This window comes from Lutra lutra, chromosome 8, assembly GCF_902655055.1.
Source record: "Lutra lutra chromosome 8, mLutLut1.2, whole genome shotgun sequence".
Taxonomy (NCBI): Eukaryota; Metazoa; Chordata; class Mammalia; order Carnivora; family Mustelidae; genus Lutra; species Lutra lutra.
The window spans coordinates 135,393,241-135,533,348 of NC_062285.1; the positions used below are offsets into that span (position 1 = coordinate 135,393,241).

A 140,108-nucleotide genomic window follows, 5' to 3' on the forward strand; every position below is an offset into this window, starting at 1 on the left:
GGATGAACGGCCAGAGTGGACTCCGGGACCTGCTCAGGGCGGGAATGCAAATTCCCCCTCATTCCTCGTGGTCCTGAGGGGAACACCAGAACAAGAGAACCGCCCCATGGGAGGCCTGTATCCCCACATCATCCCTGCATCCTTCCACACCCGTGCAGACCTGGCCACGTCCCATTCCGTCTGGGAGCCTCTCTTTCCCCTGCAGGTAACGGGGTACAAATGCCCCACGGCCAGTTTGCCATCCTCCACTGGGTGCTGGGCTCCTGAGGACAGCTCAGTCAGGGTTTGTCGTCCTTCCTTGGCAGGTGCAGGGGTGAAGGCTCTGCTGAGGCTCTCAGACCAGATGCTCCCGCCCTCCCCGCCCCTGTTGTGTGCAAGTGCGTGCAGGGGTCTCCCCCAGCTGGTCCCGGGGAGGCTGGGCCAGGCCCTGCTCCTGCTGGCTGCTGAGGGGGACACAGGGTAGGGCTCCCCGGGAGCCTTCCCTCCGCGGCACCGTGCCCTGGGACAGGACCTTCCTCCAGGCCCGGACGCCTGTCATCTCACCTCCTCCCTTGCTGGGCCCTGCTACCCAGAGAGACCAGACTCTCCCTGGACCCCATCTGCCCTCGGTCACTCCTCGAGGCTTCCAGGTAGGCCCTTTGTCAGAGCAGAGAAACCAAAACCTAACTTGACCCTGAGGACTTAGGGATGTGACCGCTGGCAGAGAAGTTCCTCCTTCGTCAACACCCATGAGGGTGACATGAGTAGCCCGAGTCTAGGAAGGGGTGTGTCCCAGCAATACCAGCTCAGCGGGTTCCAGGAGCTCTGATGGCTTATAAGGTGCCTGGGTCCTTGACTAGCACCCCGAGAGCACGGCATAGGCGTGACGAGGGAGAGAAGCCGCAGACACAGAGTCAGAGGTGGTGAAGGGACCGAGACATGGATGCTGGCTCAGAGGCCTGGGACAGGTAACCCCATTCCTCTACATCCCCTCTGCTTCTGAGCCCCTCCTCGGGGCTGCCCGATGGGGACATGCCACTCCCTTGAGGTCTCCTCCTGGACCCTTGGGGGTCCCTGCTCTTCTTTGCCTGTTCCTGCTGGCCCTTCCCGGGCCCACCGAGCCCCGTCCGCCGATGCCCAGTCTGCTTGTCCAACCAGCCTCGCCCGGGCTCCTGGGGAATTGTCCCCAAAGGTCCCCATCCTTGGCTTCCTCCAGTGCCCTTGGGAATCTATGCTTCCTGCCGGGGAATCCCTCTGAGCAGAGAGGCAGGAGGTCCCATTCAGCTTTAAGATTTCGGGCCTGCAAAGGGCTTTGGTATTTTCATCATTAGGGAAAATCCCACGACTCTTTAAGAAGTTGAGGCTCCTGGGTCCTCTTTTTGGCAGTGGTCCTGCACGGGTGTGTGTGGGCCCGGTGCGCACTGCGGAGTGGGCCAACCTTGAACCAAAGGGGAAAGCCCCGGGATGTCCCTCCACGCAGCGGAGTAGCTCCTCAGGGACAAGGATGGATGGCGAGGCCAGGAGATGGGATGAGAGCCTACCATGGGCGGAGGGGGAGAACCCAGCAGAGGGTCTGAGCGCCCTGGGCGACTCCTGCGGGTCCCCTGACAGAGCACCGGGCAGGCCCCCCAGAAGCTCCCAGATGGGGTCCCAGAGGGAGGCTGGGTGGATCCAGCAAAGCCAGTGGAAGCCCGTCCTCTGTGGGTCTGGCCAGAATGTGGGGTGCAGGGAGAAAGGGTATGGGATACCAGCAAAAGGAAGGAGCCCGTAAGAAAGAATTGAGTTGTTTCAAGATCGAGAATCTTCAGTGTTTTTTTAAAAAAATCATTTTATTTATTTATTTGACAGACAGAGATCACAAGTGGGCAGAGAGGCAGGCAGAGAGAGACGGAGAAGCAGGCTCCCTGCTGAGCAGAGAGCCCGATGTGGGGCTTGATTCCATGACCCTGGGATCATGACCTGAGCTGAAGGCAGAGGCTTAACCCAATGAGCCACGCACCCACCCCCGAGTATCTTCATTTTAATGTAAAATCTCTCTTCTGTGCCAAACATCCCTCAGCAAGAGGACTCTCCATACTCCAGGGGGAGGCCACATCTTCAGCCCCTCCGCCACACTTTTGTCCACAGGCAGCTGCTGGATGAGGACACTTTCACCGAGAACTTCCACAATGATAGGAGGGTGTGCAAGACCTACCTGTGCTACGAGGTGGAGCATCCCGGTCAGGGATCCGGGATTCCTCCGGGCCAGGACAAGGGCGTCCTGCGCAATAAGGTGACCAGTCAAGCCGGATCGCAGCTCGCACGGCCTCCCCATCCTGGGTGGTTCGCGGTAGAACGTTCTGGCTGGACCTGAGCAGGTCTCACCAATGTTTCCCCTTCGGTCCCCCAACGGCCACCCCTCAGCTTAGTGTCAGGTGGGGACTGTTTCTGCTGTGGTTTCTGGGTTGGAGCCACACGTCAGAAAGCAGTCACACTGTCCCAGGGACTGGCACCATCAACCCTTTTCACCGAATGACACTCCTTCCACTCCTACCCCCCACTGCTGTGCCTCTGAGGAAGGGATAGGACAGGGGAAAAGGCGTCTGGACAAGGGGTCAGCTTTTTCCCTGGCCCCTGCCTGGGGCGGCTGCCTGCCACAGAGCCTGAGATCTGTTGGCCCTCGACGCTCCGCCAGCTCACCAGCAGATGCCCTGGCAGGACCCCTGCCCACTGCTGGAGATCCTGCCCAAGGCACTGCTCCCCACTCCAGCATCGCCCAGGGAGCCCCACTCGGTCCCCACGTCCCCATCCCACTATGCCCAGATCTTTGAGTTGGCACTGCTGACCTGACTTGCTCCCGGTCCCGGGCTGACAATCCGTCCCTGGATAGGTTGCACCCGTCTCCACAGCTCTGTGAGCCCCGACAATGACCTTCACCCCGTGCCCAGGCGCCTGTCTGCTGGGTGCCCCTTCCCCATTCCTCCCTGCACGGTGAGCCCTTCTGTGTCACCCGTGGGCTCAGCGCAGGGTGAGGGCCAGGGCAGAAGCTTGCAGGAGCGCTGGTGCCAAGGTGGGAGTGGGGTTCGGTGGCGGTGGGGGAGGACAGGGCTGGATCCCTTCCTGGAGGAAGCCTCCACTGCCAGGGCACCAGGCCAGGGAACTCGGAGCTCCCCGGCCCCCCTTTCCCTTTCCGGGGCTCTTCTGCTGCTGTCTGCAGGGCCCCGCTAGGTGAGGGTCCTGAAGCCCCTTCCCTGGGGCGCAAACATAGAAACTCAGTGGTCACGCTGAAATACTGTAACGCAATCTTTTCAAGGTCAAACTTCAGGCAAATCCCATGATAAATGAAATCTCAAGAATCCGAAGAAGGCCCAGCAGGTAGAGCGGGATGCAGAGCCCTAGAGAGCAGAGGCACATGCAGGTGCTCAGCTCGCTCACCGGGTCCCTGGGAACTTGCCCTCACTGGCCTGTCAGCCAGTGCTGGGGAGCCTGGAGCCTGGGAACACTGCAGGGAAATCCCATTCATCTCCTTCTGAGAAGGGCTCCCCCTGCATTTCCTGCCTGAGGCCAGGACCTCCCTGCCTCTCCCTGGTGCCCCCTCCCCCGTGTTCACCACCAATGACAGAAGCCTTTCCTGCCTCTTGTGTGCCCAGAGTGACCAGGACCCCAGGCTCTCCCGCCACGCGGAGTCCTTCCTGCTGGAGCAGATCCAGTCCTGGAACCTGAACCCGGAACACCAGTACAGGGTCACCTGCTTTCTCTCCTGGAGCCCCTGTGCTGACTGTGCCCAGCGTATGGCTGAGTTTCTGGGGAACAACAGTCACGTGAGCCTGAACCTCTATGCCTCCCGCATCTACAGCCTGGGAAGCTATGAGCAGGGGCTGTGCACCCTGAAGAGGGCTGGGGCCAGCATCGCCATCATGACCGCCAGGGGTCAGTGTGGGCCTCCTGCAGGGCACAGGGGTGGTGGGTGGAGGGTAGGGAGAGGCCTGGTGGGGGGTGCTATGGGGGAGGACAAGAGTAGTGTCCCTAGGGGTGGCCCCTGTGGGCTGCATGCGGAGGGTAGGCCAGGTGCCTGGACAGCAGAGGACAGCAGAGGACAGCAGGGTCGCTGAGAAGAGAGGTCAGCGCAGGACAGGTGTGTGCAGAAGGGCAGGGAGAATGGTGGGTGGGCATGCCAGGGAGACTGGGGTTTGCGGGAAGAAGGGAGGCCAGGCTGGCTGAGGTTCCAGCCTGAAGAAAGAGTTCCGGGGGAGGGGTGGTCCCGGGGTGCCCCAGAGGAGAGAGAGCAGGGCTGCAGCTAGGAGGTACACAGCCTGTCGTTGACAGTCAGACCCGAGGTGGCCCCCAGCCCTCCCCGGAGCCGGGCTCACGTCCCTCCCCCGCCTCTCTGCAGAGTTTGAGCACTGCTGGGACACCTTCGTGCTCCACCAGGGAAGAAGCTTCCAGCCCTGGAAGAGTCTGGACAAGGAGAGTCAGAAATTCTCTGAGACCCTGCAGGACATTCTCAAGGTGAGGTGCCTCCCTCCCTCCCTCCCTGCCACCTCCCCTGCCCTCCTCCCTCCTCTCCATTGCCTGGCCTTTCCCTGCCCCTCTCACAGCCTCCACTGGGTTACCTGCTCCCTCCTGGGGGCCATGCCACCCCTCCCGCCCCCTTGGACAGATTCCTCTGCTCCCTCACCTCCTGGGGTCCCCTCCGTTCCCCATCTCTGGGGCTGCCAGACCCCTTCTCTGTTGCCCCCGCCCACCTGTCCCACTGCCCGCCTGTGCCATGCAAGTCCCCGTTCTCCTCCCTGAGCAGGAAGCCTGAAGGATGGGCTTCAGTCTCGCCAAAGACCAGGCACGGGAGGCCTCTGTGAACAGCAGAATAAAACACTTCCTCCCAAGCCATGCAGACCCGCTCTCCACCGCCTTCTCCAGATTGATCCACGGAAACCAGCAAAGGGCCATGAGCCCAGAAGAAGTCGTCTTGAATTGAAAATTCTGAGTAGATTTACTTGTCCTGGAAAATCTACCTTAGGTTCAAATATACGTGATTAAGATCACACACATCGCTGTCAGGAGAGTTTTCCACATTTAGAGAAGTGACGAGTTGATTTCAAATGCAGAGAATGGACGGCAATGTCAAGGATCTTCTACCAAAGGTTTTCTCTGGAAATGTGTCCCGAGTCCGGAGATCCGCAGGCTGACACCTCTCGCTTCTCGGGGCCGGGGGGGCCTTCAGCGGGATCACACCAACTCCCTCCGCTGGGAGAACAATCAGTTAAGCCTGACTTGCTGGGGGAGCAGGGTTCTAGAGATCAGAAACCTCCCCCCACCAACCGATCCTATTGTCAGGGGCACTCAGTGGAAATGACAGCTGTGCTGCAAGAGAATAGAAAGAAAGAATCTAAATACTGGGGAGGAACCCGCACACCTGAGGTGTGGGGCAGTGGGAGGTTCTCCAGTCTTCACCCCTGGGCTGCCCAGGGAGGAAGCCAGAGGGAGGGGCTTCCCTGCTCAGCAGCTGAGCTCTGCCCCTTCCTGACACAGGACACCTGGGGCAGAGTCCCCTGCAGGGGCCCACACAGGACACACAGCAGGGCAGGACCCCCACAGGCCGGGGGTCTCCCTCCCGTTGCTCTCCGAGGCGTCCACACTCCCTGAGGGGAGGCCTAGCAGCTGGTGGGTGTGCACGAGGCCTTCCTGAGGCCCAGGGCAAGTCCACAGTCCATCCTCACAGACCCTGCGTCCCTGTCAGGGCCCAAAGGGTGTCCTGCCTGCCAGGGTGACCGGAAGGGGCTGGGGAGAGTCCTGACTCAGGTGGAGACAAGGGAGGGACAGAGAGGAAGGGAGAGAGGGCCGCGGTGCTCCGTGGGAGGAAAGGGCTCAGTCAGGGAGGGCTGCACCCCACACGGAAGGAGCTGGTGGAGCAAAGGGACCCAGAGAGAGGGTAGAATGGAGAGGAGAGGGACCCAGGGAGGACAGGACAGAAGGAGCCTAAGGACAGGGCGCTGGGGGAGAGGGGCTGCCCTCCAGGGAGAGCTGCCCCTAGCTGTGGACCTCGGGGCTCTCTCCCAGGAGACAGGAGTTGGGGAGCTCAGGCTGCTGTGAACACCTGCCCCTGGCCTTGCCCCCCAGATCCCCTCCAAGCGCCTGTCTTCTCCTGCTGGACTCCTGGGGCCCCAGTGGCAGCTGCCCCCAGACAGAAGCTCCTCTAGCCGGCGTGGCCTAGACCCGGGGCGGGAGAGAGAGGGAACAGACCGGACAACTTCAGAGCCTGTGCGTCCTTCAGTGGATAAGAGCCGCGGCCGATCCTGGAGGGTGGCAGACGGGAGACTCCAGAAACACGGTTCCCCCCGGGAGTTCCTCTGGAGACCCTTTTGTGCTGCAGAGGGAACAAGATGGGCCTCCAGGCCTGTCACCTAGAGCAGATGCAGACTGATGGGGACTGGGTGGGGCTGTGTGACTGGTCCAGGGCTCAGGGCAAGGTGTGAAACGGTTGTCCCCCGCACACAAGATGATGCTGGTGCAGAACAGAGGGCACGTCTCTGCTCCTGGGGACCCTCAGGCCACAAATCCTCCCCCGCCCGTCCTGCCCCTTCTGGCTCCCAGCTTGAGCAGCCTGGCACGGAGGAGGCCATGTGCGCGGGCAGCGGGGGCCTCCGCAGAGTGGAGAGTGGTGAGGACAGGATTTTATGCAGTTTGACCAGCCGTAGCCCAGTCTCAGATGCCCTGTTCGAAAGCATAAAGGGGCTCCTTCTGGAAGAGGAAGTTAGATAGGCTCCTGCAGGAAACAATTACTTTTCGGAAAGGAAGCCCACTGACCCTTTATTTTCACAGACAGAACTTTCCCAAGGACCTAAACCACTACCCCGTCAAACACTAAGCCCACCATTAACACGCTTTCTTATCGTTTACTTAAACCAAGCGTTAAATAGGACCCCAAGGGAGCACCCAGTGGCCATGTGCGGACATGAGAAAGAGACCCAAGACAGCCAACCTAGGACACCCCTGTTCCCCCTTTGTGCCCACGGTAAGGTTCTGGAAAACCAGTCACCCCTGACTTCCAGCTCAGACTCAGGAGGGGCCAACAGTCGGGGAGGAAGACGGGCACAGGCCTGGGAGCGGGGTCGGCCTCTGTCCCACGGGGGTCTGCTGCCCTGCACTGGAGCCCAGACTATGTCCACACCTGCCGGCCCCTTTCTGCCCCCGGCCTGTCGTACTCGCTGCCCCAAATCTGAAACCTGTCATAAAAGGAATGCTCACTCTTCAAATACTCAAGGGACAGCATCGATATTCAAAAGGACACACGATTTTCTATGCAGGGAGGAGCCCTGGTTCACTGGATCCCACCAGTCCCCCACGAGCACAAGTAGGTCGGTCCCAGTGTGCCGTGTTCTCAAGGAAGCCGCAGTGCTGAGTGTCAGCGGTGCTCGGGCATGGTGGGCAGATGGCCAGAGGAAATCCCCAGGAACTGGATGCCGAAGCTTCGGTCCACTTGCACAGACGTCCCTGTGACATGCTGCTTGGAGCCCCTCTCTCACTGGAGGCTGAGAGAGGCCCCTGGGGACAGCCCACCCCGCCTCTGTCCCTGATGCATCTGGGGCTCCTGGTAGAGGAGGAAAAGGACCCCCCACCGCCTGGGAGCAGGTCAGCCCCAAACCAGGTCCTGGCCTCTCTTCTGGAACAAAACCCCTGTGACACTGAGCTCACATCACCGTGGAGGAAGGGCCCACCTTCCACAGTGGGGCCAGCAGAGTCACCCCGTTAGACAGTCCTATGTTGGCCACCTAAGCTGCCCCCAACGGAGAAGGGGTTTGGGTTGGGACCCGCGGGGTCAGAGGCCATGGGCAGGGAGGAAGCCCAGTGGCCATGTGACAGAGGATCAGTGACCTGAGGCGGGGGTCCTGGGGACAGTCATCACACATCGGGGGCCTGAGGAAGGCAGGAGGCAGCCTCTGGGTCTCAGGGGTGACCGTGTCCCCAACTCCAACAGAGAAAAGCGTGAGATGTGCCCTCATGGACCAGCTGAATTCAGGGCTGGGCAGCCCAGGGGCCACCAGCAAAGGCCACCGAAGTTCCCAGCCTGGTCCCACTGGTTGGAGACACAGAGAGAGAGGAAAAAGCACCACCCTCGACCCCAGAACGCCCTCTGCACCTTCCTTTGGCCTGCCCACCCCCCACCTTCAGCAGCCACATGCCCCCAGAAGCCTTTATCTTTCTGGGGCAGTGCACAGGTGTCACAAGACTTACCTATGTTACCAGCCATGCAACTGGCCAGTGGTGGCCGTGTGGCTTCCCAAGGACGTCCTCCACAGCCAGGCACCAGGTGGGGACAGGTCAAGACACGCCCGATGGGCAGGGAGAAAAGTGCAGCTGGCGGGTCTCTTCCCAACCCCATACCTGTCCTCCCGGCATGTGTAACACAGACGTGCTGGCGGCGTGCGGTGGGCGTGGACAACGAGGAAGGGTGCCCTGTCCTGAGTCATCCCCTCGGCTGGGGGGCCAAGTCTAGACTACAGGATCCAGTCATGGATAGAGGGGGGTCTCTGGGATGGAGAAGTGGGGCCCCGGGTCCTCCCTGTCTGCTTCAGACTGGGATCTCCTTGAGGGCAGGACACTTCCTGGCCCGGCCTTGCATCCCTGGTACCCCCCAGGGTGGGTCCATGAGGCGGGGCTCCTGGGTGCTGTTCGGTGGCTGGGGGACACAGGGAAGGACTGACCCAGACTTGCCTTCCCTGTGGGTGGGAATCTCGCCATGTGGAAATGGGGCACACATGCGTGGAGAACATTCTGGTGTAGCTGGGAGCACACCGGGGCTGCCGGGTCCCTTGGGCCATTTCCTGGAGTCCTGGTTCCGAATGGGCCCTGAAGGCCTACGTCCCTAACTTGAGCACAGACACCCCTGCCTGAGGACTTTGCAGCCCGGACCCCACCACAGGTCATCCCTGCAGATGACAGGGCCTGGTACCCAGCGAGGGGAGTGGTGCGGTGAGGTGGGGCTTTCAGGGGTCAGCGGCCTGGCAGGGGTGCTGGGGAGTGCCCAGCCAGCCCCCAGGGGGAAGATTCTGGCCTGTGCTGAGTGTGGAGGCAGGGTCCTGGGGTAGGTGACACTGGAGAGAATTACAGAGTCCCTGTGGGAGCGAGGAGGCAGACAGGGGGTTTGTGTGGCAGGGCGGCTTCTGCTCCCTGCAGGGAAGGTACTTGTCTCCTCTCCCACCACAGAGCTCACAGGATGCCGGGAGGACTCAGGGACCCTAGGGAGACCCGCGAGCCCTGGCCTGGCCTGCCCCCAGGTGCAGGAAGGGTCCAGGGATGGGACGCCCTGGCCCATCCCCCTGCTCCCTTCCCATTTGTCCTCTCAGTTCCTCCCTTTGGGGGAGATGCTCCTTTCTGTAGGTTTTCCTTCTCCCCCAGGCTCCCGCTGCCTCTTTCTAGTCCCTGTGCTCACTTCAGCTGAGCTCTGCTGTCCCTGGTCAGTCACTTGTTCCTGTGTCCCTCCCTTCCTTCTTCTGTGTCTCCCTCCCTCTCTCCTTGCCTCCTTCCATCTTTTTTCTCATGGATCCCTTGCTTCTCTCCATTTGCCCGGAGTGTTTTATCTTGCTCTCTGCTCCCACTCCAGTTTCTCCTCTTGCTCGTCATGGTTGCCTCTCTCCTTCCCTTGAAGCCTCACCTCTGACTATCAGACATGACTTTTCTTTGTCTCTCTTAGATCCGGCATGAATTAAGGCCTTTAGTTTTTCCTTCGACCGTCTGGGACTTTCCTCTCCAAGATGTCCTGGCATGAGTCACCTTGCATGACCGTGGCCTGAAAAAGCCCTTCTTTGAGATGCCACCTTGGACCCTGAGCTACATCCCTGGCTCACCACAGACAGATGATGCCCTACTCTGTCCCTTTGTCCGGGTGTCTTTCTGGGCTCCTCAGTAGAAGTTGGAGTCTGTCTTTGCATCCTTGCTCTTTTAGAGGAGGAAACAGCATCCTTTGCTCCCTCACATTGATGTCCAGCTGCTACTGGAGTGACAGCCACAGCCCCCTTGCCCTCAGATGCCCAGCTCAGTCCATCTTGGGAAAAAGCATGCACCTATGGACACCATGGATGGAGGCTCTGTGCCATCCCACTGCACATTCTGTCCTCGGCTCAGCAACTCTGGTTGCCTTTCAGTTGGGGACCATAAAAGAGGACTCCTTAAAATAGTCATGGGGTGTGTTACTTACCACCACAACAAAACTTATTAGGAACCCACCCTTGTCTATATTTTGAAAAAAAAAATTTAATAGGGCTGGCATCTAGTAAAACACCCAAGCATCTTGTAATGAGTTGAGTAAGAAGAAATTCTCTTCTTCCATGCCTCCTGCCCATCCCGCCCAACCCTTTAGGGGCGACCTGTTTCTCGTGGCTGTAGATCATCAGTTCTCCCAGCTGCAGAATATTCCATTCAACCAGCACAAGACACTTCCTTTATCAGCTCTGTTGTCATGGGCCCTGGCTGCAGGCAGGAGACTGGGACAGAGCTCAGGAGGCCATAAGGTAAGGGGTGTAAGAGGAACTGAGGCCATCCAAGCTGAGCTTCACCAGAGCTATGCTCCTTCCCCAGAATACCCCTCATTGACTCATTCAGTTAGTCTCTTCGATGTTTTCCAGTCAGATATGGGCTCTGGTGTTGGTCCTCGTGTTTACTCCCTGACTACCAGGGAGGAGTTAAATGTGAGGTCTTTGCTTTAGATTCTTTTCAAGGGAAATCCTATCCACCTTTTTCCTTCTCTTTATTTTTCTAATATTTGGCTCTACCAGCCTTCTCGTGGCTTCCCTGCTCACTAATAATGTTCCACAGCCTCACTCGAAAAAAAAATCTGCAGATCTTCGTAAGTACAGAATAATGTAAGATAGAGATGAAGATGTCCCTCCCTGCCACCACAGCGATCGAGGGAGAGAGATCTTGCTGTGTTATAAAATTAACGCATAGAACTAGTTCAACAAATCTGAAGATTGAAGTCTTACATTCACAGAGCATCAGTCTTGATTCTCTGTGCTATTGTGTGAACACCAGCAGCTGTTACCCAGCAGTACAGAGCAGTGGCGGGAGGACAGATTCTGGAAGCCAGCTGCCTGAGTTCCGATCCTGCCCCTACCACTTACTGGATTATGACATGTGGCAAGTCCTTAGCCAAATTATAGGCATATAAATTGGAATAATAATAGAACTTTCACCTAGGTGTTTGTGAGGCTTAAATGAATTTCTTTATATTTATATCTACATATATTATGAAGAGTGTCTGACCTATCATAAACATGATAGGAGGGTTTGCTATTACTACTAGAAATCTGTCTCTGAAAACAACACTAAACATCATCTTGCAAAAGTGTCTTAGATCCATACACTGAAAACTACAAAACATTACTAAGAAAAAGCAAAGAAGATGTTTAAAAATAATAATAATAAAATAAAATAAAGGAAAGCTATACCATGTTCATGGCTCAGAAGGCTCTATATTGTTGAAGTGTCAATTCTGTAGGTTCCATGTAATCCCAAATGCATTCTCAGGGTTCTGCCCCTCCCTGAGGCAGCTCTGATGCATGGACTTGGCCAGGCTGAACTACATTTACCCTAATTCTCCTTACAGTAGTGTCAGATAAGGGTGGGCCACGAGAGAGGTTAGTCTGGCCAATTGAGTGGGATGCTGTGAAGAAGCAGTCTTTTCTAACAGGCTCCTATGTTGAGGTGCCGAATTGACTCACCTCTTTAGTGTGAAACCACAGCTGTAAGAAACTTCCCCGCATCCTTCCTGGGTTTCTCCCACCCTGGAGCGAGGCGTGTTTGCTAGCTCTGTGGCAAAGGAAGTGTTAAGAAAGAAAAAACAAGCACAAAATGGAGGCGGTTGCTCCCCATAACAACAAGCCCCGATTCCATCGCAGGCTCAATCCATCCTAAAAATGTGACCTTTTAACAGTCAATCTGAAATTTTGTAATCAACACTAGTGAAGTCATCCGCTTGATAAAAGCCCTTCCCCACAAAAAGAAGATGTCCCGGCCTGAAACAACCCTTTCTTTGTTTTGCTACCAACTTCCTTGTTCCGTACTCTACCTGTGAAAACCTTCAGTGGTACAATGCCTCAGAGCATCTCTACTTGCTAGGTGGGATGAAGCATTTAATGAAGCCAATTAGATCTTCAAATTTACTCAGTTGAGGTTTGTTTTTAACAGGACCCCACAGGACACCTAGACCACTAAAGTCAGGGCCAAGAGCAAGGACCTGGGTTTCTGCCCATCCTCTCGAGCTCTACAGCTCATCCTTTAGGTTCTAGTTTGTCTTGGCTCTCTCACGCTCTACATCCACCGTCCCATCACAAAGTGCTTGTCCCATGGGCTTCATGTCTGCTACACACCAGACGTGAAGAGAACACCTTACCGACACTGCCTAACCTGCCCCTACAATGGCATAAAGTCAGAGTCCCATAAGAAGTCCTTGTACGTTCCATATGATCTAGCCATCCCACCTCTGGGAATATAGAGCAAGATAGCTCTGTAGAGAGCAAGATAAAGTCACTTGGGTCAAGCTGTGACTCAGGTCAAGCAGTGATGTAGGCAGCCAAAGGCACTGCAGATAAGAACAAATATCCCCGAAACCAGCACAGGTTGACAGCACCCAGCACCGGCAACCAACAGACCAAAGGGCAAAGGCTGATTAAACTCCAAAGGAGTGTTAAAATGAACTGTCGTGAACTGTCCGTCTCTCCAGATGCGGATCCTTCTACATCTGGCTGCATCCAAAAGGCAACTGTGGCCAAAGGCTCCGCCCAGTCGATCTCTGAACATAACACAGATCCTCCACTGCTTGACCATAGTAAGCAGCAAGTGCCAAGAGCTGACCTGGACTGCATGGAGACCTCATCTCAACTGTGTTCCCACGGACCGGCTTCGAGTTTGCTTCACTAACTTCTTAACCCTTGTATCTTGCGTGTTGTGTAAACTTGTCTTGTGCTTTGCTTGCTGTGACATGTATGAAGTCAAGTTAAATGCATATGAAATGCCATTGAGTTTTGAATCCTGAACTTGCTTTATAAGTACGTTAACCTGGCTTTATGACTGAATAAAGCTGGCATTGTGGAAAGACAACTCGCGTACGCACCTTCGTACTGTGCTTGTCATTTTATATGTATATTACGTATAGTATATATAAATTTAAATAATAGCCATATTTATTTATAAACATAGATGCAAAAATCATAATTAAACTGCTAGCAAACAAATACTCAAACCGAGAAAGATTTAAAGACTATAGGACTTCAACTATACTAAAAAACAAATTATTAAAAAAAAGATAAAGAACATGGGGGTTAGCATTTTCTTTTCTTTTTGATGATTTTATTTATTTTTATTTGAGAGAGAGAGAGAGAGAAGAGTGGGGGGAGGGACAGAGAGAGAGGAAGACTCCCTAGAGCCTGATGCAGAACTCAATCAGAGGACCCAGGGATCGTGACCTGAGCTGAAGGCAGACACTTAACTGACTGAGCCACTCAGGTGCCCTGGGACTTAAAATTTTCTATTTCCCTCTTAGAAGAATTTCCCTTAAAATGGAAGAATAGAAGAGTCCCCCTTACGACTGCCACTGTTCAACACTGTGCTGTTGTCCAAGTCAATGTCCCAGGAGCCACAATAAAGCACAAGGGCTCTCAGGATTGCGAAAGAACAGAAACTACTAGAAATAGTAAGCCAGTTCTCTGTGAGGTGGGTAAATCCAACTTCAATATAGGAAAATGAATAGTGTTCCCAGGTACTAGCAACAACAAAAATAAAACGTATGAAGGTAGATGAAGGTTACAATAGCTCCCAAAAGGTTTACTAGAAGTGAACCTAACAAAACGTGTGACACCTTTATGAAAAAGAGCGACAATCACTGAAAACGTAAAAAGAAGACCTATATAAATTGAGGCATATACCATGTTAATGGATAGGACCTCAGTGCCACAAAGATGTCTATGCTTCCCAAAATTTCTCTCCCTCTTTTGCTCTCTCTCTCTCTAGCAGAGGCGGGACGGTACCCAAGGGGAAGTACCTCCATGACAGCATGGAAATGCCCCCTGTCAAGGCTGGGCCTTATAATAAAGGGTAAAGTAACAGCCAAGGGAACCTGCACAGCCAAAGATCCCAGGCTGGGGAGGCAGCAGGAGGGACCCAGTGCCTATCACTCCTCTGTCAGGATTACCCGCAGGCCAGAGGGTGAGGACTGCCCACAGTCTCCACCTGAGATACTAGCTCCAGGGACAGCTCCTCTAATTTGCACCCGCTATGCATCTACTTCCCAGCCAACAGGGCTTTGCTTCTTTTATTCCCACCAGGAAATCCCCATTCCCCTAGGGCCAGCACCGGCCCAGCTACCATCAGGAACATTCTGGGCCTCCCGTGACCTAGCAGGGAACATGACCTCCGATCTCCAGAAACGCAGCCACACAGCCTGGAGATTCAGCTCACTCACCCCTCCTGGGGCAGTGTGACAAGGTCAGCCATCCTGTCCCTGAGCCAATGAAAGGAATCCCATCAGTCACAACTGTTATGGGCTGAATCTGTGTGTCCCCTAAATTCCTATGTTGAAGCCCTAAACTGCAGTGTGGTGGTATTTGGAGCAGGCGTGTCTTTGGGGTGATGAGGTTTAGACCATATCATGAGGGTGGGACCCCATGAGGGGATTAGTGTCCTAAGAAGAGGCAGAGAAACTAAAGCTGTCCCTTCTTCTCCCTCTGCCTCCCTCTCCACCCGTCCCTCTCTGTCAGATGAAGGCTGAGGGACCTTGGGCTGAGGACCCACTGGAGAATTAGGATCTCAAAGCACACCTGAGCCCTCCCTGCTGGGGAGTCAGGAGAAAACGCCAGAGTCCTAAGGCCATATCCACACTCCTTTTCTCTTCCATGCATTCAGCAGACACGTGGAGAACAACACCTGGGCCCAGACTTGGGGGCGCAGGGGTGATGAGGTGAGGGCTCACTCCACTGCCCAGAGAGCCTGCCTCTCTGGGAGCTGGCAGGCAGGCCTCCTTCCTGCCTTCCCCAGCCAGGCTGTCCCAACCCCCTCTGGCATCCTACTTTCTCTTTCTGTTTCTCTTTGCAAGAACCCGGGTCCTGTTGCATGCTGGGGCTCCACCCAGGGGCAGCTCTGTCTCAGAGAAGGAGAGATGCTGGGTCTGAGCCCAAGGAAATGCAGCCACCCGAGGGCCCTCCCCCCCAACCCCACCCCCAGGCCAAAGCAGGAAGGAGGTGGGGCATCCCCGCAGTGGCCTGGGAGGTATCGGATCTGGGAGCTTTCCTAAAGCAAGGCTGGTGAGAGGAATGGATCCCTGGCACCATGACCCAAGGTACCGGCCACCAGTCTCCCCGTCTGCGGCCCTCCCACCCCCTTCCCCAGCAGCACCCCCTTCCTGGTAGCCCTGCCCCTGTCTGCCTCTGTCCCTGGCCTCCTCCTCCTCCTCCCGCAGTCCCACTTCCCTGCTCTCCCTCTCTGAGCTTCTTCTTGCACTCGTGCCGGGTCCTCACCCTTTTCTGGGGATGCTCCCACTACTGCTTCTGAACATGCCCCTCCTGCACCTCTACCCAGCCGCTTGGTCCCCGAGACCAGCCTCAGGGTCTGAAAGTCTGTCGGGACTGCCCCTCCCGGCCTGTGCAGGCTTTCTTCTGGAAGTCTCTGTGCTCTGCTGACACTCAGAATTTAACGAAAGAGTGGGCGGAGCAGTGGGTGGATTTAGTTTGAAGCACTTGGATCGATTTTTCCAGAATACGTACACCGTTATAAACACGATGGGAGCCTAGCTCCTGGAGGCAAGAGGAGACGTCACCTGTTGCAGGGCTCTCCCAATCACGGGCAGACACGTAAATGCAGCCAGTTCTCAACCTTACCCCCAGCCCAGCTTCACTTCAGGCAGCTGGGGGGAAGATGCCAAGTCAGGAGAAACGCGCATATTTAAAGTGAAGTGGAGGAAGTGCCAGGGCAGTCATGGGAGGTCCTTGCTGGAAAGAGCCTGCCTGGGGACCCACCACAGCCCCATCACTCACTAGCCCTGGGCGGGGCCAGGCTACTCTACCTCCTGCCCCTTCCTCCTTCCCTCTACAGTTGGGGTGACTCCCTCGAGATCTGTGGAGGACTCTGTGAGTCCAGACATTTAAAGCACTTAGAATAGTAACCTGGACGTCTGAAGGTATCCATTAACCTGATAACCTTTCAAAAAAAAAATGCATTGGTTAAAAAATCAGGAAGGAATTGCATTGCAGAATTAGAAAAGCTGTTCTCTGGGGATGTGGGGGCTCCTATTTCTCTTTGCAATTTTTCTAAAGGGTTGGGGAATGCATGAGCAGGAAAATCAGTGTGGTGGGAAGGAGCAAGACCGCACGGGCCCCTACAGGAGAGGTCCCCGTCCCTGCTGTCCCTGGCAGTAGCCCCCTCCCCACCCCCTTGCCCCATCCAGCCTGGAAAAGCAGAAGGCAATGCTCAGGACCCCAGAGTGGGGAGCTGGGCCGGAAGCCCCACCCACCTCACCCCCCACTCTCCCAATTCCACCCCCACCCTGCCCTGGGATAACTCCAGGGAGCGCTCTCTGCATTTTCTGTTTTCTTTTGCCCCCAGAGACCCCCTGGAGAAGATAAGTCCTGGAACCTTCTTCTTCCACTTCCCAAGCCTGTGCTATGCTTCAGGGCGGAAACTCTGCTACCTCTGTTTCCAAGTGGAAGGAGAGGGGGAGGAGGACTCCTGGTATGACTTGGGGGTCTTTCAAAACAAGGTAAGGCCCTTGACAAGCAGGAGCTGAGTCAGCTGGGAAGGTGGGAAAGAATGGAATGAGATGTCACACGGGGGCTCTCCGTGGGGCATGCTCCTTCCTCCTTCCCCCAACATCTTCCTAAGATTTTGGCCTAAGAGCTCCTTGCTTGACCCTCCTGGAACTGGAGACAGGATAGGTTTGACTTAGCCCATGAGCTTAGTTCAGAGTGTCCACCGGCATCCGTCTCCAAGTCTTCTCATGGAGCTCGGCCTCTAGCAATCTTGGACGAAAGAGCATCTTTAGAAAGTCAGGGCCATTGGACACCGGAGCCCTTTCTGCCCTAGTAATGGTTCTGCCGGTCAGGTCCTCCCCCGCCGCACCACCCGCCCGCCTGGACCCATCTGGAGCCGTCTGGACCTCTGGTCCCTCAGGGGAGTGCCCGCACCCCTTGTCTGTCTGCCTGCCCCAGGTCTGCTCCCAGACCTGCTCCCTGGAAGGCTGCCACTGCACCCATGACCAGCTTCAGCAGGTGCTGGAGCCAGGCCACCCCCACCCCCTGCCTGACCCCTAACCACTTGGCACTCCCAAGAGACCTGCCACCACACCACACCCCTGCCCTCTCCTCTCTCCTGACACTGCAGGCTTTTCAAAGCCTCTTTGCAGGAGAGAGCCTTTGTGGGCTGGGTCAGGGGTACCCCAGTACTAACCCATAGAAACATCAGGGTCACATATGTCATTTGAAGTCTACTAGTACCAGTGTTCAAAGACTTAAGAGAAATTGATAAGCTTAGTATTGGTAATGTATTGGCAAATAGATCTAAGAGATTATTTCAGATTATAATTAATACAAAAATTCTTCACGAGGTCCTTTACATTCATCATTTTTACTGTCATTGGAACGAGATGGGTATTTACACTTGCCCCACATGTCAATTCAGACAAGCCACGTGTCAAGTGTTCTGGAGACGCATGGGGCTCAAGGCTCCCCTGCGGGGCAGCATGGCTGTGTGGCCCTCTACAGCAAACAGCACCCATGGAACCAGCCTGGACCCCAATGGGCCTGGCCTGGGCCAGTAGAATGCCTGTAGGATGGATGGGTGGATGGATGGGTGGATGGATAGATGGATGGAAGGGTGGATGAATGGGTGGATGGATAGATGGGTGGGCAGATGGATGGATGGATGGATGGATGGATGGATGGATGGATGGGTGGATGGATGGATGGATGGGTGGATGGAAGGGTGGATGAAGGGGTGGATGGATGGATGGGTGGGTGGATGGATGGATGGATGGATGGAAGGATGGATGGAATGGATGGGTGGATGGATGGATGGATGAGTGGATGGATGGAGGGATGGATGGATGGGTGGGTGGATGGATGGACGCATGGATGGAGGGGTGGATGAAGGGGTGGATGGATGGATGGATGGATGGATGGATGGATGGATGGGAGGGTGGATGGATGGAGGGATGGATGGATGGGTGGGTGGATGGATGGATGGATGGATGGAGGGGTGGATGAAGGGGTGGATGGATGGATGGGTGGATGGATGGGTAGGTGGATGGATAGAGGGATGGATGGATGGATGGAAGGGTGGATGAATGGAAGGATGGATGGGTGGATGGATGGGTGGATGGATGGATGGATGGAAGGGTGGATGAATGGGTGGATGGATGGATGGGTGGGCGGATGGATGGATGGATGGATGGATGGATGGGTGGGTGGATGGGTGGGTGGAAGGATGGATGGGTGGATGGAAGGGTGGATGAAGGGGTGGATGGATGGATGGGTGGGCGGATGGATGGATGGATGGATGGATGGAAGGATGGATGGAATGGATGGGTGGATGGATGGATGGATGAGTGGATGGATGGAGGGATGGATGGATGGGTGGGTGGATGGATGGACGCATGGATGGAGGGGTGGATTAAGGGGTGGATGGATGGATGGATGGATGGGAGGGTGGATGGATGGAGGGATGGATGGATGGATGGATGGATGGAGGGGTGGATGAAGGGGTGGATGGATGGATGGGTGGATGGATGGATGGATGGATGGATGGATGGATGGGTAGGTGGATGGATGGAGGGATGGATGGATGGATGGGTGGGTGGATGAATGGAAGGATGGATGGGTGGATGGATGGAGGGGTGGATGGCTAGATGGATGAAGAGTGGATGTTGGAATTGATGGTTGACGTGGAAGGAATGGCCCAGTCAAAATGACAGCGCAGGGAGAGATGGAAAGGAGGGATAAATCAATGCACATCGTGCCCCTGGGACTCCTGCCCTCTCACCCTTCCTCCCATGGCAACCAGCCCGACCCTACAGCCTGCTTTGCCAGCCAAGAGGATCCCCTTCTCTTCTCCACCTCTCCCAGGTCTATCCCCAGGCTCCCTGCCACGCAGAAGCCTGCTTCCTCTCTTGGTTCCGTGACCAGAATCTGCCCCCTGAAGGGCATTACCGTGTCACCTGGTTCTTATCCTGGAGCCCCTGCCCCACCTGTGCAGAGGATGTGGTTGAGTTCCTGGAGGAATACAGGAACGTCACGCTGAGCATCTATACTGCCCGCCTCTACTACTTCTGGGACCCAGATTTCCAGGATGGGCTCCACAACCTGTGGAGTGCAGGGGTCGATCTGGATATCATGTCGTTTGAAGGTGAGAGCAGAAGGAGCTGGGGAGACAGGACTGTGGGAGGGGGTAGGACTCGGGCAATGGGTGCTGGAGGACCTAGAATGTCCCTAGGGAGAGTGTGTCGGAGGAGAGCCTGGGAAACTGAGGCAGGACTGGTTTTGCCTGGCAGGGAGGTCACGGGAGGGTCATGAGAAGGAGGCCCCCCAGATCCCATCTGACACCCCTCTTCCCTCTTTACCTCAGATTATGAATACTGTTGGGAAACCTTTGTGGACCACAAGGGGATGCACTTCCAGAGTTGGGATCTATTAAGAGATAATGATTTGCTGGCTGAAGAGCTCGAGAATATTCTTAGATGAGGGCGTCCTCAGCCTCCTGGTCTCTCCCTGCCGCTGCCGCTCCTTCTCCTGGGCTCCAGCCACCTTCACCTTCCTCCCCAGTCCCTCAGACTCCCTGATTCCCTCCAGCATATCCTCCCTCTTCCCTCAAGCCTTCCTTCAGTCCCATGAGGGTCCCCCAACCTGATTCCTCCCATCTCACCGCATTAACCAAATCGTTAATAAACTGAAAGTAAATGGGCATGAGTACTACGTCTAAGTGTGAAACTCAGAAGCTGTGAGAAGCTTCCTTCCTGAGGATGTGACTTCTCAGAGAACCAGGGCCCTTGCTGACAGTGATCTGCTGGGTGAGGGCGTCTGCAGTCTGTCCTCTGTGCTCACCGCAGGGGAGCCCCTGCTGTCCCTCAGCCTGTCCCTGTCTCTCCTTCTCCTAACAATATCAGGCAGATTGGATTCGGGCCCATCCTAACGGGCCTCGTTTTAAAAACCATCTTTTAAAAATCTGTATCTCAAAGGTCGTCGTGTTCTGAGGCACTAGGGTTGAGACTTTAGCTGATGGATTTGGGCGGCACATAGTTCAGCCCAGACAATGACCCAGGGCCTTTTTGAGCTGAAGGTGAGCAGCAAAAGCAGGATCCTTATTCTGCGTATCTGTCTCCTGGGTTATGCCCGAGCTGCCCCTGCCTCCCCTGCTTCCCTTGCAGTCCTCACTTCCCTGGACCCCTCCTCCCCAGCGCCACCACCTCTCTCCAGGTCAGCACCGCACCTGCCCTCACTCCCATGTCTCTTGTCCCCTTCCCACATTGCTGCCAGAGGGGAAGCTTCAAGCAAGTTGCCGCCTGGAGACATCCATGGAAAGTGAGCAAGAAATTAATTACTCAGTTTACATTTAAATAACTTTTTTTTAATGTAGGATGGGGCATAGGAGGACTGAGGTCATCAGAACTTTTCCAAAAAAGCAGAATCAAAAGTGACAGGTGGCCGAGAATCAAGTCTGGGAGACAGGGAAACACGAGCAGTAGAGGTGAAACAGGGACCATCTGGTTCTTTGCCCACAGAGCCGAAGACCCCATGAACACACTGGCAAGGACAAGCGGGGAGGAGTCTGTGGTAGGGCCCCATAGGTTGACCTGGACAAGGGCACGGTGAAAAGGACTGAGAGATCAACCTGAGATGGTGGGATCCCAGGCACGCGGAGGCAGGAAAAGCAAGAGGGCAGGTGTTCCGTTTGGAAGACATCCTAAAATCATTGTGCAGAACGTCTCGGGTCCCATTCAGACCAGCTGTTTCTCTCTCTGATCTTGGCTGGCTAGCTGTGAGTTGTTGGTGGCCACAGACCCCTGTCCCTCCCCGAGGCACCCTGTCTGTCCTGCTGCCTGGGGGCCGAGGGCACAACACAGAAGAGCTCAGGCTGTCCCCCGCAGTCTATCCTGCTGCCCATGCAGGAGGCGCGTGGGGAGACACCCCTCTTGACTGCCTATGATGTCAAAACAGGCCAAAGTGGCTAGCTCAGAATATCCCCTCCTTCTGGAGAAAAGAACCAAGCAGAAGGCCACTGTTAGAGATCTGTGGGGGCTTTCAGGACATTCCCTCCGAAACTGCTCTGGCTCACCCTGTTCTCTGCCCAGCTCCGATGGCCAGCGAGTATTCAGCCTTCCCCCCATGCTCCCTGCTTCCTGGGCCAGAGGCATCTTAGCTGTCAATTTGACCAACACCTGAATACACAGATTCGATCACTCTCTTGGAAAGTCCCAGACCCAGCTCATTCTGGAAGCTTCTTCCAGAAGTTGGAAGTGGGAGACATGAGAATAGATCGGAATAGAGGGAATGCCATTCCCTCAGACCCTCCATCTCTTGCCTGTGCTCTTATTACCCCCTCAGGGCAGTCCCAAAGCCTGTAGGGCAAAACCAGGTGTGTGTGGTGGGGGCCGCCAGGTGGGAGATCTCTAGGGACCCTATGTGTCTGTGGTCTGGACTGTGGGTAACAGGTGGCGGTTCTAGGACCTCTCTAGTATTCAACTTATCCCAGTTGCTCTTTGTTTTTCCATCCGGGGGTCTTGGTGGACATGTGAAAGGCAAGTGGATAGCTTGTAGGACGCACACTTCAAGTCCAGGTCCCTGATCCCTGACCTAGGAGGCCTTGTGGGGGCAGTAAGATCCCTCCTCTTGTGCCCCAGCCTCCAACTCCCACTCCTGGAACATGGAGGAAGTGGGAGGAGCCAGGCCAGTACCCCCGGAAGGCGTCTAGCTCTGCGTCTAGCTCTGCGGTTTGTTTGCTGTGTGGTCCCAGAGAGTAGCTTAGCCTCTCTGTACTGGAACCTCATTGAAGATGTCGGGGCAATGATAGGCCTCCCCCAAAGCTTCTGGGGGCTTGGTAGAGGACCTGCTCAACACGCCTGCCTTCTCCAGGGCTGGAGATGAAGATCTGACCCATAGACCTCACTTTCCAGATGCCCAGAGTCCTGACAAGATACTGAATGACTTCTATCGGCAACGCAGGGGTCGTGAGGAAAGGGCTCACCCCACTCCTCGAGAGCCTGCCCCCGCCGCAGGAGCCGGCCTCCTTCCTGACTTCCCCAGCCGGGCTGTCCCAACCCCCTCTGGCATCCTACTTTCTCTTTCTCTTTGCCATAACCCGGGTCCTGTTGCACATTGGGGCCTGTCTCCCCCGGAGGACAGCTCTGTCTCAGAGAAGGAGAGAAGCTGGGTCAGAGCCCAAGGAAGTGCAGCCACCCGAGGGCCCTCCCACCCCTGAAAGCAAAGCAGGAAGGAGGTGGGGCCCCAGGGGAGAGGGGAGGCTGCCAGGCAGCCAGCCAGCCCGGAAGGTCACTCCAGATGGGGGCTTTCCTAAAACAAGGCTGGTAAGAAGAATGGAGCCCTAGTGCCCCCAGACAAAGGGCAGGGCTGGAACAAGCCCACTCCGGAGAGGCAGCAGCAGAGGAACCCCAAGGTCAGGTAAGTCCGGAGGAAAGAAGGTGGGTGGGAGCCCAAAGAAACAGTCAAGCCAGGACCTCCCACCCCAGCTTCTGCCTGGCAGGAAAGGGGTGGGTCTACCACTCAGACTGTTGTGGGAGGACACTCTCAGAGAAGGGGCTTTCCCAAGGCCAAGAGCAGCCTTGTGAGAGGGAAATGGAGCTGGAGAGCGCAGGGCCTGGGCCAGAATGAGGCAAGCCTGCCAAGAAGCCTGGGGCAGGGCTGCAGGGACCAATAGGGACCTGCTCACTAGGCTCTCTGCCTCCTTCCTGCTCCCAGCCCAACTTCGATCCCTCTCTGACACCTAGTCCTTCATTCTATCTGTCCCAGTATTCGGGTCTGTTTCCTGCCTCTGGCCTGTGGGTACGACCTGGGCAGGTGCCCAGCCCCCCACCTCCACCCAGATCCCACTGCCTCCAGCATCCTGTCTGCCTGGGGGGGGGCCGGGCTCTCCCCTAGGTGTGACCTCTGGGTCTTCCTAAAACACTTCATTTAAGCTTAGTGACAGACTTCAGATTCAAGGGTGATTGAGACAATCGCTGGAGTCAACTATCAAAGCGTATTTATACATTCTATTTTAAAGACTAGCACAGTTTTGCAAAGAACGCTCTAATTTCTGTAACTGACGGGAACAAGAGTTCATCTGCCTGATGTTCAGGGAGCCAAGAAAGAAATGCCATGGGGTTTCTGTGCTGAAGAGACAGGCTAGTTGCTGGTGTGGGGCCACCCAGGAGAGCAAGGAGCTCATGCTGGGAGGTCCTGAACTCCCCAATGGTTTGCAGGTAAAGGCATTGAAGGGCAAAAATTCAGAGTTAGGGGTCCCAGCTCATGAGTTCTTCTGATTGATCAGGGATGAGATAAACTTCAAGGTTGATGAACTTGTCTTTCTGGTACCAACGGTGTGGTTTCACCCAGACTGTGGTCAGCGGCCCTACTCTTTCCGCTATCCAGGTCTGAAGATCAGCTCAGCAGTTCGTATCAGTGATGCTGGCTTTGTTAGCAGAAGCAGAAACCAAGCACCTGGTAGCTAGGATGACCACTGTAGACCATGTCCACTGGGGAATGTTCGTCATCTTAAGTAAAGCATCCTCTAAGTTGCCTTGGGTGTTTTCCCCAGCAATCTTTAACGGCAGGGTGACACGCCTTTCTGCAGACTTAATTCTGTGGCTGGTTTCATTTCTGCTCTGTGGAGGGAAAAATCATCTCCAAGATAAGAAGATAAATTGTTTCCCATGAAGATGCTACCAAGTGTGAAAAAATTAAATTAGTCTTCAAATGCTTCTTACGAGTTGTTTCTATCATCCCTCTATTTTAGCTGTTCAAGGTCAAGCTTCGACATTTGTGCTATTAAGACAAGGCACTTGTCTAAACTTGGAAATATGTCAGCCTTGAGTATCTGGTTTGCCAGGGACTGGGGAGCTTCCTGGGGCATGGGAAATTCATTGTCAAAACTGGGAAGCCAGGGAGCAGTTGGTTGTCCTAAGTGCGCTATGAGTGGAGGTTTCCGTTCTAACCTTCATGCTGAGGGCAGCCAGGTGCCCAGAGAGTACCGGTTTTGGGGGAGGTCACTGGCAGGTGACAAGGTCCCAAGGCCACAATCCAGAGATGGCTTTTTCAATGACAGTCACCAAGATGCACCTGAAGCTTTACTGATGAGCATAAGGGGGAGCAGAGATGGGTTTCCATTGATGACATTAGTGGCTTTATTAATTAGCATAACAGATGACAGAAATGGTCTTTTTTTTTTTAAGATTTTATTTATTTATTTGACACACAGAGAGAGAAATCACAAGTAGGCTGAGAGGCAGGCGGGGCGGGGGGGGGGGGGAGATGCAGGCTCCCTGCTGAGCAGAGAGCCCAATGCGGGACTCGATCCCAGGACCCTGAGATCACGACCCGAGTCGAAGGCAGAGGCTTAACCCACTGAGCCACCCAGGAGCGCCCAGAAATGGTCTTTTGTTGGTAGAATCCATGATGTTTCAGCAAGTTGGCTGGAGGTATGGGGGAGGCATTTCTGGCTTTGCAGGAGCAGGGTATCCCGTAGTCTGTGCCCCGAGGCATGGCACCCTTGGCTTGATTCCTGAGTCCGGTTCCAAGCGTCTGTGATCACCTGAGCCAGACTCCGCGGTCGGCCAGTTCACATTAGCTTGGAGTGGAGGGTCCCGCGGGCGAGTGGGCTGAGGCCCCGTCAAGCTTCCCTCGCTCCTTTGGACTGTTCCGCATCTGCTTGGTCGGTAACCTCCACATGCAGGACGGTCGGAGCTCTCATGCACCTCCCCGCGGCGGGCAGGAAGGCTGTAGTTCCGTCCACCTGTTCGTATCTTTGCTGCGTTGAGAGCATTTATGGAAAAGAATCCTGTGCACACATGCCCGCGTGAGCCAGGCCACTGTGCCACTGATAAACAAACTGGAATGTTCTCTAGAGTATAATCACAACTGGGGGTAAGACAAGCTCTATGAGTCCTTCAGCCAAAGTCACTGTCACAACACTCCCTTGGTGACAACAGTGTTTCCTGTCCACCAACCTCTCTGTGCTTTGTACAGATAGTCAAGATTGGGACACCCACACCTAAGCAAAGAGCACAGTTAGAAGAAGTACCAGGGCAGCCAGCCCCTCCCTCCCCAAAGAGAGGGCTGTGGCATTGGACATCGGGGTTGAGATGTCCGTGGGACCTGAACAGGGAGGTCTGGGGCACAGGACAAAGATGGGTGAACCACAGAAGGACCTATGATGTCAAGTTCTTGGTGGGGGTGAGGGGTGGCCAGCCAGCCGGAGGCATGTGGCTGCAGTGGCCTCCAGCATGGGCATGGCAGGCCCTGTGGGGCACCCAGGAGGTGGATTCGGGTGTGGCTGGGAGAGCTCACCCTCTTCCTCCTCCCTCCCCACCCCAGGGGCCCTCAGAGCACCCACAGAGTTGGGCTCAGGAAGTGGCAGAGCCTGGGCTGACACCCGAAGACACTCTGAGCATCTTTGGTTTTCTTCCTCTCTCACAGAAGCACAATGAATCCACTACGACGAGAAATATTCTACCATCAGTTCGGCAACCAGCCCCGGGCCCCGAAGCCCTACCGCCGGAGGAAGACCTACCTGTGCTACCAGCTGAAGCCACATGAGGGCCCCATAATGGCCCGAGTCTGCCTTCAAAACAAGGTGCGGGGCGGGGGAGGGGCTGTCTGGACAGGGGTGGGCGTTTAGGGGGTCTTAGGGGTGAATACTGAGGCTTACCCAGGTCTCTGCCTGCTTCCTGGGAACTCTCCATGATTTTCCCATCCCCGGGCCTCCGCAGAAGCTGTTTTCTCCAGCAGAACGCGCTTCCTCCCCTCATGGAGAATACAGTCTTTTCTTGTCCTCTGGATGTCAGTTCAGCTGCTGCTTCTGAGAAGCCAAGCGGTCTTCCCTGGACAGACCCCTGTCTGTTCCCTGGACAGACTCCAAGAACTCCCTCATACAAACCTGCCCTTTGCTTTTGCGCTCACCTTCCCACCTGCCCCGTCCCGCCTCCCTCCCATTCTGACCTGCTCCTTGGGAACCATGTTCCAACATCCCCTGATGTCCAAAAGGCAGGGTCTGCTGAGCATTTGGGAATTGTGCTGTGGGGTGTCTATCTGCCAACCCATCTCCTCCCAGTGTGGGGGATTGGGTCTGATTCAGATCAAGCTGCGGATGCTTTGGGGGGGGGGGGTACCGAATTAATGCAGGAGTGAGAGAAGGAAGGTAGGAAGGTTCTTTACCTGTCCTAGACAAGTTCACAGGGCAGAGCCCCTTATCCCCAGTGGTGCCCTCACTACGTGACCTCTGGCCTCTGCGTTGTAACCAAACCTCTCTTCTCTCTGTCTGGGACCCTTTCTAGAAAAAGCGCCATGCAGAAATCCGCTTTATTGACAATATCAGGGCACAGCAGCTGGACCAGTCCCAGAGATTGGAAATCACCTGCTACCTGACGTGGAGCCCCTGCCCCACCTGTGCGGAGGAACTGGCTGTGTTTGTCCAAGACCATCCCCACATCAGCCTGCGGCTCTTTGCCTCCCGCCTGTATTTCCACTGGCGCTGGAAGTATCAGAAGGGGCTGAGTCGTCTGCATAGCTCCAGGATCCCAGTGGCCGTCATGAGACTCCAGGGTAGGGAAAGGGCTGAGCTGTCAGGGGATGGAAGGGTTTGCAGCTCCAAGAGGGAAAAGTCACTGGGGGGTGGGGGTGGGGGGTGGGGCAGTGTGTGGCTGGCCTGAAGGGTGGCCCAGCTGAGGCCCAAGCTCTGACACCATCAGGAAGGGCAAAGGAACAAGGGGTCCCTGGAATTGCAGGGTGCATGCTCCCCTGCCCCTGAGGCCTAACTGCCTTCCTTCTTCATCTTAGAGTTTGAGGACTGTTGGAGGAATTTTGTAGACAACCAGGGCGATCCTTTCCAGCCCTGGAACAAGCTGGAACAGTACAGTAAAAGCATAACTCGTCGGCTTCAGAGGATCCTTGAGGTGAGAAGCTGTCCCCGCTGCAGGCAACCTGCCCCCCCCGCCACCCCTCTTCCCAACTTTAACGCCCCCTTGTCTCTGTCCCTCCTTTCCTTGCTCTCTGTCCCCACTGTCCCCCTACAGCTTTCTCTTCTCCCAACACCCTTCCCCTCGCACCAACAGCGGCTCCCAGTTCCTTCTTTGTCTCCATTTTCTTAAGATCTTGTCCATTCTCTGGTTCCCTCAAGGCCTCCCTGTCCCTCTTTGACCTCCTTGTCCCCTCGCCTTGGCTTGCTCCCCACACCACTGCCTGCCAATGACACTTCTGTTTTCTTTCTCTCTTAGCACCCCCAGAATAATTTAGAGAATAACTTCAGAAATTTGCACATTTGAGAACCATCAATCCCCTACCACATTCCTGGAGCAACTCAGTGCTTCACAAACTGCTGATTTTAGCAGCAACTTGTGAGTTCCACGGGCACACCTGAGCCTCCCCTGAGTCCGGAAAACCTTCCTTTCCTCCTTCGGTTCTTTTGTTTGTTTGTTTCTTTCTTTCTTTCTTTTTTTTTAATATGTATTTTTATAACTGAAAAAATAAACATAATTTTTAAGTCCATAAAAGTTGGGTTCCTTTCTAAAAGGGAAATCAGGACTTGTCCCCATAAAATAATGACTACAAAGGCCTTTTTATCCTACTACACCAAGAAAAAAAATGTGTTTGAGAATTCCCTCTGGAGTCTAGAATAGTTGGGTCATGTTGTCATCCCAGTATTCTCTGTTCCTTCTCAGTATCTACTGTGTGTCTAAATAAATAAGATGAAACTGTTGAGGCCATGCAGTTGCTCACTGAACTGAATAAAACCAGTTGGAACAGTGTTATTTGGTGTTCTTCATTGAAGTAATAAAGCCCCAACACCGGCTGATTAAAACAAGAAAAAAGGGGGCGCCTGGGTGGTTCAGTGGGTTAAGTGGCTGCCTTCGGCTCAGGTCATGATTTAACGTCCTGGGATTGAGTCTCAAATTGAGCTCTCTGCTCAGCAGGAAGCCTGCTTCCCCTCCTCTCTCTGCCTGCCTCTCTGCCTACTTGTGATCACTCTCTCTGTCAAATAAATAAATAAAATCTTAAAAGAAGGGGCACCTGGGTGTCTCAGTGGGTTAAGCCTCTGCCTTCAGCTCAAGTCTTGATCTCGGGGTCCTGGGATCGGGCCCTACATCGGGCTCTCTGCTCAGCGGGGAGCCTGCTTCCCCCTCTCTCTCTGCCTGCCTCTCTGCCTACTTGTGATTTCTCTCTGTCAAATAAATAAATGAAATCTTTAAAAAAAGTATTAACTCCAGTTCATACAAAAGTCAGTTGTACTACTATGCACTAATAATGAACAGTCTGAGAAGGAAATTAAGAAAGCAGTCCCTTCGCCTGGGTGGCTCAGTTGGTTAAGCAGCTGCCTTCGGCTCAGGTCATGATCCCAGCGTCCTGGGATCGAGTCCCACATCGGGCTCCTTGATCATCAGGGAGCCTGCTTCTCCCTCTGCCTCTGCCTGCCATTCTGTCTGCCTGTGCTTGCTCTCTCTCCCTCTCTCTCTCTGACAAATAAATAAATAAAATCTTTAAAAAAAAAAAAAAGAAAGAAAGCAGTCCCTTTTGGGGCACGTGGGTGGCACAGTCAGTGAAGCATCCAACTCTTGATTTCGGCTCAGGTCATGATTTCAGGGTCATGAGATTGAGACCTGTGTCAGGCTCCACGTTCAGCAAGGAGTCTACTTCAGATTCTCCCTCTGCCTCTGCTCCACTCTCCCCCTCGAATAAATAAATAACTACATAAGAAACAATCTCATTTAATCAAAAAGAAGAAAATACTTAGGACTAAGCTTAACCAAGCAGGCACAGGCCTGTAAATGGCCAATTACAAAACATTACTGGACGAAATCAAGGACACGAATACCAGGAAAGATGTCTCATGTTCATGGCTTGGAAAACTTAACATTGTTAAAATGTCCACAGTACCCAAGGTGATCTACAAATTCAGGGCAATCCCCATCGAACTCTCAATAGCATTTTTTGCAGAAATGGGAAAAATCATCCTAAAATTCCTGTGAAATATTAAGAGACCCCCAATTGCCATGCAAACTTAGAAAATGCAGAAGTTTGGAGAAAGATGTCAAGTTTCCAAAATTAAAAATCTGTATGACAAAGGAAAACTTAACAGTCCCCAATGCCACAAGTAAATATTGCAAAACAAAAACAGAAAGAGACCGAGCCTCATGATGGAAGGTTTCAGTTTAAATCTTCAAGTGTGCCTCTCAGTAAGGAAATCAGTCTAGATGACTCAGAACCTGCTCTCTTGATGGGCCTGAAATTTTCTGTGTCTGTTTGGCCTGTTATTTAAGATGTCTGGAGGGCTCAAAAAATCAGCCACACTAGACTTGTAATTGCCATCTAGGTTTTGCGGAACTGTAACGAATCACATTAATAATAATGTTTAAATGTTCAAGGAAATTGATTTCCAGAGTTCTATTGCTTTCATAAATTGTTCAATGCTACTAAGTACCAGTAAAATTGGTACTTAGTAGCAATAAAATTCTGTAAAAAATTCAGTAAAATTCTGCCCTCCAGGCACAGAAACCTGGATATTAAAGAACTATCAAAACTGTATTAGTTAAACTGAGACTCCCTGAAAGTAACAGGAAGCCCCCAAACCAGAGACTGAAACTAGCTAGGAACAGGGGCCTCTGAGCTTGGTCTGTTCATCACCAAGCTCCTAGGTCTCTGTTTACGTCCTCTGCAGTGGGAAGGTGCCCCCTGGGTCTGTGCAATGCGGAAGCCCCAGAGGGACGTTTATCCCAAACAGAAAAAGTCCAGATATGAGCTGCTGAATGAGGATGGCCCAGGCTGCTTCCAGCTTTCCATTCTCGTTCTCGGGATGTGTGCGGTCTTTGTCCTCGTGTCCCCAAAATGTAGTGCAGTCATAACATCTGTGTTCTGCCACCTTGGATGGGGAAGTGGAGAAGAAAGGGGCAAAGGACCCAGCTGGCTGTCTCCTCGGAAGGGTCCCAGAAGCTGTCATTTGGCCTTCATTGTCACATCTCATTGTCTAAGACTTAGTCATTCGGCCCCATCTCGCAGCAAAGGGATCTGGGAAATGTAGCCTTTCTTGGGGATGGTCATATAACTTGGGGAAAGTCAAGGGTTTTACACTGACAAAAAAGAGAATAGAGTGGGACAATTAGTCTCTGTCACGTAAGTGAGAAAGTATCTAAAAATAAATGTGAAAGGTGTGCGTGCTGAGCGGGATCGCATCCCCTCCGAAATGCGTGTCCTTTTCCAGAACCTCAGAATGTGACCTTATTTGGAACTAAGGCCATTGCAGATGTAATTATTTAAGATGAGGTCACACTGAAGTAGGGTGGGCTTTTAATTGAATACAACCCGTGTCCTTACAAGAGGAGGGGAGATCCAGACACAGGCTTGCAGGGAGAAGGGCCTGTGAAGACCGAAGGAGAGTTTGGATCCACAAGCCAGGGAACGTCAAGGATTGCCAGCAACACCAGAAGGGGAAAGGCACCACCTGTAGAAGACGCAAGAAAGATCCTCCCCTAGAACCTTCAGGGAAAGCATGGCCGGCGGACACCGTGATATCAGACTTCTAGCCTCCAGAACCAGAGAATACATTTTTGCTGCTTCGTACTTGGTCATGGCGCCCTGGAAATGAATACAGTGTATATAGAAATAGAGTTCTTGGGGCGCCTGGGTGGCTCAGTGGGTTAAGGCCTCTGCCTTTGGCTCAGGTCATGATCCCAGGGTCCTGGGATCGAGCCCCGAGTTGGGCTCTCTGCTCAGCGGGGAGCCTGCTTCCCTTCCTCTCTCTCTCTCTGCCTGCCTATCTGCCTACTTGTGATCTCTGTCAAATAAATAAATAAAATCTTAAAAAAAAAAAAAAGAAAGAGAGTTCTTGTGAACTAATGATCCCCAATTTACGAGTATTTATGTGGAGTTAGTGGACTGATGCTATGCTTGACAGTCATGAAAATTATGAAATGCTTAGGAAAAGCCCTAAGGAGAAAGATGTACACTTTATGAATATAATTTTATTTTTTTTAAAGATTTTATTTATTTGACAGAGAGATACACAGCGAGTGAGGGAACACAAGCAGGGGGAGTGGGAGAGGGAAGTAGAAGTTTCCCGCGGAGCAAGGAGCCCAATGAGAAGCTCCATCCCAGGACCCTGGGATCATGACCTGAGCCGAAGGCAGACACTTAACCCACTGAGCTACCCAGGCGCCCCTATGAACATAATTTTAAAATGTGAATAAAGGACATAAAAATCGAAGCTACATGAAGCGAGGAAAAAATTAATATCCTTACGGAAAGTATCCTTTTTTCTTTTTCTTCTATAAATTCACAGCAATCCTAACCAAAATTTCCTTTGAATCTGTTTCCGTAATTTGGCCTGTCAGTTTTAGTCTCAATGAAAAGAGAAAATCTGTAAGAACAGCCAAGAGAATTCCGGAAAAGAGTAACAATGTTGGGAGGGAAGAGGGTTTGCCCTATGAAGTATTTTAAAACTTTACGGATATTGACTATTAAACATACCCTAAAGCTAGAAGAGTTAAACTAGCTTACAGGGCCTCCCGCTAGCCAAATCTGAGAAATTCTGAGCATTCAAGTAAGTAATAATATAATGAAAGATAGCCCATTGAATGAAATAGAAGACCATGAATCCGTACTAATATATATACATAATTACATTGAAAATGTGAAGAATGGGATAGTTACATAGTTTCAAAAGATCTTCGGAAAATAGTTCCTCATTTCAACAGGAAAAGGAGTAACTAGTGGACACCCCATTAATCATACGATCCAGACGACATGATGAACAATGGGGCAAACAGGCATCGTGTGCTATGTCCCGAGGTGCCGTGAGAAGACAGCATCACCTTGGTGATGTCCCCGCTGAAGATGCATGACCTGAATCTCATCGAGAGGAAACATTGGATGAGCCCCCATTCAGGGGCGCGCTCCAAATTGCTCCCTCGCCTATCATTGGTCCTATAGCACCCCTAGCGGTGGGGAGCGGCATTTCGCTGGGTCAGTTGTTGCTTCCTCTCCTCCCAAATGAATGAAGAGTTCTGTACGCAGGAAGGCGAGTTGGGCATTGGTGGTTAAGTGTTATGGCTCAACCGTGTCCCCTGAAAAATTCCTTTTTTTTCCTTTTTTTTTGGGGGGTGAGGGGGTAGGCTCCACGCCCAATGTGGGGCTGGAACTCACGACCCTGAGAACAAGTTCAAGAGCCACAGGCTCTATCCACTGAGCGAGCCAGGCCTTGAAAAGTTCCTATACTAAAGTCACAATTGCCAGGACCTCAGAATGTGACTGCATTTGGAGACAGAGCCTTTAAAGAGGGGTTGAAGTTAATGGTGTCAGAGGGGTGAACCCTAATCCAATAGGATCTGTGTCCTTATAAGAAGAGGAGATTACCAGGGCGCCAGGATGGCTCAGTGGGTTAAGCGTCTGCCTTCGGCTCCGGTCATGATCCCTGGGTCCTGGGATCAAGCCCTGCCTTAGGCTCCCTGCTCAGTGGGGAGCCTGCTTCTCCCTTACCCTCTGCCTGCTTGTGCTCTCTCTTTTACTTTCTCTCTCAAATAAATAAAATCTTGAGAAAAAAAAAAGAAAAGAAAAGAAAAAGAAGAAGAAGAGGAGATTAGGACACAGACACACATGGAAGGAAGACCAGGTGAGGATACAAGGAGAGTGGCCATCCGCAACCCCAGGATCGAGGGCCCAGAAGAAACAACCCCTTGATCTCGGCCTTCTAGCCTCCAGGACTGGGAGAAAATTTACGTGTTGTTGAAGCCCAGCACTCCTTTCTGGCGGCCCTGGCGCATGACTACGGTAAGTGCCGGTGTCAGCTGCACCAAGATGCTGGCTGGGGGAAGGCAGGACTCGGGAGAGTCCATGCACCCAGGCCCTTCAACGAGAAGTAGGTACAAAGCCAAAGACGGGGTGAAGGGGGTTTTCTCAGCTGTTGGAGCCACTGTTTTCCCTCCTCCCTGCTGTGTTCCCTGACCCTAATGTCCTCATCAGAAGCACACTGGGGATGCCTCCCTCCGTAGGAGCCCCCCTGGCCAGTCATTTTTGGGGAGTTCCTGGCCTAGCTGACTTCTCTGTTTGTGCATCATAAGGCCCTACACAAACAGGTCACAACAGCCAGAGTATGGAATGTTCTCGAGGTCTATTTGAGAAACTCGACTCGGTCGCTGGAAAGCCAGCCACCTCCTCCTTCTCTGTCTTTCTGGATGTGCCCTTTACCTTCTGCTGGTGTGCTCTGATATTCCCTCTGCTCCTCTGCCCTCGGCCACCTTTACACCTTCTGGAAATTCTTCAGCCTTTGTCCTGTGTTGAATGGCCTTGCCTTTCCAGGTATCTAGTTCTGCTAGCCATAATTTGTTTTAGTTTTCATTTTGTTGATTGGTTGCTCAGTTGTCATCCTACTGGGATTTTAGGAGGAGGGAGAGGTAAAGGCTTGGCTCGGCTTTGCCATTTGAGCCAGAAACGCGGGTGGTGTTGGCTGGACGGCTGGACAGATGGAAGAAGATGGGGAAGGGCATGAAGAACCGAGTGGATGAAGAACTCTCACTTTCTCGTGGGCAAAGCACAGCCCTAGTAACTGAGGGAGGGCGGGTGGACGGCTCCAGGGTCAGCCTGATCGCTGGCTTAGTCGTTCAACCAGACTTTTGCCTGCCCTTCTTGGCCACCCCGAGACTCCCTGGGCCACATGGCTTCCTCGGCAAGACGCCTTCCTGTATGGGGGTGGGCCGGGTCCGCATCCCATTCACGCCCTCCCAAGGCCTGAATGCACCCAGTGTGGAGAGAGGCGGAAGAAACCACTGGAAGCCACTGGCTGAGGGCAGGAGAGATGAAACCCAGGAAGGAGCACCAGAGCGCAGGGCCGGTAGGATCACACCAGGCTCAGACGGCATCTGATTCCATCCAAGAAGGGGGGACCGGGAGCCAGCCGAAGGCCCTGTTGTGGGGTGCAGGACTGTGTGCTGTCCTGGGACCCGGCTGTCTCTTCTCCTTTGCACTCAGATTAGCAAGAACCGTTGGGAGACCTTCAAAAGACAGGACAGCCGCGGGCCGCCCCAGCGGAATCCCAGCAAGGGCGGCCTCCCTCTCTTTCCCCCACCGTCCGCAGACGTGGTCCTCCTCTCACTTCTCCACCGTAGCTGGTTCCCCACGCAGCCTCTCCAGTGCTGGTCCCTCGGCGTCCAGCTTCCGCCCCCTCCGATGCCCCAGCTCCTCTGACCCGGGTGGGACCTCTCTCGCCCTCTGCACAAACACAGCTCGGAAGTACAAGCGACTCAACGCCCCGAGCATCCTGGACACTGAGGGACAGAAAGTCCACGTGGAATCAAGCCCCCATTGCCCACAGCATCGACCTCAACAGCCCCCAGCCCTCACTCCTGCTTCCTAGAAGGACCACTTCCCAAATAAAGCATCCGCACCCAAGCCTCGCCTCCGACTCTACTCCCCCGGACGCGGTACCAGCTCACAGGGGCCGCCACAACGAGGAGGGGGAGGTTAGACGGCCCCAAACAACAGAAATCTATTTGCTCATGGTTCTGGAGGCTGGAAGCCCTCCATCAAGGTTGGTTCCTTGAGGCTGTGAGGGAAGGACCTGTTCCAGGCTGGCTTGGAGACAGTCGTCCCCTCCTCATGTCCTCATGTCCTTCTCTGGGCCCCAACTTCCCCTTTTATTAGGACATCAGTCACGTGGGATCGGGGCCCATCCTCTGACCTTGCTCTCACTTCATTATCTCTGTAAAGAACCTGCCTCCAAATAGAGTCGTATTCTGAGGTACCGGAGGTTAGGGCTCTTGTATATGAATCTGGGGAGGCGGGGGGAGGCGGGGACGCCACAGAACCCCGGGGACGGTGTGGGCTCAGTGGGAAAGCCCGGAGGAAGAAAATCGCAGCCAGTTCGGCCGCTATGGATTCAGGCCCTGCTGCGAACGCCAGAGAGCCTCTCGGAGGTTTTTTGTTTGGGAAAATAGAATTATTTCCGTATTTTTTTTCCACATGGGGCACATCTTGCAGACCACTGGGCCCAATATTTAGCCATGAGAGGAGCAGAGGACGCCGCATGTTGCCCGGACGGGCCTCTTACGCCAAGTTGGGGACTCTGACAAGAAAGGAACAGGAGCCTATGCCCTGGGATGAAAACATTTGGGATGAGGGGTTTGAGGAGTCTTCTGGCCCCTGGAGCTGGCAAGGGGCAGCTGGTCACCCTGACTGGGGAAGGCAGGCCTCTTGCCCGGTGACCGTGGGAAGGCCTTACCCGGGGCAGGAGCCTCTCCAGATTACACTTTTTCTTCTCAAGATTCACCTCCACCTCCTTTCCTGACCCCAGCATGGACCAAGCAGGGAAGCCCTCCTCGGCCCAGGAGGAAATCACTCACCCGCCCCCAGTGCTACGGAGCTGCTGACACCCCCGAGCAGGAATGAGGGGTACGTGCAGGGGGGGCTTTGACGCTTGCGGACTGAGTGGGGCGATAAACGGCCCAGGAGAGTACCGCCCCCCGACTTGGGGGTTACCCGCCTGACCAGGACCCCTGCCACGGGCCCCGGCACCCTGCCACGACGGCCCTGTGAGGCCAGGGCCTGGCGACAGCCCACTCCGGGATGGAGACGCTGTGACGAGGGGTCTGAAGCCCCTTTTTGTTGTTTAGCCACTGGTAGCTTTTAAGCCTCACTCCCCACTCCTCCCCTTGCACCATCCCGGTGATTCATCTGCCGTGGGTTCTGTTGTGTCCCCGCCTCCCCCCACCTCCCACGGACTTCCTGCTTCTGCAACCATGAGCAGATGTATTTCTGGTTTTGGGGCCACCAAATGGACAACTCTGGGAGACGTGGCTGTACTTGTCAGGTCATCTCAAGTGGAATGACACAGCTGCCCACAATGGTGACCTCAGGAATGCACCTTCCCGTGACTTTTCTTCCTTCCCCAACCCGTGCTACCCCCTCACTCCTGCTCCTGGGATCACTCCCCAGAGAAAACTCCTGTCTTGGGCTCTGCTTCTGGGGGTGACCGAGGTACCTCCAAACCTGCTTCTCCTTCAGCCTCCGTCCAGATGAAGAACCACCATCCACTCAGAGGTCCAAACTGGAAACCCGGGCATAATCGTGACACCTCCCTCACCGTCCCACCAAACCACTGCCCAAGTCTTGACAAGTCTCCCACCTAAGTCGACCTCCAGCCTCTCTGTTCTCCCTCCTTCACAGACATGTCCCTGGCTGTGGCCACCACCACTCCCTGCCTGGGTGGCCGCGGGGAGGGCTGGAACATGAGCTGATTCTTTACCTGCTGTCACCAACCCTTGTGCGCCCCTGTCCAGCCTCTGCCCTGAGCCCGGGGCGAACCTAAATGCAGAGAAGCTTAGAGGACTCTCCCAGCTGTCACTCATTTTGGCCCCTACCACCACCCTCTGGGCTCAGACAGCTGTGCTCTGCTTGGCTACCGGGACACTGACCACCCCCTGGGCTCTAGAAGAGAACATACTTGGCAGGAGGCAGAGAAAAGGTGAAGACATCAGAAGCACCACTGGGTCTCGGATGATACCCTGCGGGGACGTGCCAGCTTCCACTTCCCTACACCCCCCTGCCCCAATTCATCTCACTGTACAACTGGAGGCTCTGGAAATGGGCTGGCCTAAGATCATGGTCGGTAACTGGTGGACCTGGGACCTCCGTCCCAGGCTGCTACCCTGGGGGTTGGAGTTCCTCCCCAGGCCCAGCTGTGACCCTGCCAAAAGCAAAGGCTTGAATGCAAGAGCTTTTTTCAAAATCATCTTTAATGTATCTTTAATAATTTTTTTGCCTCATTTACCAGATAAATCATCTAAATAAATAGATGCTATACAGTCTCTTACCAAGATCAGTACAAAAATAAACCGCGCTCTGCACCCGCTCTAGCCCTCCCAGCACACACACACTCGGAAAAGGCATGTGCTTGGAATCAGCCTGCACCCCCAACCCTCCCAAATACATTCACGTTGTCTGAACAAAGCTCGCCGCTCATTCCGTGCAAAGGCGGCGTTCTTGTGCTGAGACGTGGAGGCCGGGGCCGGGGCTTCCGAAGAGAAGCTAAGCCACCCCCCACGGGCACAGCGCCTCCCCCTGCGGGTGGGGAGTCAGCAATGGGACCATCCCCTTGGAGGGATGACAGGGCTCGGCTGGGCATGGCAAGTGGCCGTGCCAGGGGTGGGGGAATCCTCTCCTGGCCCCATCCCACAGCAAGAGGAAAGTACCACCCATGCTCTCTACATTCAAAATGGGCGGGGGCTGGGGAGGGAAGGACAGGCTGTCCAACTCGTTCTAAGCGCCCCCACCCGGGCGAGTACTGGCCTTCTGGGGAGGGGTGGGGTGGGGTGGGAGCTCAGTGTCCCAGGCCCCGCTGGGATGCTCAGGGCTGGACAAAGGTCTGCAAGACCACATCCAGCCCCTCATAGAGGTCTCCGTCCTGGGGAGCCGTGGGGAGCCCCGGCTCACAGGGTTCTGTTCTCTCTGAGCTGCGGGATGCCCTGTGCGTCACAAAGGGCTGAGGAAGAGGCAAGATCTGTCCAGCGGCAGCAGAAAGTCAGCTGTCTCGCTCCACAAATGGCCCCCAGCCCCGCCTCCCCAAATTGCACAAACAGCTCTTTGAAAGAGCCCGTGAGGCAGGACGAGGTCCCACGTCCCCTGAGGGTGGGCTGTAGGCCTTCTACTGCATGCCGCAGGCCCAACCCCAAAGCCACAGCCAACAGCATTCGATCAGAGAGGACCCCCCCCCCCCGGCCCCTGCCACTGGGCCACCTCCACTCCACCACCCTCACGTCTGTTGGGAGCCCGTGTCCTGGGAGAGACCCCCAACTCCAAGTTGCCCTTCCGGGACCCAGGGTCTCACAGCCGGACGGGGCAGGGGCAGGGGTAACTCTGCTGCCCCTCCTTCCCTGGCCCGCCCCCATATACTCCTCTAGAGTCAACTTCCTGGGCTGGGAGGAACCACTAGAGGGGACCACCCCCCAATGGAAGCACTGAATTGACCCTGGACAAGGAAGGATTAAGGAGGAAGGGGAGATAGAGAGACTCAGGGATTTAGGAAGCTTGCCAGCAGGGCACCCCAAACAAAAATGGGGTCTAGGCTGTCTTTGGTTTGGGAACTTGGAAAGAAGGGGTCTGGGGTAAGAATCACCCTATCCTCATCTCAGCAGGGTTCTGCTGACTTCCTCAGGACAAAGCAGAGCGGGGACAGGGCCCCACCTCCTAGTGCCCCAACTCAGGATAGCGGAAGTGGAGGGAGCCGGCCTTCTACTTTTGCTTCCCTGGTGCCCAGCCCCACCTGGCTTTTTCTCCCTTACTGGGCTGGAGAAGGGGCAGGGGAATAGCCCCTCCTCCTGACCTGGGAAACTACTCGGCCACAGGGCACATCTGTGCAGACGAGAGCCCCTCGTCTGGCAGCCACAGCCCCTTGCTGGCTGGGCTTATACACAGCCTGACCCACCATCCAGGGCAGCCCCACTGCAGGAAGACATGGCAGAGGTCCCCTCCCCTGCAGGAACACTAGGTCACTCCAGGCTGTGGCATTTAGGTTGAATGGGGAGGGGACGTGGAAGGGAAGGAGGAAGGGTTTCAGGAGTTGGAGGCTGCCCTGAGAAGGTGGTGGGACGCTCCCTCCCTCTCTGGGAGGACAGCAAAAGAGAAGAGTGGGTAGGGTTGAAAAGTCACCTGAGTCAGAGAAAACGAGAGCCCCTCAGGGGAGGAAGGACGGGGCCCAAGTGCCTCAGAGCCTGTGCTGACCCTCGGCACCCCTGCAGCTGGCCGGGGGAAGTCCCAGCCCCGCACCACATGCCCGGAGCCTCGGAAGCCACCTGGCCCTGCGCGGACAGCTGTGAGCAGACTGCGTCGGGAGAGACCCTGTCCCGTGACGTGCTGAGCAAGGCTAGTAAGTGTGGGCTGCCCGTGACAAGTTCTGAGGTGGAGTCACCCCACAATTCACCAGGTCGGGGTTTCTAAACCGGAGGTTTGCAAAACCCACTGTGCGCGACTGCAGACACAATGCCTGCGGTCCCGGCGTCCCGGGGCTGTGTGTGCACGCCCATGTGGCTGGGTGTGCACATGAGTGTTTCTCACAGGCCAGGTGATGTGGGGGGGCTCCCAGGGAGAAGGGGCCCAGCTGGCAGCCACCCCCAGGGAAGGGCATGGGGTGCACCCCACAACCTCAAAGGCCTCCTCCTGCCCCTCGTCTTGACCGGGTCATAGTTGGTCAAAGCCAGCCTCCATGTCCCACCACAAAGCTGGAGTGGAAAGTTAAAAACAAGGACTCCCCCCACCCCCAAAAAGGAAAAGGGAAACCATCCAGAAAGGCAGGAGTGGGGGGCTCAAGGGAGAGGGTTTGGGCCCTCCCATTCTCCTTTGGTTCCTGGGACCAGCTGCTGCGTCTCTAGAGAACGGTGAGGGAAGCATCCGAGAACAGGTGGCCCGGTCTCCAGCCTGGCCCGGAGAGGACCCCCTGACTGGCAGGGCAATGCCAGGCCGCCTCAGCCAGCCCCCAGAACAGACCACTGAGCCTTTCTGTAAATGTCAGGCGCAGAGAAAGGGGGCGAGGTGGCGGGAAGTGGCGGGAAAGTGTCGGGATCTTGCCCCCTGCTCCTGTTCCATATTTTTTTAAATAAAATAATTACCCTGCCCCCAACCCCTCCCCATCTCTGGAAGTCCCCACCCCAAGCCCAAAAGCAAACAGTTTAGGAAGAATAAAAATGAGGACTCAGAACTTCCCGCCGCGGTCCCGGAAGAAACCCTCAGCCGCCTGGGCCTCGCGGAAGGTGACCGTGACGGAGTTGGCGGTGATATCGGTCACTGTCACTTCACTTGGGGGGAGCACAGGAGTCCAAGGAGGGGGGCCCTCGGCCAGGTCTCCATCTGCGGCAGGCACGGGAGAAAGATGGAGAGATGAGGACGGCCCTGACCACAGCACCGGGAAGGCGGGAGCAGGAAGTGGGGGCGGCATGCAGACCCCTGCCCGCCCAGCTCTGGGCCTGGCTCAAGGCTGGACACCCAGGAGGAGGTCACTGCATTTGTCCTCCCTGCCTGGACCACCCTGCCGCAGCAGGGTCACAGGAAGGGCTGGAGCGGTGCCAGTGCCCCACGGGCTAAGTGGCCTCGGGATCGCCCTGGGCCCTCTCTGGGCATGGCAGCAACTGGACCTGCCGACTCCAGGGACCTCCCCAGCTCTCAGGGACTCCAGGCTGGGGCCGAGGGGCCACCTTACCCTCCTCCTCGGGGGGCTGCTCAGCAGGCTCCCACTCGCTGGCCGCCTGCAGGACGTCCGGGGCTGCTGGCTCCTGCAGGAAGAGCTCCCGTGGATGGCTGTGACTCTCCAGGTCAGGCCCGCGGGGCGGGAACTTCTTGCGTGAGAGCCGCAGGTACTTGTGGGCCTTGCGCGGCTTGCGGAGCGGGAAGGGCAGGGCGGGCACCAAGGGGCCCTTGTCCACCAGCTCGGGCGCCCCTGCCTTGACCACCCCCTCAGGGCTCCCGCTGCCGAGTGGGCACGTCAGGGAGAAGCAGAGCTTCTCCTTGCCCTTGGCCTTGTGGGAGCTCCGCAGGTCCATGCTGTACAGCCGCTGCGGGGGCAAGCCAGGGCACGGCGGGTCAGCCCTGCCCTCCCCGCCGCTGCCGCGCCTTTGCTCATGCTGTTCCTCCCGCCTGGAGTGCCCTTCCCCGTGTTCCGTGGCCCGGAGCCAGCCATTACCCAGCCCCACCAACCCGGCCCAGAAAGCCACCCCTGACCAGCCCCAGCCTCAGGTCTGGCCTGGGGCCACCACATCTCCCTGAGGGGTAGCAGGGGGCTCAGGGACGGAAGCCGCACAGTAGGAGAGCATCCCAGAGGACAAATTTTAAACTGGCCAAGAAAAAGCAAATCTGGATTTATGAAGCAGATAAACTACGGAGTTATTCATCACGGGGAAGGTATGTTTGCCTACTAAAGGACCCCCAGGGCTGAAAGAGCCAGCTTGCCAAGGAGATGGTGTGACGTGGATGCCCTGAGATTCTTGGGCAAGTACTCAAGGGGGGCACATGGCACTGGGTGCCCCGTGTCACGCAGCCACGGGGACGGGGCTCTGCCCGCAGCCCACAGGCTACTCCTTAGCCCCAAGCTGTGGCCCAGCCCTCTGGCGATGCCACCTCGCACTCTTGTTAAGATGGGGCTGGAGGACACGTGTTCTACCACCGGAGGGCTGCAGTTCTGTACTCCAGGATTTGTCTCACTGACTCGGGCCAAGAGGTGCACAAATCCAAGGAAGATCTTTGGTGCTAAGGCCCGGGTCCCTCCAGGACAATACCTTCTACGGCCACCCGTCACCAGAGGCCAAGAGCCCCCAGGAAGAGAGTGAGGCCGTGAGATGGGGCCTATAGGTCAAACGCTCCCCAGCTGGGAGCAGAGATCATACCCACAGGCCCCAGTCTCTCGTCCTGCCCGCGTAGGCCTGGCACTCGGCCCGGGTGCGGGGTGTTACAGGCCAGGAGGAGGGCTGCAGGGCAGGGGCCAGGACAGTGCTGCAAGGCTGGGAGGGCTTGTCCCATCGCAGCGTTACCTAAACCTGCTTCTTCAGCCTGGCTCAGCGGCCATCTCGAGCCCAGTAAACTCCTCCAACCCTGTAAGACGGTGTTCTCTGCCCTTCTCCACCTCACCAAGAGAGGACTGCAGCTCTGAACAGGCATCCCGGAGCCCCCGGGGTCAGACCAGGCTGTGACACCCTGGGGAAACTCCTGGCCCCCCGGAGCCTCAGTTTCTGCATCAGTGCGACGATGAAGAAACTGGAGTGGCCGGCCCCCGACGGGGCCCCAGCAAGGCCCGCCTCAAGGAAGTCACACCCACATCCCCTCGGGCCCCGGGTGCTGTGCCATGGGGCTCGAGAGCCCTTGGAGAGGTCCACGTGGAAAGTACCAGGCCTCCTGTCAACCAGAGCTGACTTGTGGGCACGGGACTAGCCGCCTTGGTAGCAGAGCGCTCCACTCCGGCCAAACCTCCAGACGGTGAGCGCTGGTTGACATCACAACCGTAACCCGAACTGTTATCACTAAAGCAGCAGCTACAGGACTCCTGAACTCCAGACCGCCCACACTGTGTGACACGCTGAGTGTTTACTGCTCTAAGTTGCTAGGTTCGGGGAAGACGCCGGAAGGAGGGATGCTACCTTCTGTCCTGGGACCCAATTCACGCCAAACCCCATGGAAAATGCCCACTGCGTGAAGGGAAACCCATCTTTTCTGCCCAAAGCCTCAGGTGATCCACACTCCAGAGTGGGCAGGAGGCTGGCCGCGGCTCACACTGTGTGTAGACCAAGAAGCCTTATCATTTGGCTTCGAACCCCTGGGTGAACCTCATTCAACTAGGGAGAGCAGGTACACTCGTCACCCCAATTCTACAGATGAGAAAGTTCAAGCTGAGAGGGGCAGAGACTTGCCTCAAATCACATCACTTCAAACTCCATCCCCTTTCCAAGCAAAGCAGTGAAGTCAGCAAAGTGGCCCCAAGACCTGGGTAACTTGGGGTGCCCCGGAGTCTAGATGCCCGCCTGTGGCAAAGGACTGGAAAAGGGGACCCTGTAGGTTTCCCCTTCCTCAAAAATTCCCCATTTCTAGGGCATCCCATGACAACAGTTCCAGAATTCTGAGTCTCCCTTTCTCAGGTTCTAAAATCCCAGGCTCCCACGTTTCCTCAATTCTAAAGTTTATGTTTCTGAAGTCCCCAAATATTACAATTTTGTGTTTTGGGGATTTTGAGCCTCATAAAGGTTTATTTACAAGATTCTAAGCTTTCAAAATTTTAGGCTCCCATCAGCCATATATCCACCCTCCCCCGAACCCCACAGCACCTCCCATCCAGGCTGTCTTCCTTCCCTCCCTCCCCCCACAGAGACTTACCCACTGAGCGCCCCCACCCCACAGTGCCCTGAGCAGAGCAAGGAGGGCAAGTGGTCCAGCTCAACTAGCTGGTGCAAGTGCGTGGGGCAGGGGAGACCGGCGGGGGGGGAGGGCAGGGGGACCTGTGGGTGGGCACCAAGGCTGACGGGGTTACCTGCAGCAGAAGCCGCTTGGGTTTCGGACCTCTCTTCCTATACCCCGACGCTCGGTCTCGCTCCTCCCTGGGGTGCAAAGCAGACGGCAGAAGAAAAGCAAACACGGGTGACATTTAAGGGAAAGTGAAGCGTCCACTCCGCCTCGCGCTCTGCAGTCTACAGGGAAAGGGGGACCCGCCATATGTCACTCCCTAATCCTAGGGCAGGCACTCCTCCCCACTGCTCTCTTTACACCGTCACGGTGGGGTCCCATGTTCAAATCCCAGGGCCTCGGTCTCCCCATCTGTCAAAAGGGCGGGGGCACAGCCACTGGTCCCAATTGCAAAGGGGGTACTTGGGTGACGTCTCCGAAAGTACGTGGGTGTTTACTGGGCTCCAGAGTCACACCAGAGCTCGGCTCTCCATACCACTGGGTACAGCCCCCAAAACAACACAGATCGGTTCCCGCTCTCTGGAGAGGGGTACAGAAACCTGTCAATCAAATTTGCCTCCAGTATCCTAGGGGGAGCTGCTGGGACTTGGACTGGTCCTCGTGTAATGAAGCTCTGCCCAGGTCTTTCCCCCTTTGGGATGTGCGTGACCCAGGTGGAGAGGACAGGCTCTTGCCTGTATCATCTGGCTCAGGAAAAGGAGAGAAACTCGCCTGTACTGAGGCCCTAGTGGATGCCAGGCTCTCTGCCGGGGGCTCTGCTCACCTCCCAAACGTACAGGCACAACCCGAGGATGCATACAAAGCCACACACGACACATGAGACAACACAACAGAGACTCCAACGACAGCAGTGCCAGAGGTGGTGAAAGCTTCAGAGCCATTTTCATTCTGCCAATTTCACTTCATTCCACCCCATTTTCTGTGGCCCCCACTGCAGAGGCCGTGTGGGCAGCTGAGAGAATGTGGAGGCCGGGAGCGCATCCCTACTTCCCCCCTGGCTGTGTGACCCCAGGTGGTCTCTCCAACTGAGCTCGGGGAGTCCAGCCGATCCAGGGCAGCTGTTTCCACCCCTCACCCTCTCCCTCAGTCCTCCTCCCTCCTGCAGAGCTGCGCCTTGTGCACTGGGCCCTCCCGCCGTCCCCGTGGAGTCAGCCCGCTTTGGGGCCCAGGAGCCAGCCATCTGATCACACTGTGACACCAGCCACTCAGCTTGCCAGGACCGACCTGCCGGCCTTTGAGGGTGAGACTCTTCTCTGAGAAGCCGCTGCTGGGCGGCTCCAGGCCCAGCTGCACCCTGACCCACGGGAGACCTTGGCCAGTCACCTCCCCTCTGGACCTCAGTGTCCTCATCCGGAGCAAGAGGGTCCCTTCTCCCTTGGTCACCAGGGCTCTCGGGAGAAGCAAGGGAGGTCCCTGGGATCTATCAAAATGGGGGGCGGACAAGTGAAATAATAAAGTGAGGTAGGAGAGAGAGGGACGAGAAAGAGAGGAAGAGGAGGAAGATGGGGGAGAGGGAAGGGCTGGAGGGGAAAGGAATAGTGATGGTGGCGTGTCTACAACTTCTCCACGGGTGGTGTTTACGATCATCACACACGGGACACTCTGCACAAGGCATCGCTCTACCTCCCCCCCATGGCCGCCCTGTGAGGGAGCCGCAGTTACTCTCCTCACCTTAGAGTCAGGGAAACTGAGGCACAGAGAGGTTAAGTCACTTGCCCAATGCCAAAATTCTGACAGCGTTGGCCGCTGAGCTCCAGGCTCCAGGCCTAGTGAGGGTCAGGCCCAGGGTCCAGCCAGGGCCAGCAGGGCAGGCCCGGAGCCCAGGCCGCATGACCCTGGTTTCTAACCTGCAACGTGCGTGCGTGAGTGCATGAGTGCGTGCGCGCGCGCGTGATGGGGAAGGGGTCCGTTCTATCCAGACTCACCACCCGGGGCCTGGTTTCTGTCAGCCTTGGATCCTGCCCGTCAATGTCCAGGGCTGCAGGGCAGTGGCACCCTGTGAGGCGCAACCTCTCAGCCTTTCCCTGCGGGTGGGACCCCGCAGAGGAGCCCCCTGGCCAGACTCCTTCTGAGTCTCTTTAAAACCCTGCAAGGCGCAGACTGGGGCGCCTGGGAGGTTCAGTTGGTTAAGCATCTGCCTTCGGTTCAGGTCATGATCCCAGGGTCCTGGGATCAAGCCCGCAACCGGGCTCCCTGCTCAGCGGGGTGTCTGCTTCTCCCTCTCCCACTATCCCTTCTGGTGTTCCCTCTCTCACTGTCTCTCTCTAGCTGACAAATAAACAAAAATCTTTTTAAAAAAATTTAAAAATTAAAAAATAAAATAAAATAAATAAAACCCTGCAAGGCAAGGGTTAAAGGGATGTCATCCCTCTTTTACCCCTCTTCACCAAGACTGGGAGAGAAGTAAGCCAAAAGTCACACAGTGGGTCTGTAAGTCTCCAAGCTCTTCCTTTGTTCCTTAACTGTTACATTTTTTGACTCACTCAAAGTAAGATCCAAATCCTCCACCAGGACTTATGAGGCACTCCCTGAGCTGTGCTCCCCCTTCCTTCAGCTGCCATACTCCTGCCTCAGCTCCCACACCTCACTCAACTCACACCACTCCAGCCAGTCACACTCAGAGCCACACTTGCCTCTGTGCTGTTCCCTAAACACTAGCTCTCACCCCAGGGCCTTTGCACAGACTGTTCTCTTCACCTAGGATGTTTTTCTCTAAAATACTTGCTGGGCTCATTCCCTCAGGACTCTGGTCAAACACCCCCGCCTAACCATCCCACTGATCCCTGCACCCTTCCCCCATCCCCTCCCCCCAACCCTGTCTTTGCAGCAGTTATGACCGTCTGATATCGTATACACTTATTGTTTTGTTTTGTTTTTATTGTGTGTCTCTGCATTGGAATTCAAGCCCCATGAAAATAGGGATATTTGTTGGTTTTGATCCTTCGCTGTGTCCCCAGCACCAGGGACAGTGTCTGGCATACGGCAGAACCTCACTAAAGACTTGTTGAACGAGCCAAAGAATGATCCTTAGTTACCGTCAGGGAGATAATTCACACACCTGTGCCCATACTCACTGATCTACAGAGTGCTTTCATACACCTTGCTCCCCATGAGAGCCCTGCAAGGTCAGCACAACTGTCCCCACTTCACAGATCGGGAGTATGAGGCCCCGAGAGGGAGGAGACCTTGCCCACCACCACACAGCTGGCGAGCGGCAGAGCCAGGACTCTAATTCAGGACTTGGACACTGGCCTGACGCTCTCCTCCAGGCAGTCCACGACATTCCACAGGATTCTCCCAAGCACCACAGTCCTTTTGGATCAAGGCCCCACCAAGCGCCCAGGAGCCAGAGAACAGCTGTGGGACGGGGACACCCTGATTTTTAAAGTGAAGAACAGGGGTGACTTTTCCTTGGAATGGGCAGCGAGACACTTCCTGCAGAGAAGCAATGGGAAGGGGGGCAAGGAGGGGCAGGGGAAGGGCACCGGACTGGGATTCAGGAGGCCCGGGTGAAGCCCTGGGTAGGCAGCTTCCCAGCTGTGAGGCGCCCCCCAACAAGCTCCTTAGCTCCCAGAGCCTCAGTTTCCTCATCTGTCAGATGAGACTCTCATCCCCGTCTCAGGAGGTTCCTGTAAAGGGCCAAATGGAAACGATTTTGTGCAAACATCCCGCCCTGTAAGGGTGGGCAGTTGGGAAGAGGCACAAGGATTTGGGCTGCCCGCTGGCAGGGAGGTCAGTAAAACTGGGGCTCCTGCAGCAGATGGGGGTGGCTAGACTCAAAAGACTCCCCAATCAGGAGCAACAACACCTTGTCAAAGCTTCCCCCTGAGATGCATCGTCACTGCCCTTAAGTGGAGCCGCCAATCACTGACCTACCTTCGGAATCAGAGCAGAGCAGGAGCAGATAAGGGACACTGAGGCCCAGAGGAGCCTTGCCCAGGGCCACTAAGCTGGAAGGTGGCCAAGTGGGACAGACTAGAACTTAAACATCCTTGCTCCAAAGCCACAGTCCCTCCCCTTTCTCAAGCTTCCACTGGACTTTCCTTCTCTTGGTGAGAGAGTCTCTACGGAGAATCTCTCTCGGATCTGTCACCAAGGTCATGACTGCCCATTAAGGACATTTCTGCCCCTCACACAGGGCCAGCTCTGTAAAGCATTTTTATACCCATCACAGCAATTGAAAGTCCTACCTTCGGGGAATCAGAGCCGGTGTTATGAGGGATGGACCAATTTACAGCAGAGAGTGAGGCACGGGGAGGTTAGAGAAGTGGCCAACATCACTCAGCAACAGGAAAGGGAGCCAGGGCCCTCAGCTGCTCTGGGACCTGATGTCCACCCCCACTTCTCCCAGCAGCAGACTAGACCAAGCTGTCTCTGCCAAACCCCAGTCCCACCCTCGTTCAGAGCCAACCCAGCAGTAGGCTCCATGTGAAACCTCAAAGCCTGTCTCATGCCCAGCCCCAGTGGCAGGCTGAGGCCCCCTTACTTCTCCTCATAGGCCATGACCAGGCGGGGGTCCAGGATGTGCTCTTCCGGCTCCCACGTGCTGTATCTGGGGAGAGAAGCAGGAGGTCAGAAGCTGCCCTGCTCCCCACCAGCATTCCCTGCAGGCTCTCGCCCCCTGCGTGGGCCCCCCTAATTGCCACCTACTCCCAGAACCTGTACCTGGCTGCCCAGGCTAGGTCAGGGGGCTCTGACGACACCAGAACTCCCCTCATTCTGAGTACCAATCACACCACCCTACAAAGAACTGTGTCCAATTCCCAAGTAGACCTCATGCTCCGAAGTACAGGGCACTGCTCCTGAGGCTCCCTTTTGGTGAGAAGCCTGAGCATGTGGTCAAGGGCAGAGGCACTGGCACCAGACCACCTTCTTTCAGATCCCAGCTCTTGAAGGATTTACTCAACGTCCCTGTGCCTCCACTTTCCCATCTGTAAAGAACTCTCGTGCTGCTGAACGTGTTCATCTAACTGCCTAGCACAGTGCCTGGTGCACAGGAAGTGCTCCATGCTTCCGGATGCTGTCCCTGCCCACCCTTCCAGCCCTGGTCCCAGTGCAGCCTCCTTTGACTGGGCTGACCTGCTCCCTCCCTCCTTGGCTCACAGCTGTACCTTCCCAGCCCAGCCTGAAGTTTCCTTGCCAGGCCTGGCATGCAGCAGGAACCAGGTAGATGGCTAGTGACTGAATGGTGCCGCAATCCCACGGCAGGTCCCCTTGGTATTTCGAAGGGGGACCCTCCACCACCCCAGACCACAGAGCGCCCCCTGTTGGGCCAGACTTGGGAGTGACAGCTCAGCACTTCACAGCTCAAGCCATCCTCCTTCCACCTGCGCTATTTACTTAACATCTGCCTCTAAAGCAGCTCACTTGTTTTGTTTAATAATTTTATTTTAAAAACAAACTTTAGGGGCGCCTGGGTGGCTCAGTGGGTTAAAGCCTCTGCCTTCGGCTCAGGTCATGATCCTGGGTCCTGGGATGGAGCCCCACACCGGGCTCTCTGCTCAGCAGGAAGCCTGCTTCCTCCTCCCGCTCTCTGCCTGCCTCTCTGTCTACTTGTGATCTCTGTCAAATAAATAAATAAAATATTTAAAAAAAAATAAAAACAAACTTTTGGGGCACCTGCCTGGCTCAGTCAGAGGAGCATGTAACTCTTGGTCTTGAGCCGTGTGTTTGAGCCCCATGTTGGGTGTAGAGATTACTTAAAAAAAAAAAAATAAACTTACCAAAAAAAAAAACCTTATGATTTCCATAAATGGAAAAACTAGAGTCACTCACCATAAACAGATGCTGATAAATAGAAAATGAAAAGTTTTAAAACACGTACCTGAATGTGTCTGTATATATACATATTCGAATATACAACATACGTACAAACATATAAACACGGGTACGTTCATGTGCATACATGTATATGTACAAACAACACCAAAGCAATGGACTATGATTCTGGCCCAGGCTGCACCCAGCTCTGCTGGGCAACAGGGGAGGTGAACAGGTATCAGGGAGGTGTTAGGAGGCAGGAAGAGGCTGGGTAGAGACTCTGCTCCTGCTGTCTCCTAACCTGCTGGGCTAAAACCTTCATCTTAAAGTGACAGCTACCAGTAGTCCAATGCGGATTCGAAGAACAAGCTACCCGAGGACAGAATCCTTTCCTCCTTCCTTCCACCGGCACTTCCTCACACCGACTTTGTGTTGGCCCCATGTCAGGCTCTCTGTGCACTCAGCAACAAAGGTCTGAGCCCTGAGGACCTCACAGTCCCTACCCTAGCGCCCCACGCCCAGCCTGATCAGGCACAGTCACGCCTCCCTTGTACAGGCTGTGCTCTCCACCGGAGGGAAAGTCCCTCCATGATCTCCTCCTCATCCTTCAAGAGCTTCCTCTGACAGCCTCCTCAAGCTCCCTGCAGAATTCACCCTCCCCTCTGCTGCTCTCCACAGCCTGGTGCACTTGACACCTGCCAAAATTTCTGATGAATCCAGCTGGCATCCTGGAGGGCAGACTGCAAGCCCTCTCCAGGGTGCCCAGCCTCACACCCTGGGTGCTCTGGGAATGATACAGAAGCCACTGCAGAGTTCTGTTCACCCTAAAGAAAGGCTAAGAGTGAAACTGGGGTTTTTCTGATACTTTGCATAAAGCCCAAAGTATAAGCAACCAGAGACTGGCAGAGACTCCAGAACTTCCTCTTGCAAAACAAAGGTTAGATTTCTTCAGCAGTAACTAGTTACAAGGAAGGAGGAATTTTGTGTTCCTCCTATGTCCTCTGCCTCGCCCTCTCTCCTCTAGCTGTTGATGTCTCTACAGTGTTCCAGTCTTCTCTGTTCTGCCCACTTCCCCACTGCCCTGCCCATTTTTTGTTGATGTGGGTGCTGTGTGGTTCCCGGCAAGTCCCTAACCTTCGCTGGACCTCGATTTCCTCATCTTAAGAATCACCACCATCACCATCATGGTAAGAGCACCACTCACTACCGGGGACTCATCTATTCCTTATAAAACCCCCATAGGGTAGGTTACCCTATTTAAAGATGAAGAAACAGGCACAGAGGTAAGCATCTTGCCAAGGTCATTGAGACAGTAAGTGGCCCGTCTGTGGTTGGAACTGTTGAATCTTGGCCCCTCTCTACCTTTGGGTCTCTCACTTGTCACTGCATCTGGCTCCCCACCGGTCTGTGATGTCCTTGGGAGACGGAGAGTGCCTGACTACGTCCTGTGTCTGACCGGGACCTTGCACACAGTGGGTGCACAGAAAGGCTCAGCGGATTCAGGGCGAATCGTTACAGGGCCGGGAGGCGTGTTGACAGGCTCAGACTATGTAAGCAGCAGAAGGCCTGGTCCTGCTCCATGCTGTGGGAGAGGAATGGTTGGAAGTCTGCACTACGGTCTCAGTTCTCCGGACATCTCCGCCCCCTAACGTGGAGGCCATTAACACCGCTCCACGATGCGGGGAGCCAGGGGCCACAGCCACCGCAAACGCGCTCTGGGCGCAGGCAGGACCAGAGCGCGCAGCGGGCGGGCGGCAGGGCGGGTGGAGCAAGCTGAGGGACTGCGCGGGCAGGGCGGGAACCGAGCGCTCCGTCGGGGGCGGAGAGCCCTACTTTGCCCCGCCCCGCCCCGCCCCGCCCCCTGCAGGGCAGCCGTCGTGCGCGCGCACGCACGGAGGAGGGCGCGCCCCGGATTACCAGGCCGGCCAATGGGGAGCGGGGGCGGGGGCGGAGCGCGCCGGCCCCGAGGTAAACACGGCCACGTGACCGACCGCCCCGCCCCCGAGACCGGGTAAACAGGCTCCGGGCCGCCCCGCCTGAGCCGCGCTGCGCAGGCTCCCGCGGTGCAGGGGGCGGGGTCCCCCAAAGCCAGGCCCGCCTCAGTCCCCCAGGCCGATTTAAAGCTCCCCAAAATGAGAAGCAGCGCGAGGCGCTCAGGTCCGAGACTGAGGGGCGCGGCGGTGCGCAGGTTAGTCCGTTTACTCATCCGTGAAGTGGGACTACCAAAGGTCCCTGTATTGGGGGCTTCAGCGACCATTAGATGTCCTCAGCCAGGTGAAGCACTTAGCTCAGTGTGATACATAATAAAAGCAAATACTCGTTAATTAAATCAGTAACAATGGAGTGCGAAAACCTGCCAGGCCAGAGCCCTGGACTCTGCTGCTGCTGCCCAAACCCAGCGTTGGAAGAGGAAGGCGCGCCTCCTCCGTCCCTGGCACTGGGTTATGAAACTTTTGTCTCAGGCAGCCTTCCACAGGGTCCTGTGAGGCTATGGCCTTACTTTACAGGTGGAGAAATGGAGGTGCAGAGGTAGAGGGCTTTGTAAAGCTACAGAACTAGGGTTCAAAGGCAGCTTGGTCTGGCTCCAAAGCCTAAGCACTTCCTTCTGAATGGTCAAGAGGAACAGGCAAAAGATCCTCAGTTGCAGAGCTGATGGTGTATCACAGGCTCTAGACCCCAAGCCCTGGGATCAGGCAAACCATAGTGCAAATCATCCCAGTTGTATTTGACCCTGGGCACAGACTCCTCTGCTAGAGATTTCTGTGTGCCCATCTGTAAAATGGGTTGTCATGAGGCAATTAAAAACGGGCCAATGCCTGACTCATACAAGGTGCTTATGGATTAGCAGCCTGCTGTGCCCACTGACAATATCATTACCAAATCTCCACGGAGGCGGTCCTCCCTAAAAGATGGGGACGTATTCACAAGTGAGGAAAGAAGGAAGGAATGCATCTCCAAAGCGGACAGAAGTCCTGGGCAGGCAGGGTATCTGAGGGTCTGTATGGGTCAGAGAGCCTGGAACTAACGATTTGACATCCTCTGCCCTGTGCCCCCAGCCCCTCCCTGGGCAATTTGCTGTACCTTCCAGAACAAACAAGATAGCTCCTCTGCCCCATCTGCTGGGGAGGAAGGGCAGTCATTTGTCTGCAGCTGGGGACAGAAAATGGGCAAAGCATGTAATGGTCTAACATGGGCCTGGCACAGAGTGAGTATATACCTAAATTATGCTTTCTGTTATTAATATAAGCCTCCTTGATCAGGGCCAGGAAGGTGTTGCTCAGCAGAAGAATCTGACTCTCCTCCCCACCAAGGCTGGCACTACCCTAGCCAAGGCTCCCAGGCCTGCAGGGAACAGCCTGCCCAACTACCCACTCCCCCCACTCTTTCGCAGCCTCTTCTCCAAGCAAGGGCCCCTGAGGGGGGGAGGGAGACTAAAGCCCAAGTGGATTACAAAGGAGCCCGGGGTTCTTCTGCTTCTTCCCCTAACTGAACCTGTTTTCCTCCCCAGTGAAGTAGGGTGATCCAGTCAGTGGTTGGCAGAAGTAGGTACCATACTGCATGGGGTTGGAAGTTATAGTCTTATCATGGTTTCCCCTCTTTGGGCCTCAGTTTCCCCATCTGGGACTGACCTAAGCCATCTCTAAGCCTCCTCTGAGCTCCTATGAGGAATGGAATCTCCCAGATCCCTTTCCTGGCTGCAGGGAGACCTAGAGGCTGAGCTGTCTAACTTCGCATTAACAGCAAACATTTCCTAAGTGCCTGGCCATCTGACAATGCACTGGGTACCTATCTCCATCACCCAGTCCTCACAACAGCACCGTGATAGAGGCTTCATTATTCCGACTTGTAAATCAGGAAGCAGAGGCCCCACCATGTTGGGGACCTGGACAGCTGTGAGCCAGCCAGGAACCCAGGACCAAAGTGCAAGGGAGCCAGCAGTACCCCAGGTCATCTGGTTCTAGCTCCCAGAACTCCTCCAGGGAGTCACAAGAGGCTGTCACTAGGGCCCACCTGGTGGTCTCAGCATGTCACGAGACAAGCAGCATCAGGGCCAGGGGCTCAGGTCAGCAGAAACAAGAGGGAGTGCTCTCGGAGTGCTAGGCCCTTCTCTCCTGGCTAAGGCTCTGATAGGCAGACCTATCCATGTGGGATTGAAAAAGCGGAAGAAGGAACTTTTCCTTGATAATACCTCTGTTTAGAGAAAGAAATCTTTTAAAAGCTGGAGTCTTTTGAGGAGGAAAAATCACCAACAGTGCCTGAAAGGCCAACAGGCTGGTCATTACGCTCCAATGTATTGCCTTCCAGTGCAGAAGCTAAGGGAGAGAGCACACCCAGGGGGTCGGTGCTCCTGCCGCCCACCCCAGGCACCTTCCTTTCCTAGCCCTGCCTCAACTCCTACTTCTCCTTCACCCAGCCTAGAACGCCACTTCTCACGTGCCCCAAGGAGGAGGGGATCCTCCCCCAGGTCCAGGGTGTTGGCAGGGGGAGGCAGCAGGAGTAGACCAGTGCATTCTCAGGTTGGCCAGTCTCCAAGCCCGACCTCAGGATGCCTGCAGGTCGCCCTGAACACCTGCACCCAGGACTTGCACCCCACAAGGGGAAGGAGCGTGAGAGAGGAGAGCTGGGCCCGCCCTCTAGAGTCTATTTTGCAGATCGGGAAGCTGAGGGAACACAGGCTGTATTTCCCTCTGCTGTGTCTCCCTACCAGGCCCCCAAGATGCTCCCAGAACCCAGGACCTCAACACAGGCAGGGCAGAAAGCCCCTGGAACACACAGCAGACGCTCTGGGCAACGGGGGTTTCCAGGAGTCAGTCCCTAGCACCGAGGGCAGGGAGGCAGGGCACCCACAAACCAATGAAGAGGCCCCACGACTGGTTCATTCCCTCCCACTGCCACCCTCTTGTTGGGAGGTGATTGGTTAGTAAGAAGGTTCCTGATTGGACCTCAGCAGGAGAGGTGGAGCCACTGGGAGAGGTCCTAGACCCAGCAATCTACCCCCCAACTCTGAGATGGAGGAGGCATAGAGGAGATACCCGAAACTGGGGAGGCCCAGTTCAAGTCCACCTCTGCCTCCACTTGCTGTGTGACCTAAGGCAAGGTGCTTACCTTCTCTGAGCATGTGTTCTCATCTTTAGAGATCACCATCATACCTACTTTACAAGGCTGTATGGAAACCTGTTTGGTACACTGCAGAGTGCTGTCCAAAGGCAAAGTGGGCTCAGGCTCTGGCCCTAGCTCTGTGGTACTGTGGATTCATGCCCCACCGGCTAGACGTGTCTTATCCAGCCCCCCAAACCGCACTAAGCTCTGTATTTGCTCTACCTCCGCCTGGCCAGCAGCCATCTCTGAAGCCAAGATACTGGGCCTTCACCTCCTAGGTGCCAGAAAAAGCCAGAAGAGGGGAGGGGAGGCTCCAGCCAGAAGATGGAGCTCAACCCAGAGGGCAGCAGGAGAGAAGAGTGGGGCCCACTCTGACCCTCATGTCCCTCTAGCCCCTCAGCTGGCAGAGGGGTAACGGGCCCAGAGAAGAGAAGATTTAATCAAGCTTCGAAAGCCACTAAAGCAGCTGGAGCTAAAAGCTAGGTGGGAGAGAGGCAAAAGGCGAATGAAGGATGAACAGTTAGGCAGACACAGACACACAGAGGAGCCTTACTTTGGAGGCCATCCTTTCCACTTCACGAGATATTCGACTTTACCCTGGGAAGAGAGAGAAGCAGACACAGTGAGATACACAGCTGCCCCAACAACCACTCACAGGACAGTAAGACCCAATACTTTCTGCAGACTGATGTTCCCCCAAGACATACACAATCCAGGGACACTCCACCCCCCGCTCACTCTGCACCAGATCCCCACCAACCCAGAGACACCCAAACTTTGGCTGCTGCATGACTACCCCAGACTGTCCTTCCTGTGAAAGCACAGAAGGGCATCTGGCCCCAAACATTTCTGGGGCTTCTGTGGCAGCTCAGAGCCCATGTCACACATGGGGAAACTAAGGCCACATGGGGCATGTATCACCAAAGATCCAGTGCCCAGAGTCCCACGGCTAAGACCGTAACTCCTCTAACTTTTTCGAACAGAAGACTCTCCAAATTCTAGAAAATTCCTCACTGGCATGTTTCCAATGGCTCTAGCCCCACCAGCCGCTTCCCTGGGAGAGGCTGCCTCTGGCCCAGGGGTTGACAGGCAGATGACTTTAAGGCTTTTAACTCAAGGGGCACCTGGGTGGCTCAGTGGGTTAAAGCCTCTGCCTTCGGCTCAGGTCATGATCCTAGGGTCCTGGGATCGAGCCCCGCATCGGGCTCTCTGCTCAGTGGGGAGCCTGCTTCCTTCTCTCTCTCTCTGCCTGCCTCTCTGCCTACTTGTGGTCTGTCAAATAAATAAATAAAATTTAAAAAAAAAAAAAAAAGGTTTTTAACTCAAAAGACCCTGGCAGGACCCCAGAAAAGGCTGACAAAGTCTCCACCTTCAGGAGTGATGGTCACCCCTCCAGTAGTTAGAAAATAGAGTCTGACCCCTCCCTTCCTCACTGACAGGGGCCTGGCTTTCCAGTCCCACCCCATGGGCACCAGAACTCTAAGACCAAGATATGTCACCTCCTCAAAGAGGCCTGCCCTGACTAACCCTTCTAACGCCATCCCTCCCACCTTCCAGTTCTCTTTCTGCATAGCACACAGCCCCCCTGGAAGGCATCTATGTTTATTTCCTTGTTCATTGCTTGTCTCCTCTGCCAGAATGCTGGCTCCATGAGGGAAGGGATGTCTGCTTCCCTGGGGCTTAGAATGGTGCCTGGCACATAACAGAACCTCAATAAATATATTTTGAGGGAACAGCTGAAGGAATGATGTCCTTCACTTTCTGGCACTACCATGAAGAAGGAGGATAACCACTGTATCTGCTTAGGCTACTGTGCATGGAAAGCACTGGGCTTTGTGGAATAAATTAAAATCGAGGAAATCCTGGAGGAAGGGAGAAGGAGGAGGGGCAGCCCTAAGAGTTCAACCCCATCAGAGCAGAAGGAAGAAAAGCCCCTGGCACACCTCGACCTTCACCCTTGGCTCTCGATGCCAGGACTGAGTTTTCTCTCTCCAAAGATGAGCTAGCCATTAGCCAACTTGAGCTCCTGCTTTACCCCCATCTCTGCCTTGCTGTGTGACCTTGACCAGGTCACTTCCTCTGCCTGGGTCTCAGTCTCTGCCTCTGTCAAACAGGAGCCGGTGACCTCTAAGACCCCTCCCAGCCCTGCCACTGGAGCCTCCCAAGGGGCTGCAGAGGGGAGATAAGGGGAAAGGATGGTGGTGAGCGCCGGAAGGACTTTCCCCAAAGGCTTCCATCCCCCCATCTCTCGTCTGAGGAGACCACTCTGCAAACAGGTGCACAGGAAGTATGAACCCCCGCGGCGCGGGTACCCGAACCCAATGGAACAGATGCCTCTTTCAATTGCAGGGCATGTTTTGGAGGCGAATGGAAGGGGGAGGAGCTTAGAGGATGCCCCAGCGCTGTAGGCGGCCTCACTGAGCTTGGCCGGGCGGGGCTGAGACTTGGGGTGGGGAAGACAGAGAGGTGTGCGCTGCAAGACGGGGAGAAAGCCGGAGGTGGGGGTAGAAGGGATCCGAAAAGGTCGAAGTCCAGAGTTAGACCTCAGAGGCAGGAGGCTGAAGCTCCGCCTCCAACTTCAAAGGTCTCGGTACCGAGCCCGGAGTCCTGAGTTCGAGACCCAGCTCCGACGCTAACACACCAGCGAGCCTTTTCCTTAACTGGGGCCTCCATCTCCCCTTATTTAGAATAAGGAGAGGTTGAGGAAGGATGGCGTTCAGGATCCCTACAGTCTGACCCCAACCTCCAGCTCTGGCGGGCTCAGCTGCCTCCAGGATGCCGGGGCGACAACTTTTATTCTACTCGTCCTACAAGGTGGCAGGGGAAACTGAGGCACAGACTGGGGAGACGAGCCCAGCAGCGCGGAGCCGCCTGGGCCCCCGCCCCACTTTCCCCCTCGCCGCCAGCGTGGAAGGGACGGTGCTGGGGACAACAGGGGACCCCAGAGGGGTCCTGGGAGCCGCCCCCAGGCAGCCTCACCTTCCGCACGCGCTTCTTCCGGATGCTCTCCACCGCGAACACCTGCTCGCCGATGGCTGACAGCTCCATGCGGGGCGGCGGGCGAGCGGGCCCGGGGCCGGGCCGGGCCGGGCCGGGGGCGGAGCTGCGGTGCCGCGGCTGAGGCGCGCGATGCTCGGGCCGGCGGGGACCCCGTCACCCTCGCCCGGGCGCGCACGCGCACGCGCACGCGCGCACACCCCCTCGCGCTCCCTCACGCCGCCGACGTTCCATTTTTGAACCTGCGCAACGTTTTCCTCTGCGCGAGCGAGCGAGCAAGCGAGCGCGCGAGGAGGGGGCGGGGCGGGGGCTCGGCTCGCGCCCGGCAGGTCACGCCCCTCCCTCCTGGGCCTCCCCCTCCCCGAGGGCCCCGCCCCGCCCTCGATGGAGCCCCGCCCCGCCCCGCTCCGCCGCCGCGCCGGGGGCCGCGTGCTGCTGCCTCGCGGCGCCGGCCCGCGGGACTTATTTGGCGCGGGCGTCGTTTGGTGTCGGGGCGGAACGAAATCTCAAGACCGAGACGCGTTTCTTAAAACGCTCCCGGTGACTCTGGGAGGCCAAACGACACGCCCCGGTTCGGCCGACGAGAAACGGGCCGAGCGCGGAGGCCATGTGTCCCCCCTCCCACAGCGGAGCGGGCGGGGCCGGGGCGCGGACCCCGAGCGGCGGGAGGGCGGGGCCGGCCAAGATTCGCTTCTGCGGACCGAGGCCTGTGGGTCCGGGCTCCAGAGCGGCGTGGTTGGGCCAGTCCTGAGCAGGCGCCTGCATGTTAGTCTGTCCGTCCGTCCGTGGGCGGCTGTGCGGAGGCCCCCCGCTAGGCAGTAACTCGCGGCAGGTGTGGCGGGGGCGGGCTTTTCCGCCACGCACTTGGCGTTTGGCACATAATAGTTGTCCTACTGTTTGTGGAATGAATGGATCTTGAGGTCCCCAACGGACTCTGCCTCTCCCAGGCCATCCCCCTTCTGTTTTCGCTCCGGCGCCACCATTCCTGCCCGCCCGGCACCGCGCCCCTTGCGCTCCCACCGCCTACCTGCATGGATCCCAAGTCCTGCCTCCCTGCCCTGCTTCCCTGCACACCCCTCGTCCTTTCCGCGGGACTGCAGCGACTACCTCCTCACTGAGCTGCCGCCCCCTCGGAGCCGCGTCCACAGGGTGCCAGCGCTCTCTCCAATGCAGATCTGACTTGGTCACCCTCGTGCTTAAACACCTCCCGTAGCTCCTTATTCCCCTCAGAGTAAAGTCCAAACGCCTCTGTCTGGCGCACAGAAAAAAGAAATGATAGATTTACGCTCCACTTTTTATCAGAAGCAACGGAAGCGAGCCAGAAGGCACTGGAATGATTTATGTCCAGGGAGAAAATAACCATCATCTTAGAATTACGTACCCAGTGCAAATTTCTTTCAAAAAGTATGTGCCCAGTGAAAATATCTGTCCAGGAGGGGGAGAAATAATAACATATACAAATGCTAAGACTAAGCCTTTGCCACTATCAGACCCTCCCTAAAGGAAATTCCAGCGGAAGAACTTCAGACAGGAGGAAGATGATCACAGACAGAGGTCTGATGCAATAGGGAATAAAGAACAATGAACATTGACGATATAAAACAATAACAATGTCTCCTGGATAAAAACAGAATTAAAATGCACAAGAATAATAGCATATAACTTGGATGAGCGGAGTTAAAGGATTCTAAGATCCTTATGTTTGTCAGGAAGCAAGGGGAGATACCAAATATACTTAGACTTGGCCGAGTTAATGTAAGTTGTGGTTACCAGGATAAACTAAAAGAATGGAAATGCAGCATATAACATTTATCCGAATTATTAGAGGAGGAAAATAGAATGAGGAGATACACCCAATCAATCCTAAAATCAGCAAGAGCAGAGAGAAGAATAAATATCAGGTGGGACAAAGAGATGGCAGATACAGATTCAAATGTGCTAGGAGTCATACATGCAAGTGGGCTAAATGTTGTAATTAAAATGCAAAGACTATCAGACTGGATAAAAATGCAACTCCATGCAATTTAGAAGAGACATCCCCAAAACGTAAAGGGTACTGAAAGGATGAAAGTAAATGCACAGGAAACTACATTATGCCAAGGCTAACGAAAAGAAGGCTTTTCTAGCTCCTTTAATACTGGGGCGAGGGGGGATTATTATTTCAGAGTGGAATAAGAGCAGAATGCAATGAAAAGGATCAGCAAAAAGAAAAATTACTTCTATGAAAACCCTCGCTAGAGATAAAGGAAGTCGCTTCATAATGAAAAGGATCCAATTCACCAGAAAGATAGAACCATTTCAAATTTGTGTGCAAATTCCATAATCTTAAAATATAGGAAACATGAAGAGAGCTACACAGAAAATAGACAAATCCACGATTCTAGTGGGAGACCTAAAAACACACCCCTTTGTAACTGGTAGAAGAAACAGAAATATGTTCACTAAGAGTCTAAGAAATTTGACTAATGGACTTTCATAGAACACGGCAGTGACAACTCCAGAATTACACATAGAGTATTTACAAAGACAGCAAATCTCAAGAAATTTGTCAAGTTTGAAATCAGAAAGTACATCCTCTGACCTCAACACAAGCCAGAAGCTGATAACAAAAAGATAACTTCAGGGGCGCCTGGGTGGCTCAGTGGTTTAAAGCCTCTGCTTTCGGCTCAGGTCATGATCCCGGGGTTCTGGGATCGAGCCCCGCATCGGGCTCTCTGCTCAGCGGGGAGCCTGCTTCCTCCTCTCTCTCTCTCTGCCTGCTTCTCTGCCTACTTGTGATCTCTGTCTGTCAAATAAATAAATAAAATCTTAAAAAAAAAAAAAGATAACTTCAAAAGCCTCATGTGTTTGGAAATTCAGAAGTATTTTTCTAAATAACCGGTGGAAGAAGAAATCGTATGGAAATTATAAAATACTTTTATATTGTAACTGAATGAGGATGGAAACATCACATATTAAAAACTGCAGGGGTGTCTAGCTGGCTGGGATGGAAGAGCCTGCCACTCTTGATCTTGGAGTCATGAGTTTGAGCCCCACACTGGGTGTGAAGATGACTTAAAAATAAAATCTTGGGGCGCCTGGGTGGCTCAGTGGGTTAAAGCCTCTGCCTTCGGCTCAAGCCATGATCTCAGGATCCTGGGATCGAGCCCCACGTTGGGTTCTCTGCTCAGCAGGGAGCCTGCTTCCCCCACCCTCTGCCTCTCTGCCTACTTGTGATCTCTGTGTGTGTGTGTCAAATAAATAAATAAAATCTTTTTTAAAAAAATAAAATCGGGCGCCTGGGTGGCTCAGTGGGTTAAGCCGCTGCCTTCGGCTCAGGTCATGATCTCAGGGTACTGGGATCGAGTCCTGCATCGGGCTCTCTGCTCAGCAGGGAGGCTGCTTCCCTCTCTCTCTCTCTCTCTGCCTGCCTCTCCGTCTACTTGTGATCTCTCTCTGTCAAATAAATAAATAAAATCTTTAAAAAAAAAAAAATAAATAAATAAATAAAATCTTTTTTTTTTTTAATTGCAGGACACAGCTAAAGCATGACTTAAAGGGAATTTAATGCTTATATTAAAAAAGCGAAAATGCTGAAAGTAGTAAGTGCCGATCTCAAGAAGCTGGAAAAAGAAGAGTAAAGTAAAACAAAGAAAACAGAAGGAAAGACAGAGGGAAAGACAGAGCAGAAGGCAATGAAAAGGATCAGCAAAACCAAAAATCATTTCTGTGAAAACACTAATCATATTGACAACCTCTGGTGAAATTTATCAAGAAAAAAAGAGAGAAGGCACAATTAACCAGTGTCAGGAACGAAAAGCCGGAGAGTCTGCAAATATTGAGAGAAAGAAAGGATAAAAGGTAATTATGAGTAATTTTATGACAATAGCTTAAAAATCTTAATGAACTGGGAAAATTCCTAGAAAAAACATAACTTACCAAAACTGACTGGAGAGAAAACCTGAATGAGCATCCGTGGTTGTAGTAGCAATGAATCTAACAACAGAACACTGAGCATTCATAGCAGGAGTCGACCTTAGCACTGAGCAGAGTCAGAGAGACCTCTGGCCATGTCAGGCATTAATGCTTTAATCTGTATGTCATCAGAAGGTCTGGGAAATCTGACGCAACCACTTGGGGGATTGGGAGTGGTGGCTTTGTACAAGCTAGTATGAAACATCTTGATATTCTAGCAACTCGATGTCCCCCTGATGTCCCGTGGTGCCAACTGAGCATCAGACCTCCCCATAACCATTAGAAGAATTGAATCAATCACCAGTCATGTTCCCACGAAGAAAATTTCACCTATGAGTTCCTTTTTTTTTTTTTTAAGATTTTATTTATTTGCAGACAGAGATCACAAGTAGGCAGAGAGGCAGGCAGAGAGGGTCGGGGGAGCAGGTTCCCTGCTGAGCAGAGATCCCAATGCGGGGCTCCATCCCAGGACCCTGAGACCATGACCCGAGCCGAAGGCAGAGGCTTTAACCCACTGAGCCACCCAGGCGCCCCCACCTATGAGTTCTTTAAAGAAGAAATAATCCCAGTCTCACCCCAACTTTTCCGCATACCAGAAAAAGAGGGAATACTTCCCAATGTTTTGTAACAAGTACAGTGCAAAAAAATTATAGACCAATGTCTCTCGTGAATATAGACACAAAAATCTTTTTTTTTTTTTTTAAGATTTATTTGAGAGAGAGAGACATGGCAAAAGAGGGAACACAATCAGGAAGCGCGGGAGAAGGAGAAGCAGGCTCCCGGCTGAGCAGAGAGCCCAATGTGGGGCTCCGTTTTAGGACCCCAGGATCATGACCTGAACCAAAGGCAGATGCTTAATGACTGAGCCACCCAGGCGCCCTAGATGGAAAAATCTTAAACAAAACATTGGCAAACCAAATCTGGCAGTATCGCAAAATGATACTGCCTTGTGAGAAAATTGGGTCTTGTTCAGAAATGCAAGCTTGGCTTAACGTTTGAAAATCAGTTGATGTAATTTACCACATTAAAAGTCAAAGGAGAAAGACATGGTCATCTCCATTGATGCAGGAAGGGTTCAACGTCTGTTTGTTTTAAAATGTGTCACAAACTAGGAATACAAGGGAATGTCTTTATCCTGGTAAAGGCATCTGAAAAAAACTACGGCAAATATCCTAGTTAATGGGGGAATATTGAAAGCATTCCCCTTGAAACTGATAACAAAGCAAGGATGGTCACAATCCCCATTTCCATTAAACACTGTACCAGATATCCTAGACCTGTGTTTTCCAAAGTAGTAGCCACTAGTCACCTGTGACAAATGAGATCTTGAAATGTGACTAGTCGCAATTGAGATGTGAGAGCAAAATTCAGTACATACTAGATTTAAAGACTTAGTACAACCCCTGGGGCAAATAATACATTATATGTTAATAAAAATAAGTTTAAAAAAATAAAGACTTAATACAAAAAAACCCTTAACATCATAAAATATTTCATTAATAGTTTTATGTTGATGACATATTTTATACATTAAGTTTATATGAAATATATTATAAAAATTAATTTCACCTGCTTCTTTTGATTTTTTTAACGTGGCTACTAGAAGATTTCACATTATGCGTGTGACCGGCATATATGACTCACATTAGGTTTGTCCTGGACAATGCCATCCTAGACAGCAAGACAACAAAAAGAAAACAAAAGTAATAGTATTAGAAATAAACAAAACTGTCCTTATTTTCGGATTCTTTGTAGAAAATCAAAGAAATTCTTCAGATTATTTTTCCAAATTAATAAAAGAATTTAGCAAAATTGTTGGATTTAAAAAAACAGTATATAGGGGTGCCTGGGTGGCTCAGTTGATTGTCTGCCTTTGGCTCAGGTCATGATCCCGGGATCTTGGGATGGAGCCCCGTGTCGGGCTCTCTGCTTCTCCCTGTCCCTCTGCCTGCTGCTTCACCTGCCTGTGCTCTCTCTATCGATCCGTATCAAATAAATAAGTAAATTTTTTTTTAAAAGATGAAGTACAGTAAGATACCATTTATAGCATAATAAAAATATGTTGGGGTGCCTGGGTGGCTCAGTTGGCTAAGCATCTGACTCTTAATCTCAGCTCAGGTCATGATCTAAGGGTCGTGAGATCGAGCCCCATGTCTGGTTTCATGCTCAGTGCAGTGTCTGCGTGAGACTCTCTTTCTTGGGACACCTGGGTGGCTCAGTCGGTTAAGCATCTGCCTTTGGCCTAGGTCATGATCCTTGGGTCCTGGGATTGAGTCCCACATCAGGCTCCTCCCTTAGCAGGGAGCCTGCTTCTCCCTCTGCCTGTCCTTCCCCCTGCTTGCTCAGTCTCTCTCTCTCTCTCTCTCTGACAAATATGACAAATAAATAAATGAAATCTTAAATATAAATAAATAAACTTCTAAAAAAAAAAAAAGATTCTCTCTCTCTGCTCCTCTTCCCACCCACTCACTCTCTCTCTCTCAAATAAGTAAAGTCATTTAAAAAATATTTAAGTACCTGGGAATAAACCGAATGAAAATACCCAAGGTCCTTATGGAATAAAACTTTATATGGAAAGACGTTAAAGACTAGATAAAAATGGAAGGTTAACGTAGAAAACAAACAGGTAGGGGCCACTGGCTGGCTCAGTCGGTGGAGCACGGGACTCTTGAACTCAGGGTTGTGAGTTTGAGCTCTATGCTAGGTGTAGAGATTATAAAATCTTTAACAAACAAACAAATAGGTGGTTACCTGAGAGGAGGTGGGGGGCTGGGGAAAGAGGTGAAGGGGATGAAAAGTACACTTATCACGAGGAGCACTAAGTAAGGTATAGAATTGTGGAATCACCATAAGGTACACCCAACAATAACCTAACATTGTATGATAACTACACTAGAATTAAAACTTTTTTTAAATGGAGAGTTAAGCCATGTTCGTAGATTTAAAGACTCAGTAATGGAGCCATGTCAATTCTCTCTAAATTGATCTATAGAGTCACGGTAATCCTAATCAAAGTTATCCAATTCCTTGGAACTGGATAGGCTGTAGGTAACATTTATATGGAAGTGCAGAGCGCTGAGACTAGCCAGGGTACCCCTGAAGGAGAAGAAGGGAAGAGAAGGGAGAAGACAGGAGAAGAAATTGTCCCCAGCAGATAGCAAGACATAACTCAACAAATAGATATGGAGGGAAGAAGGGAGAGAGACTGAGACGGCTAGTCAGTGGGTATGAGCTTTTCAGTAAATGGCGCTGAGATGATTAGTTACTCGTATGAGAAAAAAATGCAGTTAGGTCTTCTACGTCACAGAAATGTATCCTATATGACTCTCACGCTTAATGAGAAAAGCAGAACTCTGAAACTTTCAGAGATGACATTTTACAATATCTTTTTTTTTTAAGATTTTATTTATTTGACAGACAGAGATCACAAGTAGGCAGAGAGGCAGGCAGAGAGAGAGGGGGAAGAAGGCTCTCCGCCGAACAGAGAGCCCGACGCGGGGCTCGATCCCAGGACTCCGGGATCATGACCTGAGCCAAAGGCAGAAGCTTTAACCCACTGAACCACCCAGGTGCCCCATTTTACAATATCTTTATTCATGTGAGGTAGGGAATAATTTCTTCCACGAGAAACAAAGAACACAAGTCACACCAGGAACAACTGATACTCTGACCAGGTTAATGTTATAAACCCTATCAAAGACTATCTAGACAGTTAAAAGAGGAAGAAAATGTTTAAAATATTCATTAATTGACAAAGAAAAGTATGTGAGGACTTCCTATGAATCGAGAAGGAGGATAGACCAATTGGAACAGAAATACGGGAGTGGAGAAGGAAGGCAAGAGACTTGAACCCTAACTTCACCAAGAGGAACCACGAATGACCGATACCATGACAAGTCGCCCAACCTCATAGGCATTGCAAACACATAGGCATAGGCAGTGCAAACACAAGCCCCCAGTGAGACGGACCTCTTCACCCCCACCCAGTAAGCAGAAATTGAAAAGTCCTATAATGGCCAGTCCTGAGGGGAGCGTAGAAACCATGTGGGCTCACACACCATTGGTGAGAATTACAGTGGAAATCAGGTTGGCACTCCTGGCTACATTTAAACCTGCCCAGAGTCTGTGAGCCAAGCAGTTTGTCTCCTAGGGACACGCCTCAGAGGCATGCCTGTACACGTGCACCCCAAAATCTGTTTTTAGATGTTCATAGCAACAGTGTTTGTGGAAACCCGAAACTGGAACCTGCCCGCCCCCAAATCCGGGAGGCTGAGCCAGTGAAGCCTGGAATATTCACACGCTGGGTTCTTATTCAGCATCGGGGCTGAAGGAAGGCAGCAATATGCATCGGCTTGGATGGGTCTTCCAAAATAATGTTTAATCGAAGAAATAAGAACGCAAACCATATGGTACCATTTATAATACAGCTCGAAACCAAGCAAAACTAACACTATTTTTGTGTAGGGCTGCATGCATTGATGGTAAAACCAATGGGAAATAAGGAAATTCTTTTTTTTTTAAGATTTTATTTATTTATTTGACAGATAGAGGTCACAAGTAGGCAGAGAGGCAGGCAGAGAGAGAGGAGGAAGCAGGCTTCCTGCTGAGCAGAGAGCCTGATGCAGGGCTCTATCCCAGAACCCTGGGATCATGACCTGAGCCGAAGGCAGAGGCTTTAACCCACTGAGCCACCCAGGTGCCCAGGAAATGAGGAGATTCTTATTGCAGAGATCAAAATAATGATTCCCCCTTGGGGAGCCAGGAAAGTATGAACCCAGAGGAACACATCGTCCTGATGATAGACCCTTTCTTGATTTGGAAGTTGTTTATGTGGGTGTCTGTTTTATTACTATTCTTTGAACGTCCATATGTTTTATAGACCCTTACATCTATTATGTGTCACAATCCAAAAATTCTATTAAATTTAAAAAGAAATGTTTCCGGAACTGTAGTTAGGGGGCCATGCTCTACAGGACATGGTAGGCTATGTTAAGGAGTTTTGTCTTTATCCTAAAAGTACCAGATAGTTTAAGGGGAAATTATAGCTGAAAGAGAAGTACTAAGAGTAATAGAGAAGGTCCTGGGTGGCTCAGTCGGTTAAGCATCTGCCTTTGACTCAGGTCATGATCTCCAGGTCCTGAGATGGAGCCCCCAGGCCCCACGGGGGCTCCCTGCTCAGCAGAGAATCTGCTTCTCCCTCTACCCCTCACCCCTGCTTTTGCTCTCTCTCTCTCTCTCTCAAATAAAATAAGATAAAATACTCACTCAAAAGAAAATAAGAGTAACCCAGGATGTTTGGGTTGAAAGCTCCTCAGAGAGATTTTAGGAGACACCCCATGAGCAAAACAAGAAAAAAAAATACTTTAAGAAAGGAGCCATCAGTGAAAAACGATCTGAGAATTTTGAAGGGGTGGGGGGTGGGAGGTTGGGGGCACCAGGTGGTGGGTATTGTAGAGGGCACGGATTGCATGGAGCACTGGGTGTGGTGCAAAAATAATGAATACAGTTATGCTGAAAAAAAAAATAAAAAAATTAAGAAAAAAAAAAAAAAGAAAGGAGCCATCAGAATATAAGAACAAATTCTTGGATGTTTATTTTATTTTAGATTTTATTTATTTAATTGACAGACAGAGGTCACAAGTAGGCAGAGAGGCAAGCAGAGAGAGAGGAAGGGAAGCAGGCTCCCTGCCGAGCAGAGAGCCCGATGCGGGGCTCGATCCCAGGACCCTGGAATCATGACCTGAGCCGAAGGCAGAGGCTTTAACCCACTGAGCCACCCAGGAGCCCCAAATTCTTGGATGTTTAAAAACATTGTTGAAATTTTCAAAACTAACAAAGAACTAGTGGATCCTAGAACATAGCACAAAGATGTAAAACATGAAAACAAAAAACAAGAGGTATGAAGGGTCTATCCAGGTCCGACATCTGCTATCGGGTGTTTCAGAAAGAGAAAGTAGGAGGCTAATGGGGAGGAAATGGCCAAATAGAAAAGAATTTTCCAGCGCCAAACAGAGATAGCATCACCGAATTGAAAAGCTTGTCAACAGATGAGAAGGATGAGAAGGATGGATTTTTTTTTTTTTAAAGTAGGTTTCATGACCAGCATGGAGCCCAAGGTGGGGCTTGAACTCACGACCCTGATGAGATCAAGACCTGAGCTGAGATCAGGAGTCAGACTCTTAATTGACTGAGTCACGCTGATGCCCCCACAATTTTTAAAAGGCACCTATACACACTAAGAAATGTCTGAACATTAGGATTTTAAAAATTAAAAACTTTCTGTTTGAAACAAAATCATGGGGGTACCTGGGTGGTTTGGTTGAGCATCCAACTCTTGATTTCGGCTCAGGTCATGGTCTCAGGGTTGTGAGATGGAGCCCCATGTCAGGCTCTGAGCCGGGTGTGGAGCCTATTTGGGACTCTCTCCCACTCCATTTTTCCCTTCCCCCCCCCCCGCCCGCCGCTCTGTCTGTCTCTCTAAAAAGTAAAATAAAATAAAACAAAATCACAAAGAAAGGAGTATCAATCAGTCTGACATCACTTGTAACAAAGGCCAGAAGACAGCAGAGAAAGAAATTCAAATTCTAAGGGAAAATGGGGCACCTGGGTGGTTCAGCGGGTTAGGCCACTGCCTTCGGCTCAGGTCATGATCTCAGGGTCCTGGGATCAAGTCCCACATTGGGCTCTCTGCTCAGCAGGGAGCCTGCTTCCCTCTCTCTCTCTCTCTGCCTGCCTCTCTGTCTACTTGTGATCTCTCTGTCAAATGAATAAATAAAATCTTTAAAATAAAAAAATTCTAAGGGAAAATTACTTTGAACCAAAAATTATATACCTTCTGGGTCAGTTAAAAATGGTCTATGTAACAGAAAATATGACTGATGCACCTGAAACGAACAGGAGGTCATTTTCTCATCTAAGAATACATGTAGGAAGTAGTGCCTGCTTATTCCATAGATCAGAGACATCAGGGCAAGCATCTCTGTGATTCCACGGACCTCTACCTTGTGTTTATTGCTACATGGTCACAAGATAGCCGCTCCAGCTCCGGGCATCACATCTTCCTCTCAAGAAGGAGGAGAAAGGTTGGTGCCACAAGCTTATGGTCCCTTTTACCCTGATTTTATCAGGGAAACAAAGCTTATCCAGGAAACCCAAAAAAACTTCTGCTTATAGTTCAGTTGCCATAAGTGTGTCGCATAGCTCATCCTGGCTGCCAAAGAGCCCAAGGAAGAGGGTAGTTAGCCAAATTTCATTGCTGCCCCATACTGGGAAAGGGGTTCTGTGAACAAGAAATAAGTCAGGAAATAGATATCAGGTAGGCAACTAGCAGATTAGCCTCAATAGCCAAACTCAACTATGAGGGCTCAATAAAGACATTTTTCCGACTTGCAAGAGCTCTGAAAACCTGCCTCCTGAACATCCCTCATTAGGAAGGTCTTTCAGAATCTACCTCAGGGAGAATGGCAGTGGATCAGGATAAATAATGCTAGCTATCGGGGCGCCTGGGTGGCTCAGTCAGTTAAGCATCTGCCTTCGGCTTGGGTCAGGATCCCAGGGTCCTGGGATTGAGCCCTCTGTTGGGCTCCCTGCTCAGTGGGGAGTCTGCTTCTTCCTCTCCCTCTGCCTCCTCCCCCGTGCTTGTTCTCTCTCTCTGTCAAATAAGCAAATAAAATCTTAAAAAAAAATAATGCTAGCTCTTAGACCAAATACACACACACACACACACACAGTCTCAGTAGTTAAATGCTCGAAGAGTTCTCATCTCTTGACCATCTTAGAATCCAATGTAGGTTCGTGGGGCTGGGGTTGGGGGGAGGGGAGGCTGCTCCACACAGTCATTCAGGACTCAGACTTCTGTCTGGCTGTTCCACCATCCCCTGGAGCCTCAGAGTCCTCCATGGGAACATGTAGTTGTTGCACAAAGGGAAAGCATGTCACTTCCATGGAAATAACACACCTTCCAGGTGCATTTCATTGACAAGAACTAGTCATGGTGCAAAGAATGGGTGCAAGGGATTGAGTCATCTGTCATGGCACCAAGGGACCAGAGGAGCTTATGGACTTTGGTGAGCACCTGTTAGTACAAGAGGTCGAAATCAAATCAGAGAGAAGTGTAGGAAAGAAGAAACAAAGGGATTTATCCAGGAGTCCAGTGGAAGGGTACCGGCAGCGGCATGCCTAGGAAGCAATTTTCAGGTCTCTGGGGCATCTGCCTGGAGCGGAATCACTGGGTAGTAAATGGCAACTTTCAGAGAAACTGTCAATCTGTTTTCTACACGGGCTGGACTATTTTATATTCCATTAACACTGTGGGAGAGTTCCCGGTTGCTCCACACCCTTGCCAACACTTGATATGGTAAGTTCTTTCCATTTTAACTATTTATTGTATTGTGCTGATAGAGTGTAGAAAACTTGCCTTTCTCTAACAACTAATGATATTGGGCATCTTTTTGCTTCTTTATTTGTCATTCTATATCCTCTTCGGTAAAGTGTGTTTTTAAATCTTTTGCCCATTTAAAAAGGCAGGTTGTCTTATTTCTGAGTTTCAAGAATTTGTTCATTTATTTATACATTTCAAGTCCTTTATCAAATAAATGTCTTGCAAATATTTTCTCCCAGATTGGGGCTTGTTTTTAATTTCTGTGTCTTTCCAAGAATGAAAGCTCTTACTTTTAGGTATATGATCCATTATGAGTTAATTTTTGTATATGATGTGAGGTGAGGATCCAGGCTCATTTTGTTTTTCCATATGGTTATCCAACTTGTCAATTCCCCTCCCCAAAAAAGACTGGTTGAATTTTTATTGAGATTATGTTGAGTCCATAGCTCAATTTTGAAATGACTGACAGCTTAACAATATTGAATTTTCCAGCTCATGAAAATATTATAACTCTTTGTTTAACAACAGTTAATACTTAGTTCTTGTTTAATTTCTTTCAACAATGTTGACATTCTGAGCAATGTTCTGTAGTTCTGGGTGTATTATTGCTACACGGTCATGTCAGAGTTATCCCTAAGTGTTTCTTTGCTGCATTATGTGGCATTTTTAAATGTCACTTTCCAATTGTTCATGACCAGTATATAGAACTAAATTTAACCTTGTATCCTACAAAAATTGCCATACTCACTTATTAGTTTTATTATCTTTTTTATAAATTTCACTCAGTTTCCTACATCGATGATCATGTCTGAGACTAAAGGCAGTTTTCCTTCATTTCCAGTCTGAATGCCTTTGTTTTTCTTCCCTTATTGCACTGGCTAAGACCTCTAGTGTGATGTCGACTGGAGGTATGAAGGGCAGACATCTTTGTCTTTTTCCTGATCTTAAGGAGAAAGCACTCAGAGTTTTACCAGTATTAATGATATCTGCTATAGGGTTTTTTGTGGGGTTTTTTGGTAGGCACACTTTATTAGATCAAGAGAGTTTCCTTCTATTCCTAGTTTGCTGAGAGTTTTCATTATAACTACGTTGAATTTTGTCATTTGCCTTTTCTGCATCTGTTGAGATAATCATATGGTTTTTCTTATCAAGTTAACTACTATGGTGAATTATCATATGATTTTTAAGATCATTAATAAAGTTAGACATACTGTCTACAGTTTGCATTTTAATTATAAAAATGCAGATTCTCAGCCCCCGAAAGAGTGTCTCAGACCCTCCATCTGGCTCAGCTCTCACCCACCTTTCAATTCCTTCCTCTTCTCCCAACCGCTATGGTCACTACCATACCACCACCTTCTTTCCCAGATCAAGCCACCAGCACCCCTCACCTTGGTCCCTGCTGCCTCTTCCATCCGGCACTTACAGCCGGTGCATCATTTCCTACGAACCACTTATGAGACTGTGATTCCAAATAAGCAATACGGATTTGGTCTTCTTCCCACCTCTGGCACAGCACTTCTAAAACCCTTGGTTTATTTTTTTTTTTTTTAATTTTTTTTTTTAAAGATTTTTATTTATCTATTTGACAGAGAGAGATCACAAGTAGATGGAGAGGCAGGCAGAGAGAGAGAGAGAGGGAAGCAGGCTCCCTGCTGAGCAGAGAGCCCGACGCGGGCCTCGATCCCAGGACCCCGAGATCATGACCTGAGCCGAAGGCAGCGGCCCAACCCACTGAGCCACCCAGGCGCCCAAACCCTTGGTTTAGAGCAATAAAGTTGTCTTGATATTTCTAAGGAGCCCCTTTCAACTGCATCTGAGTTTATGTTCATGAAGTGACTTTGGGGAAGCAACTAAGGATGGGGGCTGGTTGCCAGAGGAACTTGCCAGGTGGTTACAGGGTTCAAGCTTTCAGCCCCAACCCCTTGACTTCCGGGGTGGGGCGGGGGAGTGGGGCTGGACGTTGAATTGTTGAATCCGTAGCCAATGGTCAGTGACTTAATCAGTTGTGCATATGTAACAAAGCCTCCATAAAAACCCAAAAGGATGGGGTTCAAAGAGCTTCCGGATTGGTTTACACCAGGAGGTCTCAGGAAAGTGGTGTGCTTGGAGAGGATAAAATCTCCACACCCAGGCTTAAGCATCTGCCTTTAGCTCAGGTCATGGTCCAAGGGTCCCGGGATGGAGTCCTGCATCGGGCTTCCTGTTCGGTGGAAGCCTGCTTCTCCCTCTCCCACTCCCCCTGCTTGTGTTCCCTCTTTCACTATGTCTCTCTCTGTCAAACAAATAAATAAAATCTTTAAAAAAATTTTTTTAAACTTTAAAAAACTCCACACCCTTTCTCAAACCTTGCTCTGTGCGTCTCTTCCATCTGGCTGTTGCTGAGCTGTAGCCTTTTACAACAAACCAGGCATCTAGTGAGGAAACTCCTTTCCGTAGTTCTGAGAGCCGCTCTAGCAAATTAATCGAACCCGAGGAAGATGTCATGAGAACCTCCCACTTATAGCAGGTCAGTTGGTCGGAAGCACAGGTGAGAAACTTAGACTCGTGATTGGCATCTGAAGTGGGGTATGGTGTGGGGGAGACTTGTAGGACTGACGGACCCTCAACCTGTGGGATCCAACACTATCTCCAGGTAGACAGAAACAGAATTGAGTTAATTGCTTGGTGGTGTTGGGAAACACAATGGACCATGCTTCAGTGGCTCTCTGCTCAGAACCTCCATACTTTGCCAATGCAGGTTCCTTCCTTGGCATTCCCCACACCCCCTCCTGTGATTACCATGGACCTCTGCCTCTACCAGCTGCGGTTGTGTCCATCCTTGAAAATGAAGCTCAAACATCCCCTCCTCCATCCCAGACTACCCTTCTCCCTGACCCCCAGCAACACCCCCGGGCTTCCCCCAATCGCAACCCTGATCCTACTGTTTGTCTGTGCGTGTCTTCCCATCAGGCTGCTCCAGGACAGGGAACACATCGGATTCATCTCACCATCCTCCCCTCTGCCTAGAGCAAGGCACAAGATAGCGGGTTAGTGTTTGTTGAGTGAGCGTATGAATGCTCAGTGAGAAGCTGGCTTAAGCAATGCATGGGGAAGAGGGCAGAAGATGAGGGGTTACACAAGAGGGGCTGGGAGGGCTATTAAAGGGCCAGCTTCAGCTGAAAAACGGATTGCGAGAGATGGCTAGAGAATGTCCAAGGTGCCTTATCAGAGCTCTCATCCTGAGCTCAGGGGGACAGTAGGATGCACTGTGACCACCAGGTGGCGCCAGGCTCCCAGGCGTCCAGCTACCCAGGCTTTGCTCCCCAACTTCCCTCAAGGGATGGAACCCCAAAGAGGGCAGAGTCAGAACCTGCAGGACCACAGCAGCAACGGAAGAGGGTCCCCTACGCAGGTCCTGGGTGTCATTTCAGATCCTCAGGGCATCTTACCCCATTTCCTTTTCTGCCCCAGAGATTCCACCACTGGAGATGGGAGGTCTGCTCTTGGCTGCAAAACCCATCAGGGAGGATGGGGGGTGATGAGTGTGTCACAAGGAAAATGGAAGAGAACGGGACTTGGGTCCAGAAGACCAGAGCTCCAGTCCCCATCCTGACACTTACTGGCTGTGTGACGTGGGTACTCAGAGGCTCCGTCTCACCATGTACGGGAACATTCTGACTGCTTCACACTTAATACCCAGTTAATCCCTCCACCACCCTAAGATGTAGAAACCACCATTAGCCCCATTTTACAGGTGAGGAAACTGAGGCATGGAGAAGGTAAGTAGCTAACTAAAGGTGACACAGCTAGGCTGTGGGTCCTGCCCCCTCCACCGCCAGCCCCTGCTAGGGAGGGATTAGACATGGATCATCGGGCTGGGAGAGGAGAAGAGGGTGGGACTGAGACCCCAAGAATGACCCAGAGGGTCCAGGGTGGCAGGGGAAGCCAAGCAGACCGAGGAGAAGTCAGTAGAGAGAGGCTCTTGCAGCCAAGCAGGAGGGAGATACAAGCGGCGCTGAAGGCCCTTGGGAGATGTGGCCGTTTCCAGAGTGCTGGCTACAGCAGGGGGGTGAGGGGGCAGACAGAGAGGCAGTATGGACAAGAAGCGGGGGGGGGAGAAGGATGGCGGAGCTCGGTCAAGGGGCTTGTTGGTTTGTTTTAGGGCAGACACTGAGGATGGACTGCGGGGGGAGAACCAACAGAGAGGTGGGGACTGGTGGAAGGGCAGCTGATGATTCTGGAAGGAGAAGGCAGGAGAGAGAAAAACCAGGAACTTCCACAGTGTACTGTCCTTGGGTCCCCTCAGGCGTCCCCTCTTGTTCTGCAGAGGCGCACACTGAAGTCTGGAGAGGGTAGGGGACTCGCTGAGAACCCAGGCCATTCCCTCCATCCTGGGACCTTGGCTCCCCTCGGAGCTGCTGCTGGGTGCCGAGCTCTGACCAGTCCAGGGAGGGAGACAACACAGGAGGACCCAATATCTGAGCCCTAAGACCAAGATCACTACCAGGAGACAGAAGCCAAGGGAGGTGGTTCCAGCCTCTGGGGCTGTGAGTTCCCTACTTTCTCTCCCTCCTCCTCTGGCCATTCCCACCTCTGTCCTGAGGGCCGGGGTGCTCCTAGGGGCCAGAAGCGGAGCTGTCCTGGGGACCGCCAGTTAGAAAGCATCTTAGGATGACTCTCTGGACACTGTTCTGCCCTGTGGGTATGTGAACTTTCGGGGTCCTCCGGCACCCCAGAAGATGGGTGCTTTCATAGTCTTCTTCGTAGAAGCAGGGAAACAGGGGCATGGACCGAGCATCTTGCCCAAGGCACTCAGCTAGCGACTCTTGCGGCCAGAACCTAGCCCCCTGGGAGCATATTATGTCCTGTGTTATGAAAACCCCTCGCCGTCAGGCTGTCAGAAGGGGCCTGAGGCGTGACGGTCCAGACTCAAGCACGAGGCCAGCTTGCTGCCTCCTCTGACGGAGCCCTTCATGCCACAGACGAGGACACTGAGTCTCAGAGGGAGATAACTCAACAGAGTCCCCCCACCCCTGGTGTGGAGCAGAACCAAAACTGGACTCTGGCCTGGTAGCTCCAAGCCCACCGCCCCTTCCTCAGCCACTTCTGATCCCCCTTTGTCCCTTTCTGTTCTAGAAGGCCAGCCCGGGTCCCATCTGGCCTCCTGGGGCCCCTTCCGGCGTGGCCCACCTGCTCCAGAAACGCCACACCGCCCACGGGACTCTGTCCCTTTCCTGCATCCCATTTCAACAGCCCCCATGAGGATTTCCAGCAGGATTGGAAGACATCCTGGTCCTGCCCTACCCCCGTGGCAGGTGGGTGAGGGACACTGATGAGGAAGCAGAAGGACAAGGTGTGGGCAGGCATGTCCTTTCCAGGGCGCACCTGAGGCCCTCAGCTATAGCCAGAAGAACCCCAACTGCTGTGTTCGAAGCTCAGCTTCCGGCTGAGAAGGCCTAGGGCCCAAGCGAGGGCCGGGCCCGGGACCGATATGCATTTCCTCCTGGCCTCCGAGCACACCTGCAGCTCGCCAAGCCCATGTCTCTGCTTCTTTTCCTAAGGGACACCCCATGGTTACCTCATCTCTTCTCAGGTACCCCTCTTTCCCTGGTCTGTCTCAGCCTTCCATTCCCCCAACCGGCCTGGGACAGCCTCCCTGCTCTCCACGGTGCCCGCCTCGCTCCCCAGTGCCACAGCTCCTCACTGAGGCTGGTTGTGCGGGAGCTTGGAGGGACTCAGGGCCTCCTCCACCACCGCTCAATCTATGACTGGGCAGACTGAGGCCGCTAGCCCACGGGTTCCTTGGGGGCATGGCTGGAGGTTGATACTCTGTGTGTCCCCAAGACCTGGCATGGAGCCAGCACAGGACAAATTCTGCAGCATGGCCTGCCTGGGATTGCAGATGGAATCAGCTGGGCTGGAATCCAGCTCTGCTGTTACATGCTGTGCAGCCTAGGGCTAGTTCCTCAACCTCTCTGAGCTTTCTGTTTCTCCTGTGTAAAAACTGGGGAAAACGAGGCCTGTTTCATAGGGTTGTAGTGAGAACTGCTAAGACAATGTATGCAAACTTAAATATCTCAGTAGAAGGTGGTTATCTCTCATTTATTCAATAAATACTGGTTGAACACTTACGATGTGTCATTGATAATGACGAAAAGGAAGAAACCAAGTCAGCAGACCCCAGGCTCCCCGAACTCCCATTCTGGGCTCTTGCCGGGTATGTCCCCGCCCCACGTTCCTACTCTGCCTAGAAGTGGCCCCCAGATTATCCAACTCTCCCGTCACCGTCCTGCTCAGAGGCAACCAGGGGGCAAGGGTGCCTTAAGTACCAGGCGCTGGCTCCTGGGGGTGGCCATCTGTGCCTGCCTCCTGTGATCTGGCTCCCACATCTGTTTCCCACCAGGTCTCCTCTTCTTTTGTGACACCAAATTCCACTGCAGTCACATGGGTCCAGTTCCCATGCCGGGAACACGGTGGGCTTTCCCATCAGCGAACCCTTGTGCGAGCTGCGCCCTGACCAGAACGGCCACCCACTTCATCACCTCCAGATAAACTCCTATCAGCTTTTTCCTCTTCCTCCATGTGGCCTCCTTGATGGCCAGGGTCAGCCCTGAGCCTCCAACAGTCTCCACTAAGGGTCCTCCAAGAGCTCTCTTCGTGTAGAATCCCAGGGTCGGAGGGCCCGTGCTCTGTCTTGCACTGAGTTAGGTGCTTCCCCTCACAGGACCTGGGGAGTAACAACAGCGTGGGGAGACATGGGGATGACACACTAGCCCATCGGGTCCCCCTAAGCCTTCAGTGGAGGTTACAGAGCTGGGTTTGGTCAAGGTTATTGAGGGGAAGCAGGGGGAGCCAGGCTAACCTTGAGGGGGGCTCAGAAGTAGGGCGACTCAGCAGAGGCGCCATTGGGAAGGACTCTTCCTCCCCAGGAGCCTTCTGGTGAGAAGGAAGTATTATTTAACCGACATTGTGTTGGGAGGGGAAACACGGGGTCCCTGGAACTCAGCCAGCCTCCTGCCTTCAGGCTGTTTGGCTTTGTTTGTTTTTTTGGCCTTTTTTTTTTTTCCTTTTTCTACGGGCTAATTGTTCTCATTAAATCTTTTTGTCCTGTTTTGTTTTTTACGAGGCTGACAATGCTGCACGGTGCTCGGGCGCTGCTTCCTGTGTTTCTGCCCCAGCACAGGCCTCCGTGGGGCCTTGCTTCCTGTTGTGAGCAGTCACCATGACGACTCAAGGCCCTGGTGGGCTCCATGGGTTTGTGGGGGGGAGCTTGGGGGGGCGGCTAACATGGTTGACATCACCGGGTAAGGAGGCAAGGGTCCTGTCCGGAGGGGGTTGAATGGGGGCCGGGCAGGCAGTGGCGGGAGCCTGGTGCATTGCTGAGGGGTGACTCACAGCCTGGGAAGGGGAAGAATGCCCTCACATTCTTTTGGGAGGTAAACAAGGTCAGGGAGTGCGGCTGGGATCCTGTTTACCTGACCCTGGCCCCCCGGGGGACCAGGAACCAGTGCAGGACAGCACACTGGAACAGAACCAGCCAGACCTCGGGGCTAAGGGAACAGGAGGCAAGGCCAGGAGAAGGTGAGGGGCCAGTGGTTCTAGCCCAGACACCCTTCAAGAGGGTTGGTGGGAACCAAGGCAAGACTGGGATTCAAATTACAGCTCTGCTAAGTGATAGTTCTGTGCCTTTGAGCAGGTCACCTGGACCACCTCCCCAGCCTCGGTTTACCCTCTTTCTCATGGGCTAATCCCCCTGTGTCGATGGCTATGTTCTCCAGTCCCATGGGGGCTGGCACGGGGTGGCCCAGGGGCTGGGCACAGCCTAATGTTCTGCAGGCCTCTCTGTCCCCCACCTGCCAACAGACCTCCGTCCAGGGCTAGGCACTCCAGACTCTTGGGCCAGCAGAGGAGGGCTGCACTGCACCCTCGGGGTGATGCCCCCACGGTGCAGCCCCGCTGAAGGGCCAGGGACAAGCTGGGCTCAGGAAGGAGGAGGTGGGTGCACGGCGGCAGAGGTCGAGGCTCCTGCAAAGTCACAGGGCTGGAGTCAGGGCAGCTCAGGCTCTCCCCGCAATCACTGCATCTCCCTCCAGTCTTCCAAAGAGCCCCACTTCCTATTCCTGAACCCCCCGAGTGACAGCTTCCCCCGCTCACCACAACAGGTCTGGAGGAGCCCCTCCTGAGCCATGGAGATGTACCCCTGTCAAACTCTGGGATTCACTGGTGCTGGGATCCTTGGAGAACAGCCAGGGAGAGGCCTAGAGCAGACCTTCCAGCCCTCGTGTCTCAGAGACAAGCCTCCATTGCAAAACAGACCAGCTGTCAAGAGGAAGGGGCTGCCTTTCGGCAACACGCCCCCCAACCCCTGCAGTTGCCAGGGGGGCGGCACCAGGAGATGGTTCCTAGCAGCCACAGTGGCATTGAGGCCACCTAGCCTCATGGCTGAGAGTAAGGACGTCAGCGTCAGGCTGGCCTGGATCAAATCCGGCTTTGCCACTTGCCAGCTGGGGCGCTCAGGCAAGTTCCTCAGCCCCTCTGAGCCTCAACTTCCTGATCTGGAAAACAGCCTCTCCCAGGGTTTGCTGTGAGATTTAGTGAGCGAATACACATGAGAGACTTAGCACATAGTAGGTCCTCAGCATCATCCTGAACCCACACAGACCCACTGCGTCCTGCCCTGCAGTGCCAGAGCCCTGGGTTCCCTCGGCCCCGGTGCCTACCCCAGGGCAGGAGCCATGCTCAGCACATGCCCTGAGGTTTTCCCATAAGGGGGTTGGACTTGGGCTTCCCTTGACGGGGAATATCCTGTTCTGGGAGTGGGGGGAGGAAGAGGAGCGGGAAGGACGCAGCCGCTCCACATTCCTGGCATTCTTGGCGACAGCCCCATCCAGCTGCCTTGAGCTGCCACTGCCGGGCACTGGCCCAGGTCCAGGCTGTCTTGGCATGACAAGACTGCCTCCCACTTAGGGTACCCCTTGGGCTAGGGGTACTAGGGGACCCCTCTGGTCCCAGTCCCACTCACCCCATGCCGTCCCAGAAGCAGACAAACCCCCACTCTGTAAAGAGAGGTTTGGAGGGTCTGGGGACAGTCGTGTCAACAGGAGAGGGGTTCAGCTTTTGGTTCTACCTTCTGGGGTCCCCCCCAGCCTGCTCCCCTCCCCCCAGGGAAGCTCTGGAGAGTAGCCAGAGGACAGAGGTGGATGGGTGAAGAGGGGAGAGGGAGAGGGTGCCTGGCTTCCAGCCTCTTGTGGCTGGGACAGTCATTTTCCTTCTCTGAGACTCAGTTTCTCCATCTACAAAAGGGGAGGGCTGGCTCCCTCCTTTAAGCAACCTCAGCCCTGCTACACTGTGGTGTCGTGAGTGAGTGATCACTGCGGAGAGCCTCTTCCCCTGACCAAGGACAGAAACCCAGTTGGTCCCTGCCTGGAGCCTGGCCTAATGCAGGTTAAGTGGGTTTCACTGTTGACCGGGGACCACCTGCTGCTCCATCCGCAAAGGTCCCCAGGCTTCTGAGACCCAGAGAACCGGAAACAACACAGTCCCAGGGTGGTCTCGCTCCAGACCCTCCTCCCTGGATAAGTCTTGGGGGTCCTAGGAGGGAAATAACTCGTCCAATATCCCAGGCCCACTTAGCCGGGCTGAGCTGACTCGGGACCTCCCGCATTTGCAGCTCCTCCCAAAGCCACCCAGAGCTGAGTTCATTCATTTCCATGTTTCCCTGCAAACAGCCTCTGCTTTCAGACCGTGAGAGCGGGAGTAGTCTGGGAAGGAGCCCAAGAGGGCAGATCCCCAGGGGTCCACGTCAGAAATCTCCTCTCCTGGGGAGACTAATCCTGTGAGCAGGTGACCCCAGACACAGGCACCCCCTCTGCTCCCTGACTGCTCTCTGCAGCTGGGGGGGCTCGGCAGAGTCACACGAGCCCAGCAGGGAAGGCACAGCGGCTGCTCTGGGGTGGCATCTCTGGGGTCCTGCCTGGGTGCCCGTCTCCCTCCCCTTCTCCTCTCCTGCGGCTCAAGAGCCACCCCAAGCCCCTCGGCCCCATCCTAGAGCCTCTCCACTGCCCTTGATGCCCACTGCAGAGATCAAGAGCTCACTCTGACTCTTGGGACAGAGACTGGGGAACCTGGTCCAGGCCACTTGGGGAGGCAGAAAAAGCTCTTTGCCCAAGTTAGGAGTCAGAAGACATCCCTACGCTTGGACCTCAGCCCTTGCATGACTGCTGGAGAGTTGGATAAGGTGGCCCCTCCGGGCCAGTCCCACTGAGACCCGAAGCGGTCCCGGGATTCTGAGATTCAAATTCCCATGCCCCACCCCTCCCTGCTTATCCTTGACTGCATTAAACAGAGGAAGCCCCATTCTGTCACCTGCCCTTGCCCGGGACCTGCCCCTCACAGTGCAGCCAGGGTCCTGCTCCCAACAACCCCACCTTCCCCATCCCTCGATCCCCCTGACAGCCCAGACACCCCCGAAGCCATTGCCGCCACGTGGCCGGGGCCCCTGTCTGTTTCCTGCCTGCTCGTCCTGTGTGTGTGTCTGTCCTGACATCTGTCTGTCTGAGGGACCACAAAAGGAAAAGGCTGGAACACACCCTGCTGGGTCCACGTGACCAGTGCACTCCTCACCCCCGCTGGGAAATCACCGCCATTGTGGTGACTGGGAGCCACGCGAGTGTGCGCCGGCGTGTCTGCGGGCGTGGTGCGTGCGTGTGGCGGGGGAGGATGACACGAGGTGTGTGTCAGGATTTTGTGTGTGTGGAATAATTGGTGAAATGAATTATGATAAACTGAGCGGAATGGGTGGAGTACTAGGCAACCATTAAATATGATGCCTTTGAAGAATCGTGATGACATAAAAAATTGTCACAATTTAAGAGTTCGTTAAAAAAAAAAAGTGCACCCAAAAGAAGAAGTAGAAGCGAATACAGCAACCGCTAATAATTGTTATCTCTAGATTGCTAGATTATGAGCAATCTTGTCTTTCCTTTATACTCTTGGCTATTTTCAACATTTTCTGCAAGGCGCACTTGTTTTTAACTAGAAAAAGGAAAAAGAGGTAATAAAAAAATAAATTAAAGAGGAAGCAGAGGGGCGCCTGGGTGGCTCAGTGGGTTGAGCCGCTGCCTTCGGCTCAGGTCATGATCTCAGGGTCCTGGGATCGAGTCCCGCATCGGGCTCTCTGCTCAGCAGGGAGCCTGCTTCCCTCTCTCTCTCTCTCTGCCTGCCTCTCTGTCTACTTGTGATCTCTGTCAAATAAATAAATAAAATCTTTAAAAAAAAAAAAGAGGAAGCAGAAAACAAACATGATTTAAGATAGAAAGAAATGAAGGCCTAGTGGAAAATGTTAAGTATAAAATAAAACCAAATATTCAACTCAAGACAGCGAACGCTGAGGGAGAACCTACTTGGTACCAAGGCTCTGCTGAGTGTGGAGTTATGGAAATGCTCAAGATGTAGCCCTCCCTGGTGACAGCACGGTCTATCAGGAGGGTGGGACAATCACCAGTCACCGATAACATAGACACAGATACACTGCAGTTCCCCCCCCCCCAGCCCCAGAAGGCACCAGAGAAAGAGAGAAAGTGACAGGTTAATCAGGAGGGTTTCAGGGAGGAGGTGACTTTTTAAAAAATATTTATTTATTTGAGTCGGGAAGGAGTAAAGGGAGAGAGAGAGTCCTCAAGCAGATTCCCACTAAGCACGGAGCCAAACTCGGGGCTTGATCCCAGGACCCTGAGATCATGACCTGAGCAGAAATCAAGAGTCAGCCACTTGACCGACTGAGACTCCAGGGCTTCAGGGAGGGCACGCAGCAATGGAGGGAAGCACAGTGGTGGCCAGAAGACCACCCTTTGTCTGGAGCAGGCGTGACACACAGGCAGCAGTTCACCCCAAGTCTGCGGTGCTGGGTTGAGCTCTGGGTTCAGAGCTTCCGAAGCTAAGTGGGCACTCACAGGGAAAAAAGGCAAGGATTGATTAGCAATTCATTCAAGAACTAGTTGAAGACCTACTATGTGCCACACACCATCTGGGGAATCCTGCAGTGCAGCTTCCAGCCCAATGGAGGGAAACAGGCAATTGAACAATTAAGGAATAAAAGATCCGACATGCTGGATGGTAAGAGGCACTACGAGGAAGGACGAGGCCAGGGCAGGCGGGGGTTGATTCTATGTGATAGTGGGGCATCTGATGGGAGGAAAAAGGAAGTGAGGTGTGGAATCTTGAGGAGGAGAGCTTCAGAAAAGGGGAGGGGGACAGCGCATGCAGGGCCCCAGGGGAACACAGGGAACACGAGGTCAGAGGGGGACCCGTAGTTCCGTGTGGGGCTGTGGTGGGGACCTGGGCTTTTCCTCCAAGCAACAGCAGGAGCCTTAGTGGGGGAGGGCTGAACAGAGAAGTGCACAAACTGACTTGAGCTATAGTAAACCTGCTCTGTGGCAGCCTGGGTGGGGGCCAGGGAGGGGCAGAGAGAGGTGAGGGCGCCAGGCTGGGCTGGCAGTGTGGGGGTGGGGACAAGGAATGGGAATCTCAGTGTATTCTGAAGCCGGGAGTAATGGTGCTTGCAGATTCCAAGACGTGTGTCCCAGCTTTTGGGAGGACGAGGCAGCGACAAGTGAGGGAACAGAGGCAGCAGGCACTGAGGCTCTATGGACAATGGCTGGGAACCCCAGGGACGAACCTGAGACATCCACCCGGTGTAGCAGAGCAAGCAGCCAGACCTGGGAGTCTGAAGTCCAGGTCCCAGCTGGGGACACACATTTGGGGGTCATTGCATTGTGAATGGCAATTAACCCACTAAATAGGAGATCCCCCCGGGGAAGGGATGGACGCAAAGAGGAGGTCCAAGGATTGAGCCCCGGGCTCTCCCAACCACTTATTCTTTGGGGAGAAGGGAGGGGACCAGCAGAGGAGCCAGGGAAGGGGTGCTCAAGAGAGGAGTGGGACAAACACGGTTCCTGCAGAGAGGTGGGTGCGAGCCTGGTGGGAGAGGCTTCGGCTAGCAACAGTGGAGAGAAACTCAGAAAGGCGAGTCAGGACAACTCTTCTCAGGAGCCTAGCCATACAGGCGAGCCTCAATGGTGTCCCAAAACCCAAGCAAGAGGCTCAGAGGCCCCACAGGTCATCCTCCCACGACCCACCCCAGCAGTGGCCGAGGGGCCACTGTTTACTGGAGGGGGGGGGACGGTGGCCAGAGCTCTCGGTCTGGGCTGGTGTCCACATACAGGTGCTCAGGGCCGGTCAATGTGCGGGTGGAGCCAAGGGTCAGAAAAGAGAGGGACCTGGGCGGAGACCAGTGCCAGGGCCAGGTGCCAGGTCATGGCCAAGGCTGGCCCCCCAAGTGCCGCCGTGTTCCAGGAGTGGGAGAATTCTGAATCCAAACTCTTCATTGAGAAGATTGACTTCTCGGGGCGCCTGGGTGGCTCAGTGGGTTGGGGCCTCTGCCTTCAGCTCAGGTCATGATCCCAGGGACCTGGGATCGAGCCCCGCATCGGGCTCTCTGCTCAGCAGGGAGCCTGCTTCCTCCTCTCTCTGCCTGCCTCTCTGCCTACTTGTGGTCTCTGTCTGTCAAATAGGTAGGTAAAATCTTTAAAAAAAAAAAAAAAAAAAAAAGATCGACTTCTCCCTCTCTGTCTTCTCTGCACTGGGGAGCGGCTCTTCTGGCACAGGCCCGCATCCACTGAAAATGGATGCCTGGGCCAAGCCGGCCGCCACCGCCTTCTTGGTCAGGAGAGCAGCTCTCAGCTGGTGAGCCCATCACTGTCTGCGGCGGTGCTAAAACCACCAGAGACACCGGCTGATGAGAGCCTAGCAGCTTGGCCCTCCCAAAGGCCATGGCGCTCCTGTGCCTGCTGGTGGACTTTCTCCTCCTCTTTGCCACAGGAAGGAGCCATGTCCACCTCCCATAGGTCTCGTCTGCCCTGTATATTCTTCTCCTATGCCTCCCCAGGCAGACCAGGAAAAGTGCTTGACTCAGGGTTTGACAGAGGGAAGACAATACTGTATGAACAAGGAAAAAAAATAAGATCTGCTTCTCATGGAGAAAGAGCCTCTATTTGACTTCACACGTGTTTCACGTGGTTATGCCACTTGGATATTGACTTTCAGTACGCAGACTTCCATCTGGCCCCTGGCCCCAGAGCCTGCCAGTGTTAGGGTTCTCCTGGAGCGGACAGCATGAGTGGTGGGGTGAAGACAGGGTTGTCTTTTGGTTTGGTTCAGGTTTTGTTTGGTTTCTAAGATGGGACAAAAACTAGCATTCCCTCCCAAAGAGTGAACCCAGGGAGGGGAAGCCCATGGAGCAGTTTGAGTGCAGACTGAGGGAGGGCTGGGGGTCCAGTGCACGCGCACGTGTGTAGGATCGCCTCGATGTGGAGACTCACAGGTACCCCACCCATGACACTAGCTGGGAAGGCAGCCTGAGCAGGTGCAGGGCCCAGCAGGAGGGTGGGTGGAGCACGTGGATGTTCTCCCATGATTCCTTCTGCTATTTCAGTGCATAAGGAGCGTCACCGTAGGCTACAAATAAGGGCAGAGGGCCCTGGAGGTTTGCAGAGGGAGGAGGTTTGAAAGAGCCCTTGTGTATGGAAGGGGAGCTAGGGGACCTGAGAAATATAACTGCTCTGCCCAACAGCATGCTGGCAGATGCATTCTACCAAGAGGGCCACAGCAACATCTTGAATCCCACAAGCCCTTCTAGAACCTTCCACTCTCCCACTAATGAGCAGAATATAATTCCCCATCCCCTTGAACCTGGGCAGGTTGGTGACTCAGTTCTTGGCAATGAATGCAGTGCAAGTGAGCTGCCACACTTCTGAAGCGACACGGGAAACACTCACATCGTGTAGGACACTCCCACTGGAGCCCTGGGCCGCCATGTTGTGAGGAAGCCCAAACCAGCTCATCAAGAGAGACCACAAGGGAAAGCTCTGAGGTCACAGAGAGGGAGAGATGTCCTGCCAGTCCCAGATGCTTCAGCCCCAGCCACCACGTGACTGCCACTCTCTGAAACCCTGAACAACCCAGCTGAGCCCCACGCAACTCCATGACCCCCAGAATCCACAAGAGATGATAAAATCATAGTTGTCTTAAGCCTTTACTTTATGACCCAGAACAAACACTAAGGGCCAACTTGAGACTTATGGTCGTGAAATTCAGGTCACCCTCCCTCCCTTGGCCTGATGGCACTCAACACATTTCTGCAGGGACAGAAACACAGTGGCCCCCAGCTTCCATCCATGCCTCCAGGGAGGAGCAGAGGATGAAGAGGAAATGTCAAGGGCATTGGGTCCTGGATGTCAGGCTAAGGTGTTTGAACCTGACCTTGGTTCAGGGTCTGGAGGCTACTGAGAGCACACCCAATTAGAGGTATTTACCTTCCGTGCACCTGCCGGGCCCTCTCTGGTTTTATCAATACAGAACACAGCCTCTATCCTCAGATGAAGCAGGATGGGGGAAGACAGGAGCCTTCCCAGAGGCCTGGGGACACGGCAGGCTGGGTCTTCAGCCTTTCCCATCTGAGGTACACAGACAGTGGAGTAGGGAAGGGCTGAAGGGAACCTCGTTTTCCCCATCTGGAAAATCCACTCGAGGCCTCTAAGTGGTGTTCTGCTTCTGAGATTGAAGGTGCCACAGGGACATGTTTCCATGGGAACCTTGTCTGCACTGCCCTGGGCTCCATCCATTGAGCCGGACAGGTAGGAAGAGGAGGCCTGGCCATCATTACGCTGTAGGCCTTGTTTGGGATTTTTAGGGTCCAAGTCACAGAAAACCCCACTCAAGGTGACTTTGAAAACTAAAATCTGTGGGCTGTGTAGTATAGTGAAAAGCACACGAGTATTTGAGGTTTCAAGCAAAGCTGGACCCAGCCTGCAAACAGGGTGACAGGACCTGGTTTCTCTGCCTCCATCTCTTGGCTCTATGTTCTGGCTCCTGTCCCATGCTGGCTCTCCCTTGGGGCTCTCAGTCTGGCTCCCAGTTGGGTCTGGGTCTACCTTGTCTTCACAGCCTGCAGAGAGAGAGAGCTTAAGTAGAGGAGAGCTTAAGTAGAGGAGCTTAAGTAGAGGTCTCTGCTCTGATTGGATGGTTTGGGTCACGTGTCCATCCCTGAGCCAATCACAGTAGCCATGAGATGCCCTATCGTAATTGTTTAAATCAATCAGGGCCCACCTGGGGCAGAGACCGCGTCTACCCCTGGAAACATGGGGTCCTATCCCGAGGCAGTGGAGGGAATGGGTGCCAGAGAAGGAACCACTCAGCGTCTGTTACAGTAGGACAGATTCACGAGACTCACGATCAAAAGACGAGGACCCGAGGCATGTCCCTCTGCCCGCCTAGCAGGACCTCCTGGAGAGGGCGCACTCTGTCAGAGAGGAAGTGGTTGAGCGCAGGAAAGGGGGGAATCTCCTATCAAGGCTATTTCCAGTACCATCTGCCCATCTGGCCAGCCTGGAGCCCCGGGATGGGGACGGCCACCGTTGGCCAGAACCCAGGGCCTGCCTGGGACACTTGGGCAGCTGGGGACTGAGTAAGCTGGGAAAAGTGCAGGCTGGAGAGGGCTGGGGCGGGGGAGCCATCAGACTCTTCCCTAACGCCAAAAAAGGGAACAGGAAAGGTCAGCTTAGGCTCCAGAAGGGATCCAAACAAGTAGCGTGACAAAAGCAGACAGCCCTGTCTGGGCTCAGCTCGGCTGGGTCTTTCCATACCTTGCTCACCCAAGAACCCAGGGAGCAAGGCTGGGCAGGGATTACCCCATTGCTCAGATGGGGAGGCCGAGGCTCTGAGAAATGTAGCTCACCCAAGGTCACTCAGAGAGGTGGGGAAAAGGCAGAATATGAACCTGAGCTCTCTCAGGCCAGCCTCCTCCCCCTACCCTCCTTCCCGTAGCTCAGCTCTGAATCAGGCCCATCCCACACACAGTAATGTGAGGGTGAGGCCATGGGTTGTGGGAGGGACGTTCAATCCCCCCATAGCCCCTACTGTCTGCCAGGCAGGAAGATAGAGAAAAGGAGGCTGCAGGGTCCAACTGGCCCAAGTTCAAGTCCACCCTCTAGCCACGCTTGCTGTGTGAATGTGGGCAAGTCAGTATATTCAGTACGAAATGAAGAAATGAACACTTCCCTTAGAAATCGTGGGGAGGAATGACTGACATCACGTATGTATAGCAGCTAGCACAGTGCAGCCAGTGGTGAGTGTTATATTCCTCCTCCCATCATGGAAGGAGTTTGTAAGGTTTAATTACAATATCATAGCAGAAATGCTGTGATCTGCTGAGCCCAGTGCTGCAAGATGGAGCCCGCGGAACTCTTCCAAGTAAACACTGAGAAACAGAATGGGGGTGGGACTTTGGTGAGAAATTAACCTGCAGTACAGACTCAGGGTTCCTCGCTTTCTGGGAGAGTCAGGCCCAATTCCAGCGTTGTCCCTCGCTGCTGGGCAGAAGTCCAGACACAACAGAATCTGTTTCCATCCTTTCCCTGGGGACTGAGGACCCGAGCAGGACTTTCATCCCCTGAGCCTGGACTCAGCAGGGGTGAGGAGGCTGCAGACACAGGGGGCATTGTCTGCCCTGGCGGGGTTAGATCCCACCGCTGCCAACCCCTCCAGGGCACAGGGTCTCCATGGACCAGCCCAGCCATGCGGGGTTGGGGGGAGGTGGTGTTTGTCCCCCAGTTGCCACTGGAGACCCAGATTCTACCACTGGACACTCTGTCCAGTGTCCCGACGGTGACCCCAGAGCATCCCGGACGAGCAGGCTTGGGTGGGGCCTCGGAGGACAAAGCCGCCTTTCGCCGCGGGCAGCTGGGTGGGCAGAGTGTGGCAGCTCGTCAGCCAGCCAGCGAGACCTGGAAGTGAGCCTCGCAGCCCCTCCCCCACACTCCATCACCATTCACGTCTTGTTTATGTCATGACACGATATGACAGATGTTGCTTGTCAATTGTGCTGCTGAAGTCTCTCTAGACCCTGGCCCCTGCCATCCAACTGCACAGCCGCTGCCCTGGTCAGCTCCTCCACGGCACCCCCTCCTTCCTGGGGTCTCACAGTCTGTCCTTCCCTCTCAGCCAAGGGGAGCTTTTAGCAATGCAGTTCAACCACATCAGTCCCTGGTGTCACGTCCAGTGAGTATCTGCAAAACATACAACTCATTTCCAACATATGTAAAGAACTCCTACAAATCAATAAGAAAAAGAGAGGCAGGAAGTGAAAAGGAGCAGGAGACTTTGAGCAGAGCCTTCACAGCAAAGGTTCTGCAAGTAACCTATGAGTTCACAAAAACATCATTAATCATCAGGGCAATGCAAAATGAAACTACAACGAGGTATCACTGCACACCCACCCAAACTGCTAAAAGGAAAAGTATAGAAACTATCAAGTGTTGGCAAGGATGTGGAACAACTGGGACTTCCCAGAACACTGGTGCAAAAGGGAGGGTATCTGATACAAGCTCTTGGGAAAGTGGTTTGGCATTGTTTCCCCTCTACCCAGCAATCCCACCCTTGGGTTTATGTTTAACAGAAATGCATGTAGACGGCCATTGAAAGACATGGACAAGATCATTCGTTGCAGTTTTATTCACAGTGGCCAAAGGCCAGAAATAACCCGGATATCCATCAACAGTGGAAGGGAGGAAAAATCAATGAGGGACAAGTACGGCAGCCACATGGACACATCACAAAAAGTGTTGAGAGGCAGAAATTGGACACGACGGTGGCGTCCGCACCGTGGGATTCCATTTATGTGAACTTCAGAAACAGACAGAATTGAACAAGTCAAGATGGTGGTTACCTTTGTGGGGAAAGGAGGCACAGTGCCTGGGGTGGAGGGAGCAAAGGGGGATTTCTTGGATGCTGATGATGTCCTGTTTTTTGATCTAGGCACTGGTTATGCTGGTGTGTTTAGGAAAACTTATCCAGCTGGACACTGAGTGATGCAGGCATTTTTCTTTACATAGTTTGCTCTTCAATAAAAAGTTAAAAAAAAAATTCCTCCACCTACACGGTCCAAAGTCCCCCATGGTGGTTCCTAGCAACTTACTCTCCGTCCCCAGGACACGCCATGCAGTTCTCTGTGCCTGGAACTCCCTGATCCAGTTGGCAAACATTCTGCTCTGGGATTGCCACCACCACCAGGAAGCCCTCCCTCCCGGCCCCAGACAGAGGCGGTTTCTCTGTCCTCAGAGAGCCATGGGCACCTTCATTTCGGCCCTTATTCTTCTGATGGTCAAGCCACAGCATTTACCAAACTCTTGTTATGTGTCAGGCACATAACACTTTGGATAAACAGTCATAAATAATAGGTTACACTAATAAAAATTAAATGATTGCAGAAATAGACACTGACAAATCACATGTATGCTGGAGAGGGAAGTCCAGGAAGTCAGTGGAGAATAATGCGGGGTGGGGGGTGCTGCGGTGGGGGGCGGTTTGGGGGGGTTACAGTGGGGAGTCTCTAGGCTGAGGGCACCCTGCAGACTGAGGGCTCTAACCCGTGGCTGTCTGAGGGGGGTATATCTACATCCGTGACTTCTCATCTCAGTCCCCAGGAGCGTGGCACAGGGTGGGAACCATTAGGTGTCTGGGAGGATTTTAGGGATGAATGAGGGACTGACTGTATGTTGAGAGGCAAGGGTTTGGGGGCCTCCAGGACACCCGGATTCCCCTTTACAAATGCGCACCTCCAGCTGGAGAGTCAATATCGGAAATAAAACTTGGGGTTCCCGGAAGCACAGACCCCACCAACGCCAGCAGTAAGCGTGCAGAGGCCTGGGCCGATCATTCCTTCCTTGGTTGGTTCTCACAATTGGTAAATATTAACTGAGTATGAATTGCGTGCCAGGCTCTACAGGAGGGGCTGTTCCCTTCACTGCTCATTCATTTCCATTTCCCAGGGACTATTTCAACTTCTGGGATTTCTGGGGGTTTAAGTCTCTCCCTGCTTCTGGATGCTTCCTCATCCCGTACCCCAGTCCCTATGCACTGGACCAGGCAGGACTCTCCCGCAATCACCAGCGGAAATCCCAGGGAACCTTGGGTTATACTGCCTGCCTGGCTGTTCACAAGCCCAAACATGATTTAGAGGGCGGTGGTTCACCTCACCAAAATACTGTCTGCTTTACCAGAGAATTCCCAGTGCTATAATCGTCTTCCCCATGGGATGTCCCAGACACTGGTGGCAGGAGCACGAGCAGGTACTGTCCTCGCAGAAGCAAGTTAGGACAGCGTGTGCCCCCCGAGAGACAGCCAGCCCTCCCCTTGGGGTAATGCTGGGAGTGCGTTACAACCCAGCCCTCCAGGGACCACGCCCGAGAAGTTTCCCGAGACCCTGCTTGCAGCAATTGTGAAGTGAAGGCAACCGGGCATCCCTCACCAGGGAAATGGGTGAGGAATGTGGGGGATGCAGGTGGAGGGGAGAAGACTTAGCCCATCTGTAAAACAACATGGGTCAAACCCAAAGACCTGGTTTTGAGGGGAAAAAAAAGGAAATAAAATGGGGCGTCAGACATGATCTCACTGGTGTGAACTTAAAATGGATATACACACTTCCCCAAAGCTGCCTGCTTGACGAGGGTATGTATTTATTTAAGAATATACCGTGGGGCACATGGGTGGCGCCCTGGGTGGGTTAAAGCCTCTGCCTTCGGCTCAGGTCACGATCCAGGATCCTGGGATCGAGCCCCACATCTGGCTCTCTGCTCAGCGGGGAGCCTGCTTCCTCCTCTCTCTCTGCTTGACTCTCTGCCTACTTGTGATCTCCATCTGTCAAATAAATACATAAAATCTTAAAAAATAAAAACAAAAAACAAAACAAAAAGAACATATCATGACTACATTTGAAGAGGAGTCTTTGGAGGGAGGGGAATAGGATTTGGTTCAGGGATGAGGGGAGATCCACATACACACACACACACACACACACACACACACACACTTTGTATAAAATTTTTAAAGGCCCTACATGGACAGTGAAAGCATATGAAGAACAAAAGATTTTAGTTAACGGAACAATCTCCACTTGACATAAAAAGTAAAATTATATTTAAACTGGACTGCTTCTGAAAAGAAGTAGAAGATGTACTTTTTCTTATTCCTCCCACTAAGTGCAACTAAAACCCTAATCACAGTATATAAAACAAGCCCGAGGAGGCTCTGAAGGGAGGCGAGAAGAAGGCAGATTAGCTAGGTATCACAGGACCCGAGAAACAACACAGCGATGAGTTTCTGTTGTTGGAATTTTTTTTTTTTAATTTGTCTCATATAGCTCAGACTTGAAGCTCAAGAAGCCAGCAATCTGGAAATGCCAAGGGGATTGGATATTCACACACACACCCCAAAAAAAACCAACAAAGCCTACTCTATCTAGCCAAAGAACCAGAAAAGAGGCAGCTAGCAAGACAGAAAAATTTTACACAATAATTGGTATACTCCGGCCAAACCCTTCAGAAAAATCTGTGGCCCCATCCGTGCCAGCAAGACCACGTGGGAAACCTAGACTTCTCCCTTCAGCAGTGTATAAGGTGCTCCAATCTCCCTGCCGGGATGCTATCGGAGAAAGGCCAAGAAGGGGGCTGGGACTTCTAACCCTATTTGGCACAAATGAGGTAGTTCCCCCACTTCCCTACTCCAGAGGCATCCCGGACAACTAGCTAAAGCAGAAGGCTGCACAAGATACAGAGTCTCATCACATAATGCCCAAAATATCCAGGTCTCGCTAGAAAACCACTCGTCAAGCCAAAAGCCAGGAAGATCTCAAGCCGAATGAGCAAAGATGCCCACACCAAGATAAGCGAAGTGTTACGAACACATCTGAAACCAATGAAAACAAAAGTCTCAGCCAAGAGACAAAAGATATAAACATTTAAAATACCATTTACAATTGCTCAAATAAAATAAAATGCTGAGGTGTAAATCTAAAAAAACACGTCCACGGGGCTTGGCATGCTGAAAACTCACGGAAAACGGATGAAAGAAATCAACAAAGGCAAAGACATGGAAAGACATACTATGTTCGTGAAGATGACTCAGCAGAGTAAAATGTCAATTTTCCCCAAATTGGCATATGGACTTAATACAATTCCTGTTAAAACTCCAGCAAAATGTTTTGAGGATAGAGATAGACAAGATTATTCTAAAACTGGTATGGAGGGGAGGTATTTTCCATTCAGGTGAGAACTGGGGGGAGGGGAAAAGGTGAAGAGGGGAAGGGGGTGCAGAAGCATCTGGCAGAGTTGAGGTCCCGGAGCCCCCGGCTTAGTCCAGAGGAAGCGAGACTGTGCTTGTCTGGTCAGTCGAAAAGGACAGACGGGACCTTCTTCCTGGCCTCAGGTGCCCCCAGGTGAGGCCCTCCCATGTGCCCAAACTGATCTTATAATCAACAGATAAAGTGGGGAAAATGCAGAATCACTTTAAACACAGGTGTCAGAATCTCTTTGGTCACGAGGGAGGGGGCAGATGTGGACACGAAGTCCAACAGATGTTTATCTGTACTCAGCTTCCTAACAACAAACCAGCCCCTTAGGGGAAAACCTTACCTTGCAACTGAGATTAAGCCCTTCCAAGAATTCTTTAAGGAGAACCCAAAACTGTGCCACCGAAATTGCTAAATTGTTGAAGTAAGCACTGAAAAGGGTAATGATTTGTGTCACCCCAGGAAAGAGACTTGCAAGAAGAGATCCGTACTCTGGACATGCTCCATGGGGTGGGAAGAGAAAACATTCCTGTTCTACAAAGACATAGAGTTCATTAGATGCTGATAAAAAGTTGGGTAGAACTCTACGGACTTCAAAGGAGAGAGCGGCAGTATGGTGTAAGCTCTGTCCTCGATGTGGACAGGTGTCCGCAGAGCCGTGGGAAGGCACTCTCTGAGACAGAGTTTGCAGGACCCTGTGAGCTTGTGTTTCCTCATGAGAACTTACAGCCAGCAGTCCAAACCCTCTTCTCTAATAAAAAAAAAATTTTTTTAAATACATGTTTCTGAATTAAGGCTTGAGAAATGCCCATTTCCTGCTGTCTCAGATGTAGCTCCCCAATGGCATTTGATTAAACAGCACAGAGCCCCTCATGAGCCCACACTCAACTTTTTTGATCTATTCAATCCATCATTGCTTTGTACAGGAGATGAAGAAGATAGGCTTCAAGAGGGAAGATCTTTAGTATCGAAGAGGGGGTTGACCCTCCTCCCAAGGCACAAAGACACACATTTGAAGGCACCGCACAGGTTAACCCGTTATGTAAATTGGGACCAAAGTCATCTCCTGGAATGACTGAAGTAAATGGGGACATTACTGCGATTCTAGAAGATAACCATGACTCAGAAGAGGACAGTCACTCTGTGCCTGCAGTCACGTAGGCAGAAGCCACGTCAGGTGTCTGGAGACAGCCATGTCCACGTTAGCAGACAGGGGGTTGGAAAGTCCATCCGCAAATTGATTACAGGCACTGCCACGTGCCGACTCGCTTTGGATTCGAGGGAACCCCTGTTCCTGGGGAGAGATGGACCGTTACGAAGCAGAAGCCTTCCATGAAGGGAAACTGAAGGCAGCTTCTTACACCTTCCACGCAAGAGGACGACCTCTTGCGACCACAGAACCTCCGTGAGCTTCTGTGAACTGAACACTGGAGTCCCAAGTGCAGTCTGGGTGCCGGTCACCCGTGTATATTTCAGGCCTCCACCGTAACAGGACTCTGGGGACGTTATGCAGATCCCAGTTCTTGCATGTTTTTTGAACCATTGCTTACTCCATCCCTAAATAGGACTTTCCCTTTCAGCCTGCCATATATCTGCTGGGCAGTGGTCTGTGGGTGCCCTGCGTGTGATGGAACTGATGGCTCCCTTTACCATTCATGCCGCAGGATTTTTTGAAAGAGTGTCATTATGCCCAAACAGTTAAGAGTTCACTGGTTAGAACGAGAACCAGTCAAGGCAAAGAATGCCCCCTAAGGGCATTAACTTGATCTGCTTTTGTGTGCATCAGACCGTGTGCTATTACATAGCAAGGACGCGTAACCCAAAAACATAGGGTTTTTCCAGTACAGTGTATAGGCTTAGTGTTAGTATCTGTCAGGTGCGATCTGCTGTTACTTACTCAGATATATGTGGGGCCCATTGAGACAACAGAAGACAGAGTGTTCAGTAAGGCTGCAAAAACATTTTTTTGTCGATTGAGCAGTTTGGTTTTTAATGACGGTTGTAATTGAGTGAAACAACTCTGGGGCATTTGCTGTGAATAATTCTATTTCTTTTTTTTTTTTAAAGATTTTATTTATTTCTTAAGAGAGAGCATAAGCAGGGGGGAGGGGCAGAGGGAGTGGGAGAAGCAGACTCCCCACTGGGCAGGGAGCCCAGGACTCCGAGATTATGACCTGAGCCAAGGGCAGGCACTTCACCAACGGACCCACCCACATGCCCCAAAGAATTCTATTTCTTACTAAAGAACAAATTATTACTATTGGATGAGTATTTCAACCGTATAGCTAATCTTTGAAATTGTTATTTTTTTTGAAGAATTTTTCTACAGCCTTCCAACAGTAGCGCTGTTTGTAGTTACTATAAATCAAGCTTTGGAAGTCCAAAAGATAAAGACTGAGAAAAAAAGAAAAATGCAATTTCCTGGCCACAAGGGCACAGTGAAGTTCACTGAAGTGTTGAATTTGGAGTCAGTCTCGTGTGTCTTCTGCAAAAGGTACTGTTCAGTAAACCAGGTTTCCTAGATAGTTGCTCCTAAAAATTCAGGCTTATAAAGCTGGTAGTAGAATTTTATCCCAAGGCCTTAGGTATTAATTTTTTTGAATGAGTGCTTTAACTTAAAACACACTGGGAAGAGCTGCAATGTGGTCCTGTGTGTGATTTTTTTAGGTTAGTACGTGCAGTCTACTCATTGATGAAAGCTGGATCTTTTCCTGTGCCCGTGATGCGTTTGTGAACCATGAAGAAAGTGAGACTAGAAGATGCCCAGACAAGTCCGATGGTAAGAGCAGTGGTTGCCGACGTTGAGATGATTGTTAAACCGCGATGAACAGTTTGGATGGCAGGATATAGCTCTTAGCTGTAAACTCTCATAGCTGAATTGCTTAAGTACAGTTTGTACAATTTCAGGGCAGTTAATTTCTAATGGAAAATCTGAAACTCACATTGCAGGCTTAAAAGATACTGTGCAACCATTGAATCTATAAATAACTTCACTTAGCCCCTTTTGGTCACTTAGAATAGTATGAAATACTACTTCAGTGAGCTATTTTGGAAGTGACGCCAAGTGCTAGTGTTTGCTTCTGAGTATCGAACTGAATTTACAGTTCTGTCCCAGACATTTTGCACTCGTCGAATCCATTCTTGTGTCTTTTTGTTAATGTGCTCTGGACCACCGGTCAGTACTCCTTGGTTTCCTTACCCTGCTGTGACAGAAAGTTCTTTTACAAGCTGTTGGCTACTGCCAAGGCTACAAAAAGGAAAAGCTGTATTTGTAGGCAACATTAACTGTTTGACTGCTAATGTATGTTTCTTCTTGCTGTGGCTTGTTATGGCTTCTTTTTTTTTTTTTTAAAGATTTTTTATTTATTTATTTGACAGACAGAGATCACAAGTAGTCAGAGAGGCAGGCAGAGAGAGAGAGAGGAGGAAGCAGGCTCCCCGCTCGATCCCAGGACCCTGAGATCATGACCTGAGCTGAAAGCAGAGGCTTTAACCTACTGAGCCACCCAGGCACCCCATGGCTGCTTTTTTGTGCTAATAAAGTATGTTTGACATAAAAAATAAAATAAAATAAATAAAACTGATATGGAAAAGCAAAGGAACCAGAATCATTGGAACAATTTTGAAAAGGAAGGAGAGGATCCAGTCCATGGGCTGTATCAAAAACCTGATATCTAAAGCAGGTAAGACGTCTTACATACTTACAGTAAGAAGGACTGTGTGATATTGGCAGAGCAAGTGACACAGAGATCAGTGGGAGGAATTGGAGCACCCGGAAACAGACCACACAAATATTTGCATTACAATATGCAAAAGCAATTTGAGGGAGGAAAGGCAGACCTTTAAGCAAATGGTGTGGGAGCAGTTAAACATCCATAGGTAAAAACAAAACAAAACAAAACAAACAAAAAACCACAAAGACCCTCAACCTAAGTCATACCTTACACAAAAATCAATCCAAATAGACCAGAGGCTTAAATGTGGAAGGTAAAACTAGAAAACTTTTAGAAAAAACTTGGGGAAAAAAATTAATTAAAAAAAAAAAGAAAGAAAAAAACTTGGGGATCTAGTGCTAAGCAACCAGAGCTCATAGTGAGACCAAAAGCATGAGCCATAAAGGGAAAGATTGATGAATCGGACTTCATCAAAATTTAAAACTCTTCCTTCATGAAAAAGATTTATTTCTTCATTGGGGGGAAGCAGAGAGGGAGAGAGAATCTCAAATGGACCAAGCAGACCCCCTTCCCCCAAGCGCAGAGCCCAACCCCGGGCTCAGCCTCACCACCCTGAGATCATAATCTGGAGTTGAAATCAAGAGTGGGATGCTTACCTGCCTGAGTCACCCAGGCTCTCCCATGGAGGAGTCTCTTAAAAAGCTGAAGAGCCAAGGGGCACCTGGGTGGCTCAGCTGGTAGGGTGACTGCCTTCGGCTCAGGTGATGATCCTGGAGCCCTAGGATGGAGTCCCAGGATCAAGTCCTGCATCGGGCTCCCTGCTCAGCAAGGAGTCTGCTTCTCCCTCTGACCTTCTCCCTTCTCATGCTTTCTCTTTCTCTCTCTCTCTCAAGTAAATAAATAAATTCTTAAAAAAAAAAAAAAAAAAAGGCTGAAGAGCCGAAAGCTCTTGATTTTGGCTTGGGTCATGATCTCGGGGCCATGAGATTGAGTCCTGCGATGGCCCACACTCAGAGGGCAGGCTGCTCAGGATTCTCTTCCTCTGTCCCTCCCCCTGCGCTTGCTCACTCTCTGAGTGAGGTCTCTGTCTCTAAAACACATAAATAAATCATGAAGAAAAAAATAAAAAGCTGAAGAGAGACTACAGACTGGGAGGAAATATTTGCATACCACTTCTCTGACCAAGGACCAGTGTCTAGAACCCATGAGAACGCTCAAAATTCAACAGCGAAAAGAAAAAAGAAAAAAATCCAGTTAGAAAATAGGCAAAACACATGAAGAGACATTTCACTGAAGAGGATATGCAGATGGCAGATAAGCTCATGCAAATATGTTCAACATCATTAACCAGGAGTGAAATGCAAATTAGACCCCAATGAGCTATCACTCCACAGCGATCAGAATGGCTTAAATTAAAAAATGGTGACAAGACCAAATGTTGGCGAGCATGCAGAGAAACCCATCACTCACAAACTGCTGGTGGGAACATGAAAAGGTACAGCAACTCCGGAAAATAGTTCGGCAGTTTCTTTAAAAATTAAACATGCAACTCCCGTTCAACCCAGCAATTGCGCTCCTGGGCATTCGTCCCAGAGAAATGAAGGCTTATGCTCACACCAAAACCTATACAGGGATGCTTATAGCAACTGTATTCATAATAGCCAAAATCTGGAAACAAACCAGATGTCCTTCGGCAAATGAATAGCTAAATAAATTGCGTATATCCATTTCATGGGAGACGAACGACTCAGTGACAAAAATGAACAAGTGACCCACACAGCAACCTGGATGGCTCTCCAGAGGTTATGCTGAGTCAGAAATACCAACCCCAAAAAGTTACATACTGTATGATTCCATTTATATAACATTCTTGGAATGACAAATTGCAAAAATGGGGAAGAGATCAGTTTTGGGGGGAGGGGTGTTAGGGAGGGGGCGGGGATTGAAGGGAAGTGGGCGTGGCCATTTAAAAGGCAACAGGAGGATCCCTGTGGCCATGGAAGCGTTTAGTATCTTGGCTGCATCGCGTGAACATCCTGGTTGTGATATTGTACTATATAGTCTTGCAAGATGTTCCCAGTGGGGGAAAACAGAGAAAGGGTACAGGGGAACTCTCTGCATTATTTCTTTAAATTGCATGTGAATCAACAGTTATCTCAAAATAAAAGAAAACTTTCAGGGGTGCCTGGGTGGCTCAGTAGGGGAAGCATCTGTGGGATCGAGCCCCGCGCCCATGGTCGGGCCCCCTGCTCAGCGGGGAGCCTGCTTCTCCCCACCCTGCCCCCCACTCCCCTTGTGCTTGTGCTCTGTCAAATAAATAAATAAAATCTTTTTTTTAAATTTTGTTTTAAAGTTAAATTTGCAAAAGACATTAGCCAGAATCACCACCCTCTTCACCTCCTGAGCCCACACTGCATGAGACCTGGGGCTGACGTCCCGTTTCCGGGGACTGAGCTGCTATGGAATGTCCAGCTGTGGCCAGGGAACCAGGGCACCAGCCCCACAGCCATCACCACCGAGGTAACCTAGAGAGGGGAGCGGGGACCAGATGCTCGCAGCAGGCAACAGTCGTTTCCCATGTTGACAAGAAGGGAAATGTGGATACCAGAAAAGATGAACTGGTCAGCTAGACATAAACCGTGGCAGACCTCCAGGATGGACAAAGACGGGGATGGTGTGCAAGGACGAAGGAGGAATAACTAAAGTGCCCGAGACAGCGCGGGTTCTCCGAGGGAGAGTCATGGGGGCTGGCCAGAGGCTTGGGTTTGTCCAGGCCAACTGGCTGGGGACTCCGAGGAAAAGCCAAGGACCCTACATGTGGAAAGAGGACACAGCCACGGTGCCTCTCAGACAGCCTCAGTCTTCCCTAAGACAGGGAAGTGGGGCGGGGCTGGGGGGCGTGGCCACTGGTGGAGTAAGTGGGCGGATTTGCGGATGGTTGTGAAGCGCAGCGCATACCGGTCCACGTGGGACCACTCGCGTGCTTCTGTTACTGATCATCACTAGAAAACGCCTGGGTCTGCGAGTTGCTTTGGGTTTCTTAGCAGTGTCTCTCTGTCCTTTCTGTCGCTGTGCCCCTGCCCGCCCGCGGCTCCACCCCCATCCCAACCACTTCCAGAATTCTCCTTTCCCAAACCTTTCCTAGAGCTAGACAGGACCTCAAAGGATTGTCTGGTGCTGCCTTGAGATCCCGAAGGACACATGGCCTGCCCCTGTTCTACAGTCCAGGGAGCTGTCACTTCGAGACAGGACCTGGTTACCCTATTACACAGGAGGCCAGGATCAGAACTCAGGCATCCGACTCTCTGCCCAACTTCACTTGGTCAGGATTGGGGAAAAAGAAAGCTCCCACTGCACCCGGAGAAAGGATGGTTAGAGTCCCCGGCCCCAGCACCTCTCTCCATCCCCCACAGCCGCACCCTGGCTCAGTCACGTTCAGCCAACAATGCACAGTGAGAGCCTGCTGTATGCCAGGCACGGCTACAGACTCAGAAAATAGCAGTGAGCAAAGCAGACACAGACACCCTTGCCCTCTTGGGCTCAGATTCCCACCTGCACCTCTGGCCTCTCCACCCATCCTCTACCCTTCATCCGTGGCCATTCGAGACTCCTGGAGACACACGGGGCATTGTCGCCTGCAGGCCTGTGGGCTTGGGTTCCTCTTTGTGAAACACCTATATTGAATTTTGAGGTTATTTCCAAATAGATCCATATACAGTCACTGAATGGTATGTTGCGTTATGTTAATTTGATCAATGTAAGATATCTAAAATAGCACAAATTTGCTAACCCTATTTAGGTATTTCTTCATGCTTTCAATATAACCAAAAGCCTCAACAAAATGGAAGTTTCCAGGCCTCTCTGGACCTGCATGAGGTTCAGGGACACCAGCCTGATCGGTCCCACATCCTCCCCTGCCATAGGCCCCTGTTCCTCCCAGTATGCTCCTTTCTAGAATGGGGAGGAAAAAAATACTGTTCCGTGAGCAAGAGGGCTAGGGTTCGAGTCCTGACCCCACTGATTACCTATAAGACTTTGAGTCTGTTTCCTCTCCCTTGGTGGCTTCAGTTTCCCCATCTGTGAAATGGAAACAGGATGATGACCTTCACAGTCCCTTTCAATACCAAACGTATGATCTCCCCAACTGACCTTCAGCTCCCCAATGTCTGTATCCCTCCCCAACTCATGGTCCTCGCGTGCACACAGTAGGTCATCAGGAAACAGAGGCAGGACGCACTTTCCAGGTCGCCGACCCTGTGGCCATCAGGACCTGGTCCTAGAGCAAGCGGGTTTTCTCTGGGAGCTCTGGCCACCTTCATGGCTCCTGGGCCAGGACCCCTGAACCACAGGCAGGAGCTGTGTGACCCCATCACACCGTTCTGGTTCAGGGCGCACCCAGAAGATTCACAACCGGCTCGGGACCAGGAACTCTGCTGAGCTGACCCCGAGGTTTCCCTTCTAAACCCTCCTCCGTTCTTGCCTTTCCCAGTGTGGCTCTTGGACCCACAGAGCTGGCATCACCTGGGGTTTGTTAGAACACAGAGAACCCAAGTTGGTGCTTGGAGTTGAAGTACTCCTCCTGAGTCCTCACATACCGTCTGTGTCCTTGTCCGCCCTGGAGGTCTGCCAGGGATTCTGTCCAGCTGTCCAGTTTATATTTTCTGGTATCTACATTTCCCTTCTTGTCAACATGTGAAACATTTGTCTGCTGACAGCGTCTGGCTCCAATCCCCTCAGAGGTGACGGCTGTGGTTCTGATGCTCCGGCCGAGGCAGAGGCTGCTTTCTGACAAAGCCCCTAGGGGATTCTCCCACACATTTAAGGTTCGAGAAGTGTCGGTTCATAGCCAGGAAACCCAAATCCGTCTACCCAGCCTCACATATTTGTTCAGTCACTTAATTAATCCAACAGTGATAGGTTTGCTACGTGAATTCCAGCACTTTTCACTGCCAGGCTGTCCTATTGGGGAGAAATCTAGTACCTCCCAGATGAGCATCCAAGTAGCTTCCAGGATCCCCTGTTTGCAGGGTCAGCCCCCACGGGGTCAGCACAGACCCAGGACCCAGGCCCTACCCATCTGCTCCAGGGGACTGACCCAACCTGGCTGTGACCAAGTGGTCCCATCAGTTGGGGTCCAGCTGCAATGAGCTCAGATTTTTAGAGAGCGAGAGGGAAGGAGAGCACGAGCAGGGGCAGAGGGAGAAGGAGAAGCAGGCTCCCCACCGAGCAGGGAGCCTGAAGCGGGACCCCGAGCCAAAGGCAGACACTTAACCGACTGAGCCACCCAGGTGCCCCAAGCTCTTTTAAAGGCCACAAAGCCAAGACATGTCTCCCCACCTCAGCTGAGCCTCCTCCCCTCCCAATGCGCACACACACACACACACACACACACGCACGCACGCACGCACGCTCTCACACACCAGGCCCTGGCTAAGCCTCCTGTGAGTCAGAGGGTGACTCACAGGCACGCCCCTCCTCCCCTGATCCTCAACGGGGAGACTGGGGAAGTGGGAGGGGGAAAGAGGTGTCTCAGAGCCAAACCTGAGAAAAGAGACTTTGGACCCAGCTGGGCTGTGACCCTGCCAGGGCCAGGGTTGGGGGTCTGGGCGTTCTGCCTGTGCTAGCCTGGGAAACAAGGCAAGTCACCGAATCAGCAAGTCCTGGCTCATGAGCCCCACAGGACTGTGCTGGGAAAGTCACTGCAGTGCAAGGTGGTGGGGGGAGAGGGGTGTTGGGTGGAGGGGGTATGACATGGGGGGTGTTGGGTGGAGAGGGGATGACATTGGGACAGGCATCAACCCCAGCTTCACAGGGAGTTCTTGGTGTGGGAGCCGTTCTGACTGGCAGCCCACTACCTCCAGTGAAACTCTGGACACTCCCATCCCAGCCCTGAGGGACAGAGTCCTCCCATAAGGGCCTGTATCCACCCAGGGGGGTGTTTGTTGATGGGGCAGAGAGTCACTGTCTCTCTGAAGATAAATGGCTACAACCTAGGCCTGCCAGAGGCCAGACCACACTGGTTTGCGTGTCCTATTATCCGCCATTCCCCCCTGCCCTGCCCCTCCCAGGACGTGGGTTTCCTAGAACAGGGGAGGGGTGGGCTGGGGGAATGTGGGACCCCAGGGGTGGGACCCTTGGAGTTGGGACACCCACGCCACTCACCCCCGTGAGACCAGGGACCCCCCCCACCTCCGGTTTCCTATCTGGGTAATTTCCTGCCTTTGCTGACTCTTCTGGGCCTCTTAAACCCAAGCTCAGGGAAGAAAAGGGGGGGTGCCTTGAGGCTGCCCTTGGCAGGGCTGGTTGGAGACAGGGATCAGGAGGAGGAACCTTGGGAAAATGGATGTTTCCTCTTCCTGCCTGCTCCCCAGCTGCTGGGACAGATGCCTGAACTCCCACTCCCCCACTCAAACCCCCCTCCACACACAGGGTCACGCTCTGGGCTGAACCCTGGACCCCATTCTCCCACTCAGCCAGGCATATCTGGGGAGCAGGTGAGCCATGCCTGACTGGAGACTCCTGGGCAGGCAGAGGTGGGCAGTGGGGTCGCCTGGGTCTGGGAGCTTCTCCCTAGCATTGTCCAACGGCTTCCCAGGCCCCAACAGGTGGCCGTGGAGCAGGGCTGGGGGGGGCCTCAGGCGGCCCCCACGCCCCTGCTTTCCGCTTGATTAGCAGAAACATTCCTACATCTGTCTCGGGAAGACAGCCTGCTCCCATCGTCAATCACCCAGGAAACGCAAACACATTCCGGCTGCGCCCTGACCTTCTTCCCACAAAGTCATGGGCACCCTCAGGGCTCCCTACCCCAACCCCAGAGCCAAGGGGACAGGTGTGAGGGAGAAGCCCGCCCCAACTCCCGCCCCACCAGACCTCAGCTTCTGCCAGAGCAGAGGAAGGTCTGAATCAGAGCCTTCACTACCTCGCCTCCCTCCTTACACACACACACACACACACACACACACACACTCTCTCTCTCTCTCTCTCTCTCTCTCAGGAAAACACAGGGCTGCCAGCAAAGCACAGATCCACTCAGCCACGCCCACAGACAGCTGTATGCACACGGACACAGACCACCAAGCACGAACAGAGGAGGGGGCCAATGCACACACAGTTTTGGCCCCTGCCGGGCTGAGAGACTAGAGGGCAACAATGCCAGCTCTCCCGTATCTGGCACACAGTAGGTCTGCAGTGACTGGCACATGGCACTGGTCACCTTTGGACCTTCCCTGGGTTGGACCTATTTTTTCCATTGTCTTCTCTGCCTCCTCGGATATACGTTCTGCCTGGATAGGATCTTTCTCCCATTCACAGATGCACCCCAGCACCCAGCGCGGGGCCTTGGCACATAGTAGGGACTCGGTGAACATTTGTGAATGACTGGGCAGCCCGGCCTGGACATAGCCCCACCCACTGTCCTGCAGTCACCACCATCAGACCCTACAACCCTCTAGCCTCATCTCCTGTCAACTCCTGACCCATGTCCTAGAACGTGATCCTGCCCACCCCACCTCTGGCCCCTGGCTGATCCACCTGCCACAGGCCAGCCTCCCTCAGGATCAGGTTCACTCCTCCCTCCCTTCAAGGTGTCCTCCAGAATCACCCTGGGCCATGCCAGTCTCTCCCGACCTGTGCACGGAACAGGATACCCTCAGTCCCTGTTGGTTAAGCTTGTACATATACTTATTTATTTGATATCCCACTATCATTATCCCCCCTTTTTCAGAAGACAAATCCAAGGCACAGAGAGGCTACCACATGCCTGAGGGAGAGGCAGAGGCAGCTGGGTCCCAGAGTTTGAGTGCTTGACTGCTTGACCGACCTATGGCGTGGCTCCCCAGGAATCCCCCTCCTTCCCCGAGATCAGGCACTGGGACTGGGGCTCTGCTCCCCAGTATGTCTCCTTGCTTTCTTCTCTCTGGCTGCAGCCAACTTGTTCCTCACCCAGGGAGCCCTGGTCTCCAGGAGAGAGGCCCACAACAACCCTCCTTCCCAGCCGAAGCCCTCATGGTCCACAGAGCAATTTCACAGGCCGTGTCTCATTTAATCCTCCCAAGACCCTGGGGAGACAGCTGTCTCTCCATCTTATACATGATGGGACATCCAGAGAGTCCCATGTCTTGCCCGCGGGTGGAAGAGAATAGGAGGTCAGATCCAAGTGAATATTTATTGGGCTATGAGACCGTGTATGCTATAGGAAGGCATCATTTGCAAGTACAAGAAATGAAACACCAACTGATACAGGCTGAGGGAAGAAAGAAAGGGGTTTCATCTTCTTCCATTCCAAGAAATTCAGATGGGGACCTTGGCATTGTCAGGTGGCTTGGCGACGTCAGGCCTGGGGTTTCTTTAACATCCTTATCACCTCCTTACTGCAAAATGGCCGCTGATCCCCCAAGCATCGTGTCTGCGTCCAAAGCAGGAAGAAGGGAGAATAGGGAAGGGCCATGTCCCTGTAAGTATCTGCCTTTTTATTGAGGAGGGGCCCTCACTGTCACCTTCCTTCCATACCCAACGGATCTCCTCTTGCTCCCCCTCAGTCAGAGTAGGGTCACGTGGCCACACTTAGATCAACCAGGGGACCAAGGGAATCAGATGTTCATGAATGGGATAGGCCCCTCACGGTCCATCTTCCGATGCTGAGATCACAGCATTTCTTTTCTTTTTTTTTTTTAAAGATTTTATTTATTTATTTGACACAGAGAGAGAGATAGCGAGAAAGGGAACACAAGCAGGGGGAGTGGGTGAGGGAGAAGCAGGTCCCCTGCTAAGCAGGGAGCTTTATGCGGGGCTCCATCCCAGGACACTGGGATCATGACCTAAGCCGAAGGCAGACACCTAACGACTAAGCCACCCAGGCGCCCCAATCATTTCTGCTGGTCCCATAAGTAGATCAGGGTTCTGTTTATCCCACCAGTCACGTGGGACAGGCAAGGTGTGCTCCCCCAGATACCATGCTAAGCAGTTCACATGTATCATCTCACTGGGGCCTCACACAACCTTATAAATCTAGGACTCTTTATGCCAGTTTTACAAATGAGGACACAAAGCTAGTGAGCACAGAGCTGGTCTGTGTTTTTAACCCTTCTACCAGACCGCCAGGTCGTGAAGGACTCAGACCCCCGAAAGCAGGAAATTGATTGAAGGGACCGCTGTCAGGCCCCGCTCACCACCCACCTCACCACGCGCCTGCCGTCCCCTGGCTATGAGTGTGGAGGGTCAGGGCGCCCGAGTGCGCACGTATAGACAGCCGACTGCGCCACTGTCTGGGGACGGTGGGTGTGTGCTCGCATGGTGCTCCTTGCGGCCACTGTGCTGGAGGGAGCTTTGGCCAGGGGTGAGGGCTGCATCCCGACTTCTTTTCCTTCATCCACGCAATGTCTGCTGGTGCCAGGCACCCAGTCAGGCGTCAGTGGGGGTGATGAGGGGGGTACAGATCGGTGGCTCAGGCACAGAACCTGCCCTCAAAGAGACATCTTGCCACCCGGTGTCTCCTAATTCAGGGAAATCTGGGATGGAATGTTTGAAGAGGTTCAGAGGAGAGAAAGCTCATTTCTGATCGGGAAAGCTCCAAGGGCAGTGGTTTTTTGCTCCTCCTCTTTAACTGGTGAAATACACATAACCTGAAATTTACCATCGTAACCATTTTTAAGCAGCAGGTCAGCAGCAGTCTTTTGCACATTGATATCCTTGTGCAACCATCAGCACCATCCATCTCCAGCGCTCTTTTCATCTTGCAAAACTGAAACTCTGTGCCCATTAAACACGAACTCCCCATTTTTCCATTCCCCGTCCTCCCGGCAGCCCACATCCTGCTTTCCGTCTCTATGAATGTGACCGTTCCAGGGACCTCACCGCAGGGCATCAGGCAGCATGTATCGTTTTGTGTCTGGTTTATTTCACTTAACATCACGTTTCTAAGCTTCAGCCATGCTGGAGCAGCTGTCGGAGCTGCCTTCCTTTTTAAGGCTGGATAATATTCCCTTATAAGAATATCCTACATTTTGCTTATTCATTCATCTATCAACGGACAACTGGGCTGCTTCCTCCTTTTGACTACTGTGAATAATGCTGCTATGAACATGGGTGCACCAACACATTTTGGAGACTGATGATTTCACTTATTTCGTATATATACTCAGAAGTGGAGGGGCTGGGTCATACGGTAACTCTGTCTCATCTTTTGAGGAATTGCTGACTTTGAAGAGGGGCAGAGATCTGGGCTGGTCGACACACCCTGTACTAAGCTAGAAGAGATGAAAGAAGCCTGCTACGGAAGGAGACAGGCATTTGGTTTTGTTTTGTTTTTTTGTTTTTTGTTTTTTCATCGTTTTGCTGCCCCCCCCCCGCTTCTGAACCCCACTTCATGGGTCTTGGACCCATGCATCACCCTCCTGCCTAGAAACCGGAAGGATCAGCCACCCATGTTCTCTGTCTCCCTTGCAGATGGGGCTTCAGAGCTTACCAGCCCAAGAACTGGAAACAAAACTCACACTGGGAAAGAGCAGAGCACCTTCCCACTGAACCCCTAGGACAGCAGTGCCCAGTGCAGGGCTTCGGGTGTGGGCTGTGCTGCTTGCAAGGGTGTCCAGAGTCTCGACCTCGTGGGTTGTCTGAGAGGATCGGTCCTGGTTTGCAGACCACAAGCCCAGGTCTTCTGCTCACTTAGAATTTATGAGTCACCCAACATCCTTTGAATATCCTTTTTGAATATCTGTTCTTTGAACATCTTTTCTGCGTAAGTTAACGAGAGCTGGTTTCTGCCACCCATAAGGAAGAACGGTGCCTTATATAGAAATTGGTGCCCAGAGTGGTTGCAGGCAATGGATGTTGAAAGAGATTCAGAGAAGCTGGAATTGGGGATCTGGACTGCTTGGGAGCCAAGACACTAAAAATTCAGCACAGTAAGGGATCAGCTCTGGAATCCTCTGGCATGCAGAGGGAAACAGGAATTCAGAGTCCCCACCAAGAGTCCCATGGAATGAAGAGCCTGCCGAAAGCAAGACAAAGGCGGGGTCCATCACCTTGCAAGAGGTGAGGATGAGACTGTGCGTAGGGGCAGCTGGTTCTCATGGGGCTGGACCACTGAGGAAGCAGAAGATAAGCCCCCAAATCCTGGACTCTTGGCTCAAGATCTGGATCACACACCAGAGAGGACCCTGAATGTTTGCAGCCCCCGAGCTGAGACGGCAAAAAACGAAACCCAATGTTTGAGCCTGCAGAATGGTGAGCTACCTTGGTGGTTGCGGCCACGGGCCTCACCGGCTCGGCTCCTGGGAAGTCAGGCCTTTGACCAGGAAAGAGTGAACTTGGTGTTTGCATGGAGCCACGTGGGAGAGTTTGGGGTTATCAGGAACTCCTGATCCCCGCCAAGCCCTCTTGCAGGCTGAAGCAGCCTGTCTTCACTGTCTGATAATGCTGATCTTGCCTTAACAGGGCCCCTTTAATCCTCCCATGTTTTCAGACCACAGTCCAGTCCTCAGACTGGGCGGGTCTGAGTATCAACACCAAACCAAAATCCGGGCAAAACGTTGCTGTTTCATAGGATCAAAAATCTGGAGACAGTGTGTGAATGGATCCATTGAGCTCAGCTTATACCCAGCGGCCATTCTGGATTCCGGGTGTGGGTCTCAGCTGGGGGTGCCTCTCATTGTTTCCAGGGCTGGTTTTGGGTTGGCAGGTATGCTGCTGAAGGCTGACTCAGCGGCGGCCCGTGCTTGCTGGCATGGAGGGGACGGAAGTGCCCAGGCATAACGGAGAGACAGAGCTGTGGATTAACCACAGGTGACCCACCGCACCGAACCACAGCCCTTTCACCAAGACACCACAAATGAACCGCCTTGTGGCTGCAGCCCAACAGCTTTCAGAAGCCCAACAGCTTTCAGAAGGTCCCGGCTCCTCATTTCTCGGGTGGAAACCAAGTCCCTGGGAGGTACAGACTCCGCGGCAGCAATGACTGCCAGGGGCGGCGTGGGGGTGGGGGGCACATCCTTCTAACAGTAGCGGGACCAAGCGGCCATCCCAATGGTCTGCCCGGCGGGGACTCATGGGGCTAATGGATCACAAGTTCCCCAGGACAAGAATGGATCAGTGACCCCCCAGGACGTGTGGCTTTTATAACCAGAGAGACCTGGATCTGGTAAGTAGAAGCCTGACGTGAGCCCCTCCCCCCAGCACCCCTCCCACCACAGACAGATACATGCGATCCCCTCCTCCACCCCCAGACTGAGTCTGTCCGATCATCTCCCTCACACTACCCCACAGGGACTATGGCCACTTACAGGAGAACCTGGCTCTGGGAAGCAGGGGGAGTGGGCTGGAGTGGGCTCCAGCCTTGTGGGCTCCTTGTTTCCTCATCTGTAACACGAGGACAATAAAATCTGCCTGAAGGGATTGTCAGGTTAATTGAGCGGAATAACGGGACAGTGGCTGGAATATAAACTCACATTGCCTGCAGCTGAATTTTAATCCCTCTGTGATTTTGTGTTCATTCTTTCGTTTGTTTCCATCTTCACGCCACTGCTCTATCATCAGCCCTGTGCCGGGCACTGTTCAAAACTTACAACCCCTACCAGAGACTGAGGGGAAAGCATGTGGCTGGGGCAGGGCTTGGACTCTGGGTCTCTAACCTAGGCAATAGCTCAGCAAGTTCGCACGGCAGGAGGTAGCAATGCTGGGATGGGGACCTAGTTGTGTTCTCTCCACTGTAGCACCAGGATCCTCAGAAGTTAATAAAATGAGGTGGTAAATACAGAGCTTGGGACAAGGTGAAAGTGATCAAGAAAGAAGGAGGGGGTATAGCTCAAAGAGTGGGTGGATGGATGGACGGATGGTAGATAGATGAATGGATGGATGGACAGTGGGTGAATGGATAGATGGATGGATAGATGAATGGATGGACAGGTGGCTGAGTGGATGGATGGGCAGACAGATGAATGAATGGATGGATGGATGGACAGATGAATGGATGGATGGATGGGTGGACAGATGAATGAATGGATGGGTGGATGGACAGATGAATGGCTGTTGAGTGAGTGGATGGGGGGAATGTATGGAAGGCGGGTAGGTAGGTGAATGGATGGTGGGTGAGTGGGTGGATGCATGATAGAGAAACATAGACCCAGAGAGAGATAATGACTAGATAGACTTAGAAGATGGATTTGACACGACCTCTAGCCCTCGAGGATCTTCCAGTCAAGAAAGAGGCAGTGCTAAGCATGGACCTAACTGGGAGATGGAAATATGCGCAGTTAGTGACGCTGTCAGAGTCTGCCATTTTCCAGCCACAACAGAGTGTGTGCTGCAGGTCAGCCAGGCAAGCTGTGACTTGGGGCGGACACACTCGATCACCCCAGTAACAGACCTTTTTGTTCATTTGTTCAACAGGCATTCACTGAGCCCCTAGTCCCAGCCAGTATCCTCGGCTCTGGGCATAGAGCAGTGCTCAAAATAGCTCCATGTGGAGATTCCAGCATGTGTGGGGCGGACAACGATGACGTACGCGAAGAGTGAGCCTGATGAGGGTAAACACCATGAAGATAAACAAAACAGGGCAAGAAAGGGGGGCTCTGGAGGCCAGGGGCAATTCCATTGGAAAAGCTGACACTTAGGAGGCCTGAGGGAAGGGAGGGAGGCCCAGATCTGGAAGGAGCAGTGACTGTCCCAGGATCACAGCAACTTACACGGCTGAGTCAGACTAGAAGCAAATCAATGCACAGGTGTTGGGTTTCTGGGGTTCCTGATCTGATACTACAGAATTCGGGAAACACACCAGACCTGGTGTCAAGCAGAGGAGAACGCTCTTGGAATCCAGCCATGATCTCAATCCCCTGAACCCCTTTGCTATCATGTTACTGTTCGTTTTTCCCTCTGGTCCTTAAAACAGGCCTGTATTTTCACAGATATTTTACTTTATATGCTGTCAATGTTCACTCGTCCATTGCTTTCTGGAGGCAATAAATGCTAAGCCTCTAAAGAGGATTCCGGTTCTGCTCTAGCTGAGGGAGGAGAGCTGCTGGCTGGGACACAGAAGGCTCCTCGGGAAAAATGAGATCCGGGCAGGCCTCAAATAGAGGAAAAGCCTTCATAACGTGAGGCCAAATGCCCAGACCAGCCTGGTGGCCACATCCTCTCTTTCCCAGAAAGAAGGGGGCTATTTAACAGGATTAGGTTCAGTTACAAAGGACAGAAAACCCAAGATATGAGTAGCTCAGACAGAAATTTCTTCCTTTCTTATGTAAAAACTCCTGGGGCGCCTGGCTGGCTCAGTTGGTAGAGCATGAGACTTGATCTCAAGGTCATGAGTTCAAGGCCCATGTTGAGCATAGAGCTTACTTGGAAAAAAAAGGGGGGGGGGGAATAAAAACTCCTAAGCTAGGCCGTCAGGTGGCAGGGACCCAGTCCCTTCTATCTTGTTCCTCCAATCTCAGTATTTGGCTTTAACCTCATGGCTCAATATGGCTGCTTGAGTACAGATATCGTGTCTGTATCACAGCCAACAGGACAGAGGAAGGAATAAAAAAGGGAATGTCTTCTCCCCAGCAGAGGGGTTTCCAGAAGAATGCCATTCTAGGTTAGCAGTTCTAAGACCCAGAGTGGGCCCACTATGCCCCTGGAAAGCCCACAGTGTTGGCACTGCTGCTGTCTGAGATGGCATAAGGGAGGGGAGAGAAGCAGACAGTTCTGCCTGTCTCCAGGGATGTTCCTGCAGTCATTCTTGGAACAATATAGCAGTTGGCCGCTTCCAAGAAACCACACGCGTTGGGCCCTCCAGTGGCCCCCCAACTTCCACCACCTACTGGAGTTGTCCCCCATCCTCCCAGCCAGAGTTTTCTCTGGTGCCCTGGGAACCCAGAACTTTGAGGACTTGGGGGAAAGGGAGGATCCTACATAGTTGGGCAGGCAGGCTAAATTTCCAGCTAACCCCCTCTGACCTGTGCCTCCCACCACCATCACCACCACCAACAGATGGACTCCAGTTCCTCAAGTGTGGGACTAGGAGTTCCAGAAGAATTTAAACTAGATTGCCATAAAAGCCCTTGCTAGGGACAGACACAAGGTAGGGGCTCAAGAAGGTGAGCGAATGAGTGAAGGAAAAAATGAATGAGTCAATCAATTAACCAATCACCCAATCATGGTGTCATTCAGTGTAAGCTCAGCCAAGTTATCACCCAGCTTCCATTTACATACTTCCAGTGATGGGGAGATCACTACTTCCAGGGGCAAATGGTTTTAGTTTTAGACTGTCCTTATGACCAGTCAGATTCAGGACCCAAAATACACTTAGAGGACCCAAATCTATGCAGGCAAGGGAAAGTACAGAATCTCACAGCTGGACCTTAAAGGCCACAAGCCTCTTGGTCATCTTCTAGTGTTTCAGAGGAAGCTCTGATCAGAGAGGGGCTGGGACTCACCCAAGGCCACACAGCAGGGTAAGGGCTGAGCCAAGATCGGACCCCAGATCCACCTTTCAGTTGTGTCCCTTCTGAATTTCACAGCCCCTCCAGGACCTCCTCCAGCTTTCCCCACATGGGGTACCCCCTTCCCCACAGCCAGCCCCACCCTATGAGGCCAAGGATCTGGTGCCCTTACAGAGATCCTCGTGTTGGTGGAAACCGTCTCTTGTCACTGCCAGCGACAAGCACAGTGCTGAGACCTGTGGTCGGGGATCAGGAGCTGCTGCAGGACCAAAATCTACAGGCCAGGCTGTATGGCTCTTCCCCACCCCCGGGATAGCGGGCCCACCTGTGTACATGCCCATGTGTGAGCGTGCACACGAGCGTGGGCTTGCGCTTCCCAGAGCCAGAGGAACACGTGACAGGCTGTCAGTAAATCCTGCCAGTTTGGGAAGTCAACAGACAGAACTCCTGTGGATTCACTTGGTTTTCTTTTGTGGTTATTTTTTTTTTTTTTACAACTTTAAATACGGAATATAAATAAATTTACATTTAAAAAATAAAAGGAAAGCCCCCAAAAAATATAATCACCAACTTTACAAACTGAAGGAAGCAGAGTTTGGGGCGGGGGGGAGTAGGGAGGAAAGTGCAGTGAAGGTGGGGAGGGAGGTGGTTCAGACCCCACTCCAGGGAGCCCTGGGGATCTTTTCCCTTTTCTCCCCAACTCCCAGCCCATGAGCTGGTTTCCTGGAAGGAGCCACCAGTAGTGGAACTCAAAAGAATCTAATATGGGGGGAGTGTGCAGGGAGAGAGAAGGGCTACCCCTTCCCTTGGAAACTTTCTCTTGGGTTTTTCACACCTGCCTGGAAGGGGAACTGCTTGAACTGAGGACTCAGGAAAACGGAGACCAGATGGACAACAGTGTTGCCTCCCCACCCAATGTGGGCTCGCTCTTGTCCAGCCACTCTGAGCCATTGGCCAGGTCAGGGCACAGCCAGTTCACATGGAGCCTTTGTCAGTTAGGAAAAGGATCCCTTTCTCCAGACGTTTTTATCTCTTTCTGCCAGAAGACAGTCCTAATAAATACAAAAACTGTCCACGTTCTACAGTGTGAACAATGATCCCTGCAGGCAGTGCCCTTGTGCAGTGCACACCCTGCACGAACCTACATGGCAGTCTTGGCTGGGCTGGGATATGACAGGCAGGCCCCCTGCTGCCCTGACCCCTGGCCTTCTGCCTGATGGAGCAGAAGCATGGGGTCCAAGAGACCTTTGGTGGAGCAGATTGATGGCCAGGACAAGAGGAAGATACAGGGTGGAGGTAGAGATAAAACAGAGAAAGTGAAGGTGGGGGGAGTGGAAGGAGGCAGTGAATGCCCAGGTCACCATCCATGTCAGCTCCAGAGCAAACTTCGTCTCTAACCCATCTGAGGGGGCACCTGGCTGCCTGGTGCTCAGGTCACGCCCACCCAGAGGAGTCCACACCGTCAAAGATCTCAGGTGTAGAAAACAAAAGGAAGCCATGGTAAGCAGAGGCGACCAGGGAGAAGTGACTGGGCCTGGGTGCTGTGGGAGGGCTTTTCTCCAGTTCGTGCTCCCCTCTGTGGTCTCAGCCAAAAGAATACCAGGTACCCTGGCCTGCCTGGGGGGTTCCCTTCAGAGCTGGCCAGGGGTCCTGGGACCAGGTAGGCCACCCACATCTAGAGGGTCTTAGGGCCTTGTGCAGGGCTTCGGGCCAGTCCACAGCACACAGGTGTGACCCAGGCAGGGAGCCGGGGAACAGCGGGCCCACTGGTCTCTCTTCTGCTTCTCTCCCAGGTCGTCAGGGTTGGCAGAGGAAGACAGCCATGGAGCTCAGGTCCTCCGTTTCCTTCTCGAGCTGCTGGGCAAGGCGCTGGAGGCCAATGAGTGGACCCACTGGTGGATGGACGGACGCGCAGAAGGGGGGGAAGCACCATTGGCCGTCCGAATCAGGCATCGAGACAGACGGACGAGGGGAACAATATTATCACTCCAAGGACCCCATGGGGGCGATACAGCAAATACCATATTAAATAACCCTGTGGGCCAAGCAGAGGGACATGGGGGGTCAGAGACAGCCTAAGGACTCCATCCCACGCTCACAGGCCTCTCTTGCCGGAGATGGGGAGCTGATTCCAGCAACACTCAGGGCTGGGGGAGTTGAGGCTTAGACTTCCCATTCTCATAGGGCAGCTGGGACACATCTGGGCTGGGGTCCCCAAAGCCCCTCACCTACCTTCCTATGGGAAAATTCAGTTGAAACTGGGCAGAGGGGATCCAGGCTGAGAGCTGGGATTTTGTGTGGGGAAATACCTCTCCCTGTCCCCTTCCACAGCCCAAGCCTCAGGCCAAGGAGAAGAAAGGCCAGGGTTCCGGGCCTCAGTTTCCCCACCAGGCCTCACCTGCCCACACTCTCCTGCAGATGCCCCTAGGCTCCGAGGGTCTCCTTCAGTGCCTTCTTGTCATGCGTGTGCTTGAACTTCCGGTGCTTCCCCTTGGGGGGCCGGCGGACTCGCACTGTCCGAATGGTCACCCGAGTTTGGGGTGTCTTGGCTGCTTGAGAGAAAGAAAGGTCTTGTCAGCAGGCAAACAGCTTCTGGAGAGGGTCTATCGCTCTCAACTGACACCTGCCACAGACCTCTCTAGATCTTCTGGGCTGAAAGAAGGGGCAGCAGCCTGAGGCCAGCCCTCCTTGGGTTCAAATCCCAACTCCACCGCTTACCAATTATTGAACCACTCTGTGCCTCAGTTTCCCCACCTGTGATATGGGGATAGTAAGACCACCCCCTCACAGGACTGGTAAAATGAATAAATTGCAGTTTTTTGGCAAACACAGAGGGGAGTAGATTGCTATGGCTTCAAGTTCTTTGTCCTTATCCCACTGACTTCCTAATTTCTATTCCCCTTGAGCCTGGCGTGGACTTGGATCTGTTAACCAGTAGAAGCAAGCAGAGTGGTGCTGTGCTGGTTCTGGGCAAAAACCTTAAGAAGGCTCATTGGCAGCTCCCAGAGCGCCTCGATGGTTGAGTTGAGGCTCAGTTGGTTGACGCTCAGATTTCAGCTCAGGTCACGATCTTGGGGTCCTGAGATTGAGCCCTGCGTCAGGCTCTGTGCTCAGTGAGGAGTCTGCTTGACAGTCTCTCTATCTCTCCCTCTGCCCCTCTCCCTGATGACATGCTCCCTCTCTCTCTCTAAAGTAAATAAATACATCTTTTTTTTTTTTTTTTTAAAGAAGACTTGGCAGCTCCACCCTTTTTGCCTTGAGTAACCCTGCGCCACTGCCTAAGAAGTCTGGCTACTCTGCTGGGGAAGGCATGTGGGAAGGAGACACCGTGGACTACAGAGAGAGGGACACGGGCCCAGATGCCCCGCTAGGACTGCAGGAGACACTAGCAGAACCGCCGGGCGGAGCCCAGTCAATCCAGCATCAGGGAGAGATGATAACATAGTGGTTGTGTTACACCACTAAGATCAGACTAAGGAGTGATCAGCAAAAGGGGGGCTGCTCTTACTCACTTCTTTCTCATTCCCTCTCTGGACCCCTGTTGAGGTTTCTTCCCACCAGCCTCCCAGCGCCTTCCAGTCCTGTGATGGGGGAGCCGCTGGGCATCGGGCCATAACCACACACTCCCACCGTGGAGCTGGGCCTCCTCATCCCTGTGCCTGTCCTCACCTGGCCCTCACCACTCCGAGAAGAGGTTCAGTGGGGGCGGGCCAGGTCTCTGGCTGTGGGCCAGACCACCTGCGTTCGAATCTGAGCTCTCCCAGGTATTAATGGCGTGCTTTGGGACAAGTCACAGAAACTCCCTGTGCCTCGATTTCTGTATCTTTAAAACTGAGTGGGCAGCAGCTCTGGTCCTCGGGTTAGGTGATAACATGCGGAAATAGCCAGAAAACCTTGGGTGGCCCTTCCCGTGCACCTGGCAATGTTCTAAACTCATTTATCCTTGGGGCGCCTGGGTGGCTCAGTGGGTTAAAGCCTCTGCCTTCGGCTCAGGTCATGATCCCAGGGTCCTGGGATTGAGCCCCACATTGGGCTCTCTGCTCTGCGGGGGGCCTGCTTCCTCCTCTTTCTCTGCCTGCCTCTCTGCCTGCTTATGATCTGTCAAATAAATAAATAAAATCTTAAAAAAAAATAAAAAAATAAACTCATTTATCCTCATAGCAGGTACAATTATCTACATTTAACAGATAGGGAAACTGAGGCAGAGGCACTGGTATTTGAACTTAGGAGTCGGCCTCTGAAGTCCGTACTTTCAACCACCGGCCTGTAAATCACAGCACTCATGAGCCTCGGGCAAGGTTAGCACTTACATCTCTTCCTCCCAAACCCCCATGTCAACACCCTGCTGCAAAAGCTTTCTCTGCCAAGCTCAAGGCCCATCTCTTCCTGGGAGCCTTTCCCAGCACCCCCAGCTCTGCGGGGCCAAAGCCGGCTTCCCATCTCCCAGACACAAGCTCCCATGAGGCAGCCCATCTCTGCCATCAGGCAGTATAAGGATGCAGACAGGTCTCAGATCTCCCTTGGAGGAGGGACACCTACAAGGGCCATTAAAGGGCCTGGAGTTTGGGCTCCAGAGATGGGAGTCATCAGCAGGACCCAGAGCTGGGCAAGTCCTGACCAGGCTCAAGGTCATCATGCAGCTCATGAGTGACAGAGCCAAATCTGGAGCCCAGGAGGTCTGACACTGGCATCACACGGGCAACAGCTCCAAGCCATAGCCAGGCTGGGGCCGAACTGCTGAAACTGACATGGCAAGACTTTATGTAATCTACATATCGATCAGCTGAACGTCCCTTCCAAAATCTGGCTTGAAAAATCACATGAAGCCCGGGCACACGAAAGAACACCATCCTAAACACAGAGGAGAATATGATCTTTTCTGACTAAGTGATTCCATGTTCATTCTTATTATTCCATGCTATTCACTACCCCATGTGTTCTGTGTTAACTGTATTAATAATTTACAACCGGTCAGTTTGAAGCTATCAAATTATCAACCCTTCCAGGGCATCCGGGCCTCAGCTCGGCTCTCGGATCAGGACAAAGAGGCTAAGAGGCAGGCCTGCCTTCAGGAAGCTTCTAAGGTGTTCTTTCCTCTACCGATAGAAAGTTACTGAAAATCAATAGGCGATTTTTTTAATGCTCATCTAAGGATATTAATTTGATAAGTCTTGATCCTTGGGGTTCCTGGCTGGCTCAGTCAATAGAACATGAGACTCTTGATCTCAGGGTTGTGAGTTCAAGCCCCTTGTTGGATATGGAGATTACTTAAAAATAAAATCTTAATAATAATAATAATAATTCTTGATCCTTACTGCAAGCATTCGAGGGAGAAAAAGCAGCAGGACAGCCTAAAGAATGCAGAACTAGACAGTACAAGATCTGGGCTCTGGGCTAGACTTCACCACTATGCAACCTTCATTAAGTCCCTTAACCTCTCTGGGCTCTAGGAGCCCCATCAAGAACACTAAACAACTGACTTGTAGGGTCATTTCTGTGGACCATTCTAGCTCTAACAAAATTAAATTCTTAAAAAAAAAAAAAAAAAAAAGTAAATCACGAGGCAGATAAGAACTGGTGACTGCTGTCAGGGTGAGGGAAGGGCCAAGAATAGAACTTTAGGATCCCTAGACTCCCGCTGCACCCCTGCCTGGGACTGGCTGTGTGACCTTGGGCAAGACCCTAGCCTCTCTGAGCCTCAGGCACCTCCTCTGTAAAATGTGAGCCAGGCAATTGGATCAGATCATTTTTTGGGTCCCTTTCAACTTGAGTCAAACTATGCCCCTGAAATTGTGAATTCATGAAGTGTAAAGAGTAGAACAGAACTCCACTTCCAATTAACCATCTAGTGCTTGAACTCACATCACTGCTGCACAGTTGCCCAGTCTCTACCTACACATCTTCAATGACAGGAAACTCACTACTGCACAAGGCATACAATTCTATCTTGGCCCCCTGACTGATCAACAGCTTTTGGTACACGGAGTGAATCTCTCTCGAGTGGCTTTTCCCCACTGGTCCTAATCCCCTCTGAAAACCATAGGAAATGAGTTTGATTTCTCGCCCCCAGGAAAGATTGTCAAATATCTGAAGATGATGTCCGTGGAGTCTTCTCTTGCCCCATAATTTCATGTACTCATTCAACAAAGTAGGGGGCTATGGTAGCGAGACAGGGATGGGAGCCACTCTGGACAAGGTAGTCAGGGCAGACCTCTAGAAGGAGGTGACTTCCGAGTTGAGACCCAAATGAACGTGAGTAGGCTTGTGAAGAGTTGAGAGAAATGAATTTCAGATGGAAGGTGACATGTGCAAAGGCCCTGTGGCAGAAATGTATCTGACCACTCGAGGAGGTCAGGCTGGTGAGGGGGAATGGGTGGGCAGCAAGGCTGGTAGGCCAATCAGGGGCTAACATCTTTGTGTAAAGCCTTACAGGCAGGGGAGGAATCTGGATTGTTCTCAGTGAGACAGAAAGCTTCAAATGAATTTAACCAGGGGCATGCCTGATTCAATTTCTACCACCACCACCATCACCTCTGCCCCTGGCAGCTGCCACAAGAGAAGGGAGCTGCCCGGCTGAGCAACTCAGAGGCAAACCTTGGACCAGTGGTTACCTCGCTGCTCTTGGGTACTCCCCGGGCTTCTGGTCACGGGTCGAGTAGCCACCACTGTCTCACACTTGCATGCCAGGTGGTCCTCCAGGGTCACCGTGGCCTTCTTAAAGGTTGGCTTCTTCCGTACAATCTCGATTTTTCTCACCTGGAGGACAGAACCATCCAAGTGCCTCTGTAAGACCACACAGGCAGGGGCTGAGGGAGCCTGCCTGCCTGCTCCTCCCCCACGCCATTGTCCCCCCACAGGGATCTTTCCTCGAAAGCCGAAAGCCGGAGTAGAGAGGCACTGGCCCAAACAATAGCAGGACCTTGCCCTCTGCCCTTCTCGTAGCTTTTCCATCAAAACAAGCCCTCCCGACCTGGCCTCCTGCTTGGCCCCATCCCCCTTGGAGCTCCCGGAGAGGGAGAAAGGCATTTCCGGGTTGAGTCTAGGGCCTGTGGTGTCCTCATTCCCGGAGCGCCAGCCAAGGTCAGGGACTATGGCAGAGGCGGGAGATGGTTGTCTGGAAGGAAGTAGGGGGTGGCTTTATCCAGGAGGGAGGCGGGAACGGGGAGGTCAGCTGTCAGGTGTCCGTCCATGGAGCTGGAAACACTGCGGACATGAGATACCCTGACAGTGGGTGGTGTGGTAGCCGGTGACACTTGTGATCTCGGACACAGGCCCAGGCCTGGGATGGATGGTGGGCATGGGGAAAGGCCACAGCTGACCTCAGGGAGGGGAGCGAGATGAAGCAGGTGGAGCAGGTGGCAAGAGCAGGGCTCACCAGCCAGTGCTGAGCCCTAGGTGTGCCCAGCAGCTCTGCCCCTCCTGAGTTGCTGTGTAGGCGAGGCTGACCCAAGGGGCACAAAAACCTTTCCACATGAATCAGAAGACAGCTGAGTCTTCTCTGGCCCGGCCCTGCCCAGCATGAGACCCGGAGCTCCCCAGAGCAGCCTCTATTCTAGAATTTGCCTTGAGTCAGACTGCATACCTGATCTCTCCAGAAAGGAGGCAGGATTCCGCATTCTGACCCTTTGCTAGGGGCTGCCCCAGCATTTGCTGTGTCTGTTGCCTGGAGGGACTCTGTACCCTCCTTGTTAAAGACAGAGCAAGGAACCCAAACCAGTTTGGAGGAAAACCGAGCAGCCCAGAACATTCTGAGTATCCAGTAAATGCTTATAGAAAGGTGTCTTCAAGGGGCATTTTGGGGTTTGATCCCTGTAAAAGAGGAGGCAGCACCCTTCACTTAACGTTCCACACCCAGCCCTGTCTGGGGGTCTGTATGCGGCTTTTGGGTACAGCGGCCTGGGTGGTCTTGAGGACTCACAGGTGGCCTCCTCGCACCTGCCCAGAGAGCCCTAAATGGACAGAGCCCAGTAGCCTGCCAGGAACGCCTCTCCACCCCTGCGGAAGCAGGGCCAGCGAGTCCAGGAGGGGAGAGGGGCGGGGACCGGGGCGGGGCCCGCGGGCAGCCCCGCCCACAGCCCACAGCCGGGGCGGCGGCGCGCCTGCGCACCTGGACGGGCCGCAGCTGCACCTGGGTGGGGCGGCACTGCACGTTGCGGTTGTTGCAGCAGCCGGAGCAGCGCTGCACCTCCACGCACGGCGGCCACACCAGGAAGTTAGCGTTCGTGCGGTCTATGAGGCGCCGCGAGATCTCGAACACCTCCGTGCGCGTCTTGCACTCGGCGATCATGGCCGGCTCGGCGACTGTCGGGGAACCTGAAGGGAGAGGGGACCTCCGTCAGGAGGGTGGGCCGGCCCAGAGCCCCCACCAGGCCCGGCCCAGCAGGGCAGCTCGGGCACTGCTCTCCCCGACAAATGGCCGGCCAAGTCCCGCTTCCTTCCACCCCCAGGTTGGGGGGAAGCGGGGGTGGGGTGGGGGGGCGTCTGCGCGTCCTGGCTGTTATAAGCTGTGGGACCCGGACAGGTTGCCGATGTGCCCTGAGCCTCAGTTTCCCCATGAGGCCTACACCCAAGAACCGCTGTAAGGATCCAGTGAGATCATTGAGAAGGCTGGTCTGTCGTAAATGTCAGTTTCCTTCCACCTGCCCTCAGGTTCATTTGCGATTTCACACACTTCTGGGCTCCCCTGACCCCTGGCTCCTACTGGCTTCTTATTTTGTAAACACTCTTAAATGTTGCTGGTTTACAATGTTACCTACTCTTACATCCTTGCTTCTTTCAAAGACTGTTTCCTCATCAATGGCCTGGGGGCTAACAGCGCCTATACCCTGCACTTACAGATCTGAGTAATGGGAGCGTCCCACAGCAAGCCTGCTGTCCATACTGGGGCTCTGCCGTCGTTCTCATAGAGAGACATTGAGGTTCGACTAGCTGCCCAAATTCATAGAGGTCCCCCTAGCCACTGTCTACAGTGTTTGGGGGGCCTAGAAGTGGGCAGAGAGGAGGAGGGACTTAGAGCAGGCTCTGGCCTTCCCTGGGAGGCCTCCATGGGACCCGAGCAGGTGCCAAGCTTTGCCTGCTGTCCCAGGCTGCAGCCCTAAGCCACAGAAGAGACACACACCCCACCAGGATGGCACTGGGTTTAAGTGAGAGAGCTTCTGGGATCCCAGCCCTGTCCCTGCTAGCTGTGTGACTTGGGCCATGAGGGCTTCACCCTCTCTGGGCCCCACTTTCCAACTGTATAAAATGGGGCCAACGATCTCTATCTCTAGGATTGGAGTAATGCACAAATGGGTTTAAAAGCACTATATTTAGGAAACTGTGTCGGGGGATGGGGCGTGATGACTCAACTCCTCAATATAGTGTTTTGAAGGACAGTTCTACTCTCTGAGTTCGACTCAGTCCTCAGTGTGGGACGAATGGGACGGCCTGGAGCCGGGGGCGGGTGGCCGCCCCAGGTCTCCTAGTCTGGCTCCCGCCCTGGAGCGGTCATCATTCTCATCTGCAGCCTCACCTAGGCTCCTTCTCCCTCGGGATAGGCTCTCCTCCAGCTCACCGCCAGAATGGGATTGGGTCAAATTCAGGTCCAGCTCGGCCCCGTCTTCATCTGCAAGAGAAGGCACAGTTAGATGCTCTCTGATAGCCCCTGGCTGCTCCGATTGTGGGGTGGAGGCTCCCACGGAGGGTCTGGGGCAGGCAAGAAGCGGCCTCTCCTCCCTCACTGGCGCCCCACTCCAAAGAACAGATTCTCTTTGCAGGTCCCTGTAAAATGGAAGGTCCTCGCTCTGACAAGGGTCCCTCCAGGCAACCCCAGGGTGGTATTGGGGCTCAGGGGGTAGCGGGGCCTGGACTGCATCCCAGGGCGGCCCTCAGCCCCACTCTGGGCTCTTCAGCCACATTTTTGGACAGAACCCATGTCAAAGGAGTTAAAAATAACCCTTCCCTTTTGCTACTGTAAGCGAACCCTCCTTAGCCTCCAGGGCAGGGCAAAGACCCAGAGCTCGGAAGGCCAGTTTCCAGTGCCCCTCCGCCCAGCGTTCCCATAGGAAGTGCTGAATGGAGAAATTCCCAGAATCCCCGGGGGGACCAGCATGCCCTGGACACAGCCCCTCTGGAGCCCCGGACAATGGCCCAGCTGAGCTGGAGAGAGGGAGGAGGGACAGGAATGGGGGTGGGGGCTGAAAGCAGAGAGGGGTGGGGAGCCAGCCTGCTGGGATGGGGGCGCCCGTACCCCGAGCCCTTCCAGGCCTGGGTCTTGCTCCAGCTCGCGGAGTGTCACTGTGTTTGCCTCTCCCCTCTAACCTTTGACCCGGTACCTGCCCTAAACTGTCCGGTGCACCCTCAGGTCACAGACTACAGCTCCCTTCTCCAGCCTGGGAGGCCCTCATCTTGGTGTCATCCTTGGTGCTCCTTGGAGCCATCCCTCTCTCTAGAGGCAGCGGACACCACCGTGGGAGGTGAGGGCCAGATCAGAAGACTTTGAGCTTGACACTGAATCCTGGAGAGACCCTTCCAGCTCCCTGATGGCTGAAGAGGGAGCAAATAGACCGAGGGATATTGGGGACAAACTTCTGTCCCCTCCACGCAGCCCTCTCGCTGCTCTTGCTGTCTCCCCTTCCCGCTGGCTCCCAGGGGTCCTGTTTGGAGGAGGATGGTCCCTACAACGGGTGCCTTTCCATCCAGCCTACTGCTCCCGCGTCAGTGTGTCTGTCTGTCCCTCTCGCTCCCCTCCTTTCTCCCTGTCATCTCTGGAATGTCTCTGGTGGAGAGAAGATGGGGGAAGAGATGTGCTTTGTGGAAAGGTTAAGTTGATTAGGAAAAAATAGCCACATGGTTGCCTCCAAACAGGCCCGCTATTGAAAACCTCTGTCTCCAATCCCGACCCCCAGCCGGGGTGTGTAGGGGCTGTCCGAGGGTGGGGGCCAAGGGCCTTGGAAAGAAACTGCAGAAAGGCTAAATTTGGAAGTTGCCCCATTGTGTTGGCCAGGGCTGGCCAGTCGGGCATGGGGTGGGGGGTGTGGGAGACGTAGGGTGGGGGGCCTAGTGAACAATAGGGGGGCCCAGCTGGGGCCCCCTCCCGCCTGCCTCGCCAGCCCCCGGCACAGGCGGGTTTGAAAGGGCCCGGGAATGCTTTTGAGAGGGAGCCAGGGGCCCAACGGGGAGAGGAAACAAAGACAGGAAATGCTGTCCCCCGTAGATAGGAGTCTGGGCAAGGATTACAAAGTGACAAAGAGACAAAACCCTAGAGGGAAGGGGAGTTGGGGGTGCGGGGGCGGGGGGGCTGCTGACCAGGGCTCCAGGGAACAGGCCAGAGGTTAGAATAGAATGGAATTTGCTCTGAAGACAGCGTTTATAAATACATTCCCGACCCAGCCCGCCAGCCCTGCCAGCCCTGCCACGTGTGTGCCACCAAGCACGTGCCCATTCGCTGAATGCACCCTTAGGCTAGGGCATGGCTGCACGCTGGTCTGGGCCAGGTGTCCCCGGGAGACCTTACAGACTGGGCGCTTGGCCAGAGGGGCCAGGATATGGCTCCCTCGCCACCATCCTCCCTGGCTGAGTCCACACCTGGATACACTTTCAGCATATGCCCTGGGCACCTTCTCCCTGCCCCCCCTCCTCCCAGCACCCCACCCCATGCACCAAGCCAGAGCCACGTGTGGGTACTTCTGCCACACCCCACGTCCCAGGTACCAACCCGTCCACCTACTCAGCCCCGCCCTGGGCAGGTGTGGCCGAGCCCTTCCGGGGCTGCCACAGGCCTCTAGTTCTCTGAAAGTCAAGAAAGTGAGGCTACCCCTTGCCCGGCCTCTCCCAGCCCCCCAGGGACTTAGTGGTGGCCCAGAGCCCTGAATGAGGGTTCAATTTACCTACGGAGGCTCCGTGCAGCAGGCGCTGGAGGTCATCAAAGGAACGGATCGAGTGGTCACTCAGCATCTCGTAGAGCTCCTCGGGTATGGGGTCCCCCTGCCAGGCAGATGCCGTGAGGTTAAGTGAGCAGAAGTCGAGTCCTTTCCAGCCATGGTCTTCTTCCCTGCCGCACACACGCACCATCCCACAGAAAAGCCCCACAGGGCTTCTCGGCCATGGACAAATGGACAGCCGGGCGGGGGGCAGATTCCATGGCAACCAGAAGCACAAAGTTCTGGGGGCCCCGAACCTGCTCAAGCCTCTAAGACCCAAATCAGAGGCCCATCTCCTGTCCCAAATGAAGCTGCAGCTTGCTCCAAATGAGATCAGCTGGTGGACCCCCGTCTCCCACATCGCATCACAGGCTCCTGGAGACTCCAACCATCTTTCTGCTTTTCCTCCCTACCTGACAGCCAATGACAGCCAGCATCTGTCACAGGAGATCTAATTGTCCCCATTTTACAGATGAGAAAACAGAGTCCTCTAGCCAATTATCAGCAGAAGCTACATTCAAAGCCAAGGCTTTCCGATGGCAGAACCTGTGCCCCCAGCCTCCTGGGTACATGAGGGGGTTCCTAAGTGCTTGTGGAGCGGGACAGGCTCAGAGGGCCCCAGGTACTGACAGATTTATTTAGTCTCTTGCTCAAAAGAAGAGAGAAGGGAATCCTCGGATACAGACACGAAACCTGAAAGCTTACCCATGCCCCATGCCCAACCAAACCCTATTTTTAGAGCCCCTCTGGCCTGTTACCAAAAACACTTGAAACTTAATAAGTGCTTTAACAGGCCCCACTCGGAGCCGTGCTTCCTCCAGGGAAACCGCAGGCCTCACAATGACATGAGAGCGGCCTGATAGGAAGGTCACGGCCACATCCCTCATGGTCCAGGGAGACCTAAGGGGCTGATGTCAGAGGTCTTCAGGAGGAGGGCCCAATCTGGGCACCCAGCGCCTCGGGGCAAAGGAAACGATTGAGACCCTGCTTCATGTCTGAACTCACAGCTGTGCAAACACACACACACATGTGCACACACAGATGCAGGATGGCGCGGTCCTGGGGAGGGAGCCCTGGAGGGGGCGCCGGCAGACTTGACTTACTTAAACAACTCTGTGCTTCAGTTTCTCTGGTTGAGGAGGTGGGAGCTCCAGTTCTAGTGAGTTCATGGAACACTCCAAGGGCCGGAGTTCTGACTGGCTTTGCAGGGGCTGAGTCCCTGCCTGATGGAAGGGGTGGTGGGCAAGGAGGTCATCTATCCCAGAGCCAGCCCCACGGGGTTCTCCCCAAAAGCTGTTTGGAGTTTGGAGATGGATCGGTTTCTGGCTCCCCCAAAGGTCTGTTTCCTCAATGGTTATCATGGCATCTGGGAACATCTCCTCCAGGGGTTCTACCCCGTCCAATCAGCCCTGGCCATCTAGGTCGGCCTTAGAGCTGGGGTGGAGTGTGGGTATGTCCACTTTTAAAACAAATTCCTTGAAAGCCCTGAGCTCAGTTTTATTTGTTTGTTTGTTTTTTCATTTGAACACAGAGCTTATGATCCTGCCTGGTGTCTAGACCTGCTGGGAGGTTCAAGGCAGGAAGGCCTAGGGCCCGAGCAGTAAGCTTGTAAGTAAGCAGCAAGCGCCCACCCCACCCCCAGCAGCTGGGGTCTTCCCTTCAGCGTCCAAGTCTATGAAGCTGGGGCTGCGGGCGTGAGAGGGGAGGGACACCAGCTCAGCTGCCCCTCGCTTTCCTCGAAACCCCATGCCTCTGGTGTCCCCAAATGTGGGCACAGGGCCCTACCCACAGACGGGAAAGCAGGCGGCTGGTCCCCAGTTAAGACCAAGGCAGACTACTTCCCCTGAGGGTTTTGCCAAGCCCAGAACTAGTAGTCCAGGGAGCTTAACTCTACCCTTGTACTTACTAACCACCCCTCAACCTCGGGGGGCTCACTGCCCCTCTTTGGTCCCAGCCCTCATCTGTGCATCGGGGATCACAGACATTTGATTCCATTCTAATTCTTTTTTTTTTCCTTTCTTTTTTTTTTTTTAAAGATTTTATTTATTTATTTGACAGAGAGAAATCACAAGTAGGCAGAGAGGCAGGCAGAGAGAGAGGAGGAAGCAGGCTCCCTGCTGAGCAGAAAGCCCGATGCGGGGCTCGAACCCAGGACCTGGGATCATGACCTGAGCCGAAGGCAGCGGCCTAACCCACTGAGCCACCCAGGCGCCCCGATTCCATTCTAATTCTGCCTGTGGTGGCAGGAGAGGCAGCAGAGGAAAGCCAAGGGTGAGGGTGCCCAGCCCTGGCCCCCAGGCTATCTGTGCATTAATGATCCAATTCACCCCCCAGGAGAGGGCCCAGAGGCCCAGTACCAAATGGCGTAGGGCACTCATGCCAAGACCTCCTTGCCCATTGGAGAGCTCGCTGCAGCTGCCAGCTGGGGCAGAGGAGGCAGACCCCAGACAGGACGAGCAGATGCCCCAGACCCAGCCTGCGATCCAAGAGATGATGTTACCCTCCCAAGCTGAGTGGCGAAGAGCCCGGGACAGCCTGGGAAAGTGGGAGAAGTACACAGTAGGTGCTCAAGACGTACTCATAAAATGCATGAAGGACTCTGCACTTCTCCCTGGGGTTCTCTCCTATGTGATCCTCCTACCTCCTCCACCAGGAAGACCTCCTGGGTTCTTCCCCCTCCACCCTCTGAACAAACTGCCTCCTCTTCTAAGCAGAGAGGCCTTCCCTGCACGTGTTTCTAGTAACTTGGCCCCTGGCTGCCCAGACTCACTAAGAGCCACCTGGATTCGATAATAAGACCACAGCTAACTTTTATTAAGTGTAGACTATGAGCCAGGCACTGAGCTAAATGCTGTACTCCCAGTCCTAAGCAGCTGGCTCTACATTTTTGTCCCCATCTTCCAGATGAGGAAGCTAGAGGCTTAGAGAAGGGAGGAAAGGGTTCCAGGTCTATACCACAAGGAGCAGAGTCATGCCCCTCCCTCCTCCAGCCCACCATGGAGTTTTTGGTATCAGGTGTCCCAGAGCAGGGGCTAGACAGTCCGCAGGGGACACGGGCCATAGCTGAGGAGGTCACAACCAGAGCATAGCTGGGGTGGTCACAACCATCTAGTAGGTGGCGGCCAGTGGTCCTAATGGGCACAGGACAGTCTTCCACCATAAAGAATTAGCTTCCCAAGATGTCCAAAGGGCAGATGTTGAAAAACTCCAGCACACAGAAAAGCAGGGACTTCAGTTGCCAAGGAAACCTGGCCTCTTGGATTAAGCCTTTGAACAACCTTAGCTTCTTCATCTTTTAAATGGGGCGAAGAACACCTGACCTGGGAGGTATAATGGCACGCAGCAGAGCAGCCGGCAAGTAACTGGTGCTTAATGGGCTGTCACTGGCCGATTCAGTCCTGCAGTGGTTCCTTCCTCGAGGACAGCAGCGCTCAGCACACACACCCAGGGCCAGCAAGGCAGGGCATTTTTGAGGAAGACAGTGGGTGGGTGGAGAGCCGCCTGCCCTGGAGAGCTTGTGGCTTTGCATTAGCCCACTCTCCCCCCCACCCTGGGCTGGGCCCCAGGAAATGGCACCCAAGCCCCCACTGGCACTGCCCAGGGCCGCGTGGGCTGGTAGGTCCCTTCCGGGGCTGGGGGCGGGTGAGGGATGGGGGAAATTCAGCCTGTGCTCGGCTCCAGGATGCAGCGCCCTGGGGGAGACTCGCCTGGGCACCTGCTGGGGGTCAGAGGCTCTTCTTGGTGTGGGAGGGTGAGCAGCCCGGGCCCGGGTTTCCTGGGCACACGTTCTAGAACCCTCCTTAGGTGGGCAGGGCAAAGAGCATGGCATCCAGATGTGGCTGCCCCAGATCTCAGGCCTGGGTTTCCCGACAGGGCAAGGGCATGGTGAGAAGGCAGCTGGGGCACAGCCAGCGGTGGGAGCCAAGGCAAACAGCCTCCTCCCCAGGCCGCCCCACCCCCGACACCAGCTGCAGAAGGTAGGAAGGGCATGAGCTACTAGCGTGAGGCCAGGTGAATTACCTGCTCCCAACTAGGCTGGCAGATCAAAGGGGCGTGGACCCCACCCTCCCCCAGGGCCCCAGCTGCACACACAGATACGCACTCCCCAGCCCCTGCTCCTCCAAGGGAGATGACAGGCTCAGCCCAAGCAGCCAGGGGCGTTGGCTGTGGCTGGCGGAGAGAAGCCGGCAAGGCCTCCAAGCGCCCGCCTGCCTGACAGTCTTGGGCCTGATTTAGATTCAATGCCAAAGCCAAGCCCTTTGAAGAAGCCTTCTCTGGGCAGACCACAGAAGCCATTCAGAACCAGACTTTCCCACCTAGTATTTCCCTTCCCTGTTGCTCCTGGGACCCTCCCGCCCCTCCTGAATGTTAGCCTAGCTCCACACGGGGCTGTCCACCTCTCCCTGGAGCAGAAAAACTCTTAGGGCTGGAAAAGGGGCCAGTGTGGCAGTTACCACTGGGGTAGCCCATCTCAGTCACTGCCCCACCCCACCCCCGCCGGGGGTCCTACCCTCCATCCCAGGCTGGCCCAGCTCCCAGCACAGGGGCAGGGCGGAGCAGGAATCTGCATTTTCGAGAGGCATTTTCTGCTGCACCTGGGGAACTCTGAGCCAATCCAACCTTCACATTTTGGGGAGTGGGAGAAACTGAGACCCAGCGCAAGACACACAGCATCTGTGCAGTCCGATTTCCCTTCTGTTTCTTCCTCTGTCCTGTCCGATCTTGACAGTCCAAGCCCCAAGACATGGAACAGAAAGACAAGCTTGTCTCTCAAGATGGGGGGGAAGGGCTCAAATGATAAAGTCTGCCTGAGGGCAGAGCAGGCTGCATTGCCCTGCGGGTGACTGAGGACTAAGTTAGGCCATGTTTATAAAGCACTTAGCAAGCGCTAGACAGACGTCTGGTCTGGTCCTTCCTCGACACCAACCGCCCCCCTCCACACCCCTCCCCACATCGACTATCCTTTCCCCAAATATTTACAGATTATCCACCTTGGACCAGGCACTGTTCCAAGAATGGGAGACGTGGTGACCAAGATAAACTCTCTGGAGGAATATAGACTAGTGAGGGAAAACGGACAATAAATAAACCAGAAAATGGAACAGCTGTCCTAGATGAGGCATGGGAGGAGGAGGAGACTGAAAGGGACCCAGGACGCCCATGGCAAACACCTCTTTACCACTATCGCTGAATCAACCCCTCCTCCTCACACACACACACAAACCTATAGGCACCCAGTTTAGGTCTTGCCCCAGAGCCTCGAAATTCTGTTCAGTCCTAAATTTGCAGACATTTCTAGGGCTGGGAGAGAGAACCCAGCAAGTTGGTCCCCCACCACTTTAAGGCCATTAGCAAGCCACTCCCTCCTGGCATAAGGGTGCTGAGGCGGGAGGCATCACATGACAGTGGGAGTTACCCTCCCCCGAAGCCAGCTCAGCTGATGGAGATAGGACCCCCTAGGCCTCTGCGGACCCTCTGCCAGGCCTCCCATCAGAGCTCCCACCCCTCCTGTGCACCTGCTCCGGCCTCTACCTGAGGTTCGGGCCAGGGACCAGGCCATCTCCACGGCAAGCTCTCCTGTGGTCTCCCCTCCCCGACTGGCCCCCATGTTGATGGGTTTCCCCTTTATGTCTCCTCCCCCAGAGCCCCGCCAAGGCTTAGCTCGAAAGTGCTTCTTTCGGAAATTGTGGCTTCCGGAGGGCCTTGTGTTCCAGGCCTTGTGCTCCAGGCCACTGTGATTACAGTGGGGAGCAAGGCACCAGCTTTGGTGTCACAGCGTTTCCCCAAATATATCCATGGAGTTGGGGGAAGGAGGAGGAGGTGCTGGAGGAAGCTGGAAATGAGGAGGGCAGGCCTGGGAAAAAGACTCATCCAGCTGTCACAAGCCTCTTCCGAGCTGGCTGGCTGGGATCAGCAAAGGAGACAGAACAGCCAGGGGGAGCCCCTTCAGCAGAGAGGGTCCTCCAGTCTTGGAGACTCAAAGAAGGGCCTATAGGAAGGGAGACTGCTCTGGACATCACAGCGCCCCCGGTCGCATCACTACTTTCCGCCTCCCGGGTAGTTGGAAAAAAGCAGTCACGGAGGGGTAATGCTGGAGCGGCGGCAAGCTGACCTGAGCCAGCAAAAAACAGTGGGTGCTGCGGAGCCAGGACCTGATGGGAGGGTCCCTGTTTCCCCTCCCTCCTAGGGCCCAGCAAGGAGATGTGGTCCCCGCAGAGACGACGAGGTTCCAGTGCCCACCGTGAGCCCACCTGTTGCGCGGGGGTGGGCTCCTGGTGCCGGGTGTATAGGAGCCGTGCGTGCCCGGGTGCGTGCGTGGGTGTGCGCGCACGTGTGTTCAGGTCGCGTGTTCGTGGGCCAGGCGTACGTGTGTGTGCGGTGCGCGCGCGTGTGTCCCGCGTGTGCACGGGCGTGGCGGCGGCGGGCGCGCGACCCGGCCGCGGTAGTGCGTGCCCGTCGCTCTGCGCGCCCGCCCGCCGGAGCGCAGCATCGCCTCCGGCCAAGAGTGTGCGTGCGTGGGGTGAGTGAGCGAGTCCGGGGGCCGGGCGGGGTGGGCTGCGGAGAGCAGCGGCGGGGGCGCCGCCGTTCCCAGGACGCCCTGGCACCGGCCCCAGCCCCCAGGCCCCGCGGCAAGGCGAGGCGGCAGCTGGGTCCGGCCGGCGCCCCCCTCCCCAACAGCTGGCAGCGGCCCGGGGGGCTGCAGAGAGGAGAGGAGGGGGCGTCGGGAGGGGCCTGCAGGCTGCTGGGCCGAGCCCTGCGGCCTCCCTCCCGGGTGCGGACCGCGGGGGGTTGGCCGCGGAAGGGCGGGGCCCCAGGGCGGGCGGCCGGCGGCCCTCGAGGAGCCCCGAGAACAAAAGGAGACGGCGACGGCTCCGCCGTGGTCAAAACAACCTGCGCTGGCGGCGGCCCAAGGTCTGGCTGCGGCCTCGGAGCCCTTCACCTTAACCCCTTCGCCGCCGCCCCCGCCGCCTTCCTGCGCCTAGCTGGACGCCAGGAGGGGCCGGCCCTCCTCGGGAGCGGGCGAGGTGCGGGCTCCCGGCCGCCGCGGAGCGGAGGCGGGACGGGACCCAGGCTCGCCGCGCTCCCCGCTGCCTCTCCTCCTCCCAACCTCGCGCTTCCTCCCTGCCCCGCCCCCTTTCCCACCTGGATTCCGGGTGGACTTGCCAACTCACTGCTACGTGAGGCTGGGAGGGGTGGGGGTACTGATCCGACCTGATCGCTCCCGCAGACGCTTTTACACCCCACCTGCCTTGCAGCTACGCTTTTCCTGGCGCGCTCCGCACCCCGCAAGCGGGGGAGAGAGGCGCTCCCTCTCGCAGGGCGCGGGCGCAGGTATGGCGGGGCCTGGGGCACACACCGCCCCGAGGGCTGGATTCTTTAAAAGCCTCTACTCCTCCCCAGTTCCCGAGTGCCCAAGACCTCTCTCTGGGCAACCCCTGCACCCAAGACACAAGCTGCTGCGGGACTGCGCTCTAGGGCTGAACATGCCCTGCGCTGGCCCGAGGGCGCCCATGCCGACCGGGAGCCAGAGCCTGGGAGGGGAGGCAAATCCCCGCGGAAGGCTGGCGTAGCTGCCACGGGTGCGCGAGCTCGCACCTCCCGTGCAAGCCGGCTCCTGGACAGAATGAAGCTGTAACCAAAGTGGGCTTGGGAGAACGCGCCGCCCTCTGCATCCCCGGCGCCACCCCCACCCTCTCTCCCTTCGGGTTCCTGAGGGGTGGGTGACAGGGCCACACACACACCCTCCCCCGACGCTGAAAGGGCCGGGGATCTGGGATCGCGCCCTGGGAAAGAAAGCTGCCCCTGCCCCCTCCCCTTAGAGCCTGGCACCTCCCGGACCTCGCGTCCCAGCCCTCGAGGTCACCTCGCGCCCGGCGCTAGGCCCGTGGGCTGCAAAGGTCCAAAGTTCACTGCAGGGAGGGGAGGGGAGGGGACGACTAAGGGGCGAGGGTGGGGGTAATGAATGAAGCGAACCAGCCCTGGCAGCCGTCGCAACTCACCTCGGCGCTGACCAGACGCAGGTAGCAGCAGAGAGACAGGAAGAGCGCCCAGCAGCGATTCATGCCGACTCCGGGCCCGGCCCCGCGGGGCCCCGGACGCGTGGACCGAGCGCGCCGCCCCCGCGGCCAGGGTTGGGGGCGGGGGCTGGGGAGGGAGGTGGGCTCGACTCGGGTCTGCGGCGATCAGGCGCTCAGGCCGCTGCAGCCGCCGCCGCGGCTCACCCGCATGGCCCCCGGGCGCCGCCGCCCCCGGCCCCGGCTCCGTCGTTGAGGGGCTGGGGAGGGCCTGGGCGCGGGACCAGGGTCCGAGGCCGCTACCTGGGCGGATCCCGAGCCCGAGTGAGCATCCACGGCCAAGGGTCTGCGTCGCGAACCAGCCGAGGCGTCTAGCCGTGTGGGGGCGCCCAGGGGACTCCAACCTCCAAGAGGAAAAAGAACACGGCAGTCGATGGCTCGTCTTCACTCGCCGACTATAGGCGTTTTCCTCTGCCCGCCGGCTTAGCTTTTTTGCAACATTTTCTGGAAAGGCCCCCGAAGTCGAAAAGTGCAGAGCTGGGCACCTCACGGCCAAAGTCTCCCCCAAAAAACTTTTTCCAAAGTTGGCTTTGCAGCGGCGGCCCGAGTACCCGGGCAGGGAGAGGTGCAAACTCCCGCCCGGGCCGGGTGGGGGGGGGGGCCGGAGCGTGTGCGCCTTGGCGCGGGGCCCGCGCGGCGGGCACGGCTGCTCCGCTCTCGCGGCGTGCCCGCTGCGCGCAGTGCCGGGCGCGGCAGACAGGTGGACGCGGCTCGGGTCCGTCGGTCCGTCTGTCCGCGCGCTCGCCGCTCTGGGCGTCCTCTGCGGGCTGTGAGCTGCGGCTGCTCCGGCTTCTCTTTGCAACGAGGCTGGAGGGTGGGCCTTTTTTTTCCCCCTTTTTTGCGCGTGTGTGTTTGTGTGTGTGCGCAAAATATCTCTATCTCGGGAATGAAAGATGGGCGCGGGCGGCCAGAGGGGAGCCCTCAGGGAGGCAGCGGGGGAGGCTGCGGGCGCGCGGGGAGACAGGCGGGCTGCTCCCGGCGGCAGGAGGAGAAGTTGCCACCCTTTCAGCTGTTCCGGCCTTTATAAAGGAGAAGGGAGAGCGCTAGAGGTGGGTGGAGACTGCCTTTCCTCTTCTGGCCCAGAGTCAGCACCGGGAAGAGGGGGGAGCTCTGGGAGGGCTTGGGTGGGGGGCGGGGCGTTCAGGGGTCTCTAAGAGCCCCACAGCCCCTCTGTCCAGGATCTGGCCCGTGGGAAGGGAGAACTAAGGGCGACCGAGCGCCCCGCCCCTTAGCACAGTGACCGTGGCCTGATTTCTAGCCCACGTGGTTGGGGAGTTGTCTCCGGGACCACCGATGGGAGTCCAAACCCGCAGCCCCCAGGGCAGCACTTGCACCCTGACCCAGGAGGAGCCGTGAAGGATTCAGGCTCTGCAGCCTGGTTCCCATCACGCCCTGGCGCTGAGCAGCTGGGTCACCTTGGGCAAGTCACTTCCTTTCCTCGCTCTTCCCTCTAGCCTCCGATGGGATGAGGTTCTTGGGAGGACCTGGGGCCAGAAAAGGCAGACAGCACAGAGCTGGGAGCCAGCCACAAGGTGATCACACAGGCCCCGCAGCCAGTACCATTCAGCAGAAAGCTGGGTCGGTGTCTCCGCCTCCTCGCCGGTTGCCTGGCACACCACAGGCACCGCCAGTGTGTTGAACTGCAAAGTCACACAAACCCCCACTGCCCTGCAGCATCCTTGCAGGGCCTCCATCGCCATCCCACAGTCCCCCTGGTGTTTACTACCTCCCTCAGCCCCCAGGTTTTGAGGCCTGGGGTGGGGGGGGTGGGAGGGGGACACCCACTGGCATTGACACGGTTAACGCCTTCCACCCCCAGTGCCAAAAGAGCTGCGGTGGCCCCGCAGTCACACGGTCACAGTCAGAGTCACACACACGCCCGCCCAGCCCAACACCCACCACGGGACCGCAGCCTCATTGTATCACTGGGCTCCTGGCCATAGGGCACCTTTCTCTGGTCCACTTGCACTCTCTGTTGTCTGCCCTTGGTACCCAGACATCCGTTTGGGGTGCCAGCCTGCTCCTCACGCCTCCATCACCCAGATAGGCACACCCGCTGTCTCTTCAGAAGCGTCTTCTTGGACCCAAGCGAGGGGGGCCCAGAGGAGGGAGGATTTTGCCAGGCGGGCCTCTTTACAAACAGCTACAAGCACTCCCCTCTACCCACGACCACCTGGGCAGCCTGGCACAGTGGCTGGGAGGCAGGCTGGGGGCAGGTCACCTTGGTTCAAATCCTAGTGTGGCCACTAGAGCAGGTCAGGTGTCTCTGGGAAGCTTCACCTCTCCGTACCTCAGTTTCCTCCCCCTGAAAGCTAGAAATAAATCTAGAATTGGAGTGAGAGAAGGATTTCAAGGAGGCCTGGGAAAATGCTAGGGACAATGGGGATGTTTGTCAGCTTTGCTGGGAACAATGAGTTCACGGGTATCTACCCACATCAGAACTGATCTATGCATTTTATTAGACCTCCGTGCAGTTGTAGAATTCTTAGCTAGCTCCTGAAGTGGTCTGGAGGCTCAGAGGAGATAATGCATCTGGAAGGACTGAGCACGGAGTCTGAGTGTTCCCGGGGGGCCAGGCATTATTCCAGGCTCTGGGGAGAACACACAAGGCTAATACAGGCTCCTGCCCTAGCAGAGACCCTATCCAGAAGGACAGACAGAGACATAAACAGATAAATCAGGAGACAGGGTGACAGGGGAGATTGAGGTGTGGGGGTTTGGGAAGATAATCCCAAAACACAAGACTTGAAGTCCAAAGACTTAGACATAAAACCACAGGACACTAGGTGATGTTGACCTTGACCTTGTGGATCCTTATCCATGAAAGAGATGCGAACAGCTCCCTTTATCATCGAGGGGACTGCGTCATAGGAGTGTTCATTTTACTCCACATGTAGCCTCTCGGTGCTCTTGTTAGGTGTGCTGCTCCCATCTTAACAAATGGGGAAATTGTAGCACAGAGAGTTGAAGCAATTTGTTCAAGGTCACACAGCCACTACAGTGGTAGAGCTAGACTCCAACCCAAGCATTCCAGCTGTGGAGCCCACAGGCTTAAACCACCATGCTATGCTGCCTCTTGGCAGGTGATGACTGACGGTGAGAATTAGGACATATTTTACACTTTTGTGAGCATCAAATCCATGAATATATGTCCAAGTGCTTTGCCAACTGAAAGTGCTGTACAAATAGCAGTTCTGACTTACACACAAAAGTGCTGGAGGAGCACAAAGGAGGGGAGCACACCGCTCAGCCTCAGGGGAAGGATGTGAAAGGGGGAGGCTATGGGAGCTGCATCACTGAGCACACACGATCTGCAGGCCTAAGAGGAAATGTAAGAAAGCAGACCCAGAGCTGGGACTCTGCGACCTACCAGGCTCTTGAGTGAGCTAGACACAGATCATCACAGTCCAGACGTCTTCGTGCGCTGGTTAGAAGTGGCAGGACAGCAGAGGCGGCCAGAACCACAGGGCACCCAGCCTGAATGCCTTGCTCAGGAGAACGCCTTTCCTATGCCCACTCCTCGCAGACACCATCCCAATGCGGGGGGGCGGGGGGGGCTCTTTCCACACCAGCAGTTCTCTAAAGAACACCTCCTCCTCTTCCTCCTGTGAGACTTGACTTAACACCTCCTCCAGGAAGCCCCCTGGGCTTGGAACTTGCTCTGGGTTCCCACAGCATGTGCCGCATGATATTGTCATTGCCCATTTATTGGTCTAGCTCTAGACTGAGATCCGGGTGAGCAAGGGTCTCGTTCCAGCTCCCACAATACTGCAGTTGCTCAATAAATATCTGCTAAAGAAAAGAATAAATGAATAAGTATCTTGCCTTTTTGTTCCTCTGAGTCCTGGCCTTGTGGTGCAAAGATTCCATGCCCTGCCTGAGGGGGTGGAAGGGCTCGGGGAGGGGCTTATAACGTGAGCCTCTAAACCCGACTCTACAGGGGCACCTCACAGACCTGGAAAGACCCCGGCCCATCTTTTGGCAATGGGGCCCAGAAGAATCAGGCTTTCCAATAGTTCTGGAAGCTGTTTTTGTGGGCTGGAAGCCACACCCCATAATTCTCACCCCCCACCCCCTCGATAGGTCTGAGCCCAGCAGAAAACCAAGTGGCCACAGCCCTCTGATAATTGCTGAGGGCCCCCCCTCCAAGGCCAGGCCTTTTTAGACTGTATGTTTAGAGCAGTCTAAGCTTTCCTCCATCAAAAACATCTCATACTCTGGGAGTGGGGGCTCAGGGCCAAGGAAGGAGCTGGCTTCCATCCCGGGGGCAGCCTTCGGCCCTCAAGTCCAGAGTGGGTATCCCCGTTCTCCTGAGAGAGGCCTAGCAGGCCCCATGCCAGACATGTTTGCTTTTTCCAGCTTGATGGGGGGCAGGGAGGAGGTCAGGCACCAAATTGGGGACAGTCCAAGGCGAAGCCACAAATGGCCCAAGGCCCCAGCCTGAGGCTGTATGATGGCGAAGCAGGCATCTACCCCCACACCAGGTAGCTGCAGTCAACTGGCCCCTCACCCCTCCCTGCCCTGCCCTGCCCCTGCCTCCGGGCCCCAGCCTGCTTCACCCTCCCCCAGGAAGGGAGCGATTTCTGCGTTGGTGCTCCTTTCGTGGGTCAGGAACCAGAGGCTTCCCAGCAAAGACAGCAGGGGTTCAAAGCCTGCTCTGCCATTTACTAGCCCATGACCTTGAACTTCACCTTTCTGAGCCTCGGCTTTCTCATCTATATAATGTGGATAACAGTAGTGATCACCTCACGGGGTTAACACATCCTCAGTGTTGAAAGCACGGCGGGTGCGCTGCTCACAAGTCGGTTGCTGGTGCTGGGCTGATCCTTGTTACGGCTCCAGCCCTCCAGCCATATGCGCACGCGCACACACCCACCTGTGAGCTCGGGAGACAGGGCTTGGGGCGGAGCCCAAGGCTGGCCAGGCTACTGGTCACATCACCTGGAAGGGGGGGTCCTCACAATGAGCCCCCCACCACTTCTGTTGGAGACGCCCACACACTGGTGAGGCTCTGGCCATTATGGATGTGAGGACCCGGGAGGCAGGAGAGAACCCCAGGAAGGCAGACAGACAGATCCCTCCCCCGAAGGCCGAGGGCAGCCTGGGGGAGCCCACCACACTGCCTCTGCTGCCTTGGGCCTCGTGTCCTGTATACAAAGGCAAGGGAAGCTCGGTGTTTGTTTTGCTGGGGCTGAGTTATGCATTTTTAGCTCCTCTAGTCTCCAGACAAGGAAGAGGATGTTTGGACGGGACAGCTCAGATCTACCTGTCCTGAAAGCTGGCTGGAAATGGAGCAAAGTCCCCCCACCCCCCCAAACATGCTGGGAGATGACTCCGCCCCAGAGCTGGTGTTGGGCACCCCTAACCCCTGGCTGCTCCCAGGCTGGGCCTCTGGTAACCAGGATGCGCTCCCCTACAGAGCATTCGCCCTGAACCAAGCGCTCTGCCTGAGGAGAGCATAGCAACTGTCACCATTCTACCAGCAAAGGAACAAGCCACTTCCTGGAGGGCTGGTGCTCTTATCTTCTTCATCCCTGAGGGAGGGGGCACTGAGGCTCAGAGAGGGACATTCACTGGCCCAGCATCACCCAGCAAGGAAGCGGCAGTGTCAAGATTTGAATCCAGAGCCCTGATGCCAAAGCCCAGACTTCTCCCGTCTCCCCATTACATCATGCCTGCTGTGCGGCCTGGATTGGAGCCGTCCAGCGTTTCATGTCATTTTCCATGCAGAAAATTCAACAAACTAAGTGAGCTACACAGAGGAAACTGAGCAGGGCTGGAGGCAGTGGGCCCCCAAGACCTGCCCACAACCTCAGGGCAGGGAGCCATTTGTGGCCCCACAAATGGGAAGTTGTGTGCTAGATCTGGGTTAGCTGGTCCTTTCCAAATCAGGATGTCCTTGCCGCCTGTGCTCTGAAGATTCGACTGGGATGGTGCACGAGGGAGAGAAGGGCCGGCAGGTAGCAGGCAACCCCTCTTGGTGGGGCTACAGCAGCCCACAGACCCTCCCCAGCTCTCCAGAGGAAGATATTTGTAACCGCAGGAAACACAACGGACCTGTCCGAAGGGAAGCTGATCACAGTGACAAAGTCACAGATTCGTCCTCAATATTCCTGAGAGCAGATGAGTCCAGGTTTTTAGGTATATTCACCCAGTTAAGCTTCACAACCTGCCAAGCTGGAACTTGAACCTGGGCAGCCTGGTGCCAGCATCATCCCCTGAACATCTGTCCCTGCCAGGCCGGTCAAAGATGAAACACAGCTGCCCAGCCCACCTGGACACTGCCTGCCCTCACCCACTGGTTTTGCCTTCGCTCCACCCCTACATGGGGAAGGTCCTCTGGTGGGCCCTGGGCTGGACCCCTGGCCAAAGGAGCCTCCTTTCTCTGCCATGTGTGGTGCCACACCATGGTGGGCTAATGCTGGACAGGGGAGGCTGTTAGAAAGGAGACACGGATGGCAAGTAATGGATGGTCATTGCCCTCCTCACTCCTTTTCCTCACCAGAGTCCCCATCTCCTCCCACTGCTATTAGGAAGCCCTCCTTGGCGAGAAAGTCTGACACAACATCGATGTTCAAGCCCCCGTCCCTGCTGTACAAGCCAAGGCTCTTCGGAGGGGATACCTGAGGTTCAGAGACAACACGTGACTTGCCCAAGATCACACAGTAAGTCAGGGACAGAAATGAGCAACAGTTTTGCCAACGGCAGGGACCCCCAGCCCTCTCCTGCTGGTGGGGAGTGGGGGGCAAGGTCTCCAGGGTGGTGAGTCTGGAAGGGTGGTCAGTGAGAGAGAGAGGGAAACAGATGGATATGAGAGAAGGTTCTGGATGAAGCTGGAGTTCACAAGGAAGAGTAGATGGCTAATTTTTACCCCAGACCATACTTTTACTTGTGACGATGCCCCTCTCAGTTCAGCCTTCACTCTCTTCTCCAGCCACATCTTGCCCACTTCCTCACCAGTCCTGCCTGCCTGCTGGGGAGCTTTCCCTGGAGTGAGTTCCCAGAAGTAGCAAGTTGTTCCTTCTTGCCACTACCAAGAGGCTCCTTGAAGAGGATGTCCTGGATGTTCTTAGGACCCCACTCACCACCCTACCCCGCTCGAAGACCTGCGAGCTTCTCCAGGGCAGGGACTGTGAACCTGTGCGGGGGTTTGGATCCTGGACAAGGCCCTTGGTGGGTAAGCCCTGCAGGCCTGGCTCGGAGACCCTGCTGTGCCAGTTACTGGCTGTGTGTCTTTGGGCAGGACACTGACCTCTCTGAGCCTCACTTTCTTCAGCGGCGAACTGGGATCACTACATTTGCCTTGCGCAGTTGCTGAGAGACCAGATGTGGGGATGGGCGCCCGTGGCACCCGCCCAGGGCCTGGTGCACAGTTGCTCAGCCTACAGCTCAGCCACTCCCTTTCAATCGTTGTCCAGACCCCCACCATTGCTCCACAGAGTGTGGTCCCCCGACCAGCTGCTGCCGCCCCTGGAGGCTTGTCAGGAGTGCACCATGCTGGGCCCTCCCCAGACCTGCCAGCTCAGCATCTGCATTTTAAGAAGACTCCCAGGGATCCATGGGCACAGCAGTTTGAGGAGCCCTAATCTAAAGGGAAGGTCAAAAATGGTCAAGCAGCGTGATTTTCATGTGGACCGAATGAATACGTCGACCTCCTTGAGCACCCAGAGATCCAGAGAGAACAAAGTGTTTTATCCCCATTTTATAGACAAGAAAACTGAGTCCTGGGAGATCACATGACCTCCCTGATTCACACAATCAGGGGGTCACCAAGCCAGATTTCAACCAGTGCCAAAAGCTTCGGAGATACGATTCCCTGAGTGGCTGCCCTGGGCTGTCCAGTGTAGAGCTGGAAGAAGCAAAATCCAGGACCTCAGCGTCCTCATCTGTAAAATGGGGCCCCAACACAATCTGACTGTGGGCAGCGTGTGCAGACAGGCCCTGCCCGGTACCCCAGACTTGTCCTCATGAAGGATCGGGTGTTACATTGCCAACTCGCCTCTCTGGAGCCCCCTACCCTTGAGGAGCATACAGGCTGAGGCAGGCAGGTGGCAGACAGACAGAAAGACAGGGAACTGTACAAACACCTTCAGGCGGTGCTTACATAAGTCAGTAAGCAAACAGGGCAGCCCAGTGGGAGTGACTAACCGTCTTAATGGAAACCACCACCACAGCGGGCGTAACGCTCGTTGGGCACAGATGCGTCACCTGACCACCACGTTGGACACGACGTTGTCATTAGTGGTCCCAAGTGGGAGCACGAGGCCAGAGAAGCGAGATCTCCCTCATCCACCTCCTGCTCCCCCCACTCCACCTCCTCCCCTCCCTCCTCCTCCTCTTCCTTGGGGCTCTGACGGCACCTCCTTCATTCTTCCTTGGAGGAGCCCAGAGTTCAAAACCAACCCCCACCACACCCCAGCGGTGTAACCCTGGGTGAGTCCCTGCCCTCTGGGCTGTAGCTGAGGATAATTCTGGAACTAGCACATTGGGTGACAGGATTAATCTAGCGACTGATTGTAGATGCTTAGCACACAGAGGGCTCTCAGGAAGGGGAACTCTGGCTCTCCCTAGCTCAGATGAGACCATTCCCACTGTTGGCCCCCGAGGAAAGCAGCACGGGAATGACCCCTATTACAGATGAGAAACTGAGGCTCCAGAGAGGAACCGTGACCTCCCTAAGGTCGTCCTGCTGGCCATTGTTGGAGCAAAGTCAGAGGCGAACTTAAGTTGTAGGACTCCCAGAGCAGTGCTCCAGGGGAGGGAAAAACAAGTAAATCAGGAAGGCAGACCTCCCAAGTCCTGCCCACCCAGGGTGAGATCTTTTCTCCTATGGGATCTGGTGGTGGCACGTGGGGGTGAGCGAGTGTGTCTGTGCGATGTGCGTATGAGAGGGATGGTGATGGGGGAGGAGGAGGAAGGACATGGGTCTGTGCGCACGTGGGCATCTGTGTGTGTCCGTGAACGTACACAGGCCTGGGAGGGAGGGGACGAAAACGTCCCTGGGCGGCCAGGGATACCCACAGCAGGGGCACCCAGGTCCAGCCGAGGGCCAGGGGGCCCTGCGTGCAGCTGCCCCGGGCCTCCCCTCCCTGAAGACCACCACAGGGGAGAGGATGCATCTCAGCCTCCACCCGTCATCTCCCCATCCACCCCCCCTACCTCCCCCAGCTCCTTCCTGTTTTGATGGAAGGAAAAAATTTCAGCTTTTTCCTTCTTTATTTTTCCAGACGGGTGACTCGCTCGGGAAAGGAATTCCCCCCTCCCCAAACCATCATAATACCTATATATCGATGCCATAGATCCAGGCCCATCCTGTTGTGCTGGGATAGTCATGGTTATTTTTGGGTGTTTTACGGGGGTGGTACCCCAGGGGAGGTGATACGGGGGGTGCTCAGCTGCCTTCTCCCAGTCCACATCCCCCCCCCTCCGAGATTCCTCCCCACCCCCTCCCAGTCCTCCCTGCCTGAGTTCTGGGAGGAGGGAAGGAAGCCTGCTAAGCCAGGGTATAAATAACTCAGGTGGTTACTCAGCTCCTGAGAACATGATAACATGAGTCATGATGTGAAATCAAG

The 140,108-nt window shown here is 53.9% G+C and overlaps 3 protein-coding genes and 1 pseudogene across 6 annotated transcripts; 2 read left to right on the plus strand and 2 right to left on the minus strand.

Moving 5' to 3' along the window:
* Nucleotides 1–903: 903 nt before the first annotated feature.
* On the plus strand, nucleotides 904–27,949 carry LOC125107011 (DNA dC->dU-editing enzyme APOBEC-3-like). Its single transcript, XM_047741564.1, has 14 exons — nucleotides 904–947; nucleotides 2,107–2,251; nucleotides 3,609–3,888; nucleotides 4,352–4,467; nucleotides 6,076–6,216; nucleotides 6,550–6,616; nucleotides 15,127–15,286; nucleotides 16,549–16,702; nucleotides 19,062–19,341; nucleotides 19,561–19,672; nucleotides 25,623–25,779; nucleotides 26,480–26,747; nucleotides 26,982–27,097; nucleotides 27,419–27,949. The coding sequence occupies exons 1-14, from the start codon at nucleotides 919–921 to the stop codon at nucleotides 27,464–27,466; spliced, it is 2,073 nt and encodes a 690-aa protein (XP_047597520.1). The 5' UTR covers nucleotides 904–918; the 3' UTR covers nucleotides 27,467–27,949.
* An 8,952-nt stretch (nucleotides 27,950–36,901) lies between these two features.
* On the minus strand, nucleotides 36,902–57,256 carry CBX7 (chromobox 7). Of its 2 annotated transcripts, none has more exons than XM_047740995.1 (6): nucleotides 56,958–57,256; nucleotides 54,532–54,575; nucleotides 47,605–47,670; nucleotides 43,186–43,252; nucleotides 40,375–40,726; nucleotides 36,902–40,025 (listed from the first exon to the last, which is right to left on the minus strand). In XM_047740995.1, exons 1-6 carry the CDS (start codon nucleotides 57,024–57,026, stop codon nucleotides 39,871–39,873), a joined length of 753 nt encoding a protein of 250 aa, XP_047596951.1. In that variant the 5' UTR covers nucleotides 57,027–57,256; the 3' UTR covers nucleotides 36,902–39,870. The 2 variants fall into 2 exon arrangements, with proteins under 2 accessions (XP_047596951.1, XP_047596952.1); XM_047740996.1 differs by having other exon boundaries at nucleotides 40,375–40,447; nucleotides 56,958–57,255.
* Nucleotides 57,257–76,578: 19,322 nt separating this feature from the next.
* Nucleotides 76,579–93,223, plus strand: LOC125107012 (suppressor of cytokine signaling 5-like; annotated as a pseudogene).
* A 17,771-nt stretch (nucleotides 93,224–110,994) lies between these two features.
* Nucleotides 110,995–131,532, minus strand: PDGFB (platelet derived growth factor subunit B). 3 transcript variants are annotated; one of them, XM_047741794.1, is made up of 7 exons: nucleotides 130,462–131,532; nucleotides 122,429–122,525; nucleotides 120,073–120,165; nucleotides 118,669–118,874; nucleotides 117,173–117,317; nucleotides 112,960–113,113; nucleotides 110,995–112,453 (listed from the first exon to the last, which is right to left on the minus strand). In XM_047741794.1, the coding sequence occupies exons 1-6, from the start codon at nucleotides 130,522–130,524 to the stop codon at nucleotides 112,986–112,988; spliced, it is 732 nt and encodes a 243-aa protein (XP_047597750.1). In that variant the 5' UTR covers nucleotides 130,525–131,532; the 3' UTR covers nucleotides 110,995–112,453; nucleotides 112,960–112,985. The 3 variants fall into 3 exon arrangements, with proteins under 3 accessions (XP_047597750.1, XP_047597749.1, XP_047597751.1); XM_047741793.1 differs by having other exon boundaries at nucleotides 110,995–112,596; XM_047741795.1 differs by having other exon boundaries at nucleotides 110,996–112,596; nucleotides 112,960–113,110; nucleotides 130,462–131,531.
* Between the last annotated feature and the right edge of the window lie 8,576 nt (nucleotides 131,533–140,108).

Coding starts and splice junctions, on each gene's coding strand:
- PDGFB (XM_047741794.1), bottom strand. CDS start 130,524: ATGAATCGCTGCTGGGCGCTCTTCCTGTCTCTCTGCTGCTACCTGCGT. Junction 122,526..130,461: donor TGCGTCTGGTCAGCGCCGAG/GTGAGTTGCGAC, acceptor TCTGCCTGGCAG/GGGGACCCCATACCCGAGGA. Junction 118,875..120,072: donor CCGAGGGAGAAGGAGCCTAG/GTGAGGCTGCAG, acceptor CTCTCCCTTCAG/GTTCCCCGACAGTCGCCGAG.
- CBX7 (XM_047740995.1), bottom strand. CDS start 57,026: ATGGAGCTGTCAGCCATCGGCGAGCAGGTGTTCGCGGTGGAGAGCATC. Junction 54,576..56,957: donor GGAAGAAGCGCGTGCGGAAG/GTGAGGCTGCCT, acceptor CTCTCTTCCCAG/GGTAAAGTCGAATATCTCGT. Junction 40,026..40,374: donor GCAGCCCCCCGAGGAGGAGG/GTAAGGTGGCCC, acceptor TGCCTGCCGCAG/ATGGAGACCTGGCCGAGGGC.
- LOC125107011 (XM_047741564.1), top strand. CDS start 919: ATGGATGCTGGCTCAGAGGCCTGGGACAG. Junction 15,287..16,548: donor CCCTGGCACCATGACCCAAG/GTACCGGCCACC, acceptor TTTTGCCCCCAG/AGACCCCCTGGAGAAGATAA. Junction 26,748..26,981: donor GGCCGTCATGAGACTCCAGG/GTAGGGAAAGGG, acceptor TCTTCATCTTAG/AGTTTGAGGACTGTTGGAGG.